Here is a 107,079-nt window from a genome sequence, read left to right on the forward strand (position 1 = left end):
TAATTAGTTTAGTGTTTAACATTCTTTAATTTTTGATTCTGTAGTTATGCCTGTGTTATTATACCCTACACATGGGTATATTCACAGTGTGTGAATATGCAAAATGAAATATGTGAACAGTATGCAGATTAATGATGCTTCAACCCCCTGTTGCAGGCTGACACTTCTACCCAAGCATAGTAACATGCAAATGTATGGACACCATATATGATCATTTAGCAAACTAAAAGGAAAGGGGGATGCTTAAATGGTAGTAAGATGCAAATCTGAGATGCTTAGTTTGGGTGCAGATACCTTTTAAAGGACTTGTTAAAAATCAAAGTAATAGCAAGGAACACTGTTGAAAGTAATGAACAACCCTGAACAGACTAGGGAAAAAGGATATTTCATATGACAATAGTGTTTCTTACAATGCTATACTAAAATATGTTTAATTATAATAGAAGATTAATAAAAGCAAAAACACTAGGTATCATTAGATAATCTGTAATGTTTGGAGTCCTAACACATATTGGACTTCCACAATCCAATTAAGTGGTGGTGTGCTTTATCACTCCAGAGGCTGGGAAAGTTTTGCAGATCCAACTACACCTGACCCTGACAAACTGCTGAAACTTAACAATATATAACATCTATTTCCAGTAGAATTTTTTGCATTTACAGGGTTCTGTCCACAGCTGTCTTGATGAGCAGAGTCTTAAGATATGCAGTGAGCACACCTAATGTAGCACACTCCTCTCCTAGTCTTTTTGGTCTGGATACCAGTGGCATATTAGGTAATTTTATTTGGGAGGCATGAGAGTATTTTTATTTTGCAGTTTGTTTCCTTTCCCTGCTTGGAAGAGGTGTCAGGGTCACTGCAGCATGTTTGTGCAAGTCTTCCACATTGCAATCTGGAAAGATACATTAAAAATGAAAAGCAAAGTAGTAGAGGATGTAATACCAGGATGTAATACCACAGAAACTTTCTGTGAGATGAAGGGCTAGATATTACAGAAGAAAACATGCTGTAATTGACTTTATTTCAAAATCACCAGGTATCCTTTGAACTCCATATTCAAGAAAAACAAATATGTAAAGCAATGTACCTACTGAGCTAATTTCTAGTTCTGAAATGGCCTATATTTTGTTTCCTGTGAGATAATGCTATAGGACATGGGCATACTCTTTTCTTCTGCACAGAGTAAAAAACCACACATGACATTAGAGAAATGAAAATGACAAGATTGTCTTTAAATAATTATATTTTAACAGTACCAAATTGCTAGCTGACAGGTAACAGCTGGCTTTGAAATCACTGCATGTCATGAGCATGAGCCTGTTGATAGTTCGTGACTCGCCATCTACTGAAATTTTACATGGCTTTTTAGTTCTTGCCTGTCCCAATTTGTGTTCTTTCAACAGACAAGCCGATTCCTGAGCTTTCAGGTGAGGTGTGTTTACTTGGAATGGACAAGAAAATAAGAAAACAACACACAAGAAGTTACAGAAAAGCATACATTTCCAAAGTCAGAACTGTGCAATAAATCCGGGCAGGTGGGACAGAATTAGCACACACACGCATTGCTTAAAGAACCACCCGTGCATTTTTCCTTTGGCTCAACTAACACACGCACTACTGTGCTCCCAGACCGCACTGCTTCTGTTTACCACGGCCGGACAAGGCTAGGTCTGTGAAACCGCTGGTCTGATGCCCTTTGCCTCACTTTAATCCAGCTTTCACCTCACCGCAGCTCCTACAGACGGAGACTTGTCAGACACAAGAATCCCTTGTCGCCCACACCAACTTTCGGGTGAGAGCGGAGGCAGGAAGCAGCATCCGCCCGCGCGGCAGCGGTTCCGCTTCCCGGCTGGGAAGAGGTTTGTCAACCCCCTGGTGCTCTCCGCCTCTCTAGTGCCGGCGGAGCCGGACAGAGTTCGAAATGCGTTTGGACAACGCTGTCCGGCACATGGCGTGATTCTTGGGGATATGCTGTGCAGGGCCAGGAGTTGGACTCGATGATCCTTGTGGGTCCCTCCCAACTCAGAATATTCTGTGGTTCCGTGACGAGGGTGCTGCCGCCCCATGGGAGAGCTGTGCCGCGCTGTGCCTGCCCTCTGGCCGCTGGCGCGGCGTCCCTGCACTGAGCGCCATCCCGCTGTGCGCGGCGCCGCCTCCCCGCCCGGGGGCTGAGGGCCCGGCCGGGCCGCGGCGCGGTGACGCGAGCGCGGGAGCACCGCCCAGCCGAGGGCGGGCGGAGGCTGCGGGCAGAGCGCGGGTCGGCGCGGAGCTGCCGCCGCGTCCCCCGCCGGCTCCGCCGTGCATGGGGAGGGAGCGGGCGGACGCTGCCTGCGCGCCGGGCTGCACCGCCAGCGCCGCTGGGTGAGTGGGGCCGGCGCCGCCCGGGGCGGGTGGGGGTGGCGGCTGCACCCGCCGTGTCCCACGTCCTGTCCCGCGGGCAGGGGCTCTCCCACGGCGGGCGGGCACTCGAGGGGCGCGGGCAGCCCTGCAGCCGGGAGGGGTGTGCGGGGCACCGCCGCTGCTCCCTCCCCCTCCGTAAACAGCACTCCCGGGCTCCGGGCCGGGCTGGCGGAGCAGCTGGAAGTCCGGCTGCCGCGCCTCGTCGGTGGAGGTGGTGCGTGTTTGTGTGTTGCGGGAGAACTTCCTCGAGAATTCTTACTTGTGCCATAAAAAAAAAACAAACAAACCAAACCAGCCACCTCGTTGCAAGGGGGAGGGCAAGCAGGCACAGAAACACATCTGTGGTTTTTCTCTGTATGTCTCCATTGAATTTGCTTCTGCGTGGGGAAATGTTGCACTAGGTGTGGGTTACGAGTTAAATTCGTTTTCATAAGATTATGTGTTTTAAGAAAATAATTGCAGATAAAACGTCTTCAGAATATTTTTTTTTTTTTTTTGCGACTGAAGTCTAATTAGAACCTGATTGTGGCCTTGTCACCTCTGCAGTCAGTGACAGGTAAGAAAATGACACCTTTCTAAATTGTTTTGTGCTCAGAGACGTCGACTGTGTTCCTTTTGGTTGTTGGGGAGAAGGAAACATAGTTGGGAAGATTGTGATGGCTGTTTACAGTTTCAAATGTGATTCTGTGCTTGAGATTTGTTGCTTAATGGTGAATGTTTCTGACATCTTAGCCCTGTAAAGCCGTCCAATGTATCTACTTCTTAATTTGTTCTATTGTTAATAAAATTTAATGTATATGTAGTTTAGGTGAGAGAGGAGTATTTATTAAGTTTGTATTTTAAGGAAAATCAAAATTAACAGGAGATTGTAGAGAGATTCTCTGCACAGTTAAAGTAAAGGTAGTTTGGAACAGTTTGATTAACTTTTCTTTTCCTCCTCCGCTTCTCAGTCTTCCTAGTATGTGATGTGGGAGTAATATTGTAGTGATGTTCTTTAGGCTTGCCCATTTATCTTCCCTTTTTGGGGTCAGTGGCAGTAATTTGAGGATTCAGTAGGAATACAGTAGCCATCACTGTCTTCTGCTTGAGGAGTACCTCCCGAGTGATTTCAGGGGTGTAAATAGAGAATTTTTTATTAAACAACTACAGTATTGTTGTGTGAAATGATAGAGATTTTAAGCAGTGGTGCACTTTCCAGAGGAGTCTTAAATTTGAGCTCTTTACAGAGTTTTTAATTTTTGTAAATGCCAGCAACAGCAACATGAGGAAGTAGTATTTGCTGCTGAGAGGGGAAGTTGTGATGAACAAGAAGTTCACAGAATGCAGAAAATGGTTCAACATCCTTATTGATCAAATCAGACTGACTGGAACTGGAACTGGAAATGGAAAATGAAAGGAGGCTGTTACTGCTTTTCACTTGTAGCTGTTCAGAGTGATGATTAGGCTAATAAAAAGGTTGAAATCTCTGTGGAATAACCATTTCTAATGTGGAGGTAATGTTATGCATGATGACAGAATACTACTACAGTGAATGTCACTACCATCTTGTACTAGCAGTGGCATCTTCTTGCTCAATTTGTAAGTAAAGCAGTTGCTGAACAGGGTTGTTGCTTTGCCATTGGTCTCTTTTCTCAGCTCTGGAGCATTTTTACAGTATGACCTTATGTAAACAAAAAGCTAAGTGACGAAGTTAGCAGTTACAAGAAACAACCTAGCATCTCATCTGAAAGAACTTTAAAAGGGAAATAAGATTCAGAAATGTAGTAATGTTAAACAGAGACATTAATTAAATGGTGTTGGTTATGAATAAAAGAGAACTACCATCAAATGTTACAAAACTTTCATTAAAAAACAATTGATGTAGTTGACCATGCAATAATAAAACAAATACTTGTTTTAATGGTGTTCTAAAAAAACCCAACTGATTTGGAAGACGGCAACCAAAATCTTATGTCTTTTTTAATAAAAATAACTGGAGCTTAAAGGAGGAGGTTGAACTAGATGACCCCCTGAGGTACCTTTCAACCCAGATTGTCCTATACCAGTACTCTTGTTCTATTACAGGTTAGCATTTTTGTTATAACACTGCCCCCCAACTTTTTACCTAAGCTTGCTTGCAAATATTATCACTTTTATTAGGCAGTACACAGTTATATTTTTTTCATTTGACTTAATAGAGCTGCTGTTTCAAAACTTCTGACCCTAGCTGTGCACTGATTTTGGTGGGTTACTTATGTATTCATATGTCCACCCACAGGGTTCTCAGCATGAGCCCAGTTAGATGACTAATATGAGTAATACTGATAATATCTGAGTCAACATTTGAGCTCATGCTTACGTTTGTATTTCTCTAACTTGTTTCAGATGCAATTTTTTTATCCGAAGGTAAATGAGGAGCTTTCTGGAATTTCTGGATATGAGACTTTGCAGATTATTGCATAATGTAGATCTGTCTTTACGGAGACCTCTAAAACAGTAAAAAAATATGTATATACAATGAGGCTTCTTTAGAGTAGTTCTGTTGGAGAAACTGTAGTCAGTTTTCTTTGCCATGTACAAATAGGTCCTGCATGCTGTGTTCATCTAGAAAGTACATTGTATCTGTCACTTAAGTAGGTTTTATGCTCCCAATACAGTGAAGTGCTACAAGGTACCAGTACAAGGTATGTTGTTACTGTCAGTTGCAGCCTGTGAGATGCTGGAAGAAAAAGGGTGATACCTCACTCAAATATTAAGCTCTGTGAGTTATGCAGTACTGCAGAGACTTCTGGTTTGCATGGACAATGATAATCCCCATGTGTTATGTAGAATGAGTTGCCTGGAAGGCAGTTGTCTATCTAATTTTGATTATGCAGTCGTATCACACAGTCAAACGTGAATCTTTAAATTTGATTTGTAGAAAAAAAGTCCAATCTAATGCAGGTAACTATTGATTTAAAATCAATAGAAGCATTGTCCTTTTATGAGGTGACTTGTCTCTGCATCTGTCTTTGACAATGACTTCCACAGTAGTATTACAGAGTTCCTATTGTTGTTAGTAGATTGCTTTTTAATAACGGTTGCACATTTCCTTTTATTAGGAAAAGAGGCATTAGCTCAAAGTGTTTTGATTTTCTGTCTTCTTGGCTCTCTTCTGGTTTTGTGTGGTATTTTTTTGCGGCAGAGGGAGGAGGGGGTATATGTGTGTGTGTGTATGTATTTTCTTTTTTCCTAGAATCTTTAGCATTTGTTCATATCTCATGTAAGTCTATGAATCTAGTTTTCTGTGTTTTTTCTGATGTCACAAAAAACAGTATTCCAGGTGAATTGAGAATGTTTTCAATCTTTCCTATTTTCATTGGAACACTTTGTTTCTTGTCTTGTGTACCTCTGTTAAGCAGAGATTCTGTTGAGCTGCACATCCTGTGCATGATTGTTTTGTTTATCTGCTTACACTTGGCTCAAAATTCAATGCCATGTGGGAATAAGTGCAAGTTATTCTTTCAGGAGTTTGTTATTTTGTGTTTGTTGGCATCTAATGTCTTTTGGGTTTTTTTGCTTGGCTAGCTCTCAGTTTTGATCCTGCTCAAGTCTCATGTAAGCCAGTTATCACCAAAGTTGTTTCTAGGCTAGGACTTTGAAAGTGCTTATATGCTTGCAAAAATGTATGTGGTGTGGTATTTCTTGCTCTGTGTGTGTTCCCATGTAGGACCTTTTCTGATATTTACTCCTATTCTTGACCTATGTGTTGTTCGTGACTTAAAGTTTTTTATTGACAGTCCAGTGGAGCTATGTTAATTGGTATTCCCTTTATTGTTCTGCTTATGTGCTTGAGCCCTTGCAGTAGATTTCAGGCCTTAAGAAAATCTTTTACAGGTGTTTTAAATAAATGAATTTATTAAACATGTTCAAGGTGTTGTGATTAAAGTTATTTGCATGTATAATTAAAAATAAAAATATGCTTCTTTATGTGACTTTATTGGTCTCAAGGATTTCTTTTTTTGTAGCAATTAATGAGAGTAACTATCAAATTAATTTAAATCAGTTTGTGAGATTTTTTTTTTTGCACAGTCTAAGTCATACTGTTTACCAGAAACAGTGTATGGGGATGAGGACTTTTTGGAGGTTTTTGGGAGAGAGAGCGTTAATAGTTTAGAAGAGTGTTAACATTTCCTAGTCTAACATTGACACTTTGCATAAATAACAGATCTTAAAGGACATGTCTAGTGTGGTTTAAATGAATATTTTCTCTCTTTGCTATCTATTAGTCTTGCTTGACTGCTAGGATTTCATAGTTATGACCAAAATGTTTATCAGTCTTCAATGTGTCACAAGACAGGCTACAGCTTGAGCTTCTAGTACTGTCAGATATTTTTAAAGTAAGAAAAATTTTGCCTTCTAAATATCCAATCTTGATACATAAATATACAGTTAATTTGGTACCTGTATTTATAAAAAAATTTATAGGCCTCGGTTATTCAAGTGCATTTAGATTGGGAGCCCTTTTAAGTCCAACATAAAATGATGGGATTGCTTACATGAATTCAGTTATGGAGATAGGGCCATGGATGCTGTCTGAGTTATACTGAATGTATTAGATAGAAATTGACTGAGATTAATGCAAGGGCATTTGAGGAGAAAGACTATTGGAAAACAAACATTAATTCCCAATAAAAGATTTTTTTTTGTGAGTTGAAAAGGTACTTTGGAAACCTGTTGAGATAATCAAGTAGTATAGGAGGCTCTGAGTTTATAAAGACAAAAGCCTCTTAAAAATACAGCTTTCAAGTGAAGAGTCACACTGGAGGATCATGTTCAGGAAAAAAACAAAGTCTCTTATGTGTGATGTAGTTAGTATACTGCATACTATAAGCCGGCAGAAATTCTCCCTTTTGCTGCATTTCCCAGTTGCAGGGAATTCTGTCATTCTTTAATGTTTTCTGCTGATTCTGCAAAATGTAGCAATGCTGTATTATGTTTGTTCATAAGTTAACTTTAATACAGTTACAAGGGACAGCAATCCCCAGCTAGCTCTATACTTCTTTCAGAAACAAAGGAGCAATGCAGAGGGGAAATAAAGCCACTTAATGTGTTTGCTACATCCCACCTAAATGAAGGAGTACTCCTGTGGGCTTGGAAATCAGGAGCTGGGGCCAAATAGCAACTGTTCATATGAGGAGGCATCCTCTTAGAGATAAGCAGAATCAAAAACATTCTTTTTCCAATCATATAGTCTACAAAGGTAAAGAAGGCAAAGTGTAATCTTCAGAAAATGGAGGGAGTAAAAGGAGTCGAATTAAGTGAAACCTTTAAAACTACTTCCTTATAGCTGAAGGAATCAAAACTGGACCCAAAGCCAAACCATTCCCATTTTATAGGTTGTACCAAGAGGACTGGTGAACTTGAAAGCTTGTATGGTTTTTAACTTCATCATCAAACTACTAAAGACATTTCCCCTCACTATGAAATGTACCTCATAGAGATAACTGCTTCTTGTACAAATTAATTTTGGAAATTATAACTGGCATTTCAAATCTTATTCCTCACACTATTTTGCCATAATTTGCAGCACTGGCACTGCAGATTCTCTCTTACGATTAGTTTTTGGAATCCCTGGGAGTTTTATTTTAATATGGGATGTGTTATAATAATATGTACATAGAAATGTCTTCAATTTTTCTTGTCTTGTAAAATTCTCTTTAGAGTTTCAGATTAGTTGTATGAAATTTGAATGCCCACTTCAGCATATTAAGATCAGTATTAATATGCAGTTTTTAAGCAATGAGTTTTTTTATTATTTTGACAGATTGCTGTGCATAGTTTTCAGATTTCTACACAGAGTAAAACAGTGACATTCTTTTGGGTTTTCTTCATATTTCCTTACCTTGAGGTTTTGCTCTTTGGAGCAGTTGAAAGCGTACTTAGCAATTGATGGCCAAAGGACTGTGGAATTCCTTATGCTGGGGAAAATGGGTAGGAATCCAAGCAGACAAAGAATTTTGGACTTTCTGTCAGAAATGAAAAACCGTGAAGTCACAGAGATGTAAGAGTAAGTTAGAAGTTGTAGTTTCATGATATGCATTAACTGTTTCTTAAACTGTCTCTAGTTCTCAAAACTTTTCTCATCCTCTCAAAAACACTGTAATATGCTGCTCCATCAGTTGTGTAAACACAACAGCTCTTTGTAGAGCTGTGCTGTAAACTGTATCACAAGTGACCTAAGTTAAAATTAATTTCTTTTTTCTCTTTTGGAACAAGTGGCATGAGGGGAGGAGAACGGACAGGAAAACTTCTTAAGCTGGTTTACAATGTCAGAGAAAATATTGTGTAATTGCAACGTGGATAACCCCAAAGATGGACTCAGCTACAAAAGAAATTTTGGGTTCCCAGTGGAATCTGAGGGCATTGGATTGCACAAGACCTAGATCCTTGGCTGTGGGCAGTAAAGCATGTGTCAGTCCAACAGCTGGCTCCCAAAAGATTGAGACTTTGGAACTACTCTACCAACTGTGTAAATAGGTGCATGGTTATCTTTTAAATGCTGTATACCTGGGTCTTCATAAACTTTTGTAACTATGCTATCTGGGGGCTTGTGAAAAAGTACTTCTAGTTGTTTTTCTCTTAACCTGGCTTCTTTGGTTAGGGTGATTTCAAGTTAGCTGGCTAACTTGAGGGCATTCTATTCCAATGTGTCTTTTGGTCCCTAAAACTGAAGCTTAACACACTAAAATGGTGTTTCGGGTGTTGAAAGGATGATATACTAGCACTGAATTCCAATGAGCATTTCAGAAGCATGCTTGCAGAAGCCAGAGAGGAGCACATTAGACTTAAGCTTGTGACAATAAGAATGCAAAACTGTTAGTAAAATGTACAGACCCTTTGCTAGGTGGATGTAAAAATGAGCTGAAATCTTCACTTTTCATTGTTTTGCATTGGCAGACCTAAAAGCAGTGTGATGAAATAGACTTGGGTCAAAGTGGAGAATAAATAAACCAGGAGGTTTATTTGGTTGAGGTTAATGAGATTACACCAGTATCTGTCAGAACCAAATAAATTTGAAGCTATGTCTGCAATATAGTTGCATGTGTGATCTTAACACACATCGGTGTACCTGAACAAGGTCCTATTTCAGCAGCTGGAAACCAGAGCAAAATACTGAAAGTTTCACACTGCCATTGCTACCCAGGCTGGTTCAGGTGTATTAACAGTGTTTAGAAGGATATCTTTAGACTGCAGCAGGCTTAAGCTGTGCCGTAAGTTTCTTGGGCTTGTATTTTTCCAGGTCTGTTTTCTCAGAGCTCTGCCACTTGCTCAGACTGATAGGTTATCAATATTTTTGCCTGTGAACTCACAAAACTGAGTTTTAAACTCACTTTGGAATGTTAAAATGTTTACCTCATTTTCTAAAAAGATTGTAGGATTTGGCAATTTTATGATGGTTTGGTGAGTTTTGATACATAGCTTTTTTGAACTCTGGAACCTGAGGTAAAAATTTTGGGGTAAGTTGTTACTACATAACATCTCTTTTTGTAGTTTAAGTTGTTGCGTTGTGGTTGTGCGGTTGTTATGACTGTGTAAGGTGATGAAATAGTATTTCTTACAGTCAGGCTTTTTAGAAGAATATCTGAAGTTTGTCATTACCTGATATTACAGCAAGTTAACCACATGCCATAATGTGCTAGAAGGCATTGTCTGTCTGGTTTCTTATCCCTTCAGTAGCCTTGTGGACTCTTCTCCCAACTTGTGTGAAAGGTCTTTGGACAGCTTTACATTTAGATTACTTGAAAACATTTCTGGAAATAATGGAAAAGCTTTGCTTTTAAACAGCATGCAGGGCACTTAGTGCTTTGTGGTAATGTGTCAAACTGCCTTTCTCCATCTTCCACATCTGTTGTATGTCTTGACTAAGAAACTATTAATTTGACTTGTCACAATGTAGCAGAAGTGTTTTTGACAGAGAACTAAGGGGAAGTGACCTGGAGTGCTCTTTTAACAGTTAATAGGTTAAATATGTGTGAAGCCAGGAAAAGTGATTACCCCTTTCATGCTAAGGGGACACACTGAATGAAAACTAGAGCATATCATTCCTGATCTTCAGTGGACAGACAGGTAATAGAGATGGAGAAGATTTCTTTAAATTATTCTTTGTTTTAAAGAAAACCATTTGGAGGTTATTATTATAGTTCTGCTAAAGCCTAGATTTAGTCAAACAATGTAACTTTTGGAGATATGGTACTTATAGAATCACAGAATAATTTGATGAGAGGGGACCTCAGTTGGTTTCTGCTCCAAAGTTCTGCATAAAACAGGGTCAGTAGTGATATCATAATGGGTACAAAAGCTGTATCCAGTCAGGTCACAAAGCCCTTTAAGAATGGAGACAACACGTTGACTGCTGGACTTTCTCTGGATGTCAGACTTTCTCCTTACATCCTCTCTGAACATCTTGTGTTTCAACTTGTGCCAGTTGTCTCTTGTCCTGTGAAAAGCTTGGCTCTGTCTTCTGAATAACCTCCTTGTTGGTGGCCAGGGCTGCTGTTCTGTTCCCCCTGTCTTCTCCAGGTGGAATAGGCCCTGTTCCCCTGTCTGTACTTACAGGGTCTGTGCTACAGACTCCACCTATGTTAGTGTCCTCTGTTGTGAACTTGTTCTTGTTTGTCAGTGTTTTTTCTGTGCTGGGGCAATGAGGTAGGGCCTGGACACAGAATTTGGAATTCAAGTAAGATCTGAATATTGGCAGACTTCTAAATAAAAGCCAGGACAGTAGGTGGTCCTGAGAGACTTTTCAACAACCAATCTGGGAACAATTTCTTCTTCCAGTTTATGTGTAAAAATAACCATAAGATGATGAGCTGTGCTTGGTTTAAATCCTTGAAGGACATTGTGACCAGAAACAGGCTGTTCAGTTCATGTAATGACCGTACTTCCCCTCTAATTAACTGTGCAGTTTGAAAAAACAAATGTGTTTTAATAAATTTAGTTGGTCATGTAGCATTTCTTTATAAGTATTGTATTTAATAATGTCAACTGTAATTTTTTCATAAGTTCTATGTTGTTGTTACATTTCAAATTTTGAAATCCAGTATGCTAGAAAAAAGTTAAAAATTACTATATTGAAAACTACAGTTGATGTACTTTTTAGCTTAATGTAATGAATTAAAACTCCAAGTTTAGATGGAGCTCATTAAGTTCCATCTCTTCTTACATAAAAATGCATCATAATGTGCCATGTTTAATTAAAAACAAGTGCAAAGAACTATTTGACTGCTTCAGTAATTAAACATGTGAAACAGTTTAAAAAGTAAACATGCAACACGAGTGGTTTATATTAAGTGTTCTCTTCAATTTCAAACATAACTTAAAGAAGCTATTTTAAATAAATTTGGATAAATCAAATTGTCGCCATTAGATTGCTGAGTACTTAGTTATATGTTATAATATTACATGCATGTAATACACTTATTTATATTTGGGGGGTTGTGGGTTTTTTGTTTTTTTTTGATTCACTTTGCTTCTCTGAGATTCATGGACTGTAAAACCAATTGGAACTTTTGGAGTGTTATGGCCTTTTGTTTTTGTCAAGTCATTAAACTTCAACCACTTGAGAGCAGTGGATTCTGTTTTGCTGGAATGAATGTCTCCTAGAGCTAGTTACAAGGGTATGACTGTGCAATTCGGTTCTTTCATCAAACTGGATTCTTGAGTACGAGTTCACAAGTCGAGTTAGTTTTAATATTTGACTTTCTTAATAGTTGCTCTGTAACGTCATTGCTTACTAATAAAATTAATTGTGGAACATAAGTTTCTTCCCTTGAGGAGCATAAATGTGTGATGAATCAGTATGCCAAATTTGTTTAGTAAGAGCTTGTACTAGGGATATTATTTATGCCTAAAATTCTTCTATTTCTTACTAAGATTTGCTCTTGTGCTTGAGGAGCTACTTATATAGGTAATGTTAGAACACTTCCCTTCTTTTTTGTTTATATTGCTTTGTAAATTTCATATTGCTGCCTTTTCTCAAATTAAGATGAACTAAATTATTATGATTTCTTGATTATTCTTGATTATTCTTGATTAGTTCAAAAGGTGAAATAAGACATTTTAAGAAATCCCAGATTCTTAAGCAAAAGCAAAATTGCTTTCCCCTGTTAGAGAGAAGTATCTGTTCGGAGGTGGTAAGCATACATGAATTACTGCTATTGTGTTATTAGTCGAAACAATCTTTGCTTATTTCTGATTTAAAACAAAATATAATTTCTCATCTAATAGTTAATTTGTTATAATACATTACAGTGATTCTAGAATACTTATCTATTGTTCGGTCCAGTACCTTTCTCATCTAGACATAATTTCCAGTTACTCACAGAGCTGTTAGAAGAAAAAATTAAGGAAACAAAACTGCTGGACATCCCCTTGCTATCAGGCAAATAAGGTGGGAAATCATCCTCGCCAATGACACATAAAGAAGAGGAAAGAGAGTCTAAGGGAACAAAAAAAAACCAAAAACACATAAAGGCCTCCCTGGCAAAAACATACAAGATGCAGCAACAGGGTTAAATGGTCTTCTAACCACATTTGGTAAGCTTACATAGCAGGTGGTAGAAAAAAAAGTTAAATTGTAAAAATGGACTTTCTAATATGAATAATATTGCACCACACACAAGGTAACTATTTTTAACCTACAAATAAAAAGAAGACAGTCTCAGTCAAAGACACTTTTGGGAGAGCAGAATATGTCCTTACTGTTTCTAAATGTTTATGTGTCCAGTGTTGTAAGAAAAGGAATTTTCTTCTTTTACCACAACAGTAAAAATACTGCTGCTTTCCTTTCTTGCAGTAGTGAAGCATGAGATGAGTTTACAGGAACTCAATAGGATTCTGGAAATAAAATGGCTTAAAATGAGGAGAGAGCAAGAATGTAAATGGCTTTGTGGCTTCATCCCTGCAGATGCCTCTCTGTTCATTACTTTCTTACTGTCTCTTTACTCTTCTTTTTTCAGAACTTTTCCGTCATGTTCAGCCACATCTCTCCTGTTATGGCTTTGTTGCTTTCTTACATTCCTTCCTTTTGTCCTGTTAATAAAAGAGCCATTAGTTGTTCTGTTCTCAGAGTCAAGTATGTTTTAAGATTGCTTTCTGATCTTGGCGGTAGTCAACGTCTGACCTACTTGGAACCAAACTTCAGGGCCCAAATCCAGCCAAGTATTGTGTCTTTCATTTTACATTGCTGAAACATCCTTTTGTCTTTCTGGATCCATTGTTCTCAGATTTGCTTGAGCAAAGTTTTGAGTCAAGTTTTGAGTGCCTCTGGATGGTAAAATGGAAAGAAAATAAATAACCAAAAACACATTACATAAATATTAAGATCAGAAACTATAGGGCGAATATGTTTGTATTTTCAGGCTGGGCTAAGCTATATTAAAATTATATGGGAGGTTGGAAAATTGATTTTCAGTTGGACTGAAATGGTTTTGAAGAGGAAATTAGTTTTGATTTGTTAGTGGAAGAAACAAATTGCTTCTGAAAAACAGGTTGTGCAAAGACTCAGTTCTGTTAGTGGGCAAGAGTGTGGTATTGTGATGAGAATTTCTTTTGAAGTGTGAGGAATGAGAAGTATTGATATTTATCTGGAAGGAAAAGAGAGATTGGCAGGTTGCTTGGCAGTAGACTGGATGAGAACTGATGTTTAGTCTGAATACAAGAATAATGGAAGAAAGTCCAAATATTTTATGAATGAGGGGAAGAAAATGCAGATGTCAGATAAGTAAAAAGGTGCAAGAAACCCTGAAATTGGCTCAGTTGGTTAGAGCGTGGTGTTAATATAACACCAAGGTTGTGGTTCGATCCCCATGTAGGCTGTTCACCTGAGAGCTGGACTTGATGATCTTTGTGGGTCCCTTCCAACTCAGAGTATTTTGTGATTCTTGAGGTTATAAGTGCCCTCACTTCTTTCACTGTGAAGTGTCACAAAAGTTGACAGTATTCTTGTGAAGGTGTGGATGGATGAGTGGTTCTGTACTGGAAATGCAGACAGGTGCAAGGCCTTGTATGTACCTTTTTAACCTTAACTGTTACTGTACATGTTTCATTAGTTTAGCGGTTGTAGCTGTTGGAAAGTACTTTGTAATTTCAAATTTCAGTGAGGCTGATGTATCGAGAATGGAGAGCCAGACACTGGCTGTATGTGAGCATTAAAGATTTCATAATTTAAACTAAAATTGTCTCTACAATAAACTAGAATTTGTTTATCCAGCAAATGCTGTATCTAACACATGCATGCACACATTCCTTACTTATTTTTCACCAATACCTTTTTAGTTTCTTAATGGAGGAAAGAGCGGAAATACATATTTCAGATTGTAGTCCTTACATTATTTAGGCTGTGTGGTGGAATAAAGTAGCAGCCTAATAAACCTTTTTGTTTTATGGTATCTCTGTTCACACAGATCATGGACAGGATTAGTTTTGCAACTATAATTTCCAATCTCTCCTTTCTTGTTTGTTCCTACATACTTTTTTATAATTTTATCAGTGTAATGGGCAAAGTCCTTTTGAAGGCATAATGAAAGTACTGGATCACAGTGCTAATTCACTGGGTAATGAATTGCTACATAATATTATAACTTTGTTACTGAAACAATTGTATACTCATAAGCACACAGTTGTACATGCAATGTTTACTATAAAATGTTATACAATTCTGTTGTTTTTATGACAGGGAATCTCTATTAGTATACGATTGCATACGTAAATATACATTAATAATTCTGTATTTTAAATTGCGTTTTATGGAACATTGGATTTAATCTAGGTAATTATTTGAATTTCATATGCTTTCACAATATGACTAGAACATTTCAAATGTGTTATTACTAATGCTACTATTTCTGCTAGTTTCAAAACATTTGAAAAGTAATCTCTGTTCAGCAAGTAGATCGTCAAAATGCTACTGTTGGACGAGTTGACACAAAGTCTGGCTTTAGCAAATCTCATTATATGATTACAACCGTACTTAAAGTGTTAAATTGTGTGTACGAGTAATGAAAGAAATGGCAGGTCAGCTGCGGATTACACAGCCTGTATGTGGGAGTCTCAGTTTGTTTGTCTGTCTTTTCATTTTTGCCCTTGTAACCTAAAAATCATAGTTGACTTAAGAGTATCACATATTTGCTGTCAAGACTACTATAATAATTAGACCATTTATTTGGAACAGATGCATGATATCTAGACTCAGTGACGTATCATTTGAAATCTGCGATGGTGTGTTTCTTCCACAGAAAGTAGAGGATGAAAAAAAAACCTTATATGATTTTTAGCTCACTAATTGTGCTGGAACTAGTGGAAGTAACACTGTAATGTAAACTTTATCACAGGTAGAAGTGAAGTACTTTGCAGTGCAGAAACAAGAAAAAATTGGCATTTTTTCTTTTTGGCAACACTGCCCTTAGTGATAACATAAAAATGAGTTTTCTAGAACCTTTTTATAGATATATTTTCTTGTATATTTTAAGATTTATATAAATTTTTAAGTTAGCTTGTTTCCCCATTAGAATTGAGTCTCTGAATGTAGCCTGTTTGCAGATAATCCTGTCTTGTAAAGTTCGGTGATCATGTCAATAGCTTGATCAATAATTTATACTTTCAATGGATTATTTAAAATTACTGACTTGACAGCCGTTACACAAGAAGACACTGAAGATTATCAACTCCAAAAGCAACTTGCATGCTCATGAGTGATAAAGAAATTAAATACTAGGGAGAGCTGGCTTTCTTGTCTTCTGCCAGGAGGAAAAAAACCCTAGATCTCTCAAAGGGCTGGAATGAGTTCCTTTGAAGAGTCCAGTGCTAGGAAAGGAAGGAGGAACTGGGAAATGGAGAATGCATAGAATAAACAAAGGAATAGGAATTTCAAGTGGGGAACTTTTACAACATACAGTATAGAGCAGGGATATAGAGTAAAGTGAAAAGAAGAAAAGTGGGTTTCTTTTTCTCCCTTCTTTTTCCCCTCATTTTTTAACTTTTGTCTTTTTGAGGGCAGGGAGAGGGTTATGGTGTACCAAAGAGAAGGGAAGACCAAAACCAAAGGAAAGAGTGGAAGGGGATTTAGCTGCCACCATAATTATAGTACTGCTGGACTGAAGGCTCAGCTTGAGAAGTATTTTGGGGCTTTGCAGGACAAATAGGCAATATATTTATTTTTGTGTGGTAAAGAGAGAAATATTTAACCACTTGTCGAAAGCTGCTGCATTGGAAAAGCTCAGGAAATAAAGGGCCAGTAAAGGGATTCCTCAGTAGCTGAACAAAGGCAGTACAAAATGGACTGATTAGAGAGCAATTGCAGCTCTATGAAGACAGTTAAACTACATGTAAGACTGCTTTGGATTTGTAAAAGGAATAAGATGTAATGACACTTCATCTGTTTTGACCATGGCAGAAAATACACTTGTTTCACTGAACATGTTGTCCAGTAACCAGGATCTGGGCTCTGGTGTGTGAAGCCTTTGACTGTCTAGCTGTACCTCCTGTATTAGTGAAGTGAGACAAGTTTCCCATCCAGTATGTCAGTCATAAACACATGAAAGCAGAGTAAAAAGGAGAATAACCATACAAGTGTTCACTGGTTTTGTTGCTGATAGAGTAGAATTGCTAATAAGATGAGGTAGATGGCATTAATATGAAGGGATTTGGCAAGGCTGGGATGAGAAGGTATGTGGAAGCTTACTGTCACTCTTATAAACACCTCCTACAAACAAGCTTGATAAACAAGAGGAATGAAGTCCTCTAGCAGAAAACACTGAGAAGAGAGAGGGATAAAAAAAAAAAGAAAGGTTAAAAGTTTCGGTTTCCTTCTGTGTCAGTAGGGGCCTAGCAGACACATTCCCAAAGGGCTCCCCAAGATTGGGGTTTTCAGTGCTGCAGTGATACTCTGTTGGATCACGGACAACTGAATTAATTGGAATTGAGTAACATAGGTGAAGAAAGTTAGTAGGCTTTTATTTGTCATTGTTTCGTTTCTAGTACTGCTGCAGTGACAAGGGGTGGGCATTAAGCTGACAAAATTAATTGCACCTAGTTACACAGTATTGTTGTAGTAGTTGAAGGAATTCAAAGAAATACTGTTTCAGAGACACAACATATAGGTGGCTTTCATCAAAGCATCAGGTTTATTATTTGATTGCATTCAGTATAAAATGAGGTCCCTAAAGCGTTAAGAACAAAAGAACAATCATAATTGCATGTATTATTACAGCTCTTGAAGCAGACAAATTCCAAGTGCTTTTAAAGAGGCCCTGCAGCTGGATCATGTGGGGGCTTTTTTTTGTTCCATATATTTAAAAATAACCACACACCTGTATGTGAAAGATTCAGTATTATCACTAGAAACCTGGCTTCTGATATATACCTAAAGGACCTCCTCCTTTGGGATTCATATTGAAATATGCATTAGATTAATATGCAAAAAGCAAGTCAACAATCAAACATGCTGGACTCCCTAATCTGACTGAGCTGCAGCTTGTTTAGTTTGATTTCCAATTTTTTTTTCTTCTATCAGGATTCAAATACTGTTTTACTGCTTGGGCTCTCAGCCAAAACCTTATGAAGTCAACAAAATTAATTTGAATTCATTTGAAATAAACTATTTTCATCTTGAGCTATATGGACATAATAAATATTTGAGTAATATGTGACTCATCTAGAAGCTTAATAAATCTAAGCAGGTTTTATGTAGGGAGAGTTCATTTCTTTGATTAGGTTGATTTCTGAGTGATTGCTGAGGTAATTAAAAAGTGGTGGTTTTAGATAAAAGATAAGATACAGCATTTTGGAGGTAACCATCAGTACGTTTAGCACCCACTGGATTTATTACTTTGACAACATTTCTGTGTAGCGGTCCTGTATACTATTAAAGTGTTGAAGTTCTTGGTCTAAGTTTAACAAGCTTCCCTGTCCCAGATCTTTCTTGCAATGTAATTAAAGTGTTGAGAAGATGTATGGGAAAATTCCCATATCAATTTCCAGTTGAAACTTCTACATGTAACAGAGATCTAAGGACAGGAGGACAGAGAGGGGACAGCAAGAAGCAGGTTGTAGTCCTTGCTTGTATTTATTGGCAAACTGGGTTGCAGAGAGAGAGAAATACTTTATTGGAGTTGCATAGGGAAGAAAAACCTTTAATCTCCAAACATTTTGCAATTAGGAACATCTCTTCCTCACTAAAATGGTGGTTCTCTGAAATTATTTAATTTTTTTGTCAAATTGACAGTACTTAACTTGCTGGCTGATGTAATCACCCTGCAGTGTGTCCTGGTGAAAAATTCTGTCTTTATGTAGAATCCAAAAACGGACTGTTTATTTTCAGGAATTAGTCTGTGTCTGTGTTAACCTTTTTTCCCCATTTACAGATTGAGCTTGTGATCATTGATGTTACTGTGAATAAAATACGAGTCTCTTTCCTGTAGTCTAGCAAAGAGTATTGTGCAGTAATATGAAATATTCTTCAAGTTGGAGGCAAGGTGTTCTCTCACTTTAAAATTTAGTCTGCACTCTTGAGAAAAAAAATTAAACTATGTTAGCCCAAAGAAAGTTTAAAACTGAACCAGGCACTTTGTGTTTGTTTTTGTTGCATAGCAAAGTTACTACATAGGAGTAGAATTTTGGGTTACTGTTGCTTCTTTCATGTGCAGGTCTTAGAATTGTTTCACAGACTTTTGCAAGTCAGAAGCTGCTCCAGCAAGTTTAGTGATTGTGACAAATATGTACAACTTCAACAGACGTAGCAAATAATTATAAATGATAGTTTTATTCTTTGATGTAGTTCAGAAGTTTTGTAGTCGTTAAGCATTTTTATATTTGTAATTTATTGTCTAGATAGTCTTCAAAGCAGAATAATCTTAAATAAATGCCAATACTATAGAACTGTACTCCTTTTTTTTGGATTTCAGCCAAGTCATACATAAGGTCTCCACCCATGATGACTAAGTCCTTTACATATTTAAAGTATATAAGTAAAACTGAATGTGCATAATGCTGTATGTGTGTATGTATAAAGACGACATAATCTGATCCATATATATGGATGGTGCTTGTAAGATATATTTACTGCTCAATTATACTAAAAATTTGTATTTAATTCAGCTCTCACCATACCTGTAGTTATTGTAACTCGTACTTTTCAGGGCACACTGAATTATTTCCCAAGTGTAGCCTGCGTTTTTCTTGAATATCTAACTTTGCATTTGTATTGTTAAAATATATTTCTTTTGAAAGAAAGCTTTGTTTGAAAGGGCAGTCATTTCGTCTGATTGATTTATTCCAATTCAGGGATTTTTAATACTAGATCAACTTTGGCATGCTGGAATAAGTTCAGTGAAGGACCGCCAAAGATGAATAGGGGTTAAATACATGATGTAGCATAGGCTGAGGGAATTGTATGTCTTCATTTGAAGAAATCTGAGTAGACATCTGTTTGCATCTTCAGCTACCTGATGGGAAACTATGGAGGCTTTGGAGTGGAACTTTTTTTTGAAGGCATGTGGTGTTTGGATGAGAGATGATAGACACAAGGGACATGAGAAATTTTTGTTAGATATTAAGGAAAATTTTTTCAGCAGGAAGACTGTCAAACACTGGAACAAGCTGTTCAGAGTGGTTGTGAAATACCTATCTGTGAACATGGTAAAAAATCAGCTAAACAGGCTTTGAGCTTGGTATAATTTGACCCTGCTTTGACCAGGGATAGTGGACCAAATGACCACCATAACTGCCTTCCAGTTATATTAATCTAGGATTTCTTATTACTAGTTGTGTTTTATATAAACCTTTGTCACTTTCACATGTAATAGTTTTAACTTTAGGTTTTGTTGCTATATGAAAACAGTGTATTGTCTTACATCAAAGAAAATATTTGCCTGAATTGCATCTGTGTATGAATAATCATAACTCTAGAGAAAATAACCTTGTTTAGTTTTGATTCCCTTTTCATTTTTACTTTGAGATTCTAATAGTGTATATAACAACCTCCCTAAAGTATGTTTTTCTCTTGTTTCTTGAAGCTGAACGCAGCGGGATATTAAGTCTTAATCCCTGCAAAAGTCTGCTGAACCTGTACAGATATTTGTGGTTAATTAAAATGTCTTACTGTGTAGCAAGTACGGTCATAACCTGTTTTCTATATGAAATCTTTTATTTTCAGATTTTCCTTGAGTCTCATTCTAAGAGAATATGTTTCCAGCCATGAACCAGCTTTTTCTTAACTCCGCTATTTTTTCTGCAGATTTAGAGAAACTTTGATTTTCAGTCATATGTGCATTGAGGATACAGTTCCAAGGCCTTTTGAGACTAGTAATAAGAATCTGAGCACTACTGAGTTTCCAAATGTAATTGTTTTCCTGGTTATAAAGCATGAAGACCAGGAAAAATAAGAGCTAGCATACTCCTGTTGAGAAAGTTCTTATTTGTAAAGTAGATTCAACTTTTTCGTCCATTTTTCTGATACAGAAGAATTAGAGCATTTGGCAAGCCAAACTTACAATTCAAATAAAAGTAAACAAATATACAAAACATGCACAATGAAGTACATGGAATGGGATTGAAGTGATGTTGATATCTGCCTTTATAACCATGATGACATAAATGGTAGCGTATTTTAAAGGAGGAAACAAAGTCAAATAAGTTAATGAGTTTTCACATTGTCAGAAATGTGACATTTCACATGATGGAGAAATTAGTTTGTACTGCTTGATCATACCATGACTACAGTGAATATCTAAATGTTCCCAATTCCAAAGTTTTTGAGAAATTATTGATACAATCACTTCTGTTAATACGAGCAAAATTAACATTCTGTTGGGTCCATACTAGCTACTCTGAAGAAAATTAACTGTGCCCCAGTCAAAACTAGCACACAATTACAGGACTTACCTTGTTACACATTGCTGGTCTTGATCAGTGTCCAAAATGCTTGCTGTGTGCTTTTGGCAGCGACATGGGAGTGATGCTGCTAGGAGAAGGACTAAAGATACAAATAATGTGGTGTTAGTGTAAAATATATGGGAAGGGAATCCTATGTGAAACCCTCGAATAAAACACCTTTGATGTAGAAAGTCTGACTGTTCTAAAATTGGGAAAGAAGGAAATTAATAGAATGTGTGAACGCAATCCCTTTGAAGGATTAGAGAGCGTTCCAACTAAATCACACGTAAGAGGTTTTCTGAAGATACAGGAATAGAAGGTAGTCTTGAATGTGATCTTAACAAGGACTACAATAGTTGTAGTGTAAAGATCAACAAACAAGCACTTTTTGTACCACTTTTCATAGAATCATTAAGGTTGGAAAAGACCTCTAAGATCATCGAGTCCAACCATTAACACTATATCTCTGTGTTCACCACTAAACCACATACCCATATGCTATGTTGACACGCCTTTTAAACACTTCCAGGGAAGGTGATTCCACCACTTCCCTGGGCAACCTATTCCAATGCCTGACTACCCATCTAAACCTCCTCTAGCACAACTTGCAGCTATTTCCTCTTGTTCTGTCACTTGTTACCTGGGAGAAGAGACACACCCCCTTCTCCCTACAACCTCCTTTCAGGTAATTGTAGAGAGGAAAGGTGTTGTTTTCAGGTGTTGTTTGTAAAGAACACGAAGATGACTTTTTATTCATCTTGGCTTAAAATGTTTGTGAGTCTTGGATCACTATGAAACTACACTGGGAAAGTGCTGTTGTGGGCTTGTCCTCGTAAGATCTTTTCTGGGCACTTATTCTTGGCAACTGTTAGAAGAGCTAGTGCTTTCAGTCTCATCCTGCATGCCTATTTTGAAGCAAGTGAACTAACAAATGGCTTGGGAAAAACACACTGAAAGAGATTTAACTCCAAAATCATGTCACCCTGTCATAGTTCAGGTGCAGAATAAATACAAGTAACAAAATTGTTCCATAGGCAGTTAAAAAAGAAAACTACTCTGAAATCACCCAACGTGCTAAACATTGACACTAGCTGAGAAACACAGAATTACAGAATGGGTCAGGTTGGAAGAGACCACAGTGGGGTCACCTGGTCCAACCTCCTTGCTCAAGCAGGGTCATCCTAGAGCACACGGCACAGGATTCTGTCCAGACAGTTCTTGAATTTCATCTGCAGTGAGGGAGACTCCACAACCTCCCTGGACAATCTGTTCTAGTGCTCAGTCACCTGCTCAGTAAATAAGTTCATCCTTGTATTTAAGTGGAACTTCCCATGCATCAGTTTCTGCCCACTGGCTCTTTTTCTATTGCTTGGCACCACTGAGAAGAGCCTGGCTTCATTCTCTTGGCACCCTCCCTTCAGATACTTATATACATGTATGAGGTCCCCTCTCAGTCATCTCTTCTTGAGGCTGAACAGGCCCAGCTTCCTCAGCCTTCCCTTGTAAGAGAGATGTTCCAGTCCCTTAATCATACCGCTAGTGACTGGCCTCCAACAATCCCTGTGCCACTGATTATAATCCTCTGGGATCTGCTGTTCAGACAGTTCTCAATCCATCTCACTGTCTACTCATCCAGACCACATTTCCTGAGTTTGCCCATGAGGAAATTGTGAGGGACAGTGGTGAAAGCCCTGCTGAAGTTGAGGTAGACACCATCCACTGCTCTCCCCTCATCCATCCAGGTTGGTGTTTCATTGAAGAAGGAAAGACCTCTGCCTTTGTGACTCTGAAACATACTTTTTCTGCCAGTAAGCAAAAAACAGGTTTAGAGTGGAATGCTTAGGAAAGGAAAAGATGAGTAAGTATATGGAGTAAGCTTTGTGTTTATTAAGTCAAAGCTACTTCAAAATGTCTATAAATGTATGTTCATAAATAAGTAAAAGAACCTTAATTGCAATTGCTAAGTTACCTAGAGATATTTCAAAACTGGGGTTGGATTTACAGATGTCACAATTTTTTAGATAGCAGTTTAAAGAAAAGCAGGAATGAATGCTTTATATAACTGAAAGAAATGGAAGTGGTATGCTAACAAAGAAATGTTTCATAACCAGTAAGTGTGAAGAATGAAGCTTTTCTTTCGTTTTTCAGTAGTTACTGTGGAGTGTAGGTGTTCCAGAAATAGTTACTGATACTCCTTCATTGTAGAAGTAAAAGTAGCACCTCTGACTATTAGGACTAAGAGACATTAAAGACCAGAGAATGGGGCTTATTTGGAAGAAAGCCAGTATTTAGGAGTTCAGCATTTGAATCAGGAAAGATATCTGTTCTGAGCCTTCAACAAAAAAGAATGAAAGGAACACAGATATGGCTGTAGTGTAAAATGCATGCAAGACATCTTTTTGTCCAAAAAGTATGGCCCATGTTTGTTATCTTTATTGCTAAGTTTACATACTTGAAAATTATATGACCATAAACACTAATTAATTTCTGTCATACTGTCTATGCTAATAGAAAATATCAATCTGTAGAGGTTTTGTTGAAAGCTGTTGTATTGTCTACAGTGGGCACTGGGCTTCAAGCAACCACTGTAAGCAAAATCCAAAGGAGTATTAAGTAGGAACTTAAGTGGTAATCACTCTGATGGTTTCTTTTCCAGTACAGTAGACAGTTGAACCTGGGCAGCAGTTGACAAGAAATTCATGTTGCATACTGGTGATGAAAGGGAAGTTAAATTTTTCAAGCTTATCACATTGGTAGTCTAGGGAAATTGTTAATAGTCACAAAATCAGTTGTGATAAACTGTTTCTTGCTGTGATACTTGCTGATCATAAAGCTAGTACTTCACTGACTGTAGAACTGTATACTATTAATTAAAAAGGCCCTTGCAATTTAGGTGAGTACTTGAAGTAAAAAGAGCAGTTATTTTTAATTTGAATTCTTTTGAAAGACTGAAAAAAGAAACTGCTTGAAAGGCAGATACTATCTCTAATTTCCCATAAATTCATCGTATATGTTAAGATAATTGTATGTAAAGCAACTGAGGGAAGGAGATGTCCTGCAAGTGCGTTTCATTAACTTTGAGAGCTGCTTCAGTGAATATAGATAAACCATGCACTAACCATTGTGGGAAGGTTTGCTTTGTGCGTGTGTGTTTGATGTAATACAACTCTTTTCACACCTAGATGGACAGAATGGCTGAGAAATCAGGCAGTAGAGAGACCAATATTAATTTAACATTGACAAGTGGGAATCAGCTAATTGTGTTGCCCTTGCTTTTAGTGCTTCTGAACATCTAGGTTTGTTTCTCTGCAGTCTGTGCTTTGACTTCTTCAACTTCTGTATGGCTGCACAGCCTTCACTCATATTACAAAAGCAAGGTATGTTGGGGTGGAAGCTCTGTGGCAAGACAGGAGGCGATGACAAGCTGCTTCAAAAGCTGTCAGGGGCTGATTGTCCTTCAAGGCCACCAGTGCTTCTTTATGGCACTGACTCATAGTAGTGATTGTGTGTCTGTTTGACTAGAGAAGAAATTGGTTGGCACTGGTGTATTTTATACACCTTCTCAAAGATTTCTGTTATCAGTGACTGGAATAGTTGACACAACTTGCTGAAGCCTGTTCACCATGTTGTTAGGCTGGGTTTTTTAAAACTCTATGGAAAACTAGGTAGTTTCTTGTGTGCAGGAGGAAGCAAAACGATTTGTCTGAGCTGATGTTTGCATAGACTGCCCAAGAAAAATTTGAGCGGCTGTGAAATCCACACCTGTGAGCTGATGAACTGTGCAGAACTATTTCTTCAGTTGTATTTTGCATGTACTTGGGATATAAGCCAGATGCTTATAATTATTTGTAGTTTGGCTTATTGTATGTTCCAGGTGCTAAGGAAATAGCAGAGCTACTTTGCTATCTCTCCATTCTACATGAATGTGGCAGATCACAAGGTACCTGGCTGGAACCACAGGGACTAGAGCAGCTTTGTTCTTCTGGAGGACTGTGTTGCTAGAAGTATTAACTGTTCTGGTTTCTTTCAGTGAGGCTAGTTGGCTCTGCAACAGGTAACATTTGTCGGTAGTTGAGACTCTAAACAATCTTTATGCTGTCATTGGGAATATCCATAGCATGTTATAGAATCATAAAGGTTGTAAAAAAACATTGAGGATCCTCAAGTCCAGTCTTCAACTGAACACTACCGTGCCCACGAAAACCATAGCAAGAAGTCCTACGTCTGCTTGTTTTTTGAACACTTCCAGGAATGGTGACTCCACCACTTCTTTTGGCTGCCTGTTCCAGTGCTTAACCATTCTTTCAGTGAAGAAATTTTTTCATAATATCCAGCCGAACTTCCCTTGGCATAGCCTGAGGCCATTTCCTCTTGTCCTGTCACTCGTTACTTGAGAGAAGGGACCTACCATCACCTCGCCACAACCTCCTCTCAGGTAGTTGTAGAAAGCAATAGGGTTCCCCCTCAGCCTTTTTTTCTCCATCCTAAACAACCCCAGTTCCCTCACCAGTTTTGTTGTCCTTCTCTGGACATACTCCAGTACCTCAGTGTCCTTCCTGTAGTGAAGGGCCCAAAACTGGACACAGGATTCAAGGTGCAGCCTCATCAGTACTGAGGACAAGGAGACTATTGTTGCCCTAGTCCTGATACAAGCCAGGACTATTGGCCTCTTATGTCATGGTAGCTAAAATTTATTCAGGAATAGCAGTCAGGTTTACTGATATTTATTCTCACTTCACAAACAGCGGGAAGATTCAAGAGGTGATTTAACTTGGTCTTGCTCAAGTGCTCTACTGAAAGACTCCTTGAAAAAAAAAATCTTTTTTTTTTCCTCCCCTAAATCAATGTCTAAAAGGGTCTTTGGTTTTTTCCCCATAAGGGTATTTTCTCGTACTTCCTCTCATTTTCTGTCACTTTTAGGTATGTTTTTTGCAGGTTTCATTTATTCTACCTTTGTAAGAAAAAAGGTCTGGAAATGTCAGCAGCTGGACTGTGGCCCTTGTAATTTTAATGCTCAAAAGCATTAGTGGCACTTGTAATGCTCAAAGGCATGGGCTGCCTTTGAAGTGTCTCCCAATTACTCCCCATGTTTAAAGAGGAAGTAATGACCTAAATCCTTGATTTAAAAGTCCTAGTCACTGACCCCTGAGGCTCAGTAATGTGATCAAATCCTCTTCCACCAGCTTTTTCCAGCCCACTAAGGGCATAAGTAAATGTTGCTTGGAGGGTGAGTGAAGTACCAAAGAAATATTTTATAAGGATTAAAATAATAATTTCTCCTTGCCTCCAGAACAGGAAAGGGGTCAATGAGGGATAGGGGAATGGGACCCACCCAACCGCCTCTGGTATATTTTTAATAGCTGCTATTCCTGCTTCTTATTTCTGCTTACATGTAGCTATGATTTGGACACCATGTGAATGAGTTTGTTACCTTGTAGTATGGGATGTGATCTTTTCTGTGTGCTCTGCAGTGTCTGATTTTTGGCCTGGGAATGCTGGGCAGACTCAGAGAACTCAAGGGAATTGGGAAAGGAGGGTCTTTGATGGGGAGTGACATAGAATTGGTTTACTTGGGTGAGTTTGGGACCTCATTAGGAGAGACCATATTTGACGGAGATAGGAGGGGAATGAAAGAGTCCTGTATACTTTTTTGTCCAACACAATTTAGAGGTACAGGAGATAAAGCAGGACAAATATCTACCCTTTTCCTGTTTTTTTTGATTTCTTTCCCTGGTATAACTCAGTGTGCTGTCTCCATCTTCTACTTGTACCAAGGCTCCTGCTTTTATTTCAGTTCTTTTCCTGCCATGGAGTATCCCATCCATCTGGTGTCTCTCACAGCCTCCTTGCAAATAATCCATGAGAAGGCATTTTCTTCTCAGGAGTAGTTAAAACTTTTTCCCAAATTTTCATTTATATTCAGTTATGTTTCCAAAGGTTAATACAGAATGCTTTGGCAGAACTTGATTGTGGCAGGATGCCTTCATTTCCTTCTCTTTTTAGATTTTTCTAGGAATCAAATGGCATCCACACTTTTGCTCATGTTCACTAGTTCACTACTACCTGTTTTCCCGTGCCTACCAAGATCAAGCATGTTCCAACCTGCTAGTTTCTTTCATTTGCGTATGCAGAATCATTGGTTTCACCCTGTGTGTATTAAGGTTATGCCTGCATATAAATCCACTACTTTTTAATTAGTTTTAAACAACTTAAATTAGTTTTTAATTAAGTTTAAACAAGGTAGGCTAAGTGCCAAGTTACTGAGGTCGTTTCAGCCAAAATTCATACCTGGTTCTATACCCAGTTGTGGATGAGAGAGGAGTGGAGAATTTCTCTTTATTAGAAAAGCTTAGTTGGGAGAAGGAATGGGGATGAGGAAAGAGGAAAAACAGCTGTCGTTTGAGATGTTTGGGCTCAGACTTGGCGTATTACTCTGTGCTTTTGACCTAGTAATACATTCCAAACTTGAGGACTATTCTAGCAACATCCAGGTTTTAGAGTAGCAGATTCTCACATTTTTATGGAAGATCTCACGTTCTGCTGTAACTGTCAGTTTCTGATACATGTAATTATGTTTTCTTTTCTTGATTCTCTCTCTTTTTTTTTTTCCTCAGTGATTTGCTTATTTCACTTGTTGCCCACTCTTTTTCTTCTTTCTGGTGGAGACTGTGTACAATGTATAAAGTGGTCTCAGATCTTCAGTGTGACTCAACTGCGTACATTGCTTAACAGGACATAGTCTGAGAGGGGAGTAGTTTGGTTTTAGGAAGTTTTCACATCAGGTGGAATGGTATCCTTCATCAGAGGATGCATCCTTCCATTACGCTGTCTCGCTGTCAACAAAAGCCTGTGTCTGATAAAAAGAAGCTCAAGGGAAGACTCTGTGATGCTTTACCATTTCTTAGGTTATTTTGATTTTAGAGAGTCTCTGACATGCTTTGTCAATTATGATAGTCATCTAACTACCTTAACTTCTTTTCTCAAAAAGAATCTGCAGTATTCCTTCTTGCAATTTTGACTGTCTGTCCGAAGTGACTGGCAGAATCTGTCCCAGCCTACACACTATCCTTAGATGTGGTCATGATGACGTGTGCTGCTTATGCCAGTAGGTTAATGAGGTCAAGTGTTAAATGGTGATATTGTCTATGAAGAGTTTTCAGGGGGATGGGAAACATCTGCCAAATGAGATAAACTTCACTTCTTTTAGAACCTATCAGCCCTGAATGGGGATGGAAGAGTAACAAGAGACTGTTTCTGTGAGTTTATTTACTGCTCGGAATAGTGCAGAGGGCATTAAGTACTACATAGTAATGGCATTTAGTCTGTCATAGTACCACAGAGTCGCTAAGAGTCTGGTTTCTGTTGCAGGCATGAGGGATATCTTGGTCACCTATTAGGTACTGAAGAGTACACCCACAGCCTTTCGTAGAGATGTTCACAGGAGTCTCACATTTATTAACTAATTATTGCTTTACCTAATGCTAAAGAGTAGTTGAGAATGGACGTCCTAAACACTTTGCAGAATCACTGTGTTGTGTTACTTCAAGAGGTGTTAAATATGTTGTTGTATGACATCTATGTCTTTCCCTCAATGCTTTTTTTCCTGTGGTATGATTTGATTTCTTTCTTATTCACACTTTTGTGTTGAACTCTGTGTGTCCAGGAGAGTTTCTTTCTCTTTCCCCTCCCTGAGGTTTTCTCTATATACTACAACTGAAACATGAAACTGAGACACTGGGGAGTGTTATAGTAAGGGTTGAATTTTAAAATTGGGGTTTTTTTTGCCTGTTTAAGCACTTTGGAGAGTTAAACAGCATTTCCCTCATCGTTTTACTTAGTTTTTCAAATATTTACCTTCCTTGAAAGGAATTGTGAGATAGATCTTTCTTTACTAGATATTTTGCGAAACAAAGAATTGTGTTGATATCTAGGCTACCAGTGTTTCACAGCATGAATTTAGGGAAATGGTTTAGACTCTTGTACTTAGGAAAGGTGACAGTGTTTTATGTAAAGCACCCTAGTACTGAAGTGCAACAGGAACTGAAAATATTAAGATTACTATGCATCATTGCAGTGTTGTGCAAATAGGTAAAAACTGTCTAGAATAGTGGAAATGATCCGATGGCAATGAGGCCAAGTTTGTCACTGACAGAAGCATACTCTGTCTTTTGCAGCAAAGCTGCATTGTGGGGTTTTGTTTGTAAACAAATTTAATACTAAAGAATGCTATCAGTAATCTAAAAAATTAAGGCCGTGGTCTGACTTTTTTTTGTTATTTGGTGATGGTTTTTCACATTTTCTTTTTGTCTGTATGCCAGTCAGAGGGATGTAATTGCTCTATGACCTTATTTGCTTTAAGAAAAGGAAACTTAATTCAGTTATTATTTGATGAATTGGCAGACAGGAATCATGATGTTTAGTTTGGGTAAAAGTGTGGGTGGACTGTTTCTTGCATGTACTAGTGGTCAAACTCTTTACTAAGTACCAACTAAGAAAAAAAATGTATTTAGAAGATTGCTTACTGGTAGGTGAGTAGATGTGGCAAATCCTTATGGGAAGGAGAGGGATCTCCATTTATAGATACTGGAATGGTCAGAAGTGATCCGTTCAGACATTGAAAATCCTAAGCAGAAATTAGTAATTGTATTTTGTTAGCTAATTGTAATATATATTTAACAAATCCAAGAACTACTAGGATTTACAGTAATTTGTGGTTTGTTTAGGAGCTTAAAGCTTGCATAAAGAGAGGAGAGACTATGATCAGTTTTAAACTTCAAGTTCATTTCAGTGGGTCTCAGCAATTTGCTAGTACCTAAAAATGTATGCACAAAAACCTATTTCTTAGAGCACCTAGTTCAGATGGTGATGTCTTACTCAGTATACTTTGCAAGTTACAGAAAAACTTACCTGTAATACACTGTATTGCACTTGTATTCTAGACTTAGCTCCAGCTTCTCTAATTGATTGCATTCACTGAAATAAAAAATGTTAAAGAGTCTGTAGTATCTTTAACAGGCATTTTTTGGAGGAGGTTAGCTCGATTTTTCATTGCATCGTGATCATAGCTTGCTTTTGTCATCTTTTCATTAGCCACATTCTGATTTGCCTTGGGAAGTGGTTCATGAGGTCCATGATTCTTTGCAACAGCTTGTTCCAAACCCGGCAGACAGATCTGAAATTCTTATTTTGTCAGAGCTGAAGTGAAGCTGCAAATAAGTATGCATAATATGCTGAAAAATTCTGTAGAAAACTGAAGTGGCTGGTAAGTCTGAGATTGATCTAGAAAAAGCCCTTCTTTTTCTGTTATTTAGAGAACAGTATCCTACATTTCGAACAGATCACCTTAGGTAGATTCAAATTCCTATACCACTTTTAGGCAAGATTGAAACATCATGATTGCGGAGTTGGTGTGGGGTCTTGAAGGGAGAACTGATGTGTCTTGGTTCGCATTACTGAGTGGATGCATCTGCAGAACTTTTGAGTGAGTTCCCACTACAAGAAAGACATTGAAAAGTGGGTGAAAGCCCTAGTCTTCAGGGCTCAGAGGCAAAACTTGTGTTGGAATTTGATTTATGTACTGAGAAACTCGAGTGTTTTAAGGTTTTCTTCTAGTTTTCTGTCATCAGAGAGACTTTTAAGAAGAGTGAAATAATTGTCTAGTGGAAATTTTGTAATGTAACTTTTTTATAAACAACTTATCAGTTGTTAAATACTGTTACGTTATAAATGTTTAATCTTTATTTTATATTGCCTTTTCATAAAGGAACTGATAATAGCACAGTCTGTAGCAGTACATTTTGAAATCCAGAAAAGAACACTGTATCTTCTTATCTGATCTTCTATATATCATAGACCAGTTAGTTACATTTTGGTTTTCTTCCTCCACCAAGTTCAGTAACACAGGTTTATCTAAAGCGTATTTTGCAACAGTGCATCTGTTCTTCATGTTTTAAAGTCAGGAAATACAGAATCTACTTCTTTGACTGTTTGTTTCAGTAATGTGATATTCTTGTTTCTGAGAGAGAGGAAAAAAAAAAGTTGTATATTAATAGCTATTTATTCTAAAGCTATTGTATACCCTATTTAAATAATTAATTTTCCATTATGATTTTTATTTCTTGAATCTATATCAGAGAGTCCGCTTGAGCTTTTTAGTTTATTGGGGCACAATTTTCATACTCTTGCCTTCTGCAATTTTCTTATGGTGTTTCAGGATATAGTATCAAGAATCATGAAAAAGCTTTGTGTCATTCTTATCTCAGAACTTGGGGTAAAAAACAATATGAATATAGGGAGCTCTAAGTTTATCCTACTTTGGGATACTTTCTTTCGCTTTAGAAGTAAAGCGTACAATTGAATGCTTAATCATACTCAAAACAGAGTTCTGTAAATACACACGATGATAATTTGACTTTTTTCCAGTGTGGGAGGGAAGCACAGGTCTCTTGGTTTTTTAAAATGTACAAGAGAACACAGACTGTTTTAAATGTTACATTGTGGAGATATGTTTGTCTTAACTGAAAGTTTCTTTCTCCTTGTCGCTTTTATTGGAGTTTTGCAGAATCTCTGCTAGTGGTATATTTTTTGATGAACTTTTGTTTACTTTCAGAGCCCTGAGTTTTCTGGCCTCCATTTTTTTCTAACTGTCTGTGTTTATAGAGATAACATGATCTTGGCAAAGCATGTAGTGCAGTATCTTTGCAAAAGCTAGCTGGTACTGCAGATAGGAAACAAGTGGAGAACTCTGAGGCCATTGATGATTAAGGAAACTAAGTAAACTATCAAGCAAGTACATTTTCCTGAATTATATAGATAAAACATCAACACTGGTGTTGTAAATTATTCAACAATATGAAGCATTAACATAGGGTTTAGAAAAGGCATGCATTCCTTTTGTAAAAATGCTTCAACCTCTCTACCAAAGAATAACAAGAAACCACTATATTTATATATATTCTAATTGAACTCTAAATCATTATTTTGTAGGCTGGTGAATGCATTTATATAGTCTTGGTTTTTAGAGTATTACTATTTAATTAAACCTTTGTTTACGGAAATCACTTGATTTCAAATGTTTCTGTGACAGTGTCTCACAAGATTGTTGCTTTTATGTCTCAGAGGGTCTTTTTTGTGTTTTGTTGTATTGCATTATGTGACCATGCCCTGACTCTATAAGGATTTATAAATTTGATTTAGTTTGTGCACAATACCTATTCATAGCCTTTTCGAGTCTGTAGAAGGTGTAAGTTGTAGAGCAGGGAGGCAGGTGTTGTGCTTTTGTTTTTCTTTTTGGCTTTTTGTTTGGTTGGGTTTTGTTCTTTTTTGGGGGGATGGTGAGGTGGTGGTGTTTTTTAAGGTAGTTTTTTTATTAGCTGGATTAGAGCTTCAGGCTCTAGTCTCACAGAGTTTTTTAGCTTCTTCTGCAAAAGCTTCTTCTACCAAAGAAAATTTAGATAAATATGTAAGACATTTTATAGAGATTACATTGTATAGAATTACATTTTCTACAAACAAAGGTAATTCAAAGTTAAGCACTTGTAAATAATATTAGTGTTCCAGGTTACTGTAACTGATCTGTGATTGTAAAGAGCTAGGTTTCCTCTACAAAACTTTAAGCACTTTTCCAAAGGCAAGCAGGAAGGAGGGGAATGACACCAAAATCCCCTAGAAAACCCTGCACCATAAGGAGGGAATTTGTACATAAAATATGCATCAGATCTGACCTTTCGATTATACAGTTTCTAAACTGAAGCTACCTTGAAAAAGCAGAGTAGGCTGAAGGATGAAGAAAGTATTTCTGGAGAGTCCAGAGAAGATACTGACATCTACTGCTCTTAGCTGTTCAGAAGAGTTTGCTGATTCACTCTGACTTAAATGTTATCCTGTTTACATGCTAACAGTTATTTCTGCAAAGAGCTAATTTGTTGAAGCACGCTTTCTGATTCTCCTCAGATAGTGTAAAAGCCAGGATAGAAGACTTCTTTCATCCAGATGTTTTCCCATTTTTGATGGCTCTGTCTCAGATTTACTAGACTTGCTCTTCCCCATATTTTTCACAGAACAAATGTTACAGGAAACAAGATCACGTGTGTTTTATCATGCAGCATATTATGCAATTTTCTTGTCCAAGACCACTTTACCCTTTGCTTCTGTCAGGTGGTGAAAACTTGGAGAGGAAAGAAACCAAAGAACCCACAAAAGTGGAAACAGTATATTATACAAATACAATACTGTGAAGAACATAGTAGATCTTTTTTTATTTTCTCTTTTTGTAGACAGAAGAGCTGTTTGGGGTTGTGATTATATTCTCCATGATACTTTACCCATGATACTTTACCCTGTATCGCAAAGTGTAAAAGTGTACTTCTAGTCTCTAAAGGTAGATATTTAGAAGTTTAGCAAAGAGTGGCAGTTTCAGTCATGGTGGAAACTGGACGTGCCTTTTCATCTAGAACAATAGAATAAAGAGGCATAGTGATACCGTTCTGTGCAATTATTTCTCACATAGTGACTGCAAATTTTCTTGATCTGTCTTTGAGGTTTGAGTAACAATTTTTTCTTTAACTGTTCTAATACTTGGCTAGTAATCAGGATCTTTCTATACTTCATTCATTCCCCACTTCTTTTGTTTAAGGTTTTTGTTTGGTGTTCGGTTTTTTTTTATGTTGCTATATTCAATCTGTGTTGGAAGAGAAAAGCCATAAAATGAAAGTCACTTAAACCATGAAGGAGAAAGGAGGTTTTTAAACATTTTTTTTAATACTTCTTGTCTTTATGTTGTCCCTTCCTCCTTTTGTGTACCTCCTACTTGCCTACAGGAGACTTCCTGGGTTTACTGCCCTTTCACCCTGCCCCATAATCTTCTGCTGCTGTTTTACAGTAAAATTCTAGCTCTTCAGTCCTCTTGAGTGTCTGCACAGTGTAAACACATTTGTCAGTTACTGCAGTAGTTTTACGAAGCTCTGAGGCGGGAAGTTGCCAGACTGGGGAAGTGAGATAAGAGTGCAAGAAAAGAGAGACAATGGAATTAAGGAGAAAAATCCAAAAGAGTTAAAATTTTTAAAACCCAGGTCTTTGAAAAAGCTTCCTGAACAAATGCAAGCTGGGCCATTTATCTGAATAGCCAGTGGCAGCTGGAAAGAGTTATGACTGGTTTTCCTCACAGAAATGTTTGCTGAGAGAAATCCTTTGCCTTCTGTGAAGGAAGAGAACCTCGTATTTTATGCCGGTATATAACTCTAATTGATGAAACTATTGCATTGTTATTTGCCTAGAAGGTACCTTTTTTATAGGCTCAGAACTCCAGAGCGCATCTGTAGTTGGAGAGGATTAAAAACTTTGTCAAAGGTCTGACACCCTTCAGAGGTACCACACTACAGCAAGTAGTGGGTCTTGGCTGTTCTTGTTCTTCCATAGTTAAGCTGTTGAGAACTGACATTTAACTGAGAAATCCCTGCCTGCCACAGGAGAAAGGACAGAAGGCTGAGAGAAGAGTAACAGTTTTGAAATATTTGTGATACAGCTGGTGTCTGCTGGGCCACGCTGATAAACTGGCATCTGTTTTACAACTGTTGATGCTATTCTTTGGCCCTGCAGAATTGTAGCAACAAGTGTTTGTTCATGTTTTGACAAATCGCTCTTCAATTATGCGAATTGCATTTGGAAAAGAATTTCTTCCTTCAGAAGTGTTTTCCAGCATTACTTCCCCACTGATTCAATCTTGCAATGTTTAAGAAAGTCAAGTAAATTGACAGACAACTTCACTGCTGTTGCTGTTGTACTTTTTTGTTTTGTTTGGACTTTAAATATTTGTTTTAACTTGTGAGTATAGCTGTAACTGTCTTAAGTATTCTCTAGAGGTCATTGGAGGGTTTTTATCTACCTGGTATTTTTAATAAAAATGTCTTTTAATAGAAAAAATACTTTTTTCTGTTTCAGTGGTGTCAGAATATTTTTTTCCGCATTGAAATGTTATTTTTTTGTTTAACCTTTTTTTATTGTCTTCTGATTTTTTGGAAATGCACTGGTAGTCATTTTTACATAGAAACAAGTGCTTTAGTTGTTCAATATAGGACAGTGGTTTGCTAGTGTTTTTTAACAAAAGCCACAGAATGAGGCAGAATGAGACTAGTGGCAAGGAATCTTCCTTTTTACTTTGAACTAATTTGCTCTGTGCACACAGGAGCATTGGCAATTCCTATTTTATGTCTTTCTGAAAGAAATCAAAAGATCAATTAAGGAAGACCTAGGCACCACTAATTAACACATATTTCATGATCTGACGCTATTAAGCTGAATTCAGTACAGTTAACAAAACAAAGTCTAGTATGTTGTGGCATACTTGTGAAAATATCACTTAGTCCTAATTTTGCTGTTGTCATCTCTTATTCATGACTTAAGAAGAATTTGAGAGATGCGTAAGGGAATAATGGTGACTTGGTGACATTTTTCACATGCTTCATGCAAAAGGTGTTTCTGACCCATTATGGTTACTTTTTCTGTATCTTCTGTGCACATAAAGCTGTGCAGATAATGGTGGGTCTGAATGGATTGAGGATCCTCAGATGCCACTGTCTTGGGACATAATCTGTGCCAAAATGATTGGGCAGGCTTTTGAATTGCTTGGAAATTTTCTGATGAAATAGTCTTTTGCTGATATTTATCAGCATGGTGAAAGTGAATTTTTTTGCAGATATGGACCAATTTTTGTCAAAGTTATGATGGAACATAAGCAGAGCTGTTGCTTGGGGGCAGGTATTTGATTTGATTTCTTTTCTGGTAGCTCACCTACTCGGCAGATTACTGTGGTGCTGAGGCTTCTGCCATGATTTGCTCATTCTGCTTTTCTGACAGCAGCCACAGGTAGTTTTCTTCCTGCTGCAATAAGCTAGAGCATTGACTTGATTCTGTTGTGAAGAACTTGGAAATCACAATTTTTAAATTTCTAATCAGGATTGAAAGATTAAAATCCTCGTATTAAGAGCTTCTATCCACTTAGTCCCTCTGTGTCATGCAAGCGCACCAGGCCAGGATCATTACTCTTTCCTCATGCAGAAGTTCATGGACTGTTGCTGAATTGCAGATACAAGTAGTGGTTTGCCAAGAGAAAACTGTAAGCAAATGTTATCTTTGCTTCTCCACTTTTTTTTAGTGTGTTTTGCCATTGATCTGTTAGTCTGTCACCTTTCTTCTCTATTTGCTTGCTACCATGTGTGCATCAAATTTTGATATATTAAAAATTCTTATGTGATATCAATATACAGCTGATAATACAGGAAATTTCCTTTGGAGTTACTTAACTTTTTGCAATTGTTTCTTGTATGAGCAGTTGTTTTCTTGTGTGACTTTACCTCATGGCAGGGCAACAATAGGCAGAGCGTATTAGAAAAAAGACCATGAAAACTGAAGTCATACTTATCCACAAAACATATTTGAATATGCTTTAAGATGATATTTTATATTTTTGTGGAAGTTGTTTTTAAAATCAGAATGAATATTACCTGGGAAAGACAACAAAGTTTTAATGCAGAAGATGATGCACTAGATTAATTCTATGTGTGAACTTGGCACCTGTTATCTAAGCAATGGAAAAAAGTTTTCAAATTTTCCAGATTGCTTAGTATTTTAGAAGTATTGTTGAATACTTTGATAAAGTTACTCAGGAGATTGTTTTCTCATTAATATTGTTGGAAATATGTGAGTCTCTTGCTGTGAATTTTTTGTGAAATTCTGTACCACGTTTTGACTGAACAAACACTTCATAACATCTTGTTGGTCCATTAAATAGCACTGACATTTCTGTACAAGCTGATGTTTTAAAAATACAATACTATATTACCTGTAAGAATAACCTATGAATTTGGTTCATTGAATCTAGTACACGTTTGTTTTTAAAGAAACCCAACAAACCTGCATATGCAAAGCATATCAGAGTCAGATAAGCAAGGATACTACATGTTGTATGCAGAACATAAATGCTGTTGTTATATTTTTAAAATTTTAAAGTTCTAGAAGCATAACAAACCATGCTGAGTACATGTTATGGGAAAGTTTAGTTGTGCTCCATTTGTTTGTGTATTCAAACCGAACTGTGAAGACTATAATTAAATATTAAGTATACATATTAAATATAAAACAAATGCACTAGCCAAAACAACTGTACGTGGGAAAACGACTGACTTTTTTTCTTAGTCTAAGTTTGGGTCTAGAGGTAAAAACTTTATTTTGGTGGTCTTATAGTAAGACACTTACTCTTTGGAACCTAGTGATGTTCTACCACTACTGACTCTAATGTAAGACCTGTTAGCACTTTCAGTGATACTTTGCTACAATCTTAAACACCTACCCAGCATTACTTGGGAAGGCTTTCATGATTGATGTTTGCAGTGTTCATTCAAATTCCTTGGAAGATGTGTGTATAAGCAGATGGAAAGTGTGCACATGGCTGTCATTTTCAGTTTACTGGCAGTAAACATATTGAGTTGTTGGGAGACAGCCTGTGTCTTCAAGACCTTACTTGTCAATGGAAAATGCTTTTTAATCTTTCTTCTCTCTCTAGTAAACGGAGTAGTTGGTGACATAGGCACAAACACTGATTGTATTTATAGCAGTTCTGGTGGCTTGCTGAAAAGTGACTGTTTCAGATTGTAGAATCTCATCTGCATAACAAATTCTGTATTGTGCTCTTTGCAGAGAGTGTTAACTTGGAGATGATGGACTAATGTATTTTGATGGAGTTTCATTAGAGTCTTAAGTTAGTTTTTAAATTGGCATTTAAATCCTTGCAGCTGCCAGAAATGTAAGCTGGTGTAGACTTGAATAAATCAGAGGGAAAGAGGTCATTGGCAAGATGGTGCACTGTGAGATTGGTACAGCAACTCTGCTGCTGAAAGAATAAGTTGTGTCAGATAAGACTTATTCAGCCTGGAAGTATGTGAACCAAATAGTTTTATAAGGCTTCAATGCAGATCCTGTAAATGAGTATTTCATTACATGTGTGCCGAAGAAAAAGTTGATTCTCTCTTAAAAAAAAAAAAAAAAAGGAGAGAAAGAAAGAAATATGTTACTATAACCACCCTGAACCTGTTCAGCTTGGTTTTCATCTCTGAGTTTCCATGCTTCTTATCCAGAGCTATGAACTGCTCTTTCATAAGCAAGCAATCATTTTTGTTTGTCATATGAAGAATAGACTTGATATTAGGCTGCTTTATCAATTTCTTGCATTTGAAATGCAAACTGCAGTGTCACTGAGCTTATTCAAAATGTTGCAACCCTTATTCTACTGGGCTTGTGGAAAACTACGTAGTTTAACACAGGTAAATATTCATGCAGTTTTTCTTGAAGTAAGAAGCCTGACTGGGAATTATGAATGCAAGGCAGTTCTGAGCATGGAACAGTACTTTTAAAATAGAAAATAATTTAGAATACCCACAGTGCCTCTTGATCTGAAACCTGCATGAACAGGTGGTGGGTCTCTCCTTCATTTGAAGCCGGTGCTCTCAGATCAGTGTGTGTGGAATGTGTGCTCAGTAGGTCAGTGATAGGCGACTCTGCCTCAAACAACCCTCCTTCTCTCCCTCTGGCACTTCAGCAGAGGTCTGGAAAACTTGCATTGACTGTATAGGACTTTGGATCAGATCCTGGTATGACCTGAAGCACCTGGAGGTGCATATGAAATATACAGCGATCCAAGAAAGGCAAAACTTCTTATCTCTAAAACTAGTATTGCAAGGGCAGAAACACTAATCATTGCCATTCACTCCGACTTCTGTGGGGAAAGAAGCTGAATTTACTGCTCATTGAAATGGGTTCTTTTTTGGGGGGGGACAGGGAGAGTGTGTGATATTTGTGACAGACTCAGTAGACACAACACTGAGGAAGCTGTATGTCTTCACTCCAGTTCAGGGAAATACCTGTCTGAAGAGTCATCAAAGAAAACTTGCAGAGTTCTCCCATTCTGAATTCTGCCTCCTTTGAACTTCCATTGTATTTTTCCCCCTTTATTCAGTTTTAAAATGAATTTTTGCCTCTCTGTCAGGCCCTTTCTTGTGTGGGAGGGTTGCAAAGGGAATCTTTCTTTTTGCATTGCTGCAGGAAGCTGGTGTTGTACTTAAGTGCTTTCAAATGGAGTTTCCTGCAACCACAGAAATGTTGCGCAAAGAGAGCAAGGGTGGGAGTGCCCTTGTCCTTCCTGCAACAAGACAGTTGGTCTGAACTTCCCTATGAATTGAAATGAGTGCTTGTTGTCAGTTTTCAAACAGAATTAATTGTTCTGGTTAAAGGGAGTGCTACTACGTGAAGTGAACATACCATATCTGTTTTTGTGATTACTTTTCCTTTTTCATTTCTATTTTTTCCATGTAATGCCATATACAGTTTCTTAAACTGATGCTGTATTCACAGAAAAGAAAAACATGGTTAGAGCAAAAAAAATTGGTAAATACATATACAGTCAAGTTTCTGATTTACACAGCACTTTCTTGCTAGAATGAGAAGTAGTATCAGTATCAAAAATATATTTTTAGATTTATTTTTTTTTTACTGTGTATTTAAAAAAGCCTGAATTTAAAAAGTTCTTGTCAGACAGGAATCTCAGCAAATAAAATAGGAGTGGATCATTATCTGTATCTAAACACAGATTTGAATCCTTCAGTAATGATGCATTATATATTGCTTACAGCCATTAACCTTTTTTTTAATATTCTGTTTTTATTGCAGATACATTATGTCCCACCACTGCTAATGTGCCTGCTTTGTCTGACTTTCTGTGGATTCCAGCAGCGAGTGGCTTGTGACATGCTTATTTAAAGGGCTTCATCACTCCCATGTTTAATACAGAGATTTCTCTAGTGATAAAAAGGTAATTAACTGTTGGAAATTTATCTATAGTGAGAGAACACACTCATCTTTGAACCTCTGAAGGTTAATGATCCTAGCCCTGAAGGTTTCCCTAAAACACCCCCTACTGCCTCAAAAAAACCCCCAAACAAACACGAAAAATTAAAACAACAAAAAAACCCCCCTAAACTGAAAACATATTCTGAATGGGGCAGTGAATGCTGCATATTATTAAATTGCGAGAGTTTTGTATGTCCTCCACATTTTAGTGAAATTTCTTCCATAAGTCATTGTTTTCAGTCTCCTTAATTAATTTCTTGCTGGTCAGTTTACAAAAAACCGTATGAATTAGTGCAGCCGAGGGTACCTGGTAAAAATTATTGTCAGGTGCATTGGAGGTACAGACAGCAACAGAGTGTATGGAAACAACTTACATTGTAGATTCTGGTGATTGTGGTTAGAGCAATATGGGGAATGATTAATCTTATCCTGTAAAAGCTGTGGCTTGAAATATTATCCAGATTAGGAATATTAAAATAATCCTGTTGGTTCAAATCATCTGTTCATCAGTGCCAGAATCAGATCTTTTATACTTAGTAGCTTTGATCTCCAAAACAAGATCTTTATATCCGTGATTCTGTTACCTGTTCTTGTTATATGGATGATTGGATAGGCCGTTTTTCTTTTTCGCTTCTTGATTATGTCAAACATCCACTTTAAGATGTGTGTGGACTTGTTACTTTTTGGCAAACAAATACTTTTGTGGTGCTGAGTAACTTATTTACAAAAGACCCATTCTGGATATATTAAATCCTTTTTATTCAGCTGTGAGGATTATTTACATTTACATTCTTTACCCAAACACAGAAATTCTTTTAATTACAGTATGATAACAAATCTGTATACCCTAGAAAGTAATACTCAAAGGTGTTGTGCAAAACAGGTACATTAGTGTCTCCCAGTATGTTTAGTCTCAAGTTGCTCAACTTTTACAATAGTCAGAAGACAAGGTCATATTTTAAATATTCTGGATCAACAGCAATTAATTTTTTTGCCATGTTTAATGCTTCTGTTGTGCTAATACAGGGATCTCTGGATGGAGCAAAGCAGGGAAGACTAACTGTGTTCAACTGGAGACTTGTTTGCTAAGAAATACATGTGAAAGCAGTTTTCTTTTGTTTTTCACACCATTGGTGAGTGGTGACCATGTGTTTCAGTTACTTTGCATATAAGGCCCTGTCCATGAAACTGATTGTTATATGCATAAGATAGAGGCCATGAAAATGTGTTTTCTATTTTTCAGCAAATAAACTGAACTGAGCAAGAATATTTCTTGCTTTCACCTCTTTTGTCTGCACTTGGACATAAAAGACAAATTTGAAACTTGAAAATTATTTAATTTGAAGTGGTGATGCAACTGCACAGATAGTATCTCTTGAGATTTTTTCACACAGTTACATAGAACCTTTGAAATTAGTGCAACAAAAAAACCTGAGTGGAATACTCTGTTACAGTTTTTACTTTGCATTTTTTACCACATTTTATTGATATTTCTCATTCTTAGGTGTGATTAAGCAAGGTTCCCTTTGTGGTTTGTTGAGTTTTTTAATGTAGAAACCAAGAGGGAATGATAAGGTTTTTTTGAAAGGAAAAGTATGTTTGTAAATACGCAAACTTTATGAAGAAGAGCGAGGCACAAGCTGTGTTTAGTTCACTTCTGAAATTGGCCAGATTTTTAGTTAGGTGTACCAACAATATTTCCATTCAGTGTTGGTTAGACATAATACCAGCAAACTAAGATGAAGGCGTCTGTCAATCCGGGTGAAGGTTCATATCATCAGAAGGTTAATATTGGAATATTTGAGGGAAACTTCTGTAGTAATTAAAGAAGAATTCCTCTGGAGATAAAAGCTGTGAATATTTTGTAAAAGCAAGTGGTAGATCACAATCATTACATCTTTCATATTCTTGACAGAAGTAGTGAGAAGTCTTTTAAATATTATGTTTTTAGAGATGTGATGGTTATTTTCTTCTAAAAACCAAGAATTCTATGATGAGTCAAGGGAGATACATTTTTTTCCTTAATTGAATACTTCCTTGTTGCCTATGCTACCTTTGGAGCTAAAAGCACAAATCTTCTCATTTAAGGGTGGCTGACTCTATAAATGCGGCATAGGGAATCCATATCTCCCCTAGATCAGGGCCTAAGGAATGTAGTGAATGGCATTTGCATCTAGACTTTAAGGTTTATATGTTTATGATACACTGTCTCTTTTTGTTGCTTAGTTTAGGAAGTTAAATTCTGCATTTTTCTTTTGGTGAGGGTGTCTTTTTTTCTTTTTTTCTTTTCCCCAGAATTACCATCACGGTAAAATGACTTTATCTTCTGTATGTGTTCTATCACATAAGTCATGAAGTTAATGTTTTTCTTTTTTTCCCTGCTGTTATAACTGTTGATTTCTGTAGCGCACGTCATCTTTAGCCCACATAAATGTATAGTCGTACACTCATCCTTTTCTACGTAATTGTAGTTAGGAGCAGCAAATAATTAAAAAAAAAAAATCACCATGTTCCAAACAGCTCTTTTATGATAAAGCAATACAATTCAATATAAACAAAAGCTGTTGAAAGTTGCATTTTAAGAATGTCACTCCCATCTACCTATGTAAAACAATAAACATATTTTTGAGTTAAATAGTAGCATTTTCAAGTTCAATATCTTTATTAACTGTTCAATATCTTTGTCAGTGACATATGCACCCTTAGCAAGTTTCGGAAACACACCAAGCTGACTATTGCAGCTGATGGGCTTGAGGGAAGGTACCATCCAGAGGAACATTGACAGGCTTGAGAAGCAGGCCCATGGGAACCTCATGAATTCTAACAAGGCAAAGAGCACCTGGTCCTGCACCTGGGTTGGGGCAATGTCCAGTATCAATATGGGCTGGGGAATGAATGGATTGAGAGCAGCCCTGTGGATAAGGACTTGGGGATCCTGATAGATGAAAAGTGAGACGTGAGCTGGCAGTGTGCACTTGCAGCCTAAAAAGAAACCATGGCCATCAGGTCAAGGGATGCGATTCACCTCGTCTCCTATGCTCTGCTCTTGTGAGTCTGCACTTGCAGTCCTGCTTTCAGTTCTGGCGGTCATAGCATAGGAATGACATGGACCAGAGTGGAGCGAGTCCAGAGAAGGCCACAAAAATGATCAGAGGGCTGACCCTTCCGTGAGGAAAGGCTGAGAGAGTTGAGGTTATTCAGCCCAAAGAGAAGGCCTCAGGGAGACCTTATTGTGGCCCAAACCATTTTATGATTCTAAAAGTCTAAAAAATCAAGTCTTTATGACTGATGTCTTGTTTAGACCTATTCTGCATTTTCAAAATGCAGAATTCCATGTAGTAGTTACTTGGAATCAGTTTTAATAAAGGAAAACCTTATAGACTGTGATGAAAGTTTTTATGATAAGCATGGTCTATACTGATGAAATTGTGATGGAGTCACAGAAAAGCAAAGACATTCTTTAGCTGGCTTTTAGAATATGGTGTCCAATCTCTTTTTTAAACTTTTCTTTTCATTATCAAATATACTTGTGGTTATATATTGAATTATTAGTGTCTTCTTCTCTTTGATTACATTAACAGAGAGGATTGTTACCTTGAGTTCCGTAAGAATAGACTTAAATGATTATTCTGAAAGGAGGTGGTCTTGGAAGTCCCCCCATAGGTACAAACCAAGTCTGCTTACTTAGATTCTCATCTCAACATGTTTTCTTTTAAGTGTCGGCTTAAGAGTAAAACTCACATGAAGGGCGCTATGGCTACCCTTCTTTTATCCGTGTCAGCTAGCTGTTATATCTTTTAAGTTCTCAGTGCAATAGTTGTGTTTAAACTGGGAGTATAATGAGCTGTACAGATGTGACTAAAGGGCTTCTTTTGCCTTTCAGGTTTAACTAGCATGTTTTAATTGGACAGATGAGCACACACTGTCTAAAATCCAGTGAGAGGTAATAATTCTCTAGTTGGACTCCCAATTAATATTTTGTTTTCTCCTGTAATAATGTCTGTTACTCTTCATCTAGGGCTATATAGTAAATCAAAGAGAAACTTAGCTTTTAGTAAATGACCTAAGTCATTCTCAGGTGTTAATTCTCAGATCTCATTAATAGGAGTTAATGTTTTTCCTGTATCAGAACAGTACTGTCATTAAATAGGAGTATTACGAACAAAACCAAGTACAGTTAGTCAAGAAGTACTTCTTACATTTCTTGTAGGCAAATGCTCTGAACAGAACCCAAACGAACTATGGCTTGTCTTACAATGACAAATATGGAAAGCACAGCAACTGCTTCTGTCCACCAGAATGGTGACATCCATGGAAATACCAGTGCACCCAGGCAGACAGAACCATTGCTTCAAGTGTACCTTTATCATTCTCCTGGGAAGACAGGAGAAGATTGCCTTCAATTTCCAGCTGGAGAATATGTTGCAGAAGAGCTTTGTGCTGTTGCCTGTAAAGCCTGTGGTAAGTATATACATACCAGTTTACTTAATGAATTGGTGAAACTCAGCTTCATAGAAGAAAGTTTTTAACTATCCAGAGCTCATGAAAATATTGGCTTTTGAATCAAAAGGCTAATTTTGCTGTTCTTTCAGAAGTAATTAGCACCAGGCTGTAAAACTGTTTCCATTAGAACAATTGTGAAACTGAATTAGGTGACTGCTATCCTTTATCAAATAATTTGAGGGTATTTATCCCTATCCCTTGCCTGGAAGTCTTCTTTCATCGGGCTGAGATATAGCTCAGGAGCAGGAATCACTGCAGGAGTCACTGCAGGAGCCTGGAAATTACTTTCTGATGCAACCCTGCAAAACAGATTGGTCCTGGAAGTAATGAATATGTTGTGTATTACACATGCTTGATTACTTTGCAGATGGTAACTGTTCTGTTAGATATAGTATGACTTCTTGTGTTTGTGATTAATGATTTTCGTAATCGTTTAGGAAATAAAGTCTGTAAATAGCAGGGTAGTGTATTTTAACACCTGTTGTATTTGGCATATATTGGCTAATATAAATATTAGTCTGTCAAAATGTTATTCTGTAATTGAATGCCAGTTTGATGCATGCATGCAAGAGCTCAGCCTTTTTAAAAACATTTTATTTAAAAATCAATTTTTTGAAAAATTTAATGTGTGAAACTTTTGTAGTTTATATTTTTTTTACAGAAAACTGCCTGAACATGAAACTGAATTTTTTCCAAGTAGAAACACAAGAATAAATGAAGTGTCTTGAAATTAATTTTAAATTGACTAGTCAGTCGTGGTTCAGTTCTTGTATGTTAGCTGGTATGTTAATTGCTGTGTAAAAAAATAAATGTCACACCAAAAAAAATAAAAGTCATTGCTCTCAGCCTGAGGGACAAAGTGGTATTAGAGGAACCAAATGATGGTAGATATGAAATATGAAGGAGAAATTGTTCTAGAGGTTGCAGAATCAAAGACTTGTTTTCTCAAATCATGATCTTAAACCTTTTGATCTTTTCTGATCTCTCTCAAAAAAATCTTAAATGGAATTTCTCTTTTAAGCTATTTTTTAATGTCTTTACAATCAGTTTATAGAAGTGTCAGGCAGTCAAGGCCATTTGAACAAAAGTAGAAGTAATGATTCAAGAAAGCCACCAGAGCTGGTGCAAGAGAATGATAATGTGAACTTAATGTTATACTTTACAAAATAAATAAATATGGTTGTTTGCAGAAAAGCTGTAAACTTTGTTCATAATTTTTCTTTTATTCAAAGTGTGAACAAAACCTAGAAATCTGTGTTTAAAAATTAGCATGCGTAATTGAAAATAACATGAATTGAGTTTTGTTGTGTTGTAGGTAAATCAGATACCGACTACTGGAAACATTTGAAGTCTGAATTTGAATCTTGAATGTATTTTTTTGTATACAGAAAGAAAGTTACTTGATTTGTATACTGCATGTGTTACTATGCTATATCAATAATTCTACAATCAGATACTTCCCAGTGTCTTTTAAGACAGAGTATTTATCATTAGATAAAGTAATTTAAAAAACTAACCAACTTTGGACTGTACACTGTAACTTACCAGAATAATACATTATACGGAAGATGAGTATTACACGGAAAAATAATTTTCTTTTAATATTCAAACTAACAATTTGTTTGTTTATTCCATTGGCTGAAAAATATGAGTAAAAAATATGTGCATCACTTGTATGTATAATCCAGATTTTTGCTGAATTCAGGTTAACAAAGTGTAGATATTTTTAAACAACACTAAATAAGTGAGTTTGTAAATCATGATTAAAGCAGTTATAATGACAAGCAAAGCACTGCTTTGGTATTAGCCAAATAAATTTATGCCATGTTCTTGAAAATCTTAATACATTAGTCGCAAAATAAGCAGAGATAGTCACTTTAAATCTCACAAGAACAATTGAACAGCTCACTGAAAAATGTTTTGACAAAGTCAACCGGGAGCATAATCTTGTTTAGCATCTTGCGTTTCTCTCATAGCTTGTCCCTAGGTGTATAAGAATCCTAAATTTCTGTAGGATGTGTTTGACTTTATTTACTGTCTGACAGGCTTTTATTCTCATGTCCTCATCCCTTTCTGTGAGGATCATTAAACTCTGGAATCTTACCTTTTTAATGTAACTAGAATCCCAAGACAGAATGAGTTTTGCAATCCTGACAGGTTTGCTGAGTTTTGGGCAGCTAGCAGTTAACAAAAGACCTTGAATTTGTTGGCTTCTGTGTTTGTTTGTTTGTTGGTTTTTTTGATGTTGATATCCCAAAACTCCAGCTAGGAACCTTTTAATTCTCACTCATCTGATTTGCAAGTAAATTGGAAATTCCATGGTACTTTCTAAGAAAAATGGTGGTGTCTCTTGGAAAACCATAATATTGCAGAGAATTTTTAATTATACTAAAGTAAAAGCATTATTTCAAAACTTTTAATGTGACTAAGTGCTGACAGCATTTGCAGTCAATTAAACATTTTCAAGAGAGCAACAGTGTTGCATAATGTGATGATTGTGATGACCTCTTTGCTTGTATGCTTCAGAAGAGATGTCTTGCTACTAACAAGGGAATTTTAAGCGGATTTTCCCTAACGTGCTGAATTTCCAGAATTTCACATGACTCTGAGTTCACATGGCTCAGAGTTATCATTCATTTTAATTAATCATTGGGGGGTTGTTTTTTTGGTTGGAGTTTTTGGTTTGGTTCGGTGGTTTTGTTTTGCTTCGGGTTTGTCTTTTTTTTTTTTTTTGGTTTGATTTAGTTTGGCTTTTTTTTTTCCTTTACATTTCCTGAATATCCACACAGTACATGCTGCCCCCTGCAGCTCCCCCACCATAAGTGAGGAATGAATTAAACAGAACTCTGGGCAATTCTGTTTTGCTAGAAAAGGAAATGCGTGCTTTGATTTACTATTCGGAAAGCATTTTGTTGGCAGGATAGTGACATTAAATGTGATGTCAGAGTTCAGTAAGCCTCTGGTTTGTATGAAAGATGAGAGGAAGATATTATTTTAATGCAAGAAAAGGGAAGCAAATTTCCATCTGGTATGTGCAGAACTTCCTAAGTTTTAAAGAGTTTACTTCCAGTTGTGTGTGAAAACTGACTAATATTCGTATTAGACTTTGAAAATTTGAGATTTTTTAAAATTTTTTTAATCATTCAACTAATTGCTTTTATCTGTATATGTCTAATGACTTACATGCTTGAAATGACAGTTTCGTAAAACTATATCTACTATAGACTGTGCTTGGCTTTCACATTTCATAGTGGTGTCATGGCTTGTTGTGACTTACACTTTATGTTTTTTATTTTTTCTTTAAAGAAGGACATTACTTTATGAAAACCTGCTGTATGGGAGAAAGAGTGCCTCATGTCAACAAAGGAGAAAATATAGAAAAACTGTATTTCCTTAGCTGCTTCAGGGTAAATGAAGTAGTGTGACTTGTCTGGATGTGAAACTCTAAAATCATAATGAGGAAAAGATCAAACTACTTTGCAAATCATTTTTTTAGTCTTGAAATAGAAGTTTGAGGAATGAGCTTACGCTTACGCTGCTTTGTAGTCTTCCATATGATGTACTTGACAGACTGTAAAGGATGAAAAGACTCCTTTCTTTAGCCTTATGTACTAAATAAATTGTCAAGAGATAGTCTTTGTTTTTGTCTTTGCAGTAGTCCAGAAAATTTGACAGCCCTTGCTGGAGAAGCAAAGTGGAAAAAAGTCTGCTTAATTATGTCTGAGTCACTGTCTTCTCTCTAATTTGTCATTGACTGATTTGATAACATGGTTAGTGCAGTGCAAAAATCCAGGGGAGGCTTTTCAGTTCCTCTTGTGAATAGCTTTTATGATTTTACTTAGAAAAATACATTTCTCAGAAGTTTTCACTATTGTTGACATGTCTAGGTTTCAACAGAAGACTTTGATTCCCCACTCAAGTCTTTTTGTTTTCCTTGTTTCAGGAGAGAGCACTTAAATACTGCAGTTATTACTCACTTGAAAAGTCCCTGCAATTACATGGCCTCTTTGCTTTTGTCAGATTCCTGTGAATTATTTTCAAGACTCTAATAAAGGGATTTGTTCTATTTTTTATAATTGTTGAGCAGTAAGTGTAGCAATGAAATTGTGTAGTTCTTAAGGGGAAGGGGAAAAAAGGTGTAATTCCTTTTCATGAAAAAAAGATCTGTATGTCTTTGAGCACTGACACTGTATGGTGCAAGGTACCATTTGGAACTATAAATGCCGAAGTGCGAGAGACGGATGAGTGCAGTTTACTTTTCATACAAAGGAGGACAACAGGGAGGACTTTTGTTGTTGTTAATATTAACATTTCTTATTGGGAATGGAGTATGAATGTCATGATCTTTGCTTAGTTAAAGTTTCAGAAAGGATTTTGCTGTGCGTCTTTTTGAGAAGCAGAGTGGTGGTGGGGATGCCTGTAATGTATTTGGTGAGATACAGCAGCTTAACACTTGAATTTAAGAATATGACTTGGAAATTTTTTCTCATACAGTGTGCTTACAGGGCTTGTTAGCTGTTTGGGTATATGTGTTAGTGAGACGAGGTAAATATTCAGCATTTCCTTGAAAAGTGTGTGGTATTTGTGTAGAGGCCTGGCTAGTAGTTCTCACATGCATTGCACTGTAATTGATCTAAAATTATTTGGGATACAGACACCACACAGCCTTAAAACTGCCAAGTTAATTGTAACTGCTTTATAGACAACTGATATGTAGTGTAGTGTAGTTGATCCCACTTCACACGTCAAAAGAGAGCCACGTTGAGTTTTTGGGATAGGTTTCTTTTTAACTCCATAAAATATTTTTCATAATTTGGATTGATCAAATATGTTTTATTGTGCCTTAGATTTGCAACATTTAGATTTACAGTCAGTCCTTCAGTTACTAATCCCTTTGGGTTTGTTCCTGTGGAGGATTTGTTTAGTTTTGGTTTCTCTTTTGTTGCTTTACGGAATTCTTTCCACTTCTGTAGTTTCCTGTAAGTCTATGACTCCTTTCTGTAGAAAATCATGTGTTAGGACCTGCAGTTCTGGTATGTTTTGGTGAGCTTTGGTTTAAGAAAGCACCAGATGATTGGCCTATAGATTTCAGCAGTTTAATCTTCACAACTGCACAATAGAATTCTTGTCTTAGCCTTTTTACTCTACCCCTACAGAGACAAACTTATTTTGTGTCAAATTTAATAAACTAGTTGTTATTTAAGAATGAAATATGTTTTGTTCTACAAGGGTATGTGGTTTTATATGTGGAGTTGATTCATTGTTTCATCTAACAGATTGTTTTACATGTAGTTTAGATGTGATGAGAGAAATTTGGGGTCTGCCCCCTTCAATAATTACCTAGATGGTGTCCAGAACAGAAAGAAATAAAGGATTTCTTTTTTCTCCTGGTTTCTTGTGGGAATTTCAATTATTTAATTCTAAGTCTTTGGTTAGGGCTGTGTGTACTTTGCCTTTTCCCATAATTCTTTTGTCTCCTAATGTAATTTTAAGTTACTTTTATTGCCTTTACCTGTCTTTTTTATTATTTTTTTCCTTTTCACCCCAAAGTGTATTGCTTTAATGGAAAGTTTTCTTTAGTTATGACCTACTATGACTTTGACACTGTAATTTTTCATCCTACTGTCTCACCTCTGCACCTGTGCCTCTTCCTGTCTTCAGAATATGTTTGTCAGTGTTTGCGGTTCATCCTTTTGTGCTGTCAATTCTCTGGCATTTAGCCTGTTTTCCATATCTAACCCCGGCATCACATGGATGCACAACACTGCAGCATAATACAAAGCTGTGGCATCTGTTGTATGTTAGCCTGTGCTTTCAGCTGGGAACCTCAGAACCAAATTAAAATTCTGGTACTGCTGAGGAGCTGATGCTCAACTGATTTCCAGAGTTTGTGATTAAGTAGGATTGCTTGTCATTAACAAAATCCTAAATTGTTGAGGGAAAAAATATTTTCCAGTTCTGTTTTATTAACTATATATGTCTGGGTTTGTTTTTAACTGAGTTACTAAAATGAAAATGGCAGGTGGTTGTCCTAGTCATGATGACTTTCTTTGTATTGCCTTACTACTTATTTTTCATCTGTCTAAAGTCTTAAAATAAACCCCTTGATCTGATTTTGGAAAAAGTAAGAAAAAAAAGTAATTTACTGTTTCTAAACTGAGATGCTAAGAAGACATTGTATTAAATGCCATATAAAAAAAAGCTTGCAATCTAACAGTGAAGTACAGGATAACAGGTGAGCACAGTCTGCAATCAGTGAACATAAAGGAAGAATGAGAAATTAAACTATCAAAAGCAGTTTGAAGGTTATGGATAATGATTGCAATGCTGTTGGCAATATTGATACCTGTTGCTGATAGCAGTAGAGCGCTGTGCCAATCTGCTAATTTTAACCGACAATAGTTTTCTAATACTTTGTGAAAACACTTTCCTATAGACATTTGCTTCTCTGTTCTTCCTTTAGGTATCATGCCAGTGTACCATAACATGTTTGCGCTCATGAGTGAAACAGATAGAATGTGGTATCCTCCAAATCACATCTTCCATGTAGATGAAGCAACTAGAGTCAAGCTAATTTACCGGATAAGGTAATCTACATCAAATGTTATACAACTTTCATGGTCAAAGAAAACTATGTGAGAAAACACAACCATAAGATATTAAGTTGAACCATAGTTTCTCTTAGAAGATATGAACAGATTGTTGGTGTTATCTGGAAAAGAGATAGATAAAAGAATCAAAATTATTGGAGTGGTTTGAATAATATATTTTATCAATTTTCTATATCCCATATATTTACCAATGTCAGATTGAAGAAGCAAACAGTAAAAAATATGGAAGTAAAAATACTATTTTTCTTAATAACAATGCATCTCATCTCCTCTGTGCTTATCTGTTTGAAATTAGTGATGGTTCCAAAATGCAGAGTAATTATTCTGTGTAGTCAGGCATGTGTCTGCAATAGAACCATTTTCCCCGACCTCATATTTGAATGTAGACATCTAAAACAATAGTCAAAGTTTTCCTTTTGTAAAACATTTTGTTTATTTACATTATATAATGTGGCCTGAATGTTTCTTTAGCAACTGTTTCAGAGGAAACTAGAAGACACTAATGAAATTATCTGTATTCTGATGAGTGAGAATAACTTTGCAAAGGTCCTCATTCCTATCACTATGGTTTATCACTCTGCTTAAATGTTGTAGTAGTTAGACACCATGAACTGGATCTGAAGCCTTTGTTGACTAACTGGGATTTCATAGTGCTCCTCCAAAGCAGCCAGCACTAATTACATGTATATGAGAACAATGATGTCTGAAGTTGGTAAGCAAAAGTATCTGTTTATTGACTTTTCCTTAAATCTATTTCCCAACAGGTTTTATTTTCCGCACTGGTATTGCAGTGGCACCAACAGAGCGTATCGGTATGGCATTCTTCGCGGTGCAGAAAGCCCTGTTCTTGATGATCTTGTCATGTCTTATCTATTCGCGCAGGTAAGATTTGCTTGCTTATTTTTTAATGGAGATTGGTAAAGGTTGTCAGTATTTATTCCCTTTATATCTTCTGATAGTAACTGTATAGGCTCTTGACAGCTTGAAGCCTACTTGAGATGAAAATTAAATTCCATGTCCTATTGTATGTTTGGAGAGATGAAGCTCAAATGGCAGTTTTAGGGGGAGCAGTGAGAGTATGTAGGTTGAACTGACACAATGTAGAACATCCTCCTCATATTGACCTTTCTGAGATTTGAAACAAAAATATTTTGAAAACGGCATTTGTAAGCATGATGGCAGATAGTATTGCTTATGAACAAGTGCATCGTTTTGTGGATGAAGGATTTCATTCAGCAGAATGGAGTCTTTAAAAAAAAAAAACCAACAAAAATCCCAAACAAAACAAACCTAAACAATCAAACAAAACAACAAAAAACTCCCCAACAACTGCAGCCCAAGCCCCTTTTATTGATAAGCAGCAGTGCTATAGTTTTAATTTGCTTTCTTGCGTTCTTTCTCAGTGGCGAGCTGATTTTTTGGAGGGATGGGTACAGATGCCTGTTACTCACGAAACACAAGAAGAATGCCTTGGAATGGCTGTTCTAGATATGATGAGAGTGGCCAAAGAAAAGGACGAAACCCCACTGGCTATTTACAATTCAGTCAGGTAACTCCATAATTCATAACTCTTTCACACCTATCTGATATCTAAAAACAGTATTTTTGCACATTAACATCTGGGAGGAGATGTTCAGCTGCTGGCAATTGATGTATTCAAATGGTTATATAAATCTACCTATAGTGTAAACTAGAAATTAATAGAAGACTTGTATCATCATGGCCATTCATGTTTTGGGGACGTAGATTTGGCTCTCTTAATGAAAAGTAAGGCAGCAGCTTGTTACATGGGAAAGTATGTAAGCAATAATTTGAGGTGAGACACCCTTCTGGAAGTCACCAGATCCAACCCCCTGTTCAGGGCCAACTTCAAAGTTAGATGAAGTTACTCGGGCCCTCATCCAGTAAAGTTCAGAAAATGTCCAGACATTGGAAATTCCACCATATCTCTGGGCAGCTTTGTCCTGTGCATGACCATGCTCATGGAGGAAGATTTTTTTCTGTATCTAATGAGTTTCCTTTGTGATACTGATAATCCTCTGTTGCCTCTTGTTCTTTCACTGTGCATATCTGAGAACTATAATTCAGTCTTTTCTGTAACTCTCCGTTGATTGAAGACAATTAGTAGAACACCCTACTTGAGCCTTCTTTGGTGTATCAACCTAATGATAAACTCAAGCAAGTTCAGCATAGATCTGCACAAAACAGTTAAGAGCCTGGAGCACATGACATGAGAGAGGAGGCATATGGGAGCCTGAGTTACTAAGCCTGGAAAAAAGAATTCACTTTGGTGTATCAACCTAATGAGTTTCTGCTCTAGCTGAGTTAATTCTGTCCCTGCTTGGTACTTAATGCTTGATGTTTGTCTTTTTATGAGACCTAGCAGGAAGAGATAAAAACAGAATGAGACAACGAATTGGCCAGCTTGTTGCAGCTAGTAACTGCAATTCTTCTGCTTCTGATAAAGACTGTGGACTGTGATATAGGAACTTCAGTGATAACCAACCACAGTGTTGTATCAAGAAATTTGTCCTTTATCCATATAGTTGCATCTACCTGTGCAGTATTGTCTTTCCAACTTCTACACCAAACCAAGCAACTGTGTAACTTCTGCTGCCTTACCTCAAAACTGAACTAACGAAAGAATAGACATCTCTAGATTTATGGAAAATGCATTATGTAATATATGTTGCAACTGGAAAAGGGAAAAATGGAAAAAAACACAGGGCTGTATTTGAAAGAGCATACTATAGATTGAAGGATCCTTGTTATCCTACAGTTTAAAAAATAAGGGTACATTTAGAGGAGAAGATATTTTCATGTTGACTTGTTTAGCACAGAAGTAATGATCTTTGCTGTATTTAATGGATAAAATCAGTAGTTTTTTTCTGATTATGTATTCACAGCTACAAAACATTTTTACCTAAATGTGTGCGAGCAAAAATCCAAGACTACCACATTTTGACACGAAAAAGAATAAGGTACAGGTTCCGCAAATTTATACAACAGTTTGGCCAATGTAAAGCTACTGCCAGAAACTTGAAACTTAAGTATCTTATAAATCTGGAAACCCTTCAGTCTGCCTTCTATTCAGAGGTTTTTGAAGTAAAAGAACCTGGTGGAGGTCCTGGAGAGGAAAGCTTTGCAACCATTGTCATAACTGGAAATGGTGGAATTCAGTGTTCGAGAGGAAAACTTAAAGACTGTGAGACACTTGCAGAGCAGGTAATTTTTTAGAATTATTTTAATAACTGTGCAGTTTGTCATATAACAGAATAATTAGCTTATGTTAGAAGTTCTAATTTACCCCAAGTAAATTTGGTACTTCACAGTAATGATACAATTTCCATATGGCTGAGGATCACAGAAATATATTGTCTTAAACAGTGCAGGATTTTAAAATTAGTTCTTTATTGAAGTATTAGAAGAAAGTCATGTAATAGTTCAGTGCTTGACATACAAAAAATTGTGCTGGACCTTCATGACTGTAAAAAATGTGGAAAAGTAATGACCCTTCCCCAAGTATAATAAAATGCACAAATTCCTCAAATTATCTTTGAAAGAAGGGATTTAAAGACTCCAAACACCAGATGAATTTCCCTGTACCTCTTTCCTGCTGCAGCTAGACTCCTACCAGTATCTGAGTTAGCAAATTTAAAGTGACATTTCTGTGACTGCAGAATCCATCTAGTCTTTGTTCAGGAATTAAATGCTAAATGGTTCCTATAAGTGTTAGTAATCATGTACTGCTGCGTTTTTATTTAACAGTATTATTTCTTTTGTGTGTGACTTCCCATCGTGACTGTTCATTATGTTGAGTTTACCAAAACATGATACAAACTTATAGCAGTATACATTGAGAGTGCAGGAATTTCCCAAAGGTAAAAGTAAATGCAAAAGGGAGCACATGTGAGTTTTCCAAAATAAATGCATCTGTTTGCTACTTTTTATTCATAATATATAGCAGTCAAGACCAAACTACAAAAGGTTGTATTTTACCGTGTGCTGTAATAATTTGTAAAGATAATATATGCTGGAGGTTTTTTTTAATAGTTAACAAAAATAAATCTGATTACATACCCAGGTTTTTTAAAGTGTGGTGTTCTTAGATAATTTGTACACAATTCATGCATACTATCCTGTTTAGGCCTGGCAACCAGGCCTTTAGTAACAGTAGTGTTTAAGCGGATCATCTTTCCTATAGAGATTGCCAAATTATTTTTTCATAATTAAAAATATTATCATTCCATTATTGAGAGAGACTTCATATATTTTCAATGGTACAGAAACTGTTTATAAGGTTGGTTATGAAAACTCAGTGAACCAGTATGGCTGCTTGTAAATGTGATCATAACTCTTGTTTCAGCAAACTTTACTGATGAACATTTATTAAGATGTTGAATTGAAACAAAATTTTTTTTATTTGTATAGAATGACATATGTGGGGTAAATTGGGTAGAAATTTATTCTGCAAGTTCACATTTTCAACAACCAGATGATCAAATTAAGCATCAGAACCTTCAATGCATTTGAGATTATTTATGTGTCTAATTGAGGTCGTCTGATTTGAATAAAATCTATTTGCTTAGGAAGAATAATTTTGGATACATAAATCTAGCTTTATTTAGAGCTGTTACTTATCACCTGAAGTTCTACTGAAAATAAAACAAAGTATGATTTTTATGACAGTGTAATTTGACTTGTGAAAGAATGAAAGTAGTGGTACAGAATATCATAGTATCAAAAAGTACCTGTACTTGCTGTCAAAAAAAAAGTATCTTAGATTTTTGTTTAGTTAGGATTTGTTCTTCAAGTTACCTAGTCAGTGATGACCATGGCTAATAGGACAACTTTCTCTTACTGTTTCTTCATTCACACTAAATCCATCTCTTTGCTAGCAGATTTTGTAGCTCTCAAAACAGTAATCAAAATGTTCCATTGTTAATTCTTGCAAAATACTACAGAGGAAAAAAATATCTACAATTGTAAAAAGTCAAACCTATGTATGGATATTTCTGTTCACGGTTCCTGGATCTCTGTATATTCTTTAAGTTACACTCCTAGTGATGGTTCCATAAACACAAAAATCCTTTATTTATTTGTAATTGCATGTTGAATGTTTTATGATCCTCTTTGTTGCCAGCTTACAGGTTCAGAATTGTAGGAATTCCAATGCTGCAAATAGATGAGGTTTTTTAATTGCCATTTATGTTATTACTACATTATGTACCCAATATTTGTTGCAGGATTTACAAACGTACTGTGATTTTCCTGATATCATTGATGTCAGCATTAAACAGGCAAGCCAAGAAGGCTCCAGTGAGAGAAGAATTGTCACTATTCACAAACAAGACAGCAAGAATCTGGTCTGTTTACTTTGATTGCTGTTCTTTCAAATAGATGTTGCTTTGAGCAGACTTGTGTGATTGTTGTGTATTTAGTATTTTATAGCCAAATACTGTGTTAATTAAGCATGAGGTAGAACTAAATGCATTTCGGCAGCATAAGTGGTGTATTTGAACAGTAAAGGTCTTCTGCATTCAAAGCTCTGTGCATGGAAAGGGATATTTATATCTGAGGAAAATTTCTGATATACAGATTGATTCTTTTGTTATTAGTGTCTTGAACCTGTGTCTGTTGTTTTAATTCTCAAGTGTACTGTTTCCATGGCATCATGCTAAGCTCTCTGCTAGAGACCAACACATTGAAAAAGGCTTCAAATTTCTCTGAAGGAATGATGATACCCAAGTATTGGGACAAAATTAAGGTCATTGCTTTTACTGTTTAAGATTCTTTGAAGAAGATCTTAAGAAAGTGTTTTATACACGAATGTAAAAGGGTTTTTGTTTGAACTCCAATATTGCACTTGAGTCAGATTTTCCAGCAGGTATAACTGTCACAGAGTTGTGTGGTCGATTGACCCTGGCTGGATGCCAAGTGCCCACCAAAGCTGCTCTAATCACTCCCTCAGCTGTATAGGGGAGAGAAAATACAAAGAAAGGCTTATGTGTTGACATGTCATGGGGGGACAGTACTCCATGAACTTCTCCAGTGTGAATCCTTCCCACAGGCTGCAGTTCTTCATGAACTGCTTCAGCGTGGGTCCCTTCCATGGGCTGCAGTCCTCCAGGAACAGCTCCGTAGTGGCTCCATAGTGCCAATAAACAAGTTTCAGTGCAGGCTTCCATGGTGTCACTACCTCCTTGAGGCAAATCCACATGCTCCGGTGTGGTGTTCTGCACGGGCTTCAGGTGGATATCTGCTCCACAGTAGACCTCCATGGGCTGCAGAGGCACAGCCTGCCTCACCGTTGTCTTTATCACAGGCTGCAGCTGTTTCCTGTTCTTCTTAATAAGGAGTTTCAAGACTCCAAATTCTTGGCACCTGCTCAAAAGTACCAGCTTTTTTAATTGCTGTCTAGCAAGGAACTTGCCAAAGAATTGGTTTCAAGTGCTAAGTGGGTCCCCATTGTCACAGGGAAACTAGTGCAGCACATACTAAAGCCCACTCTGTTGGGCTGCACTACTTACTGAATGAAATCTAGGGTGACTCAGAAAATGGCAGATGCTTCTCTATTTTTCTTTATTTGCAGTAATAAATATGTTGTTACAGACAGATTTAATTTTGCTCTGCTCTTACCTGTTCGTTATACTGCGAATAGACCTTTTCCACACCCATTTTCCTTTGCCCACATTATTTTTCTCCCAGCTTCCATGCAGTGTACCTGTCTTTCTAGTAGTCAAAGGTGAGCTTCTCTCTATGATCCAGCTCAGGATGCCAGGCTTTGCTGACTAGTAGTTAGGTTTCCAGGCAGGTACTTTTCCAGAGATTTTTCTTTGCTACTTGTAGGCAGTCATATAAATCTTTGATAAGTGAAGGCTTTCCTTTAGGAAGAAGAGAAACACTGTGTTGGCAGTGAAGTAGATGTCTGCCATGCTGAGTTGTATCTACTCAGTTTTTCCCTTTCAAATGTTCTCATGTCAGCATTCCTCTGCTGTTTCATATATTTAGAATAAGATGTTTGGGTTTTTTTAATGGCAGATTTCATAGAATCATGGATGGTTTGAGTTGGAAGGGACTTTAAAGATCATGTAGGTTCAACTCCCCCACTATGGACATGGACACTTTCCAGTAGACCAGGTTGCTCAAAGCCCCTTCCAGGGATAGGGTATCCACGTCTTCTCTGTTTTGTTTGGTTTGTGTTTGATTTTGAACATTGAAGATTGTTACAAAGTTTTGAGTGACAACAAGAAGGTAGAACATACAAACAGCACTTAAAAATTACTTTTATTCATGTCTTTAATGTATGCATATGTGTGTAGCTTGTATACTGCTAGCATATCCAGGAATTTTCTGTTGCCTACTAAAAATTTAAATTCTCTCTCCTCCCCCTCCACCATTGTTCTGTGTCAATTTAACAGGAGGCTGAATTTCAGTCGTTAAGAGAAGCTCTCTCCTTTGTATCATTAATTGATGGATATTACAGATTAACTGCAGATGCCCATCATTATCTCTGTAAAGAAGTAGCACCACCATCAGTCTTGGAAAATATCCAAAGCAACTGTCATGGACCAATTTTGTAAGTAATTTTTTTAGCAATTTAACAATGTGATATTTGAAAGATGAGCTTTAGTTGACTGTGAACTGTGATGGACATCTTAAAATGTGCTTTTATGTAACATGAAGTGCTTTTCCTCTTATTTTTCACTTTGCAAAATACATGAGCGAACACCCTAAATATTGAAAAAGGGGAAAAAGATTAATTTAAAGGAAGCTGTAAAAAATTGCAAGTTTGAATTGTTGTTACATTAGGTATTTGTTAATATTGCTCATTAGCCAATCTCTGATATTCCTGGATTTTGAAATTATATGATATTAAACATATTTTTTTTACTATAGCATGGACTTCGCTATCAGTAAACTGAAGAAAGCAGGTAATCAGACTGGTTTCTACGTCCTTCGCTGCAGTCCTAAAGATTTTAAAAAGTACTTCCTTACCTTTGCTATAGAGGTTTGTATTCTACCTTAAATAGTACTTGTTTAATCTTTATTGTGATGTAATGATAAGCCTGGGGTGTTCAGTAAATGATTCTGAATTTTCCCTCCAGAATGTTTGTGTCATGTGTGTATTCTTAGCTACTTCTGTCAGACTGGCCAACCTTCAGGGTCTTGTGAGCAACATCAAAGTGCTTGTTTGGTAAAGAATTGCTAATGGCACATACCATATGCCTAGGAGACCAAGACAGGAAGAGGGAAGACAGCTTGGGGATGGTGACGTGGGTCTTGGCACTGTAGTAAATATTTGGGAGCTGGAGCAGTTTGATGGATTTATTTTTTTTAAATTTGGGTTTTTTTAGTTGAGTCTTTTTTCCCTAGGATTTCTGCATATCTCCTCCCCCCTCACCAATAGGACTGACTTAGACAGAGTTGATTATCCAAGAGTGTCTCCTTCACAAGTTCTTCTGGGTTCGGGTCCTGTCCCCATCCCCAATACTGGGCCAGCAATATTATTTGTCAGCTGTTATGTCAGCACAGGTTTTCTGAGGATGTCTGGTGTTAGCTAGAGAGAAAGCCACCCTGAAAACGCATGCACTTCTCACGTAGGTAAAGAATGAGAAGTACCCCTCCTACATGACATTGCAGTTAGTGATAAGACAATACCTCAATATTACTGATACATAATTGCATGGTCTTGTTCCAAGGGTGGGCTTCTCTTTAATTACATTAACAGAGCTACCTTTGGGGTTTTAAGTAGGCAAGGTAGGACATGGGGTTTCCTGCTGGTGTGCAGCAAGCTAGCGTGTTTGCTAATACTGACAGAGATATGTACATCTCTGAAAATTAGAAAACAGTGTTGATGTGTGAATGAAGAAGTAAACATCAGTTTCACAGAAATGTTATGTCCAGTCAATTAACTGTTTGATAAGGAATTTTATAAACCAAGATATCAGTTTCTGAGGCAAAAAGTGAGAGTCAAGCTTGTGAGTGAAGCCTACCATTGCCATTAAGTGACTTGGCCCCAAGTTTTCTTCCCTTGTTCTGAGTCTTGCACAAGTCATTGGAAGGCTTTTGAGATTCAGATTTTGTTGGAACATTTGCTGCAGTATTGAGGTGAAGAACCAGGAACGCACTATTAAGAGCTTATCTTGTTTAAAAATGTTTAATGGTATCTTTTCAAGACTCATTGAATAATTCAGTGCATATTGAAAATCTGTGCTAGGAACTAATTTCTTAGAACTGTACGGTAGATAACAGAAAAACAGAACTATAGCTGAGATCTCCAAATGCCTGCCAAAAGAACATGGAGCAGAACCATTTGGGCTATTGCTTCCAATAAAATTTTGTTTTGATATTACCCAATGTCAGAGTGAATAAGCTTTCATTAATAGCTCTGAAGGATTTTTCCTAGGATCCATTATCTGTTTTCTCAGCTCCATCTTTGCAGCTTTCATTAACATTTGTTTTTCTCTAGCATCAGCATGCTAGTTCCAGTGATGGGAGCAGAGTCATGTTTTCTCAGAATCAATATTACATAGTGAGAACAAAATAACAAATTATGGTCATATTTTGCTGGAGCATTCTTTCTTTAATTAATAGAGTGCTATACATTTAAATAAGCTTTCAAATATTAAATATTAATCAATTTTATTTTTAATGGAAAAAAAATCTCTGCAGCGTGACAATACTACAGATTATAAGCATTGCTTAATTACAAAGAACGAGAATGGAGAATATAATCTAAGTGGAACGAAGAGAAGTTTTAGTAATCTGAAGGATCTCTTGACCTGTTACCAGACAGAAACTGTCCGTTCAGACAGCATAATTTTCCAGTTCATCAAATGCTGTCCTCCAAAACCCAAAGGTAAGAGAAATATTATTTCTAAACAGAAGGCTTTCAACTTCTAGATTAAAGATTTAAAAATAAGTTAACACAAATGACTCTCAGATAGATACCTGTGTTTGTGTGAGGTTTTTTAAATTTCACTGAGCTATTTGTTTGTCTTGTTAGTCATAGTGTTCAGTCCCAGTGCCTGCCAAATTTTATTTTGGTATAAGATGGTCTTCCAGAAGTAACCATGGTAGCCAGTTTCGTGATTAGAAGTAAAACTGGTTTCTTAATTGAAGTGGATTGTGTGCAGCAGCATTTCTTCTTCAGTCAAGTGTGTTCATGTCTTGAGAAGGAAAGAGTACTTAAATGTATCATTTATCACTGAGTATGGTTTCATAAGCAATGGAACCAATAATGTCAGTGAATTTCTGTCATTGTTGACATCTTAACTGAGTTATGCCAAAGCTGTGCTGTGATTTCAGCTTCTTTTTAACACTGGAAAATACACAGGGAATAGAGCTTCTGCCTGAGGAGTAGGTTTTTCTTGACTTCATGTTAAATTTTTTTGCCTACCTTTAATATTCTTAATATCTTTCTCTTTTATGAATTCTGTTAACATCTGCGCTTCTAAGTAGTATTACTTACAGTTAATATTGGTTAGTCTTAGACTCTATCAAAGTCCCTACTTAAAGAAAAAGTTGTGACAAAAGACTATTTGGTATCACTTCTGCCCCTCTCAAATTTGACTGAAAATAGCTAATGGATTCAAAACCTTTGAAAAGATTTAACAAGTAAATATGTATGCACATTATAGAGAATAATTTTGTAGACTTATTCAGTATGAAACCAAAAATGTATATGCAGCAGAATTATAAGTTAATGAATAAATATTATCATGTGTTACCAGATACTCACAAAGATATACCTTTCAGCTTTAGTTGTAGTATCAGACCTGCTCTACTCTGTAATATAAAAGAAGGTGACTTTCAGCCCCTTTTCCATCCCTGGTTGTTATTACAGCAGCAGTTAAAATGTGAAAGAAGGTAGGAGTATTTTCAGAATGTTGTCAAAAGTAGGAATACTTAAAAAACATAAAATAAGTGGGTGAACCTAGATGCTTTTGCTGATGAGAAAATATCAGACTTTGAATTAAATTAAATATTGCATGGCTTTTTGAATAAACTGTTCTTGATGTAATATCTTGTTTGAGTTGAATTAGCCACCCCTCATTAATCCTTCTCAAACTATATTGGTTTAGTTTTATATTTTACAGATTTTCTGTGGTTTTCCTTTCCCTCTTTCTTCTCCCAGATAAATCAAATCTCCTAGTCTTCAGAAGCAATAGTGTTTCTGATGTACCTTCATCACCTACACTACAGAGACACAACAATGTCAATCAGATGGTCTTTCACAAAATCCGCAATGAGGACTTGATATTTGTAAGTCCATTAGTTGCTTTTTCTACTGCAGATATTGGGTTTAATACATGCCAAGTTTTAAAAACCTCTGTATGTGTTTAAAAGAGTCTTATCTGAGCCAGGAGATTTTGCTGTAATCTTTTCTTAGAGTTGTGGAAACAAAATATTTATTTTCATTTTCCACCAATGCAAATAATTACTTTTGTAAAATTAAGAAGCTTCCTTTTGACTGCAATAGCAGTTGTTTGCTTCTAGAGGTATCTAAATACATATTTAATATCAATTCCTTCCTCTCTGGTTCTTGCAGCAAGTTATTTTCTGAGATTCTTGAGGAATCAATAAGAAATAATCAAAGATTTAAGATGTTTCTGATATAGTTGCTTCTTTTTCCCATCAATTTGACTCTACAGCCAGCACACCTCTAAATATTTACATATATGTTAATTAGGGATTTTTTTTTAAGAGATCTTTTGCAAAACAGGCAGATATTTCTGATTTTTTTTCCTGTCTGTATCCTTCCTTTCTTATAGGAGGAGAGTCTTGGACAGGGCACATTTACTAAGATTTTCAAAGGTGTAAGGAAAGAAGTGGGAGACTATGGCCAGCTCCATCAAACTGAAGTTCTTTTAAAGGTGCTGGATAAAGTGCATAGAAACTACTCTGAGGTTGGTGTCTAGTGCTATTTCTTCTATAACATTTGTCAAAAGCATTACCTTTCTTAAAATAAATGAGTATGTGTTATATAGTAGAGTGCTGTATTGTTTAACCAAGCTCATTCTTGGACTTGTGACAAACTGGGAGTATGGATTTGAGACTGACTTTGGGAAGTACACCTATGTATTTTATTTCCCCTCTCCCCACCACCCATCAGAGAATTCAGAGCTACCCACTGAGAACTGAAGAACAGTTTAGTTATACAACTACCACAGAAGAGGTGGTATGGCCTCAGAATTGTCTTAACGAGTACATTGCATACAGATGAGGGACCAGCATTTATGGTAAATCACTTTCTTTGGATAAACTGTTTTCAGTGTTTTGGAGTCATACAGATTCTCCAGTGAAATCAACATTTTGGATCAAGTAATAAAAAATCAGAAGTATTTATGTATGAGAAACTCTTGCCATATATAGATTCGCCCATATTCACTGAGGCTTTCCACTTTTTGAGTGAAGCTGTTAGCAAACCTGAAATGCCTTTGTGCAAAAACTAATATACTGGTGATGTAATTGAGCCCAAGACTGTGTATGTTATTTTACAGACTTTCACAAGATGTAGTAGTGTTTTGTAGTAGTGATTTGTAGTAAGACAAATCTATATGAAAATGTGAGCAAAAAAGAAAGACATTTCAGATGGCTAATAGTGATAAGCAGTGTAGGCATACACTTCGGACAATTGAAAACAATGAAGAAACCATAAACCTATTAAAATTTTAATAAGATGGGTAATATATTTACATTTTAAAGTTGAGTGGAATCAGTTACTAAAAGCTCAGAGAGTATAGAAATAAAAATATTTCTGAAGGAAAAATGTGCTCATTTTGACCTTGCTTTGTTGGGTGAATGATCAGTACACAAGTGTACTTGGAGATACTGCTGAAGAGAATAAAAAATTATTAAAGAAATAAAAGGATTTGAAACTTTCCTGACAAAGACCTGATAAGGTCTTGCAGTAATGGATGAATTATATAATACTTCTGTTTTAACTTAATAGTATGCTAAAAAGAAATAAATTGGAAACTGAATAGTGCATTATGACAGAATAAATTAGAAACTGAATAGTGTGTTGTAAACTTCTCAAAGTTAAATGACGTTGAAGAAAAGATTCCTTTCAAAATGTTGAGATACATCTGCCTGCAGAAAAAAAGAGATTGCTAACCCATCTGGAATGTGGATTATCAGTTACTTAGAAAAAAAAATTAGACAAAAAAACCCCACAACTGAGAAAATTCAAAACAAAAAAAACAACCAAACAAAAACTTCCATAAAACAACAACAAACAATATAAAATATGTTCCATAGGGTCTTTGCAATGAGATAGAAGTTGAAATGTTTTCAAAAATGCATATGATTTTAATAAATTTATTAGCATTTTAGGGATTTGTTTTCACTGATATTTATTTTTTCTCACTCTCTCCCCTACCAAAAAGTCCTTCTTTGAGGCAGCAAGTATGATGAGCCAGCTTTCTTACAAACATCTGGTGTTAAATTATGGAGTCTGCGTATGTGGAGAAGAGAGTAAGTAGAAATTAATTATCTTTTTGTAGTGATTTTATACATCTCATTAGAGTGTGAATAAAAAACAGGGAAAAGCAGGAGAAAAGAACCATCAAAACAAAACAATTAGAGACAGCAGCTGGGCAGCTAATACATGTTTACATTGCAGTAGTATTCCTCTTGGTGTCTGAGAACTAGTTAATGTGGTGATAACAAAGAAAAGGGAAATGTCTTAACTACAGTCGGTGTGAATAGTAACCTCTGTAAATGACTGAGTCATGTCTGTTCTGTCTGAGGATCTCGCATTTGAAAAGTCTTGCTGAACCTCTGAAACAAGTTTTTGAGATGCCAGAGAAGTTGCACCCCCGATGTTGTATCAAAGTGGGGTTAGCAAGAAAGGGCAGTGCTTGGCTACCCCAAAAAACCTTCATTTACTCTGATCAGAAACTGCAACCCTTTTCCACACATGTACTGACTTCATGAGCACAAATATAGCTTTGGGAAGTTTGGTTTAGAGGTCCCATTCTGAAAACACGAGGTCCTATTACTTCAACAAAACCACTACAAAGTATTAAAAGCAATAAAATCTTTTCCTTGTCTGCAGAAGTTAAATGTCTTTTCAGTTTAGCTGCCTTGTGACTGTGTATTTATAAGGGGAGTTTTTTAAGAACACCTGAAATACATTTATACTGTCTTGTAATGAAATCTTTATTTTGAATGGTTTTCATATGCTCATGTATGCTATCTCCAAATATGCACTGCTGGGTCTCACTTTGGCAGTATTTCCTCTTCACGCAGTCTTTGGGCAGAAATGTCAGTTTGCCCTAAACCCTTTTTTTTCTATGATTAGAAATTTGTATGAAAGAAAGCATTTTATAATAATCGTATAATCATATTATGTAGATGGTTGCCATTATTAGAGAGAAAGAATTTCCAAAAGAGAGAGTGGGTTCTGTATCAGGAATTACCTCTCTTAGAAGGCTGGAAGAGGTACAGCACTATGCTTTGCCAAGAACTTGTGCGAGCTTTACAAAAACAACCCAAGTGGGTTTTTTTCTATTTCTGTAGTCCCTGTACCCCACACAGGGACTATATATAAAATTTTGGATAGATCAAGTTTATAATTGACAAAAATAATTATTTATATATATATATAGTTACTTATTTCACCTTTAGATCATGGTTGTCTTCTATAGATTGTTCTGTTTCTGAAGGCAAAAGACATTACAATTTAATAAGAGCTAGTTACTAAGAAGTAGGAAGAAGCAGCTGTTAGTGATTCTGTGGTTTACATGACGTACAGATTTGATGAAAATTGTTTCACATAATTGCAAAAAAAAAGAATAAATTTGCTGTCTGTAAAATGAATTTGTTAAAAAATCAGTTTATTTATTACAGGCAAATATAGTACCAGTAGTTTTCCAGTGTCTTTAGAGCTTAAATAAGAAACTAAATAAGAAATGCTCACTATTGCAATGTGAGCATGTTGCAGCTGAGAGCAAGAGTTCAGTCCTGTAATTTGAAATTGTTGTGTTGAAAGTGATGAAGAGAACACTTCATCGCTTTGAATGGATCTTGTTTCTGGCGTTACTTGCTGGGTGACTGCATGGAGACATATGTCATATATATGTAGTACCAAAACAGACCAAAACTAGTCTGTTTTTAAGAAGAGCATCTTTTGTCAGTAAAGCATTGTATCTGTCACTAAGAATATAGATTGTAAACAACAGAGAAGTGAATGACTTGAATGGTATTTGACTCACTGCTGTATACTACTATGCTTTGTCAGTAATAACATTATTTATTGTGCCTTTCAAGTGAGGGTAGAATGATGCTTATTGTATTTTACCTAATTTTTAAAAGGCTACTAAGTCTAGTAATTTTGCATTTGAGACGAAATTACATAAATTTCCCCACGCTGAAGAAGTATAAAGAACACGGAATATTTGTGGCAATACTCAGATGTCATGTAGCTTCAAAGTTATAGTTAAATCACCAACAAGCTATCAAAAAAGAGTGGTACTAAGAGTCATGAATCTGTCCTGAAATTTCATTATTTGTTGTTGTTTTTTTTTAATTGTTACTTTTTTTACTATTATAAATCAGACATCCTTGTACAAGAATATGTAAAATTTGGATCCTTGGACACATATTTGAAAAAGAACAAAAACATTATCAATATTTTGTGGAAGCTGGAAGTAGCTAAACAGTTGGCATTAGCCATGCATTTTCTGGTAAGTAGTTGAATTTTGTTAATTCAAGTGTTTCGGACTAATGCATGTAGAAAGGCTGAGCTGTTACCCCAAATCTTCAAACTCTGAAGGGTATTTGAAATAGGCTAGGCATACACCTAGGCAAGGGCAGATTTATATCTTGAACAAAGTGTAATTGAATGTCCCATTCTTTTTTAATACTCCATGTTTTACCATGAAATAAAAACACATTTCCAGAAACGTGTTTTCTACTTTTTTCCCCATGAATCACTCTTTTCTGGACTTCTCACCTAAGCTCATGATGCTGAATATAAACTATTTCTTCATAGTGTTATTAGTTACCCACTGGGAGGGGAAAACACTGTACTGTTCACACTGCTGATACATTCTTTTTGGGCATTAGGTCCCAACCTTACAGTCTGTTTAATTCAACATAAAGGCCATTTATCTGAGACAGGGTATGTGACTAGGTGAGTCTTTCCTTTAAGAGATTTTAAATGTTCTTACATTAATTTTAATGGATAATACTGATAAATTAATATTCTTCTGAGTCAACATACGTCAGATGGTTTTAAACCTGAAACTTTAGGTAGACAATGAAAATTGACTGGAAACCATAACTTCGAGAGGAACTGATGAAGTGTTTGAGGTTTGATAAACTTATTGTATGATCATTATTTTATTTGCTGATGTTTCCCTCATGCTGTACAGTATTGTTTTTTACATAGCTCTTCAACCAAAAGACCTCTTTTGTCGGTATGTAAAAGATGCATTTCTGTTTATAGGAGGATAAAGGCCTTGTTCATGGGAATGTCTGTGCAAAAAACATCTTGCTTATCAGAGAGGAAGACAGGAAGTCTGGAAGCCTTCCATTTATAAAACTAAGTGATCCTGGCATCAGTATTACAGTTTTGCCAAGAGACAGTAAGTCTTCATGTCAGCTTTCTTGTTCAGTGCTTCTGATTTGAAAAATAAGTTTGGGGTTGGGTTTTGTTTTCTGACCAGCATCTAAGGTACTTCTCTTATAGTAAGTTTCTTTGTCTATCTGTCATTTTATAATAATCTCTGGAGTCCTAGCCAAGCAGTTTTGAGTGTATCTTCTTTATCAGAAATAAACTACAGAAAACAAAGGCACCATTCTCCATTGTGTGAGGTTTTTTTTTTTTCCCCTGCTTATTCTCATTTTCAACTTCTTTTCACTGGTAGTACTATTGGTATGCTACAATATGAATGTATCATATAGTCCGTTGCATTTGCACGTAGCAGCTGAATTTAGTGTCCTGTAATTGACCGAGCATTTTAGAGCATGGAGAAACTTTCAGAACTGAAAGAAAACACACTTTTAAAATGCTGACTGGCAATTAAAAATTATCTTCAGTGCATGTCTTGGTGAATACCTGGAGCCGGTTGATGACTTTAAAAATAATAGGTTATCATCCACCATTGAGATTGTTTCAGTGATTTATAAACAGCATAATTAATTAAAACCAAAGAATCTATAAGATTGTTATCCAAATGGAACTGAAGTAACCTTACTGTTCTTTTTGTGGTCTTTTTAATAATTTTGGAAAAATTAAAACACTTCATACTTGGCAATCTTATATATCCCTAAGGAAATAATGCATCTAAGAGCCTATAAGCAATGTGGTGCCTTCATTTTCCAATAAACTATTTAAATTCTCCCTGTTCTAATGTGAAGCCTACATTAATCTTATGCGATCTCATTTTAAGGAGCTCTAGATCCACATCTCTACAATCCCATGTTTTAAATTGTTACTACAGTCAGTATCAATAGTTTAATAATCAGATAGTATGAAATTCCTTTTCATGGTGCCTTTTGCTGTGCCATAATGTGCCAATCGCTACAAAAGTAATTTTTACTCTTTGACATGTAGTTGCTTTGTGGTAGCTACTAAGTCTTGGTAACATTGTGGGAAATACACATATCAGAGAAAAAGTGTAATGTGGAAATGGTGTTAAGGCAATTTAATACCATTAGGCTTATCTTACAATAAAACTCATGATGCCCCACTCTGATTCTTATTTTTGTCCATATTCTCTAACTTGCTTTTTTAGGCAGGAACAAAAAGTTGGAAAACTATTAAAAGCATGTTACGGAGTGAAATACTTATGTACATAAAAGTGATTTTTACCAAATCAAATATATGATGGAGTTTTCTGGTTGTATTATTCATCTTAACATGTTTCCTTGGTATGATTGCACAGTTCTTCTTGAGAGAATACCATGGGTTCCTCCTGAATGTATTGAGAATCCCAAACAACTAAGCCTGGCCACAGACAAATGGAGTTTTGGTACCACTTTGTGGGAAATCTGCAGTGGAGGAGACAAACCCCTGAGTGCACTGGATTCTTCAAGGGTAAGTATTACTGGCTCTGCAGTCATAACAGTTCTTTGACCACTTCTAATTTAAAACATCTGCTGTTGTAACTACAGCAGCATGTAAAGTGTTGTAGTACATGACCACTGTAGGAAAAAGATATTTCTGCTGGTATATAATGATCAGAAGAGATGATTTGAAGTTTGATTTTGTTATTTGTTTTGATTTTATGAGGGCAAAGTACAGTATTGTCAGTTTTATCTTGTTCATATTTCTGTTGCTTTGTTGTAGCAATGTATCACTTTAAACAAAAAATATTCCTAAAAATATTCATGGATTTTAATTGACATTATTCTAGGAATTGAACATCTTAAATACTGTAAGACTTTGTGTGTTGCAGACAATTCTATTTTAGCGAAACAAGAAATATTAATTTTATCTCAAATAGGGGCAGGGGATGGAGGAGAAACATATTCCATAAAAATACTATTTCATATGTATTCACTTTTGTAGTTGGAAGCAAAAAGAATACTTTCCTATGCTACAAAAAGATTTGTAGTATTATTTTCATAAATGAACTGTAACCTTCTCACAAAGCCTGATCTGATTTCTCAAGTATCTTAATCACTTCTTACAATAAGCTCCAACGGTTACCTAGACCATCTAAGTATTTAAGAAGTTGCCCTCCTTTCCTGTTGTCTACATTCTTTCATAATATCATGAAGCCCTTTACAACTGTGAGCTCAGTCAGCTTCACAGATGAATACAATTCTCTGCTGGACCCATCCAGTTGTGGTTTCATGGAATTACCAATAAAGGAGGTGCTATTTTTCTCGTATCTCTCTTATCTTCCTTCAGTAACTGTCTGGAAATTTCTGAACTGATTGCTCTAAATTATGCCAGCCTTTCTTTTGATGGAAAATGGTCAGATATACATTCAGTGAGATAACAAGCCTAGGTTGAGAGCTGTGATTTTTGGCTGCTCTGGTGAGAATGTTAAGGCTTCTGTAACCCCTAATGGTTGTAAAATGTAAAATGACTTATCTATTTAATTCCAGAAACTACAGTTTTATGAAGATAGGCACCAGCTTCCTGCCCCCAACTGGACAGAACTTGCAAACCTTATAAACAACTGTATGGATTATGAGCCAGATTTCAGGCCTTCTTTTAGGGCAATTATACGTGATTTGAACAGTTTGTTCACTCCAGGTGAGTCTGTGATACAGCAGGAACATGCTAGACAAAAAGAAGCCTGGTTCCTATTGCTTCACTTTCATGTGGTGTCTTCCTTCTTGATACATTTTTGCAATACATCTGTGTCTTTGACTGCAAATTACTATATAGAAATTAAGGTGGCTGTTAATATTCTACTGAGGTTGGAGGATGCCGAAGAAAGGTTGAACATGCCTTGACTGTAATAAGGTTCTTCCTTTTTTTGTTCATTACTTTGTGCCTTCTGTTCCCTTTCTCCTTTTCTTCCTTCTACCTCTCAGATTATGAGCTATTGACAGAAAGTGACATGTTGCCAAATATGAGAATTGGAGCACTTGGATTTTCTGGTGCTTTTGAAGATCGGGACCCAACACAATTTGAAGAAAGACATCTTAAGTTTTTACAGCAACTTGGCAAGGTAGGCTGTTTAAAATTCTCTAATAGTCTAGGAAATAACTGTGTTTTTCAGTTATCTTTTTATGACCCCATATACATTATTTACATTAAAACTTCTGTTATAGAAATTAGTAATTTCAGTCATATCCAAGCACCACGTGCAGTCCCTTTTTTCTCTTTTTTCACTTTCACAGTATCCTTAGATACTGTGAAAGTTAGCTGGCCTTCACAATGGATCCAGTCACATCAAAAGGCCGGAGTATTTGTCTGCAATGAAGAGCTGGCTCTGACATAATCTTTATGTATATATACACATATATACACATACACACACACACGCTCGGTATTCAGCTAACAATACTCTGGAGCAGTCTTGCATAGCACTAGTGGGATTGGGTTTTTTGTGCATGCATATTCTCAGAAATCTGAATTTAATGATGTCTTTGAATTTAATAATGTATTCAAGATATATGTAGGCCTTGAACCTTTTGGACTTCAGAAATCGGTATTTGGTTACTAGTTTTGGAAGTCATTGCAGTCTGTCTGTGTGAAAGCATGCCTATACAGATGACTAACTGCAGTTGGCAGATCTTCACCAAGACCATTCATTTTTCCAAGATGGTTCCTTGCTGGTATAAGATAGCAATATATTCCTTTGGCTCCAAATACTAGTGGAAGCAAATCTGAAAACAAAGTAGCAGAACTACTTCTGTTTGCAGATGGCTGATTGTTGGCTGTAAGTGGTAGCATAGCATGGGAAGAACAACAGAGTGGTAGCTGTTGGCTGCATAAAAGGAGACAAAGACAATATAAACAGAGAAAGAGAAGAAAGCAGAACCAAGAAAAGGAGGAGAATTAAGGACTGAGAGGAAGGGATTTATGCAAGAGCAGGAAAAGGAGTATGCCAACTGACAGTTTGGAAGTGCAAGTAGAAATTTGGGAAGGGGAAGAGAATGAATGGACATCACACCCTCTTCTTGTCCTTATTTCCTGGACATTCCTTTCCTGTTTGCTTCCTTTCATAAAATATGTTTCTTTTAGAACTGATACCTGTGATTACTACCCCGATTTCTCTCAGGGACATTTTGTGGCATTTTGCTTAAATAATGAATCATGGTCACCTTAATGCTTAATACAGTGAGCACTGTACAAACACTACAAATGCTGTACACTAAGAAGCACTAAGAAAAAGAGAATGATGTGGACTTGTTTTTAATTCCCAAGTATTTCCATTTGTGATCCAGGGAAATTTTGGCAGTGTTGAGATGTGCCGGTATGACCCACTGCAGGATAATACCGGAGAGGTGGTGGCTGTGAAAAAGCTGCAACATAGCACAGAAGAGCACCTTAGGGACTTTGAAAGAGAAATTGAAATACTTAAATCTCTGCAGCATGATAACATCGTTAAATACAAAGGAGTATGCTACAGTGCAGGTATGTGCTATATTGAGTACATCTTCAAGTGTACAGCTAAGTATGCCTACCGAGAAATTCAGAGAGGTAAGTGTTTATGAGAGTCACTGACTTGTCCTAGCTTTACCGGGACTTACAGAATACAAAACAAACTAAATAGTGTCTGTTGTGTATCTCAGTAAAAGGTGGACATTTTATTCAGTCAGCTTATTGCATAATTTCATTTATTTAGAGTACTGTTTTGACTATTTACGTAGCTTTATGTAAAAGCATAAAGGACTTCCTAGAAAAGAATATAGGGTTTAAGTGGGAAAAATGCACCATTTTGTAACTGTTCTTGTTTTTTTCACTAAATGTAATATTCCAGAGTGGATATTACCAAGTTCTAGTACAACCTGTTCAGTAAAAGAGTGTATAAGAAAAAGTTTCAGAAAGAGATCTGTTTGAGTGAATTGGTGATGCCAATGAATGAAAGTATCAGTTCTGCCCAGGATCTTACTGTAAAAGAAAAATCATGAGTTCAAAATCAGGCTAAGTTTTTAAAGATGGTAAAATTGGTGACAAGTTGATGTTGCTTGCCATTGTGTTTCATCTCATCTTGACAACACACATGTACACACTTCTACTTTTCTTTCACAGTAGTAGCTAAAGTATTGATGAGATGATCCTGATTAATGATATACTAGAATATCAAGCATATCCACATTGTTGTTAAGTTTAAATCAGTGGCATTTCCTGAGCAAATGTGTTTAAGTAATATATGAAAAATTGCATAGTGATGTACAAATCAGAATTTATTTTTTCAGTATTAAGATTATTTTCTGTTACTCCTATTGATCTTCTAAAATAATTATATTTAAAAACTTGCCATTGGAAAATTACAGAAAAATGAAGTGCATTTTTTATTGTTGTTGTAAAAGGTCGTAGGAATCTAAGATTAATTATGGAATATTTGCCATATGGAAGTTTACGAGATTATCTTCAGAAACACAAGGAGAGGCTGGACCACAAGAAGCTTTTGCTGTATGCGTCTCAGATATGCAAGGTAGGAAATATCAAATTATTTATGGTTTTCAACAAAGTTTTGTCTGCAATATCCACAGAAAAAGCCTTACAAAAATCAGGAGAGAGTCTCTGCCAGAGCCGAGATCTTCTGTAGACATTCAAACTTCCACATGGTGAAAAGAGCTTGCTACTTCCCTGCTTGAAACTGGCCTAACTCATGAACTCTTCATCTGCCAGACCTAGTGAATGTACAGAGGGTTGCTTGCAACTTAACAGCTTTTCTATCCTATTCACATGCTTCACTGAAGCACGGTGATGTGGGTAGTCTCCAGCAAAAGCTCCTTGATGGGCAATCTGTGGGGAATGAGGTGAGAAAACAGAAAATGTTAGCAATTTCTGTGGCAAGTGTCACAGAAAGAAGAATTGAAGGTGTGACCACCTACACAGAGGGTTGAAGAGCCCTCTGATCTGTGTGTCCAAAACAAGAAGTCATTCTGCAGTAACAGAAATTCTGCCTAAGAAATTCTCTTAGAATTATTTCTGCAACAAAATAACTGTTAGGCTGGTAAGTCACTGAAAACAGTCTTTGTTCAAGCAGAACTGGAAAGAGTCTTAATACTCAGCACCAACTCCAAGGACTGTGACTGCATCTTTCATAGAATAATGATGCAACAGGGACCTGAAGGTGCCTGCCAGGTGTACTCTCATAAGAAGCTGTGGAGCATATGAAAGTTTTCAGGCCTTTATTTAAAGCCTGGAGGAACAATAGTGGCAATATAAGTCAGGACCCTGGTCTCTGACACAGAGGTATCTGATGGGAAGACTGGAAGGTGGATTTTGGCCTTTGCAGGCTGTGCAAGTATGGCAGGAATCTTTGGGAAAGGAGTTGAATTCAGAAAGTACAAAGGAAAAGGGTCTTGATATGGGTGTACGTATACATATATAAAAGAATCTTCAAAATATTACAGGTCTTCAGGATGGTGAGAAATCAAAATAGCAGATGAAATGACTGCTTCCTAAGTACTAAGCACCAGCTGAGACAAAGGGAGCTAAAATATGCCTCCTCTCTCATACTTAAGTGGGAAAAACATCCTGCTTTCATGTGACAAACCATGGGTACAAACAGTATGAAAATGTGGGAAATCCGCATAGAACTTGCTCTTAAAGAAATACGTTTTCACTTCTAGGGGAAGCAAAGTCTAAGAGTTACAGTGAACATGCCTTGCTTTGCACTGTATGACCTGCAAAGTAGAGGTTATATCGATTGCTTTAAGATTTCACTCTAATCTGCAGCATTCTGTTACTCCAAAGCAGCTTAATTATAAACATAGTAAGTACCTGACACTGTGAAAATGGAATCTGAATGCTTTTTCTTCTATTTTTAGCTCTTTAGCTGTTTTTCCTTCTCTTACAATGTTTGCTCTTTCAGCATCTTGCATCTCTTTTTTCTGCTGTGCATTTCTGTCACTGTAATTCTTGGAGTTTTTTAATCAAAAACCTTTCTCCCTCTGCCTTGCTGCTCTCCTCTCAAGTGTATTAGAGAAATGAAGGCATGCCCATCTCTGACGGTTGAGATGAATGTGTTTGGCTGCTTGCTGTGTTTTGGTTCCTTGCTACAATACTGGGAAAGGATTTTCTTATCTCTTAATGCTTAAAATGCTTCGGGTGTCCTTGCTGAAGAGCACAACTTTAAAGATAGAAACATTTGAAAACACATAATTAAACTCCATTGTGAGAATAGTGCCACAGGATTATGACTTCCACTTAGAATTTGCATGACTTCAATTAAACATCTATCTTAGATTAGGTGTTTTCCAGGCTAACAGATAAGTTACTATCATCAAACTTCAGGGCTGTTTTCCACATAGTACCTACTAATAAGAAAAAGCTGTAGCATTTGCATAGACTAGTTGTACCTGAAACATGAGAGTCTCATTTTGAAGAAGCTAGGTTTGGTATTTTTCCAGATGGCAGTAAGTAAGTGGGCAGTGAAGAATGGGACATTTTTGAATGGTTTTGTTCTTGGAATGGGCTGTGAGAGAACAGTAATGCCACCCAGCGGTGCTGAGGGGTTATGGAGTCTGAGAGAAAAGTTACACTTCAGAGCCAAACTCTTTCTGAGGTTCCTCACATAAAAAAAAAAAAAGAGAGAGAAATAAACCTTTTGACATTAATAGTATAACGTTGATGTTCAAAACTTTTGAGTCCACCAACCCTGTTACTGTAATTTATTACTTTTCAATTGTGTTGAAGGAATGATATGGTTTCTTAAGAAACTCTGAAACTGCCAGCTTGCTTTGTGATTCCTTTCACATAGGAGTTGGGTATCTTGGGCTGTTGTGTGGAATCAATTTCTGCCTACCATTGCTGTCTAAGCAAGACCTTCTTGTTGTAGTAATGCCACACTGGCTCCTTCCATATTTTGTTGTTAGTGAAAATAATTAGGTGCATTGGTGAGAAGGGATCATCAGCAACAAAAAACAACATGGCTGTGGACCAGTGTTTTATTACAGCAATCCATGGAAATATAACAATAAGCAGAACTCTGTTGGTGGATAATAATCCATACAAAAGAGAAACAAGACACATGTGTGGGAATACAGTCAAAGAATCGTTGTCAAATTCAAGAAATCATAAAGTTTCATGGAAGCAATCAGAAAAGTAGATGTACAAAGTGAAAAAAAGGAGTAAATGAAATGGGTAGGTAGGACAGTTTTCTCATGTGCTCTGGATTGTGTAGTTTAGCCCAAGTTTTGTTTTCCTTCTGTATATCACCAGAAAACTGCATTTGGCCACAGAAAGGAGCTGTAACAGCTATTCATCTACAATAAAAAATACTTGGTTCTGACAGGTGCTCAGTTTATGTCCCTCCAGTTAAGGGAGTCCCTGAGCTTGAAAAATGTAACTCGTCAGGGAAGACAAATGTTCAAGCACGCAGACTTTAATAATGATTAGGTTTTGGTTTTAACTTTGAGGTTAATTTATCCTCTTAGGGAAAATGCAGCTACATAATGGTTAAAAGTAACTCTTTTTCTGTTATGTTTGTGACCTCTACACCTAGGGCATGGAGTATCTGGGTACGAAAAGGTACGTTCACCGGGATTTAGCAACAAGAAATATCTTGGTGGAGAATGAGAACAGAGTAAAAATTGGAGATTTTGGATTGACAAAAGTCTTGCCACAAGACAAAGAATACTACAAAGTGAAAGAACCTGGTGAAAGTCCTATATTTTGGTAAGTCTTCTTTTGGTATGTGAAATTATGGCATTTTCAGTTTTTGCCATTTCAGCCAATTGTTTTCCATATTATGGAATTTTTAAGTGCAAACTCCACATCAGTTTCCCAGCATTGTGAAAGTCACATGCATGATGTTTGACTTCATAGAACAACATCTGGGAATTTTCAACATACTAAAAAAACAAACAAACAAACAAAAAACCATCCCAAACAAACTCCTAAAAAATACCAACATATTTAAAAGAAATAATATCCAATGAGAAAGAGATAAGGGAAATCTAAAAGGGTCTATTCCCCTGGCTGCTTTCAAGTTTTTGGACCTTTCAGTTCCCTAAACACTGGTCATTCGTGTCTTCTAACTGAGACCTGTTGGATAAACCGTCTGGTGACCAAGTGGGGTTAAGTCCCCACTTGTAATTAGCAAGAATAAAGTGCTGAGATTTAATATTCAGGTGGATGTCTGTATTTTGGCACTGAGCTTCCAGAGAAGGTTGAAGTTACCCCAAATTACAGCAATGCTCCAACAAACTGCACTTGGCTGAACAGGAAAAGAACACTTAGTGTAGCCTGTGGGAGACTGAATGATTATGAAATGCAAGTTGGTAGACTGTATTCAGAATGCCAGAAATATGCTCAATCTCTGTTCTATGAAGACATAGAAATACCTTAGAAAATACACTGGCAGATAGCTGTGATAAAAACCATTTTATGTCTTGATAACAAAAGAAAATGCCATTCTGTAAATGTGTTTTTAGTCTATATTTTATTTCTGCCTTAGGCACTGTTTATCTAAAGGATAAATGATACAAAATGGCATCTTAGTAGATGTTATTAGAGATGTACAGTGTCATTTCAAAATTACCTGGGACACAGTTCAAGGCTCACTAAAAGTGATAAAAGGCTATAATTGTCTTTTTTTCCAGGTCTTATCACATCAAAATCTTGTTTACTTGTACTATAGATAAGAAAAATATTTACAACTTTGTTGGAAAAAATGTCAAACTTGGTTATAGTTATCACTAACTGTGTTTAAGGTGGATTTGGTTTTCAATATCAATTAACTATTATTAAAGGAATAGTTACTATATGAAGGTACTGGAAGGAAATGAGAACGTGCTAATATCTATGCATAAAGAACATTTATTCATGAAAAAGAATCAGTCTTGTTAAAACAAATGTTTTCAAAACCAGGAAGACATATATTACACAGAGGAATTTTCCTTTTACCATGTGTTGCAGGTATGCTCCAGAATCTCTGACAGAAAGCAAATTTTCTGTGGCCTCAGATGTGTGGAGTTTTGGTGTTGTCTTGTATGAACTCTTCACTTATATTGACAAAAGCAAAAGCCCACCAGCTGTAAGTATATAGTAATAGTTCTCAGAGATTTTTCTTCATTTATTTAAGTTTTCTAGAATATATAGATTGTTCCTATACCTAAATAGGTTAATATTTACTGATCCTTTTCTGGAGATACTTTAGTGTTTATGAGGCATCCAACAAGAAGCAATAACATGCTGACAGATGTTAGTATCAAGCCATAAGTAGGAAAGGAGATCTGAAAATTACTTGACAGTCTGCAGATCTTATCCATCCTGTAACTTCTAAGTCTTTGATAAAGATTTTAAATATCTTATTATAGGCTGTTCTTTCCGATCCTTCATGGAGGGTTATCCCAGATGCAGTCATTTCAGTGAAAGATGACATGTATTTTTAATGCTATTCCAAATTTAAGGCTGAGCTAAACAAATCCATATACATTAAATTAATTTAAATACGATAACCTAAAGGTATCTTGTTATGTTACCAGAACCCAAATTAGTAAGTTAGTGAAGTTCATGAAGGAAAGGGAGTAGCTTTTTGCAGTGTTGACAGGCATTTTAAAGACAAACTTGCAGTGAATGGAGAAAAATACTACTAACAGTTCTCCAACTGGAAATAAGATTAATGATCTAACATACACCTTCTGCAGGCATAACAAAGGAGAGTAGAGCCTTTTATGTTTACTGAAGCTGACCTCACCCTTGGCCAGAATCTCAGTCCATCCTAGCAAAAGTGGTTTTGAGAGCTGAATAGTGATGATAGGCACTGGCATTGGCTATTTCTGCATTGGCTCAGTGGACATCTTAGTAATTTGATGCAATGAGCTATCAAAGGTATCACGGAAGAGCTCTCAAAACAGGGGCAGCTCTTCTAGCATAATAACATAAACATTGCAGACACCGAGAGTTCTTCTTCAGAAGGATTATGAAAGGAAAAGTGGTAGAGTAAGTTATGGGTTCAGGTGGACTATGCTTGGAATGAATCATTTCTACATGCGCATTCACCACTTCACCAGGTGGTTATCCTGTGGGTATATATCAAGAAAAGGTAATTTGTTAAAATTAACCAAAGTGATCTGTTTAACTCTTGGAGTCTTTATAGTAATACATTGTTTTCCCAACTTGGCCATTTGCACATTCAACCAACCATTGTTTCACACTTTCATGTCAAGGGTCATTAAGGAAATTTAGGTAGTATTAGAGGAAAAATAATTCCTTTATGTTGTTCTTATCAATTATTTTCAGTTACTAGTACATCCTCCTTAACTAGATCTCTGGCAATCTCAGTGAGGTTTTAATCTTCTTTTTGGGTTATGTTGATTTTTGAATAGCAAGATTTATCTAAGGCATTTTTGCAGGCTTTAATTGTAGCAATTTTTCTGCCCAGTAGTTACTGATTAGTCCTGCCAACCTTTTTTTGTACATCAGTATGATAATATCTGTTTTCTGTTTGGCATTTTTCAAAGCATCAAGATCTTGTTTAAATGTTTCAGGGAACTCATTAGAATCAGCTGTGAGTCTTATTCTTTTAAAACTAGTTAATCATAGAATCGTAGAATGTTAAGGAATGGAAGGGACCTTAAAGATCATCTAGTCCAAACCCACCCTGCTGTGTGCAGGAACACCTCCCACTAGACCAGGTTGATCAAGGCCCTATCCAACCTGGCCTTGAGCACTTCTAGGGTTGGGGCATCCACAGCTTCCCTGGGCAACCTGTTCCAGAATCTTAACACCCTCACAGTAAAGAATTTCTTCCTAATAGCTAACCTAAACCTACCCTCTTTCAATTGTACCCATTATTCCTTGTCCTATCATGGAAGTTCCTGATGAGCAGTCCCTCTCCAGCTTCCCTGTAGACCCCTTTCAGACACTGGAAGGTTGCTATGAGGTCTCCATGCAACCTTCTCTTCTCTAGGCTGAACAGCCCCAACTTTCTCAGCCTGTCTTCATAGGGGAGGTACTCCAGTCCTCTTATTAACTTCATGGCCCTCCTCTGGACTTGCTTCAACAGTTCCCTTTCCTTCCTATGTTGAGGAAACCAGAACTCTACTCAGTACTGCAGGTGGGGTCTCACAAGAGCAGAGTAGAGGGTCAGAATCACCTCCTTCAACCTCCTTTTGATGCAGCCCAGGATTTCATTGGCTTTCTGGGCTGTGATCGCACACTGCAAACTCATGTTGAGTTTTTCATCAATCATCACCCCCACGTCCTTCTCTGCAGGGCTGCTCTCAATCACTTCTCTACCCAACCTGTAGGTGTTGCCTGGGATTGTCATGACCCAAGTGTAGGACCTTGCACTTTGCTTTGTTGAACTTCACGAGGTTCACACAGGCCCACCTCTCAAGCCTGTCAAGGGCCCTCTGGATGGCATCCCTGCCCTCCAGCGTGTTGACTGAACCACACAGCTTGCTGAGAGTGGACTCGATCCTGCTGTCCATGTCGCCATCAAAGATGTTGAACAGTATCGGCCCAGTACCGAACCCTGAGGGACACCACTCCTCACCAGTCTCCATATGGACAGTGAGCCATTGGCCACAACTCTTTGCATGCAGTCATCCAGCCAGTTCTTTACCCACTAAGTGGTCCATCCATCAAATCCATGTCTCTCTAATGTAGAGACAAGGGTGTCATGTGGGACAGTGTCAAACACTTTGCATATCCAGGTAGACGATGTCAGTTGCTATGCCGCTCTTCACCAATGCTGTAGGCCTGTCCCAGAAGGTCACTAAATTTGTCAGGCGAAAACTTGTTGCCCTTGGTAAAGCCATGTTGGCTGTTACCAATCACCTCCTTGTTTTCCTTGTGCCTTAGCACAGTTTCCAGGAGAATCTGCTCCAAGATCTTGCCTGGCACATACGTGAAACTGACTGGTCTGTAGTTTGCTGGGTCTTCCACTTTCCCATTTTTAAAAATTGGGGTTATATTTCCCTTTTTCCAGTCATCGGAATCTTCACCTTAGCAATGTTGTCTGCCAGCTCCCTCATCAGGTCCCACAAACTTGCACACATTCAGGTCTTAGATGGTCTTGAACCTGATCATTTCCTTGGTGGGCATAGGGTCTTCATTTTCCCAGTCCCTGCATTTGCGTTTCTCAACTTGGGGTGGTCTGGCTGGAGCACTTGCCTGTGAGGACTGAGGCATAGAAATCATTGAGAACCTCAGCCTTCTCTTTGTCTGTCTCTTTGTCCTCATCAGATGATCATCAACATTTTTAAAGATTTTTCACTTTTTTCCTTTAAATTGTGTACGTATCATGCTATTTTATTCTATTCTATATTATCATTCTACATTAAAAAAATTAAAATCGGTAGTCATTGATATGTTCTCTGGACTTGTAATTTATAATTTTATCATTGTTGTATACTATTCTAGTTATTTTTACTATTCTTATAAAGAAGTTTCCCTTGATAAGAATATTGCAGCATCTTTTTTCCTTTAAAGATTATATATGACAGTTGGCCTTTTGTTTCAGGAATTCATGCGCATGATTGGCAATGATAAACAAGGGCAGATGATTGTATTTCATTTGATAGAGCTTTTGAAGAATAATGGACGACTACCAAGACCAGATGGATGTCCTGATGAGGTGAAGTATTGTGTTAATATGTTACTATAGTCTGAAAGGTGCTCCATTAGGTTGAGTGCCTGGTAAATACAAGACTTGTTTTTCATTCTGCTGGGACTACTAAAGTATTTATTCAAGCAGAATGGCTGTGCTGTTGTTTTATCTGTTGCATGATAAGTATAACCATATTTATTTTCTGATTCTTTAGCTTGCACTCTGTCAGGAGCCTAGAATGTAGTCTTGCTAAATACATGAAGTGGGGCTATTATGAGTGACTGCTGTACTTGGGTACTCAGGCTTCTATTTCAAAAAGATACATTTATTAAGGCAACAAGATTAGTGTATAGAACTTGTTCCATGTAAGACCCTTTTAAATATTCTCATTCAAAGCTGTGAATTATGGATTCTTTTGAAGTCTGTAACATTTAGGAGTAGTATCTTAACTTCCTAAGGTTTTCCACATTTAATTTCAAAATTTAGAGAGCTCCTTATCTTGATTATTTCCATTCTCTTGCTCTTTCCTCCTCAAACATAGGAATAGCCATGTTTATCATGTATATTATTCACTGTTAAGTATTTTCAACCAAGAGCTGCCTGCAGACAGTAGACACAGTTAAATATGTGAAACAGATTTTGTATGGTCAGGGTCCTCAGATTGGCATTCATGTTCTTTGCAGATATTGAAGTGTATGTGTAAAGCTGTCCTCAGAGCACACAAATTAATTCAGTGTTCTTTTGGTTTTGCTAATACTCCAAATGTTCTAAAAAAATACTTTCATACTACTTCTAAGCCTAGTAGTTCTCTATTCTTCAGTGCATGGTGCACAAAGTCAGCTTCAGTCAAACTGGTAGGGCTGTGTAGGTGAATCAGTAGTGAGAAAAAGGAAGTAAAATAGCTATGTTTTTTAATGTGTAGCTTCTAGCTGAGATTGATTGCTGCATTCCTTTAAAATCAAGCATTTGACAATAAATCGAGAAATAATTCATTCAGAATTGGCAACAGAGGAGACGTCAGGCTCAAGTGGTCTAACAGAGTAGGGTGCAAGTGGGGGAGGGAAGCTACATGGGTAGAAAAAGTCTATACAGAGAATGAGAAGTCTCTGAAGTAACCTTTCTTGCATTTTATGTATGAGTACAGCAACTGTTGAATTGCAAAGGTTTGGCTTTTTGTAGATAATCTGAATGTCATATGTGTAAGATAATCATTATCTGTTTCACTGAAAGTGACTGACACAGAGGTTTCAATGTCTGACGTTTCTCCAGATATCAAAGAAAGGTGGAAATGTTTCTCTGTCAGAAACCATGCTTGTCCCATTTTGATTCTGAAAGGCCAACCATCACAGATAATAAATCTTCCTGATATCTATAGCTTACAGTAGCTTATCTTGTAGTTTACAACCTGCAAAGACTTGATGCTGAAGCAGCTTGGTCAGTGCAGGTGTTTCAGATTTACTGAAAAGTAAGGAACAGTTTCTGCCTTCTGTCCTGGTGGTTGTACAGATTGTTCTTAAGCAATGTGTGAAAAATTGCTGAAAGTATGAGAAATTGGTAATAACGATCTAGATTGAATTAAAGAGAAGAGTACAGGTGAAGAGCTTGACAAGTTGTTTGAAAGCAGGTATCAGGTACGTGTTTGAGCAAAGAGAAAACTGTTGCCAAATAATTATTGTAGTGGAAATATCTTCCAAAAATAATTTCAATCGACTTCTACTAGAAGTGGGCTCAGTTTGCACAGTAACTTTTCTGGCCTATTTCTGATTATGTATGAAGGATAATTAGGAATTTAATGTACAAATGTAGAGAAGTATATGTTAACTTTGCAGGGAAGCTTATTTAGAATTACTACCTTTGTAAATCCTATTTCTGGTCAGACTTGTATTTGTCATGTTAAACACTTCTCAGCTTTTAAAAAATAAGAGCGGGCAAGAAGATAAAAATGTAGCAAAATAACATAAGTCTCATAAAAGTTTCGAAAACTAGCTGAGTTTTACTAACATAAAAAAAATCTTTTATAAAGGGGCTTTTCCAGAGCCACCTATCCTCACTTCTTGCTGTCACTGGGATCAAGCAGATAAACTGATTTGTACAGCAGGAGTTTAGGCACTCTTTTTCAGCTGTTGCTTGGAAGCATGGAGTTAAGTTGAATATTCTTTGGACCACTTCTATGGACCATATTAACTATATCCACTATGTGTTTACCTACTACCAATTTTCTTTGTTTCTTCTGCAGATTTATGCTATCATGAAAGAATGCTGGAACAATAATGTTGCCCAGCGCCCCACCTTTAGGGATCTTGCTCAGCGAGTGGATCATATAAGGGAAAACATGGGTGGATGAGGCAACTGCCCCTCCTTCAGAGGATGTGTTGGAATGCAGAACAAAATGTACCTTGTCTGCTGTGTATAATTGACATATGTGCGCATCTTATCCTTGCTGGAAGTAAAATCTGTGTGGCAAATATCCTATCTCAATCTGCATGCTGAGGAATCCTGCTGGGTTTTTTTATCAGGATATACTTGTTACTGTGAGAACATGCTGAAATTCTCAACAGGAAGAGAAATTATTTTTCTAAATAAAATATATGGTCATTCAACACCACCATTATTTGCCTTACTTGGCAATGCAAAAAAGAGGTGACTTACAATGCAGTGAGATTTAGAGATGAAAAGACAGTGTATGTCCTTGTTGAAATGGAGATGCGGAGAAAAGACTTCTAGAAATCCTTCCACACTGAGTATATAGTGACTTGGCATCCTGTTTTGTGTGTTGCACAAGGACTTTTGTTTGTTAATACAGTTTAATGATATTTTCATTGTTGATGCAGAAATGGCTTCTCTGTGTAACAAAATAGAAGTGGTTATGTAACACAGGAACTTCTAATGTGCCTGTCTGAATCAGTTATCAGCCAGCAGTATATCCAAAGAGGTGTGAAGCTGTGTGATGTACTGTAAGTATTTTGAGAGAAAGGGAGCAAATTGTTCATACTTTGGAGAGCCAAAAAATGTACTCATCCACATGAAAATTTTAATTTAAAAATGAAAAAGCAAACATGTTATCTATTTTTTCTTACTCATCTTTTCCTTTGTTGAGTAAGTATTAGATTCTCTTTACAGAATTGAAGATACAGTGATAACATGTAGAAGTGAAGCCATTTTATACAAGGCAGTGTATTCAGTTTGAATAAGAAAAAGCTAAACATACTGCTTTTAAATGCTGCTCTTTTATTCTTTCTGTCTTTGTAATTTTCATGCAGTCATAGGTGTATCTACAAATTGGGAACTTTTAAAGCAGGATTAGAAATCTAGAAAATGCCCTCCATTTCACAATTCCTTACTTTGCTGTTAAGATGATCACCTTATACCTTCCTTCCGGTACAGAAAAAGAATACTTATGGCCCAGTATCTGATACGGCCAGTCACAACCACGTCAAGCCTCTTGTGTCATGAAGTGGCCCAAGTTACCTCCTGTTTCTTTCTGTGGTAATACCCAACATGAGACTGTTGGGAAGGAGGAATTACAAGTGCAATTGCTCCACAATCAGCAGAGGGCAAGAACATGATTCCAGTTACTGAGAACTGGAAGGAGATCAGAGCTACCTGAATTCTCTATAATTCAGATTTTGGAATAAGTCTAACAAAAATTTATGGACAAGATAGCGCTTCGGTTTTGCCTTCAGGCATGAAACTTGGGGATAATCTCATATCTCAAAGCAGTAAAATTGCAGGGTTTGTGTATTTTTAGTTCAAATAATCATGTTTGTTTGTTTGTTTTTACATAAGCATTATTGTTTGCAAAGTACAAACCTTGTTCTTCTTGGACTTCTGCTGAGAGAAGTTCAGTTAAGGGGATATACAACTTGGCAAACTGACCTGACATCCAGCTTTGTATTTAAAGTCAAGTGTTCATTTTTAAAATTTGTGGCAGTGAATCAGTTAAACAGAGGAGTTATTTTGACTGTGAGGTGTCCTTAAGATTTGTGCTTAACTACATCCATCTTATCAGAAGTTTAAGAACCTCAACTTTTAAAATTTTTTTTAAATAATCCTTATTTAGTGTAACATAGTGCCAGTATAGCAGTGTTTTGTACCACTATGATGTTTCTCTCCCACAATCACTCCTACAAAATTACAATTTTTAGTACGAGAGAGTTCACTTCATTCATTCGTGGCTAGGCTTTGTGAACGAAGATTTGGGAGAGTGCTAAATAGGGAGAACAGCATCAGCCCTCTTTCTGCCCATTGCATTTAAAAGTATTTCTGCTGGTATTCTTGCCACCAAGCACTTGCACAAATGATTTTTCAAACTAATTTCAGTCAGTTTTTAAGCTGCGAAGAACTTTGAAGTACTTTGTTCAATTTAATGTGTTTTCTCAATTTCTCTACATTGCTTTGAAGATTTGAAATTTTGTGCAAAAAATGTCTTTGCATTTGTAGTCTCAGTTGTGTGTTCATGTTTTTTGTAACAAAAGGAGATAAAGCTTTAAACATTGAAACAGCATTTTAGCTGGATAACATATGCAGGAAATATGTAAAATTTGCAGTGTATGACACTCAGTAGCTAACTGGTTTCCAATATGTAGTAGACTAAGCCTAATTTATGTAAAAATCTCAGGGAAGTCTGTGTAATGCAATGAAGAAATCTTCCAGTCTGCTACTTTTTCAAGTGAATAAAAGGTCTTTTTCTTGTTCTACTACAGTATGACTGATTACATAGTCTATTTGATTGCATAAATGTAGTGTTGAACACCACAATAATTTTTAAGTGTCTTGTGGAATTTTATTTTTTTTTACTTTGATACTATATCATTTTTAGAGAAAGCCATATCTTTACACTGCAGTATAATTTTGTGCTGTTGGTCAGGAACATATAGTCTTTTGTAACAACCAGAGGCCTGTGCAGAGGGCTTGATCATTTGTGATGAGTGTATGAGTGTTCTTAGCTGGGTGAATAGGACCAAATAGCACTTAGGACTCTAGGGGGATGTATGGTCATCTGCAGTGTTGATATTGAGATCCCAGAGCAGACCCAATGGTTTTCTCAAAAAGCTGTTGAGGATGTAAATGCAGTGATTTTGCTGAGTTTGCTACTGCCAATGGTGTAACTTTTTAAAAAACAAACAAAACAAAAAAAACCACCAAAAAACCAGTGTATTTTGAAAGCTCTCAGATCTACAGTAGCATTGTTAATGTCATATTTTTATATAGCCTTTGTATTAACAGCCTAAGTTCTTTGTTTTAGAAACTTTATTCAGTTGGCATTGCATTTGTCATACTTTAGTGTAATCATTACGCTACCCAAAATGCAAATGGATGGGCTTTGGGTTTATTATTGTTGTTGTTGTTTTGGGTTTTGTTTGTTTTGGGTTTTTGTTTTTGTAGAAAAAGTGCTGGTTTATGTATACATGACTGCTCCTACAATGTAGAATTAAAATATTAACTATTGCTTTGCACTTACATTTGAAGTGAAAGAATTTTTTATAAGTGCACAATATATCTTATAGAATCTCTGAAATCAAGTATTGTGTAGTATAATATTGATTTGTTGTCTATCAGTATAAAGATGTTAAGTTTCAAAATTCTTTTAAAAATATATTCCACATGATATTCCACAAACTTGCAACAGTCATGTAGTAAGCCAGAGGAGGAATGAATTTTCAGAAAACCCACGTTGTTGTCAAGTCCTGGTATTGGTTAAAAGCTTCCATAGTTGAGATAGTTGTTCCTAAATGTGCAGGTGAATTTAACTGTAAAAATATATGTAAAAACTGTGGTTTTTCCCAAAATTAAGTTTTCAATTGTTGCATTTAGTTGAGATGTTGCCTTGAAATGTGTGGGAAAAGATGTTACTGTATGAAATATGAAAAAATGTGACTCTTCTGTAAAGCAAGCTAACTTTTCAGGAATGCAGGATCACAAACACCCAGAGGATAGAGTTCTGAGAGCAAAAGTAGAGGTGTAGAAGATCAAGAAGACTAAAGGAAAAAGGCTGAAGTTCAGCACTGAAGAAGTTTTCTGAAATGTGAAATGCGCAATGAATTATGAAAAACCGATGTCTACTGAAAATGCCATACCATGACAAATATGTGCTAATGTATTTCTAAACTGCGTATTGTCTGCCTTAAGTCTAAAATACTCACAGAGACGTAACCTGACTGAAAAAGTTACATGAATTACTATACCAAAAGAAACTGCTTAATGTTGTGCCATGCCAGACAACAATTTTGAAAAGGTGTTTGGTTAAGAATTTTTCTTCTGAATTTTTCTTTTTGAATAAGAGTTTTACAGTACTTTATATTAAAGTAGAGAAAGTCCCTTGGCAGTGGGGAAGTGGGGGGAGAGAAGGCACCTGCTACTTATGGTTGAACTGCAAACATTTGAGCACATGGTTTACTGAAGAGAACATGAAAGGGATATTTTTTAGAAAACTGTGTATCAATACCTGAAACTTAACTGTGTGTTTCTTTTGAGTTTGGATAGTGAAAATAAAAAAACTAAATACAATGAATGGCACAGGCCTGCCAGCATTTTCTTTTATACAATACCTAAAATTTGTTACTGGTGTTTAAGTCCCTGCTGAAGAGAACTAATCTGTTTAAAGAGGTAAAACACAGTATATACAACTTTGTGACCTTCCTGGGATAGTCATATGAAGTGTTTATCTTTTGGAAGAAACTTAGCTGTACCAAAGTAAAGATGGTATATTGGGTGTTCCCTAAACAATAAGACAGGTGGGGTTTAATTATTTATTTTTTAAAAAATGTTTTCATTAAGCTAATTAATTTGGGATGAAGAAGCACTTCCTTTTGTTCTCAGTATTTAGAGAGATGTGAGTCTGTAAGGCAGAGATGGCTAAGAGAGATTGCCTTTTATGAGGCTACAGTTCTTAAGAGTTTGTTAGAAATTCCAATGTCTTGATTTGCATTACTTTGTCATCTTTCCATATGACTTTCCTGTAATTTACATGAAAATCACCACCACTTTTCCTTGAACAGAGTTGAATGCTCTTGTTAAATTTTGAGAAATTCAGTGGCAAAATGGAAAATACACACTCAAATACAAGCATGCAGACATATATACTTAATCTCCTCTACTGTAATGGAAGTAATGATTAAACTAATTCAGTTATCCCTTCCCACACATAAAAGATATCTTGTTCTCGGCGCAAATTGCCTGAAGATTTTATTCTGTGCTCCAAGGGGGTTTTGAAAAGAGTTTCCACGCTTAGTAATTCTTGTTCACAGTTATTGCTGTTGGGTCGATGCCATACACAGATCCCAAGGCACATATAGTCTGCAGCTTTGGGAGCAAGGCTTACTCACTGTCAGACACAACAGGAGGTGTAAGGGCTGGGGCAGGGTACAGGGGGAGGAATCCCTGCATTTCTTAAGCAGCTGTGTGACAACCAAGCATTTACAAGGGCATTGAGTAGAGGACCTTTCCATGAGGCCTTTACGAGCCCTGGACTCACCTTTTTGGCATGCATCCTTTTGCACCATGGCTGTGGTGAAGACTGGTGACATAGCTAATTCATTTTTGTAATGCTGTCATTAAAAAAAGATTATTTAATTGAACTAAATTTTAATTGCTAGGAAACATCAGCAAAAACTACAGAAAGTGTATTTGAGCTTCTAACCCAGAACTGCAGGAGTGAGGTTTTATTTAGAACATGAACACAGAGTTTGATGACTGGATAGGTGGAATCGAGCTTCCTTACTTTTTGCATCCGTACTTTTGAGTAGAATTCTTTTCTTTGCAGAAGAATTGAATAATAAATGGAAAGCATAATGGTATCCAATATTAAAAGGTCTTTATGAGATGCAACTTCAAATCTGTGAAGATCTCAGTAAAGAACACTTGCACACCATCAAGGCATTGGATATGCTCTTTGTTTCTCAGGTCTAAGCAAGGTTTTATTACTTTGCTGTAAGGTATATAACTCAAGGACTATAAAGCAGTTGATATGGGCATATCGTGGTCTCTTTACAATAGCTTTTGGGACATCCCATGTTGCAAGGGTCTGGGCAACCAAGCTATTAAAGGAACAATATGATATGGATGAATGATCCTGCCCTAGAGGAGCTTTAGCTCCTGTGTTGGGACTGTTGGGCCCCTGGGGACCTGTGGCTGTGGAGCCTGTCAGTCAGCATCTCCTACCAGTGTGCTCGGTTGGTAAGTGTGCACAGATTTGGAGCAGCCCAACCAGGACTGTGACTGTGCTGGACAAGGTGAAGCCTTGCTTTGAGACAGGAAGGGAGCAGAGCACTAGCATACTGTGCTGTGATCCAGCAGGAAGGCATACAGAAGGGGTTATCAAAGTCCAGCAGCACACAGAGGCAGGATGTGCTGAGGTAGATGTGACTGAGGTGGAGCTGCTCCATGTTGGAACTGAGCTGCCACCTAAAAGCCCTACAGTAAGGCAGGTGGGAAGAAGGGGCGTGGTCCCCAGACTGAACTCTGCCAGGGGTGATGATTGGGACTGGTCTGAGACAATTTTATATGGGTGTGTGAGATGAGAGAGTGAGAAGCCTGTCCCATGCTTGCTTTGCTTAATATATTAAATAGCAGTGTCTAATAGTTTGATGCCCCACCCAAACAGCAGCATACTACTCATTTCAGTGACTGTTTCCCATTGCCAACCTCACTCACCAAGCTAAGGGCCACTAAGGCAGAGCCACTGGGTGCCAAGTAGGAAAACAAACACTTCTCTGGCATCAGACTGGGCTTTGCCATCTGAAACAGCCACCAAGCAACGCACTAGTAAAAACACGGAATCGTCAAATCATCAGGGCTGGAAGAGACCTTTAAGATAATCAAGTCCAACCAATGCTTTGGGGCAACAACAAAAGCCACAGGAGTGCATAGGCACTGAGAAATAGGAATTTCTATGAAATCAAGATGGCTTTAAAATGAAGATTCAACTAAGAACCAGTTTTAAGGATTTTAAGTTTAGAATGGGAACTCTGTCTTTTTTAAGTACCTCTCCCTTAGGCACCTAGGCAAAACTTTTGGATCTCTCCAAAACACTTTTTAATCCAAATTTGCTTTCTATGCCTGCATTTTGAGATCTTCAAATTGCATGACTGAACAAAGAGGAAGATGTCAAACGTACTCTCCTTCATAACAAATGATAGAATGGAATATTTAAAATTTTCAGACAATCTTGAGTCTTGAACTAGTGCACCTGATTATACAGACAAGAGATCTCAACTTGTTTCTTTTTAATAATAGACGATAAGAATGTAATTGTGTCAGATTACTTCAATAAATATACCTGCCACCTTTAAAAGACTCTCAGAAGAACTGGAAAGGTGGGGAGAACCAAAAGATGGATTAAATATCCCATGAGAAAAAAAGGATACTATTGCAGAGTTGTATCAGAAGTACCATAAATCAGACTACCTAAACAAGGATAGCAAAAAAGTCCTGTTTAAGTCCAAAGTATGTGATCTGTAAAAATATTTTAGGTATGCACAATCAGTTTTACCTTGGTGGTGTGTGATTTAATGGTGCATGATGGAAGAAAATTAATATCTTGTTTTATTCCCTCTATAATACAGCTGCAATCATATTATAGATTTCTTAAGATGAAAAAAAACCTACAAGTGTAATAGCTATTAATGATTTTGCTCTGCCACTATAATATTGTCTACTCTTCTACTGAACCTGGACAACTAATTTTAACCTTAGTCTTTATGTATATGTAATAATTTTTACATCATTTTTAGAAAACTTCATTAGAAAATTTAATATTAACCAATCAATTCTTTAAATTAGTTAAATTTATCTGAGTACCTAGCTCAAGGGTATTGCAATTCACTTAAAATTGCAGTAATTTCCCCACAGCCAGAACTCCAGTTCACGCTCACAACTGTATTATTGAGTTCAACTAACGTGAACAATGAAACAACTAACGTGAACAATTACATCAGGAGCAGTTGAAAAAAGCAGCTCTTAAATGTTGATGCTGGTGTGTTGCCTGAGCTACAGATGTTTGAGCTCTAATCAGATCAATAGACTTTTCTAACTATGTTATTAAAACTCTCAGCCAGGTCTCTATTAGAACTGGCTTCTCAAAAACACTGATCTATCAATTAAAAAGGTAAATCAAACTTAATATCTAGTCTGTGTACAGCAGCTTTTGCATGTATATCCTTATATGTTTTAATACTCCTTTATTTTCTAAAACTTATGACTATATGTTGGTCTTTTTTTTTCTTATTATGTCTTCTGTGTTCACATTCTCAGCCATATCTTTTGTAGTGGTTGTAATTAAATAATACATTACCTTCCAGGTGTTTTTTCCATGTTATGCAGAGTGCTTCAACACCTTTCCAAAACTTTCTGGGTAGTCTGTGTCCTTCTGTATCACTTTCTCATCAAAATGGTAATTGAAATTTCCCATTAGTGTGAAGTTTTTATGCTTTTGGTGAGTCCTTTGATCATGCAGAGAAAGTCTCCTCTCCATTAACAACTTTATTTACAGCCTACCATAATCCCCTACGTGACAGCAATATTGCTTTTACTGAGAAATACTTAGTCACTCTAGATTCCAAAAGGCCTTCTGGACTAAATAATAAGAATAAACATCCTTGAAATAGCCTTTTAGTCTTAGCTGTCTTTCCTGAACAGACTGTACTTGCCTGTGTGAACTATCCTACCAAATCTCTATCATGCCAACTAGGGCATGATTTTGAATATGATTTAAGACATTGAGCCGTTCCTCTTTCCTGTCCTCTTGCATTATTATGTAATAAACTAATTATAGTGTGTGTGTAGATATAAATAAGGTAGTTATCTGCTCATATATAATGAACAACAGCATATAATGAATAAATACTTACATATAGTTAACTATGATGTGTCAGCTTACCACATCAGGAAAATACTTCCTTCCACATATAAGTCTTTATATAAATTCCTGTTTTCTATGTGGCTCCATGGTTTGTATCCTGGTCTGCACTCCTGCAGGGGAAATCTCAGGGGAATGCAGGTTGGCAGGACCTCAGTAAGGCTCCTGTGTCCTACACCCTGCCCACAGCAGGATCAGTTGTGTGGTCCTACCAGGCTCCTTGAGGCATTACCCGGACAGGGCCTGAAAATTCCTCAAGGCTGGAGGCAGCACAGATTTCCTGGATCCTAGCCCTGCTGCCAGGCTCTCCTCATGGGCTAGAGGCTTCTTTTTTGTCTGCCAGCTGAGCCTCTGGTGTTTCGCTTCATCACCATTGTATCTCATCTTCTCCCCATATGCAGCAATGAAGAGCCTTGCTCCTTGATGACCTCTTCGTAGATAGCAGTCATGGGGTTATTTTTGGATCCTCCAATTACCCGTTCAGGTCAACTGATTTAGTTTAGCCACAATCTAAGCTTGTGGTTAAATTTAGACTCAAAGATAAAACTTAAGAGATTATTGTGTCTGATCATTCAGGAGCCACTCTGGCAGTCACAGTCTCACCATCCAAGACTTTCACTGCTGGGACCAAAGCCCCTTTACAGTGGGCAGCTCCAGTGAGCTGATGGGTGTCCTGCCTCACTCCCTACACACCCATTCTCACTCAGTCAGACCAGGTTTTCTTATCAGTAACACAGTCAAAGCTTGGAGCTGGTGCCTCCAAGGAAGAACCCTGAACACAGGAATCCCTGGGCTTTTATACCATCACAGTCAGTGCACTAGAAGGTCTCAGTCCTCCTCCTTGGTTTCTGCTGTCTCTGAGTGTCCAGTCACCTGGCTGGTGCCAAAAGCCCCCATGCCCTTTATTAGACAAAAGTTTGGCACCAGTTCATGGCCTCTTGTCTTGGCTGCCACAATCCAGAGCTCAATCTGCACCTCGCTCTGCAGCCACACACCAAGCTACCTGCACTGAATGTGTTCCTCAACACCTTAATGCTGCAAGGCTGAAAGAGGCAATAGTTAAGCCAAGTCAGGAATGCACACCAGTGACAGACACACACTGCCATGAAAAAAAATTATACCATGAGCAAGACCGGTGCTTTTTTTTTTTTTTTTTGAGTCCAAGTCACTGTGATTTTATGAGGCTTGAGTTTAGAATAGGTGCATAGCTCCGATCATCACTAGAACCTATTTTTTAACAGGCTGTTTCCTGATCAATAATGATTTTAACTTCCAATATGGCCCTTCTGTGTGGCCTAGAACTCTACAAACTCAAACTGACTGACGAATTTTGAGATGGCTGTTGTTGCCTGAGTGAGATTTTGGACAAGCTCGGAGCCACAATAAGAGAAAAAGCTTGCGTGTACTTGAGAGTGGATTGACAAAGCTGTAATAACTAAGGGTCTGCCAAGAGAAGAGTCTGAAGGGCACAGCAAGAACTTGGAAGTGTGCTTCCACATATAAATGCCAGGAATTGCAGTGTAGTCTAAAAATCCTGGGAAAGAGGACATGTAGACATTGAAAGATGAGGTTACAATGAATAAAAAGTGCTCTCTGAGTGTATCTCTTTGAAGATATCTGCACTCTGCAGCTCGAAGAGTCAATGCAGACAAGCAGCTGAGGGAACAGGCAGGAAGCTGTACCTACACACTTCAGTGCTGGGCTGGAAACCATATAAGTTTCCAAAAGCAAAACTGAGAATGCTTCTCTTTCATTAGGTGGATAAGCCTGCAAAAAATAAACAAAGGTTAAAAGTTAAGCTAAATTACACTCACATCTGGCAAATAAGGTCTGACTGGTTGCTGGACAACTGGAACAATACAGAAGACCAGGCCTTCTTTCATAGCCCATTCAGATTTTGAGCCATCTAATTTGAACACACACACACATACACACACCCACACACACCCACACACACCCACACACACCATGCAGCACTCAATGAGGGTGAAAGAAACCCAAAAGAACTAGTGCTGAGAGACTTAGGATGAATGCTGGAAATGTAGGAAGTCTGACAAGGTGTGGAAAGAACCCAACTCTGCTCAGCAATGGAAGTGCAGCAATATTGCTACAAACCTTAGGAGGTTCTGAAAAGTTGCACTGCTATTCAAGTAAGTTGGCCCACATTGTTCAGGGCTGGAAGGATCCGTGGGATGAATCTTAACATCCCTTAAGCCAGGAAGGTGTCCTAGTTGTCATCAGTCCATCATAGAACACACCAGCCACTTACTAATGTTACTGAGTGGCTCCAGGGCCAACACCTACCACATATGAGCAGGACAGGAATTTTGACGTGCCTACTGAAGTCTCTGCCTCTCAGAAGTTCTGCACAGAGGGCACTAGACTGCTGTGGGCAGCATAGCACTGCATGGGAGCCCTCGGCCCAGAGCTACGATCTCAAATGAAAAACGAGCACGAGGAAAAGTGTATCATTGCACTGTGCTGCTGCATAGGAAACACCTCAGATTTCATCTCTTGGCACAGGGACAAAAAGATGCAAAGCTATATAGACAGAGAAGTATTTCAACAGTGGCATTTGGTCAAGACTAGTTGCTGCTGAACTCAATGACTTCTGCAGTGCCAGAAGCATATGGTCAGAGGCAAACTACACCAAATTGCTGTCACATGTGTGTAGCAATTTCAATAAATAAGCCACTGAGGAATGATATTAGGAGAGCTGAAATCATGGTGACCCTGTTCTGGTTCAGAGGCAGGAAGTGTGATCTTGCTGCACTCTGCTTTCCTCTTGTTGGACAAAGTAGCTCCTGATGAGGCACCCCTCAGTGCCAGAAGGGATGCATCACTTGCTGGCTGAGATCTCACGGAAACTGAAAGGAGCTGCCGCATCTCAGGTCAAACATTATAATCCACAGAAGGTTACCCAGAAAAGACAAAGCAGCATAGTTGTCTGGAGGCTGTTTGGCTGGCCTACTTTGAAGGGTGGTATCCAGAATTTTTCAAAGCGCAAAGGTTGACAGCCAGGTTTTTGTTGTCATCTGAGGTTCTGTACATGAGAGATACACTACCTCACTCAGCTGCGTTAAGAATGATGCGCTCTTGAAAAATCATGGAGAAACCTCTAGCTTCACACACTCTAAGGTTAAAATAAGAAAGTAGGCTGCAGCTGAGGAACATTTAGCAATGCAAATCAAGTATAGGAAACTTCGAGGAAAAATGTAAGTAGTAGGGAGCTTAGGCGAAGAAAAAGAGGCTGATGCACAGACTAGAGAATTTACTTTCCTTCACATTAGTGCTGGTTCTCTAGAGTTTGCAGGCAAGAAAGAGGACTGGACAAGCATACTGTTACAGTGAACTATCTAATATCAAGACCTGACCACAAAGCAGGTGGCACAAAGCAGTCTAACAATCAAATAAGTCTGTTGGAACTAAAATCCAGGGAAAGAAGCCAACATTTCAGGTGTTTGTTCCCAAGATACATAAAAGATGTGCAATAACAGAATGGTAGTGTGGCACAAATGAGGAAAGGACCCTCTTTCAGCTACTTGCTGACATGTGTGAGTGATTGCAGAGCAGCAGATGTGATACAAGTTTACCCAGGTTCTGTTCTGCTGAGTATGATATCTATTGAGATTCTGCTGCCTGCTGAGGAGGAAAGACAGTACGCTCAGAAAATCTTCTTAAATCTCAGAGTGCTAATACTAGGTCTGTCTCCAGCTTTGTCAGAAGGTAGAAATAAAGACATTTTTTTCCTGCCTGTCAGTGAAGGTAAAAAAAAAAAGAAAAGCACATCTCACAATAACTCAGGAATTTAGATGTTTTACTCTCTGGTTTAAACAACTGGCAAAGTAAAGAATGGACCAAATAGGACCAGAGTTTAGGAGGGAGATGTATCTTTCAGGTCTCTGGGATTTGCTAGACAGTTCTCTGAGGCACATTTAGTGTTCTATCTATGGTCAAAGTTACACATCATCACTATTTGAGGTCCTTGGCTCTAACTATACCACAATCAACACATTACATAATGCTTTACATGAAGGTTCCATGAGGTTTAAAAGAAGGGAGTAGCAGGCAACAGAGATGGAAAACCTGTTGTTACGTACTGCTGTGAATTATTCCCATGCCTTTGGGCATTGTTCAAGGAGCTTAAAGTCAGACCTGAATCACACTACACATACACCCACAAATAACACACTACAAATACCCCCATAGTGAAAAAAATTCCCCAAACCACCCAGAATACACTCATGAACACACAAATGGCACTGCTAATATGGAAATGTGCTGGTATACCATTTTTTACTCATGAATTCAAAATACTGCTCAGAAGATGGCTCACATATCTTATTAGATTACCCAAAAATTGGGCACTTCCTGTGCATTAAGACTACAACAACAGGACTCTAAGCAATCTCTGTAAGCAGCAAGTTGCTCAAAGAATACTCTTCTCAATACCTAATTTCTCTGTGAAAGAAATGGGTGAAAAACCTCAATTTCTGCCTTGTAAAAAAGTGTATGTTTCCGAACAGTTGTGATGGTAAGCCCAGTGTGCTGCCTTGAACTGCTGCGGTCACATTTATGCTGCTAGATACATGTGGCAGCACTCCCCAAGGTGCTTTCAGCCGAGACAGTGTCCTTGTGGTCCGCTACGTGGATCAACACACAACTCAGTCATTATTTTACGTTTTTAGCTATCTGCTTCAAAGCGTGTTTGCTTCCTCTACCTATTAGTCAGACACCTCATTTTACATAAAAGGTTTGCTTCCGGTCTTAAAAAAAGTATCTTTGGACACTGAGTCATGTGAGCAGTAAGCAGATGGCCCCCTTTAGACCTACTGCAATCAAGTGACATGTAATTGTCACATTTAGCTATATTGCAAAGAAACCACTATAAAATACAGCCTAGTGTCACAAAAGATCTTCAGACTTTGAACACTCGATTTGCTTTAAAGAAAACCTTTGCACAATGCAATACATAAATACTTCCTTACTCTGAAATAGACTTAATTTCTATCTATGCCCTCTGCCTGTGCCATGGCTGACCTGCTAAAGCTGTTACAGACTGTGATGCCTATTAAAAAATCAAATGAAAACACAAATTTTGCCATTTCTCTGGGTTGACTCATACCTCTGAAAAAAGCCTGCTGATTTTTCTATTTATAATCTCATTTCAGCCTGAAACAGTTCCTCCCAAACACTGATTTCCACTGGAAACATAACCCAGCAAGTTAAACTTCAGATTGCTCCATTCAAGACTTAAGCTCACAAGTTTATGGTTTTAACTACATCTTTGTTTCACTCAAGCCTGTTATCATCATATTCACCTTTCCCAGTATTCCTTTTTAAAAGCTTGGGAGATGGTTTTCTAGCAAAACAAACAATGCACACAGGCTAATTTTCAGTTTCATCAAGCATGGCATTTTCACATTGTTCCTTTTCTTAGGGTTTCTACGTAACTCTTATTTTTCACCTTACTACTAAGAAATCTTACCTCCAAAAGCTCTTGATCCTGCTCAAAACCAAGGAATACTTCCCCTCAAACTTCTCCTGTATTCTTCTAGGAAATCCTAACATAAACTAGGAGTCTCCAAAACCAAAACTATTTGTGAGGTGAAGCTGGTGGAACCCAACCTATAGAAGTTTAGCTAACTTGTTGAAAAAAAACCTCCCAAAACTATAGCAGAATTTTACACAGTTTTTCCACTCAGAGTGGCAAAAAGCATCTTAGAGTAGATGCAACAATGATGTTTAAGAAGAAAACTCATCTCTTCATAAATATTGTTGTTACAATGACAGAAGAGATGGTGCTTTTCATCTGGAAGATAACAGCCTTCACAGTGAATATCCATTCTGCCCTCTTTCTACTGAATAAATTTGATGTCTTTAAAAAAATAAAAAGATTGATAGATGCCTAATTGCTGCAGTAACAATATCATCTTAGGAAAAGGAATAAAGAACTGATGTGATAATTGCAGGAAGCAGTAGTCCGATCAAGGAATACTTGTCAAAAGACAATTTGAAGAACAAAGCCAAAGGTAACAACTCCACAGTTTGAGCCATGAAGCACACTCTGAGTCAACTCCTGCTACAAAGTAAGTTACCATGGGCATTACAGAGGTCAGAAAAAAACCCTCATAGCTAGAATGCTACTTGATACAGCTGAGAAAAACAGACAGGAAGGCAAAAGGATTAGAAACTACAAAGATGAAGTTAGTCATCTATAAACACAGCAACAATTTGCAACTTAAAATCTGAATTAGTGTAGACTAGCTTACCATAAGGACACACAGAAATAGGTCTGAATATCTGTACAGTAAGTTGCTTGATACACATCCCACACTCTCACTCAGCAGTAGTAGGGAAAAATGGGGAAGTAAACAACGAATAACAGAAGTGTTAGTACTCTAACTATTTAACTCCATTCATGAATATGAAGAAATATCTGTATTTTAAATGTCATGTTATGGTAAAGTTTCTAAAAGGACAATACTGCATAAAAACAATTCAGCAATTACAAGGAAATGTAAAAAGTGGGGTCAAACTAACTGGCAAGATGAGTCAGTGTCAAGTGGAGTTTCAACTGGCAAAATATTCTTTCTGTAGAGCTTTGTAACATGGACCCCCTTTCAAGAATTTTGTTGAGTGTTACAAGGAAGCTGAAGAGGGACTCTTCATTAGAAACTTAGTGACACGAGTAGCAGTAATAAGTTCAAATGGAAAGAGGAGAAATTTAGGTTAGAAATTCTTCCCTGTGGGGGCAGTGAGATGGTGGAACAGGTTGCCCAGAGAAGTTGTCGGTGCCCCATGCCTGGCAGTGTTTAAGGCCAGTTTGAATGGGGCATTGAGCAACCTGATCTAGTGGAAGGTGATCCTGTCTATGGCAGAGGGGTGGAACTAGAATGGTCTCTAAGGTCCCTTCCAACACAAGCCATTCTATGTTTGTCCTGTTGACAGTCTAAGAGTAATTCCATAACACTTAGTATAATTACATTTTAATGAAATACTGAAATTCTTCCTAAAGTGTTACAAAGATATAATACATCTGTAATATAAGTGTTAAGGCTCAACAATAAAATGAAAAGACTTAGTAAAAAATGTAGATTAGAAGTTACTGCAGCAAAACAAAGTCATTGCAATTACATCTGTGGGTTTTTTTGTTGTGGTTTTTTTTTTAAAGAAAACCAGCAATATTGACTGGCACATACAGACAAGATAAAATACAGTGAGAGTTTTCTTCCTCCGTACAGTATTCAATCAAACAGCACTGCAACAAACATTGATTGCATGCATAAGTGCAGAGAGAATTTTAAACTCTACATATAGTACTGATTTCAGCTTTTGTACAGCCCCATTTGCAACACATTCCTGCCAAACCCAGAGACTCCCGTTTTCTTCTTGGAAACCTGGCCCAAAGATAACTGCTTGATTCCATGGGATTTGCATTTCCTGTTCCTCCCCTGTCCTTTTGATCAACTTCCTCTACCTGGCGAACAAGTTCTTTGAAGTTGTCTGCCACAGGTACATATTCATTAAAGTAATTTAAACTATACAAGTCCTTAAATGTCTCCCATCCAAGAACCGGGCTGCTTCTCTGCAGCTGTTCCACTTCAGGATCTAAAACTGATTGCAGGTTGAAGCTTCCAAGTAGTTTGTTACTTGCTGTTTGCGCAGCACCTGTTTAAAGAGAAGACATTTTTAAGTTCAGACTGTTGGAGCATTAAAAGAGCATACAATCCTAAGAAACAGCAATAAAACCTATTCAGTTAGTATCAAGTGAAGTACTATTATCTGGCACTTCAGAGTCTCCACACTATGCCTTACTTATAGCTTACTTTTAGTGGAATCTATGTTTTAAAGTCTGTACTGCCTGTTAGACAAAGAGAGTACACAGCTACAACTGTGACTAAAGTAAAGGCATCCTATCACAACTGCAGTGTTACTGACAGAGAAATCTCAATTTTTCCACAAAAACAAAATTTTGTTGTAAAGACACGTATCCAGAAATATCACAGAGCTATGTCGTGTGGCACATGAATTACATTAGACCACTCCTCCCCTGTGCATAACCACACAAACTAGCATTGTGTGAAGAACAAACGTAGGAAGGACTAAATAAGCAAAAATCATATGTAAACTGCTTCTTACAGATTGCATTTTTCTATAGCTATTTTTAGCTGATGGTTTTCACTCATTGCTTTTCAAGGCATAGCAGAGGCTTGCAGAATTTACTTATGATGTGCTTCATCTCACTGTGTTCTCAAAAATCTAGCTCTACTTCCTTTCACCTCATACTGTTTCTCTTTATTTTAAATCTCCAACGGAAGTGGCATTGCTTACTACAGCTAATGTGAAGGAAAGTGGTTTATTCAATCCTTAATTTAAAAAGAATCCAAAGTAAATCTTTTTTTTTTGTGGTCTTAATACTGCTAATATGGGGTTTTTTTTGTTTGTTTCAGAAAGCTGAAAGAAAACGAGACGATCCAGTGAATGTTATATTCACTTTAATATGGGTAATTACTATACAGTAGCTAACTTTCAGATAGAACAGCTGCCTGAGTATGTACAAAAATAAAAGCGGCTGTAGTCACTTTACTAATTAGACAGTGACTGCTATTTAGTAGTCTTTTGGGGTGGGGAAAACTTTAGTTAGACATCATGCAGCACAGTGGGAGCTCCTCTGTGACTGCTGTTCTCAGAAGCTGCAGTTAATAAAAGGAAAACAAAGTTTGCTGGGAAAGCACATAATTCTCGCAGAGGCTGTAGACAAATAATTTGTTATAATTACAAAGATAAAAGTTATCTTTTACTCAACACCCAGGAAACTCAGAATACTAGCTTCATTACCTGCCTGAGGTCTTAGGTTATTTCATTAATGGTGTGTTTAATTAAAAAAAAAACTCTTCCATTGCACATTTTAGCCTTAATACCAACTTTTATCCTTATTAAATAGTTTCACAATTCAAAATATCGACATAAATGAGTCACCACTTAAAATTACTGTTACCTTACTGCTACTGTAGTTTGCAAACACAGCCCAAAAGAGATCTGCTAACACTTTCTTAACATACTGGGCATCGGATATGCGACAGCAAAACTCTAAGGAACATTTTACCCATTAAGTGTTTCACCACAGACCCCTAAAGCAGTTCTTGCTGTCTAAATCACAACCTTTAGCACCAGAGAGTCCCACCCATCCTCCAACGTGCCAACTCTTTGGTGTAGAGCAGCATAAGCGAGTGATAAAATCCCGCGCGATTCCACATCCATGGCGGTCCCGCACGTCCCCCGGGAGCTCTGCCGGGGACCACGGCGTCAGAACTCCTGGCAGGGAGGGAGATGCGAGCTGGGCTCCCCCCGCAGCCGAGGATTTACTGAGCTTTGGGAAGGAGCAAAGCCGTAGCGAGGGGCATTCCCCACCGCTCCCCAGGGCGCATCAGCCCTCCCTGCATGGCCAAGAGAGGGGAAATGTGTGATTTTGTGGGATTTTAAAGTACAAGCGCCTTGGCCGCCAGCAGCCCTGAGCAGCAGCGCGGTATCCGAACTGACCAAAAACTTTGCGGGTTATCCCGGCTAATAACGCCTCGGCGCCTCCCGTGCCTTTCTCTCTCAGTCACGAGGGTGTCCTTCCAGAATTCACGGAAAATGCCGACCAGGAACAAGAAGAAAAGCGGGAGAGGGACGGGGACGCTCCGCGGCTCAGGGCGGGAAGAGCGAGCGGCACCGAGGGGCGCTCGCCCTTCCCCGCTCCCTCCCATCCTGCCCGTTTCTTCTCACAGGCCCAGGCTCGGGAGCGAGCGAAGTGCCCCGACAGCCGCCGCCGCCCGTCCGCTCGCCCCTCAGCCCCGCTCTCAGGACACTCACCGGCCGCGGGCGCCGGATCCACCGCCAGCAGGGAGAGCCGCTTCCAGCGGGACCCGCCGCAGGTGAAGATGACGGCGCGGATGAACTCCCGGCCGCACAGTTTCACCCCGTACGCGTCCCCCTCGCCCGCGGGCAGCGCGGCGCCGGGACGCCCCGGCGGTGCCGCGCACACCAGTGCCACCGCGGCGCACAGCAGTCGCAGCCTGGCCGCCCCCATCGCGCCGTCCCCGTCCCGCGGGCCCGTTCCCAGCAGACCCAACACCCGCCCCCACTCCCGCGACCGCGGCGTCCAGCCCAGACCCTCTGCCCGCTGCCCGCCTTTTATGCGCTGCGGGCGGCGCTGAGTCACCGCCCCGGCCCCGGTTCCGTGCCCCCTCCCCTTCCCCGGTCCCGCCGCTGCCGTCTCTCGTCAGGAGGTCACCGTGCCTGAAGCCGGCGTCGAGGAGCCCTCGGGAAGCGCTCCTCCGTGTTCCTGCCCCTTGCTAGCTGTCGCGGCTCCTCACGCAGCCGGTGAAGATGCACCTCACCTTCGGCCTCCTGCCTCGGGCTCCCGGCCCCCCACCGACCCGGAGACACACCCCATCCCCTCCGCTGGGTCTGCACCTCAGTTTTTCCTGTTCGTGGTCAGGTGGTAGTTGCCAATGCCCTCTCGAATTGTTCTGAAAATGTGAAAAACATCAGTTCAGCTGTTTTTTTCCCTAGCAGGTCTCGTAACTACTTCTACATCCTAAAAATGCCTGACGCAAAAAGAAGCAAGTAAAGCAAAATAAATGCTCTTCCACAGAATTACTTCAGCTGTGGATACTTGAGGTGGGATTTCATAGCCTGGATTCCTCTCAAGTTTCTTGTTCTGGAGGCCTGAGTTCAGTGGCAGCCATAGGCACCCAAGTGTCAGAGATGCCTTGGCTCCAACATGTGTGTCCTGGGGATGTGGAGTTCCACAGCTGTGTGTCTCACCAGCAGGCCCCAGCAGGCTCTCACTGGCAAGGGTGGTGTTCTTCAGACCACCAGGCAGAACTATGCACCCTGTGAAAGTAAACCTTGCTTTGGGATTTGTTTTTTTTTCCCCCCAGCACAATAGGATACAAAGTGACTGCTTTTATAAAAAGTCATACTGTGGAGAACCAGGAAAGTTCATCTCTCTTAAAATATTTTGAAGCTGTTTTCTGTAGATCCTTTTGCATAAGGGCTATGCTTTCTATCCCCAGAGTACTGTTAGCATATAGAAAGAAAACCCAAAACTCAAATCTCAATCTAGAAGGAGGGCAAAGAGAAGGCCTGCATCTGCAGACTCCTACTGTGTGTACAAAGGTGACCGATTCACTTGTGCTGGCAGTGAAGACATAGTCTCCAATCACCTCTTCAAGGATGACTTGGTGTTTTACACTGAGCTGGATCTAGAATGAGGCTGCGCAGGTCTAAAATTGGGAGCAACCTGTGAAGTTGTTATTGTGGTTAAACCCCAGCCACCCACCAAGCCCCATACAGCCACTCACTCCCTCCCCCACCAGCGGGATCAGGAAGAGAAGCAGAAGGGTAAAAGCCAGAAAACTCATGAGTTCAGATAAAGACAGTTTAATAGGGAAAGGAAAAGTCATACACACAAGCAAAGCAAAACAAGGAAGTAATTCACTGCTTCCCATGGGCAGGCAGGTGTTGAACCCTCTCCAGGAAAGCAGGGCCCCATCGCACCTAACAGTCACTTGGGAAAACAAACACCATCATTCCAAACATCTCCCTCCTTCCTTCTTCTTCCTTCCCACTTTATATACTGAGCATGATGTCTGGAATATCCCTTTGGTCAGTTTGGGATCACCTGTCCTGGCTGTGTCTCCTTCCAACCTCCCATGAACTCCCAACTTTCTCAAAAGTGTGGCAGCATGGAAAGCAAAAAAGGCCTCGGGTCTGTGCAAGCACTGCTCAGCAATAACAAAAACATCTCCATATTATCAACCCTGTGTTCAGCACAAATCCAAAACACAGCCCCATACCAGCCATTGTGAAGAAAATCAACTCTACCCCAGCCAAAACTAGCACAGTTGTCTACATTTGACCTTCCTTTTTAGTCCAGTCTTAAGTGTTTAGACAGTGGTATGTCTTCAACAGTAGGCACCATCATCCAGATGTTAGTAGGATGCAATCTGCAGAAGTGGAGACTGCTAATCTGAAATTCCTGAAGAACAAAACCTTGACCTGTTTTTCCCTCAGTTGAAGTCTTACCTACTATTCTGTTACAGACAAGTTGTGCAGAGATAACCACACCTTGCATTTTGAGAGAGCAGCACCTTGATTTTGTTTGTCTTGTGACTTTTTCTGAAAATACCCATCCCATTAGTGAACTTACTTACTGATTGTAAGCAGTGTTCTAGATAAGGGAATTGTTTTCAGTGACTGGAAACCTGAAGTCGTGCAAAAGCACTACCAGGACAAGGCAATAAGGAAAGTGCCTCCTGAGCTGGGCAGTGACTGGCCTGATGACTCACTTAGCTTGTAAACGAATATAATTGATTTTATACCCTACTTTGATGCCCATGTCCAATATTTTTTCCAGTCTCTAAAAGCAGTAAAATGTAAAATGTGTCTATCTCAGAGTTTTTACCAGGAAATTTCAAGAGAAGTTCCCAGATAGCAGGCTGATTTGTCAGTCTAGCTGGAAAATTCCTGACTCTCCACATGCTTCAGTTTCAAATTTAACTGGACCATCAGTTACTGTGGCATCCCATCTAGCTCCCCCTACGCAAAGGCAGACATTATGATGGTTTTTTTTTAAGAACACCACTTTTGCAACTATCTGAAGAACATAACCTCTAATGGCAGCTGCTAAATGCAAGCACTTAAAGAGACTGGAAAACAAATAGTTCACAACAGCTGTTCTGACCTCGCTGCTTCTTCACCAGGGCTACTGAATGTAAAAGACAATACTTTCTGTGCTTTCCGTTAAGCTTGTTGGTATTTGATAGAGCATGAGTTGTCAAAGAGACCTTGGAGGGAATACCTTTTCAAGACATTCCTAATGCCTCAGGGAAGCCTCACTGCAGCATTCTTCATCACTCTTGCTGAAAAGCATAAGCTGTGAATGCTCTCTTCCTAGGATTAAAGACTGCAACACCAGGCACCGAGTTAATGAGTTTTATTAAGGATCATATCTGAACGAGCTGGCAGTAGCTTGACATTGCTTAATGTTACTATCCTTAATGCAGTTTCATTAGTAGGGTGCTCATGTATTGTGCAGTACATCCAATGTACTGGCTCAATGCAAGTATTTTGTATCTTTCAGTTTCCTAAACCAAGGTAAAAATAATTGTACTATTTCTCTCCTTCCACTAAATTATTAATATGTTGTGCAATAGCAAACTTTATAGAGGGTAGAAGATGTTTCACAAAAACTGCTGGCTAAATTAAATGGCTTTAACAATACCTCAATAGCCTTGAATACCTTGAAGACTTATTCCCATGTTAAATGACAGACAATCTACACAGAAAATCAGTGCTAGGACAGAAATGTACAGACTTAATTAGATTTTTTCCAGAGACTTTGTTTCGAATTCATGCAATTCACTACTGCAAGAACTACTTAGTTTTTGAAAGCTGCTCAAACATGAATTTAAAATATTTCTTAAAGTATTTCTTATTTGCTTAGCACCACACAGGATTCTGTAGGAAAGGAAAAATACCACTGTATCCATGTGATTGGTGATCTAGTACCAGCATTATCCAGTTATCTTCATTATGGAGTTTAGAAAGAAATTCAACCTTAAGAAGGCTTATAATTAAAAAATTAGGAGATCCATGCATTATTGCATAATGAAGACTAAGACTGATTAGTCTTGCAAATAAATAATAACGCAGAAACAATCTTTTTTGTATATGTCCATGTAAGTGCTTTCCTTTTCTACTTTTAAAAGCAGTGATGTGCGGTCACAACCATAAAATAACTTCAAAACATTTAGAAAGGGGCTGGAATTTTCAACCTTCCCTATTGTAAGGAAGGGTACCAAACTGGATTCCCCAACTGGCTTTGTTTGTTTCTCCTCAATACTCATGTATCCCATCAAAATCAGATTAACAAGAGAAGTGTGGGGCAGGCACTTGGGGCTCACAGATGGCACGCACTTTATTGGGTTCTGTAAATAAAATATATCCATAATTAGAACACAAGGAGTTTTGACATCCTAATCATGACTGACCTGTCAGTTTCCTGGAATAATCCTGCTCCAAGTGATACTGACTCAGAATACATAGTTATCAGACATTATAATCAGGAAAACCAACAGGATTAAGGTGCTAAAACTAGTGCCTTCAGGCCAGAACAAGGTCCCCCTGGAGTTACTCTCCTTTTTTTCCCCAGTGATTCATGGAAACAGAGACAGTTGCTGTGATATATTAAAGTAAGTCTAACAGCTGAGGCCAGTTAAGCCCAAATGACAGAAAGGAGCAGGATGTTTTAGGTGTTTTATTTATTTCCCTAACAGGTATGCTGATTATGGGCAACTTGTGCTGTAAACATCTATTTCCCTTTAGTAAACCTAGTCACAGGTAAGCTTTCCTGCTTTCTTGCATTGTTCTCTGAAGGAAATCATACCATTACACCACTCTGTTTCTGTCACTATGTGACCAATATGACTGGGCATGGCACATGCAAACATTCTGATTAATACACTGGCAGTAGAATAAACACCCTGTAAAGAAGAATGAGCATCTTCAAAACAAAAGCATGCATTTATCAAGGCAAAAAAAAAAGCAAAGCTAACAGTAAAAAAATAAAGGCAATAAAGGTGAGTAACCCTTAACTTCTTCATGATCTTTGGCACATTCTATGTAGCCCATTTAAATCCATTTTTGGATTTGCATTATACCGGCCTGCTTAGAGCCTGCATTTTTTCCCTTACAAATTTGGTAACTTTCACT

The 107,079-nt window shown here is 37.6% G+C and overlaps 2 protein-coding genes across 7 annotated transcripts; one reads left to right on the plus strand and one right to left on the minus strand.

Moving 5' to 3' along the window:
- The first annotated feature begins 2,225 nt into the window (after window positions 1–2,225).
- On the plus strand, window positions 2,226–87,969 carry JAK2 (Janus kinase 2). Of its 6 annotated transcripts, XM_064642226.1 has the most exons (26): window positions 2,226–2,362; window positions 2,909–2,957; window positions 40,010–40,151; window positions 44,400–44,650; window positions 51,156–51,279; window positions 52,068–52,185; window positions 52,707–52,852; window positions 54,210–54,528; window positions 56,550–56,669; window positions 58,725–58,882; window positions 59,203–59,314; window positions 60,979–61,165; window positions 62,444–62,571; window positions 63,081–63,215; window positions 64,698–64,785; window positions 66,871–66,998; window positions 67,763–67,901; window positions 69,204–69,355; window positions 70,375–70,525; window positions 70,810–70,946; window positions 72,169–72,358; window positions 73,258–73,382; window positions 76,404–76,576; window positions 77,819–77,936; window positions 81,372–81,485; window positions 83,695–87,969. In XM_064642226.1, the coding sequence occupies exons 4-26, from the start codon at window positions 44,431–44,433 to the stop codon at window positions 83,800–83,802; spliced, it is 3,390 nt and encodes a 1,129-aa protein (XP_064498296.1). In that variant the 5' UTR covers window positions 2,226–2,362; window positions 2,909–2,957; window positions 40,010–40,151; window positions 44,400–44,430; the 3' UTR covers window positions 83,803–87,969. The 6 variants fall into 6 exon arrangements, with proteins under 6 accessions (XP_064498296.1, XP_064498299.1, XP_064498298.1 ...); XM_064642229.1 differs by lacking the exons at window positions 2,226–2,362; window positions 2,909–2,957 and adding an exon at window positions 9,857–9,879; XM_064642228.1 differs by lacking the exons at window positions 2,226–2,362; window positions 2,909–2,957 and adding an exon at window positions 28,527–28,548.
- Window positions 87,970–99,286: 11,317 nt separating this feature from the next.
- On the minus strand, window positions 99,287–102,414 carry LOC135407636 (relaxin-3-like). Its single transcript, XM_064642843.1, has 2 exons — window positions 102,172–102,414; window positions 99,287–99,984 (listed from the first exon to the last, which is right to left on the minus strand). Exons 1-2 carry the CDS (start codon window positions 102,386–102,388, stop codon window positions 99,617–99,619), a joined length of 585 nt encoding a protein of 194 aa, XP_064498913.1. The 5' UTR covers window positions 102,389–102,414; the 3' UTR covers window positions 99,287–99,616.
- Between the last annotated feature and the right edge of the window lie 4,665 nt (window positions 102,415–107,079).

Source organism: Pseudopipra pipra, chromosome Z (genome assembly GCF_036250125.1).
Source record: "Pseudopipra pipra isolate bDixPip1 chromosome Z, bDixPip1.hap1, whole genome shotgun sequence".
Lineage (NCBI taxonomy): Eukaryota > Metazoa > Chordata > Aves > Passeriformes > Pipridae > Pseudopipra > Pseudopipra pipra.

Excerpts from the sequence above, each read along its gene's own strand:
- JAK2 (XM_064642226.1), top strand. The coding sequence starts at position 44,431 with ATGGCTTGTCTTACAATGACAAATATGGAAAGCACAGCAACTGCTTCT. Across the intron at positions 52,186-52,706 it reads TGTCTTATCTATTCGCGCAG|TGGCGAGCTGATTTTTTGGA; the intron begins GTAAGATTTGCT and ends GTTCTTTCTCAG. Across the intron at positions 81,486-83,694 it reads CAGATGGATGTCCTGATGAG|ATTTATGCTATCATGAAAGA; the intron begins GTGAAGTATTGT and ends TTTCTTCTGCAG.
- LOC135407636 (XM_064642843.1), bottom strand. The coding sequence starts at position 102,388 with ATGGGGGCGGCCAGGCTGCGACTGCTGTGCGCCGCGGTGGCACTGGTG. Across the intron at positions 99,985-102,171 it reads GGATCCGGCGCCCGCGGCCG|GTGCTGCGCAAACAGCAAGT; the intron begins GTGAGTGTCCTG and ends CTCTTTAAACAG.